The following is a 144,179-nucleotide window of genomic DNA, read 5'->3' as shown; positions in this document are numbered from 1 at the left end:
GAGAGATGGGGAATGACATGCAGGAAAGAACCACAGGTCAGATTGGAACCCTGGGCTGCTGCAGCAAGGACTGAGCCTTTGTACATGGGGCAGCTGCTCTACCAACTGAGCTAAACAACACCTCAAGTTTCTTCAAGGTTTCCTTTTTGTCTTTGTGAAAATGTGACACATGTTGCTGAGTTCACTGTCCATATTTTGAGATCATTGAATATCAACTGCACAACTTGATATCAAAACAGACTCCATGACACACTTCAAAATAACACATTTGTCAGTGTTCAACAACTTCAATGAAGTTTTACAAGTGCAGCAGCTCACGTGGTGTACATCATCCATGATATCCACACATGCTCTGTTCTAAACTTTACAACTGTTTCTGCTGTAATCTCTAAAATGAAACTCTGTCCTGCTGTTAACAGAGACACGTCTGGACTATAGAGTCTGACTTCACACAAAATAACTGTGGCATCATTAACAAGGTTGATCATACAATAAAATAATATAAGTGCCATTAATCAACTATGTCTCCTGGAAATTTGGTTTTATACACAACTAATTTGCAACATCAAATACGTTTTGAGGGAAATGACAGCTACCAAATTCCTTTTTTTATGAGCATGATGAGGAAATGCTGTCGTCGAAAGCTGCATGAATGTGTCAGTGAAATATTCACTGGCAACATATTTCAATTTTGTTTCAAAACATTTCAGTTCATATTCAGAACAGTCTAAGAAAAACTGCCTCTTGATAAGTGTTCTGGAGCACTTTGGGTTCTATGGAGAACCTTAGAGTTTGAGCAGCACTGTTAGTGCTTTGAAGAACCTTTTCATGTTTAATATATACAGGATGTACATATATATTTTTCTAATTTTAAAAAGTCTTTGGAATACTGATTAAACAGTAAATGCACTGTACTTACATAACACCTTTCCAGTCTTCCCACCATTCAAAGCTCTTTTACACTACTCATCACATTCACCCATTCACGGCGCAGCCTTCAGGAGCATTTTGGGGTTCAGTGTCTTGCCCAAGGACACTTCAACATGCAGACTGGAGGAGCCAGGGATCGAACCACTGATTATCTGATTAGTGGACGACCCGCTCTACCTCCGAACCACAGCCGCCCTTACTGTGTTACTGGTTCTTTAAGTTGACCAGCAACTGGTTCTTTGAAGAAGTAAAAGGTTCTTTGCAGAACCGAAAAAACAGGACAAAGAATAACACCATGAAGGATAACTTTAGGTTCTAACTCAAACCTTTCATTTTACTCTCTGGAAAACCTTGTTATCTTTAAGAACCTGTTTTGTTGGGAACACAATGAATGCAAAAAAGTGAACATTTATTTTGAAGGGTGTAGTGACTCCAGCATTATTAACATTTAACCTTAACCAGGGGTGCTTTTGTTGCCTAACTCTAAACAAAGATCTGGATGTGAACCCAGGACTCTGCTGCCACAGTCTTGCAGACTCAGTTGCTCACCATCCACCCCAACCACCTCCTCCTGACTCTGAACATTATCCAGGCAGGAATTATGTTGTCACCACAACGTAATCATAAAAACAATTCAGTTACAAACAAACATCATTTTCAGGGGGCAGGATTGCATTAACAGCACCGAAATGTTCATCTTCCAACCCAGGCTCAATAATTCAATGCACATCTAGAATGTTTGATTCAGCCAGTGAAAACAGAAAGTCTTGTGTTTAATATATTTCACTGAGTGTGACATTATATGACAAGGAAAACAGATTCAGATTTCAAACAGCTCATCACCCACCGACCTATAGTAGAAAAGTAGCAGCGTGTTCATATATAGAACAATAAATTCCCCAAATCCAAAACAGACTTGACACCTCTGATAACAGACTTGTCACGCTGCTTTGTTTTTTTCTAAACTGAAGCACGACTGACCCTTTAATCATCCTGATCGCTGCTGCCTCCTCACACTCAGCTTGCAGGGTCACTAGACGCTCACATTGTGTGATAACCTTGCCTGTGAGCCGCTCTGTTTGCAAGTGTTCGTGTCTGCGCCCATGCTTGTGTGTGTCCCTAACAGGTGTGTCCCTCACGCTACACTGCCTCCTGCCTCTTAGCTCTGTCTTTCTCCCTCAAACATACATGAACACACACACACACACACACACACACACACACACTCGTGAACACACAGAGCAGCCTAATCAGTCGCGCTTCACATCCAAAAGATGGCACAGTGTGAGCTGGATAAATAGCGGAGGCGCATGTGTCTTTGGTATTAATAGTAATTGTGTGTGTAAACTGTTTCACATCAACCCACTCTATTACAACAGCTGCCCTGCAAATCACCACAGGCTGTGGCAGCTGATGACTTTTGTGTGTGTCTGTCTCTGTGTGCGCGTGTATGTGTGTGTGTGTGTCTCTGTGTGTGTGTCTGTGTGTGTGTGTGTGTGTGTGTGTGTGTGTGTGTGTGTGTGTGTGTGTGGGTGTGTGTGTGAGACACATAGAAAAGAGCCTCCATAAGCATATTGACATTTTTACAAAGGTGTATGGATTCAAGCAAGACATGTGAGTTTTATTTGACAGAGGTGACCAAGTGCACTTTTATCGGAGTATTATCGCCATTTCATTGGTTGATAAATAGTGGTTTAACAGTCCGGATATTGGAGGGAAGTGACAGTATTGGGTGGGTGTGTTGTGTGACTTATACACAAGAGGACAGCCCAGGTTGTTAAATTGTACTCATAAGCCAGCAGTTAAATGTTGGTTAATGATGCGCTCAGAGACATGGACAGACAGACAGCAGAGCAACCTTTGGACTCTGCAAAGTGTCCTCAGGATAATCCCTGGTCATAAATATCACCCCATTGACTCTGCACGTACACAAATCCATGCACTAGCACACTATAAAGTAACTGCGCGCACACACACAAACACATACAAACACACACTTGTCCTACTGTGGAGAGGTCCTGTGGTCCATAAGGGTCAGTGGTGGTTGTCACAGCCGTTGCTGCGCACAAACACAAACACACACACACACACATCTCCACCGCACTAGCCACAGACGCCTAGCCATGCCTCATGATTAGCATTGCCTGCTCCATGCTTTTGTTTTTTCCTTTGTTTGTTTGCCACTGTGCAGAAATATTTCTGTGGAATCTAGCATGATTGCACCATAGGTTAGCGACACCCATCTATTACAGCAAAGAAGAGCCTTGTATTTAGACTGCCTCAGCGGCATCTATATTTATCAGCACATGCCTAGCCGGGGCCAGACGCAGGCCCATTCCCTCGACTTTACTGCCGAGCTTTCCCCACACATTCCAACAGCCATCACGATACACGTCTAAAACTGGCCTGAAGATGAACACCAATTCCACAAATCTGTGTGTGTGTGTGTGTGTGTGTGTGTGTCATTCCATGTGTGGAAAGTAACATTTATTTGAAGCTATATTTGCGTACAGTTCTCAAGTTCTCCATCCTGTGCATCTTTATTTTCTACTCTACATTTTAGAAAGGTGATGATGTTGTACTTTTCACTCCACTACATTTTTCGACAGCTGCAGTTACTTTGCAGATTACAGTAAGAAGTTACATAAACACATAATAAAATCATTTGATGATGTATGCTAGTAGTACTACTATAATCAACAATCACCACCTCCAGCAACTAAAGCAATAAAGTGCTGATTACAGTTTGAGGACCACTGTCATAATTATATATTTAAAGGATCAGTGTGTCAGATTTAGGAGGCTCTATGAAATAAAATTAAATATAATATCCATGAAACTTTTATTTACAGATGCTGCAGGTCAGTCATGAACGGCATGTTTCTATAGTAGACCTGAACAAACCAAACATTAAGTCCAGACACTTTTTTCATATGTTTTCTGTGACCATCATAGTTTGCCCTTCATGCTGGGAAGGATGCAACATCATGTACTGTACTGTGTGTGTAGATTGGTTTAGTTATCAAGGTGCTTTTTGATCTCATGAGGGGGAAAAAAAAGAGTTTGGAGCAGTTTTGGTTGCTAAAGAGCGTTTGTGTGACTGCATGGCTTCAGTGCCCGGTCCATTACCGCCTCACACGACCCAACACACACTCTTGTTTACCATGTTTGCAGGCGCTGATTCCCTAAATAATGCAGGATAAGAGGGAAGTGAGGGAATAACTCTGTGTGTGTGTGTGTGTGTGTGTGTGAGTGTGTGTGTGTGTGTGTGTATGAATGCATTTTTCTGCATTTGTGTTAAGGTGAGCTTCTCCGTGTGTGTAGGTGTTCATGTGCATGTATGACTGCATGCGTTTGTGTGTATGTGCATCTAAACACAGGTTATGAAGGTTTAAAAATGAGCAAAAAATATATACCATGGTCGGGGGGTGGGGGGTGGGGGGCAGAGGTGAATTGAGCACTTTAAAATGCACTCATTATGTGCAGTCATGAATAATTTTGTACCAAAACACTAATTTTGCATTAGACTTACAGTACACTGATTCAGCAGCTCAGGAATATTCATACACTCGTGGGGATTTTTCTCTCCACTATCTGTTTTTTTTTCTCATTTAGTGAAGCTTTTCTGGCTCAGAGAGCGCTGTGGTGAATATAGGTCAGATACTCACTGGTAGCACTAAGGAAGACGCTGCAGGTCTCCAGGCGACAGCACCAGTACCAAGGGAGTCCCCTCTGCAATGGCTCGGTTTGTGTGCCCACACACACACACTTACACAAAGTGACTAGCACACCACGTTGCTATTAATACAGCCACAGCCATTTTAATATTTAATTGCGTTGATGGACTGCATCTGTGCTGCTCTGTGATGCAAACATTATTATACATACTAAGTGGCTTAATTGTAATTAGAGCTGAAAATTTAATTAAACTCAACAATAAAGGAGATCACAGCATTTTTTTCCAACCCCCCCAGCAGACCCTTTCTTCCCCCTCGCTGCATTTTAACTCCTTCTGTGCTGCAGCACTGCTCTTGTCCAGATGCCTCGGCTCGGCTGGTTGCTTTCATTACACACATAAGTGCCAACATTTTTTTATCTAATGCTTCAAATACTTTAGGTTGACAATTTAAGTCAAACTTTGAAAATGTGTCTTAAATTGTTGTTTTTATGCTTTGTCCTTTAAAAAAGCTTTTAAAATCTCGAGCTGCTTCTGCCTCTTGAGTCCTTAAAGGAGGACTGTTAAATATGAAACTATATATCAAACAGGATGTATTTATTCGTGAGCGTTAGGCCATATTCAGACCAAATCAGATGTTGCAGGGCTGTGTGGGCGTGTTTATTTGTGTTGAACAATAAAAAAATGACTTGTTATGTCTTTCTTTCTTTCTCGCTGCTGGCGTGTCTGCTCTATCATTCATTGTCTATGTCGCTCGACCACAGCTGTCTCTCCTGCTCAGGGGTGGATCTTTTTTTTTTTTACTTTTGGTTAAAGCCAAGCTATGCCCCTGCTTCCAGTCTAATGCTAAGCTAAGCTAAATCTTTCATCTCAGTTTGTCAAAATATCTAATTATTCCTTTAAAGGGAAGGAATTGCATCTCTTTGTAAAGACATTGACGAGAGTGTGTCAAAAAAAGGACTAAAGGAAAGTTCCAAAGCATCACTATCACTTTGTAATATACAGTGTCATTTCATATTTCATATCCTGTTACAGATTAAAGATTAGTAGGAGTCACTGATGTAGGCCACTCCTGAATGTCATTCTCTTACTCAATACATCGCAAAAACTCAGACTTAAAACTACAATATTTCGAATTAAACACACCCACACACACTCACATCTATACTGTAGATGCATGCAGCAGTGGCCGTCTGGTGGTGTGTGTATTATTCATCAGGAGCGAGGCGTGTCGGTGTGGAGTGTTTGTGGCCTGGTGTGTAAACAGCTGTGTGTTGCTTGACATGCTTTTGCACTCTCAGCTCCGCACTAACCGGGTCTGTTGGTACTGATCAGAACAGAGCTGAGGCGACAGGACAGCCTGCCAAACAACAACCACTGGCCTGGCCCTGCCCCACCCCCATCCGCTCACACACACACACACACACACACACACACACACACACAAGGATGCAGGCACTTAAATTGTCACATAAACTGACAGACCCTCACATATGGATAAATATGAAACACAGACACATAAACACACAAGCTAAGCCCAAGTAACAAATCAACACAGCTCTTTAGAGTAATATATAAATAAATGAACAGACCTCCAGTCTGTCTTGGGTTTTGTTTCAAGTTACACGACTCCTCTCAAGCTGTTGGCTCCATGTCTGGAGATAATAGTTGGGTGGAGACCAGAGGATATTTTCTTCAATAAACTAAGAACAAAGATGCACCAGTTTCATAAGGACCAAATAATGTGGTACGTCAAGTTAGTCTATAAACAAGGTGAGAGTGTATGAATCAGAAACCCCTGCAGCCTCAGCAGAAAACTCACAACACTGCAATGTTTTTCCTTTTGCAGCACTTCTTCTTCTTCTAGCTCTACTACTGTCTGTTTTAAGAAGAAGAAGAAGAAGAAGAAGAAGAAGAAGAAGCAGAAGAAGAAACAATCACCCAGTTGTCATTAGGCCTGTTCATGCTATCATTGCATAGAATTTTTGCAGAATAAATGTTCAAAATCAAACTGCTAGGACCCCCAAGTGGGAGTTGCTCGTCACATGAAGGTCAGCTCATCGTGCCCACCTTCTTCTAGATTCCATTTACAGGAATGTGCGTCCTTTAAGCTGCAGTTACCGTCATGCAGCTGACTCTACGTCATATATAATATTTCAAACACGTGAGAAGAAGTGAACGATACAAGTGAAAAGGAGGGAGAATGACTGACACTGGGAGACAAAGAGGAGAAGATGAAAAAGGAAAAAGGAGGAAAAGGGAAATTAAATTTAGAAACAGACTTAATGGGGGGGTCGGTGCTGCATGGAGAGGCAGTGTTTGGAAGGAAAGGTTCAAATCGATGCAGGGACTAATGTATTCAATGCCCACTCTGTTTACAGAGCATGTAGCAGGCCTGATGATATCCAGACTTTTGGCCACGATCGAATGAAAACCTTCCACCAACTGCTTCTAATGCTTGTGTCTGAGCGGTTTCAGTCAAACTCTGCAAACACCATGCGAACAAGCTGTTTCAGGGCACGAGGCTGCACTATAATATTCCAGTATAATGCATGGGAGCCTCCACATTGTGGTTTAAAATTATTTATGCCATCATCACTGAGACTTCTCCATTCTGATAGGCTAGGTTAGGTAAGCGTGGATTAGCTCATAATAATCAGACACCTATGATTTAGGTCCTTAAATGAATGTGCGGCATTAAACTGTCTGTAGGTACAGCAAGAGCAGAGAGAGCTTTGAGCTATAAACCAATAAAAAAATACAACAAGCGCACAAGTGTAACATAAATGTTGATATTTTTTATGAATCTGAACATTCAAGATGGTCTTGTGGACGGAGGAGGAAAGCAAGACAGTTTCAAATATCAGAAAATAAAGATCATGGAATCATGGTGTGGTGTGTGTGAGGATGAAACGAGTGTGTCAGTGTGTGTTCAGACAGATTGGTGAATAGTGATTTTTGGAGGCGGCAAAACTTCATCCAAAGTCAATGTGATGATGTGATTACTGCGAGAACTCTTCTTTCTGTCTGTACATGCCTGCTCACGCAGAGAACATGCATTTAATTATCTGTTTCTGTAAGTTAATATCTCTTAATGTGTTCAACGCAACCTACATAAAAAATATTTCTCAAGATTGTCACCTGACTTGCATTTTTAAAATGCAAGTGTTGAACTGTGGGATTGTTAGCAGAAAGTGAACATGCCATGGACAATTTTTCTTTTGTTCCACTGTGGGGAGTTTGGCTTCATCATATAGTAAACAGTATTACTCAAATGAAATCACAGACAAAAAGTGCATGATATAAAAAATAGGGACTGATGTCAGACACAGTCTTAAAGGTCCAGTGTGTCAGATTTAGGGGCACTGTTTACACAACATGGCAGAAATGGAATATAATCTTCAAAACTCTGTTTTTATTACTGTATAATCACCTGAAAATAAGAATCTTGTTCTTGTTACCATAGAAATGAAACTTTTATATCTGCACCATGTTGAACCGCCATGTTACAGTAGTCTAGAACAGACAAACAAAACACTGGCTCTAGATGGAGACTTTCTCTTTTATCGTGACCATTGTAGTTTGTCCTTCATGCTAGAAATGAGGTGAGGGTGTTGCAATCAGCAACAACCACTAAATGCCATTGAATACATACACACTGCTCCTTTGAGTTTAACAACTCTTCTAAATCAGTTCTCAGCAGAGAACACAGCTCTCACCCACATCTGCTCCGTTGTTTTTCTTTTGTTTTTTGAGACAGTGTGCTATTACTGATACAGGTATGACATACATCAGATTGTATTATTTTAGGAGTGAGAACTGCGGCTGAATGAAAGCTTTGAGTCTGGAAACATCAAACTGTCACGAGTAAAAAGTAAAAAAGAACCAGTCAAAGGTGCGTCCACCAACCAAACTCTGTAATCCGAATGGATCCAGGAAGTACCTCTCAGCATCATTAGCTAATTGAATCCAGTATTGATTCCATATCAGTAATAAGTGATATATGGGGCTCATATTAGTTATATTAGGTTAAATAGGTAGCCATAAGGTCATGTGCATGAGACATTTCGTATTCAGTCATAAATTGATCTGCCATGTTTTATTAGAGTGGTGTGTTGCAGTGGCTGTGTCGGATACTTATTAAAAGCACAGTGTAGTTGATGCAGTGCAGCGGCTAGTCAAGGCATTTATACAATAAATGCACGTGGAGATAAATTTTCAGGTTTTATCATTCTGTCATTCTGATTTATGAATGTGATTTTATTTGTAAGCCACTTTTCCAAACACAGTTTTCAAACTGTGTAAAAATACTGTAAGACAAACTGAGAACACCTGATAAAAGCAGTGAAACAAAAGAGATCAAGAGAAATGCCAAACATTCTAGTTTCATCTCCTCAAATGTCTGTCAGTATTATCTTATATCTTAATGTTTTGAAGTGTTGGTCGGACAAAAATTAGGTCCATGGGTTCTTTTTTTTTTTTTTTTTTTTCAACATTTCATAGATGAAATGATTAATCAAGAAAATTATCATCAGATTAATCGATAACAAAAAGAATAGTTAGTCATGGCCCTGCTATCTGTTGTATCTTTACAGTGCATCAGCAAGATCTGCAAGTGTGATTACAATTTAATAAGTGACTTGAGTTGTTTGGAAGAAGCTGTCGTTAGCACAGGATAGTCAATTTTATTAGTCGAGGCCAGCAAAAAAAAATCCCATAAAAAATTACCAGGCTGATACTCTTCGTGTAATTTCATCCATTTTTATAGGCTGGTCAAGGTTAAAGTGCATAATAAGCACTGGGGCAATGCTTTTATGACAGTTGAGTGTGATGTATTGGCAAACGATGTTGTACTTAATGACAGCGCTGTTTTATGAGTGGTGTCACTTGTCGATGTACTTGTCGGTGTAACCACACCCACACTTTGACCCCTGACAGTGTGACACAAATGTTGGTTAAATTGTATGTGTGTGTGTGTGTGTGTGTGTGTGTGTGTGTGTGTGAGAGCATGCATGAACGACTGTCTGCATGCATCGCTGTGCATGTGTGCCCATAACGTTCCTAATCAACATTGCTCAATGTAATTTGACCATTTGTAAGCATTACCGGATTAGTGTGCGCAATTATCTGCCATCCTCAACGCTGATATGAACAAATGCTGTATCCATAACCTGGTCTTAATAGACGTATGTTGGGTTGATGTATCACACAGCTAATTTTGTGATTACATTTTCAGTGACCAGACCTTTTCCTGTCTGCTAATTGCAGCAGGTTAAGTAGCAAGCAAGGCAATATGAATCTATTGGGTCATGTTCCAAACACAGGTCTGTTCTGTGTGTACTGGACCCCATCAATCCTCAAATCCTGTGTGTGTGGGTGGATGGGTGTGTGTATTTGCACATCCATTCCCTGAACTCTCGCCTCGTCCTATTGATGGCTCTCATATGACCACCCTCTATAAAGCAGCATCTCCATTAAAATGAAATACATGTTCAGCAATACGGCAAGTACTTTTTTATAACTCCAGTAAAAATAAAAGTGTTTTACAGCATTATTGTTTTCAGCCAGTAGGTAATGATAGAGGTGAGGAGGTATTTTATGGGTATTTTATGGGGGTCGTCTTTATGGAGAATCTGGTGGTTATAGATATAATAAAGGATTTATTCTCACGCTATCTCCTGACCTGAAGTGACTCACAGACGTACCATATTCTGATTAATTTTTATTAACTGGATAGAATTTACTGAGATCTTTGAATACAAACTTCTTCATTTCACAGGTATCTATTAGAGAGAATGAGCTCCAGTTTGATGTTTGCTATTGTACCATAGAGACAAGTGCATGTCAATAACTCAAGTGGCTGAGTGAGCGATTTCAAAAGGAATGGAGGAACCTCTAATGCTTCTATTAATGCTTGTATGTATATTTTACAAAGTTAATACACTATTTAAATAACCGTACTACATTAGTGGCTCAGAATCGGCATGAATAAATGACAAGCATCAATGATCAAAAGTCAAATTCAAAGGGAATGTATTAATCACTATTATTTAATTCATATTCATTTAAAATGTAGAAAACCAATAGATGATTAGGACTTGTCCATCATTCCATCATTAGCTGTTTTTTTTTTCCTCTGAGCTTCAAAACAGCTCCGACTATAACTGACCTGACTCAACTTCAAACCAAAGTTAATATAACTTTATGCACTTTTTACAGGAGCTCAATCATTGATTTATACATACAGTCAGTCAGTCAGTCAGTCAGTCAGTGTCTCTGTCAGTCATCCATCTGTTCATTCCATTTGTGTGAACCTAACTGTAGAAGGTGACTATAGAATGTGCGCTATGTGTAACACCTTTTAAACAAAAAGCAACCAAAGTGCTGTGTATTTGTTGTAAAATGTGCATGTGTAATTTAAATATTAAAGAGTTATAACTAAGAAAGAAATGTACATTACTTTGCAGATAAAAAGTCCCAAACTTCATTTTTAAAACTGTGTCAGATGTGAAAGCTGTATCCTTTGATTTAAAGAAGTTTGTTCCAGATAAAAATTAAAATCGTGCAAAAAATTAAAAGCGGCTTCATCATGTTTTGTAGTAAAAAAACAAAAACAAACAAACTATCAAATCTTTTTTCTTTTTGACACAGCAATATATTTTTATTGATCTGTTCGTGACAACAGCTAGCAGGATCTAAGAAGTGGAGTCGTGATCTTCAGATAAATCATTTCATTGCCATCATATTTCAAAGGAACTCTGCTGGGTTTGTCTTGACGATTGTCTTGAAAATCTGATGAAGTTTTCTGAATTGATTTTTAGTCGCCTGTGAAGGTGAAAACTTTTAACCTCTTGTCTTTAATACCACAAGTAATCGTGTCTTTCTAACTGGAGGTCCAATCATTGAGTGTTGTACATCCTTTTGATCCTTTTTAGTTATTGTCTAATCACTTGTTTTCTCAGTACGAGCACATGTTGCATCAGTTGGAGACAATTGAGAAATCAAATCAATTTTATTTGCATAGCCCAAAGTCACAAAGTACATTTTCCTCTGAGGCTTTACAATCTGTACAGGGAGTGACACCCTCTGTCCTTAGACCCTCGGTTCAAGTGAGGAAAAATGCAATACAATTGACATGACTGATACACTAATATTTGTGTGTATTTGAACATATCATTGTTTCCAGTGAAGATCATGTTGTGTAAGTATCAACTCCTGAGACATAAAGCCGTCTTCACTGTGACTACCATGTGTTTTAGAGTTTTTCCGACAGGATCTGAAAGCCCGAGTGGTTAGGGATTTTTTCTCAGCTCAGAGTAGATCATAATGTTAAAGCTGAGGTTAAAATATGAAAATGATCAAGGTTTAAGATGTGAGGTTTTCACGGCACATTGGTGATTCGTGTGTTCTTGTGCAGTGGGGACGGCTCACAGCTCGTTTCTGTCTGGGTGTGAGCAAATGCCAAGCAGCGTTGTGGTTAGCCCCCGTGTCTCTCTCTCTGTTGTTGTCCACTGTGTTTACGGTCCACGGGCTGCAGCGGGCCAGAAAAGGCCCTCGTTTGGCCCGGACTGGAGGCGCCTATGTGGGTCAGCTCTGGTTCCTGCCCCCCCCCTTCATCATCTTGACCACAGCCTGCCTGCCCAGACCAGCCTGGACTCAGCCGCAGCAGTGACCAGAGCCTGTTAGGCGAAGGCCTGGGAAAAAACGTCGCCGGTCACTGAATCAGCAGACAGCCGATGGGGCAGCAGCCAGCAGGACAGGACAGGACAGAACAGGACAGGACAGGACAGGACGGTGTGAGAGGAGTCAGGAGCAGGTAAAGACAGACACATGAAAAGTGAGGGAGGTGAAATGTTTTTCTCTCTCCAGCTGCCTACTCAGTCTGGCACCATGCCCTTCCCAACAGCACCACACACAGCGTCTGAAGTGAAAATGGTTGCACTCACATGCTGACAGTCAGGTGCACATATGAACACTGAAACAGGCTCTACATGCTGTAATCATTCCTGTTGTTCATACTCTCTAATGCACTTCAAGGTAAAGTGAAGGGACAAAGCCCACAGGGCTGTGTGTTTGTGTCCATGTACTCAAAAGTTTATCTGAAGTTGTCATATTCAAGTGAATGTCTTCTCAGTATGAAATGTCCTCTTTGTTGAATTAACCCTCCACCTCAGATCAGCGAGCACAGAAACACAAAAAGAAAATGTTGTGCTCTGGAAACAAAAAATTGACTTTGGAGGATATAAAGATGATTAATGTAATTCAGAACACTGAAGTGTCATATTGGCTTCAGATCAACTTTAGAACACATGCCTCAATGAAACACGGACTGACAGAATGCAACCAGCAAAATCACAGCATGACTTTTGTTTTAAGGCAGACCTGAAATAATGTGAACGATCTGACATCAGTAAATATTATGATAAAGTAACTCGTCCAAACTGTTAAACAAAAACTACAATCAGTTCCATTGTAATCTGTAACTGTGTAACTACAGTTCCAGCAGAACGTTCATTTGGACAAACTCATTAAGTCAAATATTAATACAATATAATCATACTGTACCTGGAGCTGTAACTAATGAATGTTTTCATTCTTCTTTTTTCACTCATGAATTGACCTAATTATTTTGTCTGTTCAACAGATCAAATCTTATCATTCTGTTTTTTTTGGTTACGAAATTACTTTTATGATTAATACATTTTATCAAAGTTTTTGTAAACGAATGTTCTGTTGACTGATTAATCAGCTAATACTTTCAGATACAATGCCACAGCGGTTCCAGAGCTTTCAGATTCATTCAGTCATTTATGTTGAGACGCCACTAAACTCACCAGTTTGAAATGATTAATAACTCAAATCATTCAATACAAAATAACAAGGGGGACTCTCTTATAAAGCATGGCATGCTAACAGGCTTGCTGCTCAGCAGATAAATTCCCACAGGACACATATTTTAACACACACTGGTTATCATAAAACATTTGGCGGAGCAGAGCGGCGATCCTATACTTAGCAGAGTAATGACTGGTGCTGTTTTACATGGACATGTATTCTGATTAGACTGTCATTTGGAGGGATGTCTGCGGCGGCCACAAGGCCACCAGATACAGTTCACATGGAAAACAACAGAAAAACAACATGCATGCACAGATTCAGATATGCTTACTGTCACTCACATCCTCTCCCTCACACACACACACACACGCACACACACAGATGTCCATCAGTCTCATTTGTTTCAAGCCGGAACTGTATATGCAGTCTTGTTGAGAGATTTTTCACAGCACCCCTTTCTTTCCCTCTCAGCATACACTAACACACACCTCAGCCTGATTGGAGGGTGCTGGGGAGGCAGGGTGGGAGTCGGGGCCAGAAGTAGAGGCCTGTAGAGGTGAGGAGAGAGTTTTGCGTGGAGCATTGGGTCAACATTAAAAGAGAACAGCTGGACATGGAGCCATAAGCTTTACCAGGCCTCTACTGCACCCTGTTGGTTGCAGAGGAAACCTTCCTCCTCAGCACTCCCTCGTCTCTGTGTATATCCTGTATGAGGTTCTAAGTGTTTATGTTCCTATGTACAGTACGTTCATGTTCATGTGCATCCCCACTCAAATGCCTTCTAACTCAAAACCTTGCGCCACTTTTGCTTCAAAGGCACACCGGAACCCGAGACAGAGTTTATTTGATTGCTGGTCAAAATATGTGGTGTCACTATGGGATAACAAAGCCTGTAACCCTCCTGCATTACAGAGCAGCATAACACTCCATACGCATCCACACAAAGCAGCTAGAGTTACAGCCACTGACCACCGCAACCCGTTCTTCAAGCTTCTCCCCTGTAAACACATTGCGTCTCTCTGGCTTCGCTCTCTTTCATCTCATCCTTCTGATTGTTGTGGAGAGGTGTTCTTGAGAGAATACCACCCCTCAACACTGTACACACACAGACACACGCAATGAGAGTCAGTTAGCCCTCTTTGTGACGAGCAGTACACAAATATATACACTTATGAGCATGCAAACGTGATCCAACACAAATGTAAGCAGTGGACAGAGGGGTAAAAATGTGCAGAAGAGCAGAGAAACTGCTTTATTCTAATGACGCGTGTGTGTGTGTGTGTGTGTGTGTGTGTGTGTGTGTGTGTATGCTTGTGTTTTTAGTCTCACAGTCTGAATCAGATTTTTCTGGAATGTTTTTTCAACAGGAAAAAAAATCAAGACAATTTCCTGAAATTACTGTTACGTGATTCGAGCGGTCAAAAGAATTCAAATTTCATTTAATTAAGAAAAAAGATTTATTGATTGTAGGATTAAAACAAGGTGTATATATCTACGTGCGTGTGTGTGTAGAATATATTACATATATTATATGTATAGTATATATTTTATATTATATGTACTGTATATATATTATATTTTAGGGGGAAGTGCTGCACTTTTTACTAAACTCGTTTTATCTTCCATCTAAAGCCGCTGCATTTTTATTCAGTTTTATTTATATAGTGTCAATTCATAACAGAAGTTATCTCATGACACTTACCATACAGAGCAAGTCTAGACCGTACTATTTATATATTTAAACTCAACAGTTCCACCATGAAGGAGCACTTGGTGACAGTTTATAAATGTAATGCACGTTATATATTAAACTACACAGATAAGTGTGGCTATCAAAATCATCTCCACCTTGATGACAATAATTTTATACATATTACAATTTTATTACAAAGTCCCCACAAGTCCAAAAGCTGTTCTGCTATTTGTTACTGTGCAAAAGTCGATTCTTCCAAAAGAACAGAATCTTCTAATCAGAAAAATGGACATAAAGTACCAAAAGTAGAAACATTAATTAAACAGGATGGCCCATTGCAGAATAATAAATACTGGATTATAATTACTGATGCATTATTTAAGATGGATAATTTGTTTTCCCCAGGATCAATGAAGTCTATAATAATATATCATCATTTATTTGTTGATTTTAATTTGTATTATTCATTTGGAACTGCAAAGTAACGTAAGTTATGAAAAAAAAAATTGTAATTGTAAATTTCAGTATGTGCCCCTGAAATATTAACAGAAGTGGAGTAAAAAAACTAAAACAAATTCTATCAGAATTGTACTTGAGTAAATGTACCTAGTTACTTTACACAACTGGTTTTGAAATAAACAATATTTGAATAGTTCTAGATTTTTCAATGAGGCAGTAGAGTAGGTGTTATTTTAAAGGAATAGTATGTAACATTTCCCAGATGTTTGCAACAATGTTTAAACTCAGAGCAATTTCCAATTTTACTCAAGGTGCGCTTCATCTGGTCGCCTGTCACTGGCGTCACATCCCCTTCACCCCGGCTAGCTGCTGGAACTCCCGGGGGAACACGAGATGCGTCAGAGAGCGAGGAAGGAAGTCAGTGAACGTGACTAAACGTGAAGCCAATAAAACGTTAATCTATTACCTCGTCTGTGAACGTGATTTCTGCCTGAGATACATTTTACATCAGGTACTCCCATGATCCCACATTGCTTCATGACATCATCAAACTACATCTTTTCCAGTGCTTTACTTCAAATGCTGTACACTTCAAGTAGTAATGGTTCTGAATGAGTCCTTCACCAGCAGAGAGAATCAGGTCCACAGCGTGATTTCTCTCCTGCATGTTGTTCATATGGAACTCTGGTCTTATCAGAGGGGCTATCTGAGCGCTGCGTGCCCAGCAGAAGAGCCTGGGAGAGGGGGATGGAAGGTATGACACACTGCCTGGTCTGAAGCCCAGACAAGCAGCTCCTGTTACCAATGAGAGAGGCTTGAAGAAAAAAAACACAATGGTGGTGGCAGGAGGGAGCATGGGAGTAGAGCTGTGTGTGTGTGTGTGTGTACGCTTTTGTGTGTGTCTATTATTGAGGATCTCCTGCACTGTCAGCAGCTGTCTCTGCAAACCTGCATGCATGCGGATGTTCGTACATGTGACGTGTGTCTCTGATTCGGACTGCTTTGATTGATATATTAGAGCCTCCAGGTGTCTAAGAGTGTGTGTCCCTTTTAATCTGTATTTAAATTCAAAGTCTCATTAACAGCGGCACGTTGTAGGAAAACCATCAAAGGGAAAGTAAGAAGCGTTAAAAAGCAGTGACAGTCTTTAAAAAAAAAGGAGGGAGCAGAAAGAGCCGAGGGAGCAAGAGAGCGAGGGGTGAGAGAGAGAGAAAGAAGAGAGACAGAGCTGGAGGAGAAAGAAGATGTCGAGTCAGAGCCAGTCGGCGACATGTGTTATTTATTTCCCCCATGTAAACACAGAGAGAAGGCAGACATAATCAATAGGAAACTCCAGATTGTAAATAGACGGCTCTAATAGCCTAAACACTGGCCGCTATAGTTACACTCACACACACACATATCAGCAGCACTTAGACTCCACACACAGAGACGAGGAGGGAGGCGCAGCAGGGAGGGGGAAGATGGGATGGGTAGATGGGAGTAAAGGAAAGATGTAAGGATAAGGAGTGAGAGAAAAAGGAGAGAAAGAAGGGGGCCGTTCTGGGCAGGCCACCCTTATTTACCAATAAAGAGCCCTGATGAGAAGATAAACACACAGGAGACAGTCTGGGCAGGAGGAGGGAGAGAAGGAGAGAGGGAGGTGGGAAGGAGAGAGGGGATTTGAGCTCTTATCCTCCACTTTGTTCCAGCAATAAATAAGCAGTAGCGAGGAGCTGACAGAGGAAAGGTGTGACGGTATAGACTTTAGAAGAGTGAGAAAACACAGAGCACTTAGAGCCATGCACACTGCAGGCCTCCATCCTGATGCAGCAGGATAAACCCACTGTGCACCACCTGCCCTGCACCAACTGTACAGACACACACAGGTAGAGACTAGCTGGCGAACTTAGTGAAGCATTTAGCAACTAAAGAAGCAGATTACTGCCTCGAGAGCTGGTGGAGAACAAAACCAGAGCTAGAAGAAGAATGACTGTTGTGTTACTGTTACATGTTACTCAGCTGAGTGTGTATGTGTGCTAGAAAGTTTGAGGCCTTAATGAGGCTATAATATGTCAACTGCACGTGTGTCCAGGCTGAGGCTTGGGGGAAATAAAATGATGCATAAGACACATATGAAAACACATATGAACATCATATAACTCAAGTGAAGAACTGGAGCGAGCATAATACGTTTTTCTAAACTTTAAAGCTTTGAAGGAGAAATCAGAGGAAAGCTGGGTTTGAAGTTGTGTCCTGATTTTTGGCGACAAAAATCTATCGATATAAATATATTTATATCGATAGATATATATATATATATTTATATCGATATAAAGGTTTATTGTAAGAAACAAAAACATAGCAAGTCTTATTTTCAGGTGATTAAACACTAATTAAAACATAATTTTGAGTATTATTTTCTAATTCTGCCATATTCACATATTAACTATCACCTTTAATGGCGAGTCCTTTCCGCCTTGTTTAAAGGGGGAAAGCAAGCTGTAAATGCTGCCTTTATTTTGTTTGCCACTAAGCATCAGACATTCACAAAGTCTGGAGTGCTGTTAAAAACATGTATTATACATGATTACATTTCATTTCTAATTACAACTTGTCTGAGATTGGTACATTCAGACATAACTCGTGAGTAAAATGAGACCAGTCTCATTCAGAACCCCAAATTACTGCTAATTTGGTGATGTGATTAAAGAGCTAACTTCCCGTAAACACCAACCAGAACCCTGATGTTGACCCATTAATTGTTTGCAACAGCTACTCAAAAATAGCTTCTTATCAGCTCAGACTTTGGAATCACATTATGATTCAGTGTTTAGAAGCTTTTGAATTCATATATGAGCAATACTTTCACAACTCTCAAGTGCAGCAGTCTGCACTTGAGAAAATTGCATCGGTGCTGCAACCATCCCTAAGGCTGTGGCTTTTTGTGTTCAAATCCAGAGTGTGTGTGTGTGTGTGTGTGTGTGTGTGTGTGTGTGTGTGTGTGTGCACGTGTGTGGTTTTGGTTGCTCATGCAGTGTCAGAAGTCATCAGGGTGAGGCTGAGCGGCGACCCCATGACCCCCATCAGAGATCAGAAGTGAAGCACTTAGTGGTCGCCCCCCCTCCTTCCTTCCTCCACGATCCACGCAGACAGCCTTCTCTGATTCTACCGCTGCTGCTAATAAAGGCAGCGGGAGACTAATTCAAGTCAACAGTTGAAGGGGAGTCCTTGGGAAGAGAAGAAAAGTTAAAGGCTGAGCTGTCACTCAGCTAGCAGCTCTACCTTCTTTAAACAACTGATATTATACTGGAAGTGAAACTTGAAATTCATCCCAACAGGACAAATCTGGAATAGAATCATATAGCGGGGCAGCATGAGGAGATTCTGGCATGTTAATAGTTCTTTATATTTCTAGAAATCACATAAGAGTCAAAGAAAGTCCATTAGACATTTCAGAGAGAGCAGAAAATCACTCCAAATATCTGCAAGTGTTTGCAGTTACAATTATTGGCTCAGATACCTGTGTAAAAAGACTCAAGTAAAAATGAAAGTACTCATTCAGCTTCTTTACTCAAGTATAGAAGTCCCACACTCTCGGTCTCTGATGGACGTTTCCTCCAGCTGTTTCTGTGCAAAGCTAATTGAAACTTCAAATAGTCAAGTGGTAGTTGGAATAGTCTCCCGCTCTCGTCTGTTTTGTCTTGCTGCGTCGTTATGTCTTTTAGCTCATTTTCATCATGTTTCATGTCAGATATAATATGCACGGATGTCTTGATGGAAGCATGCAAAGAGACAAAAAAAAGCAGTGAGCCTGTTTGAGGAAAAGTGAAAAAGATAAATACTAAAACGAAGGACAGATACCTGAAAAACTACAGTAACAAAGTATCTGTACTTAATTACTTCTCAGATACAGTAGATGACTGCATACTGTATGCTGGATTTTGAAATAGATATGGTTGTACAGAAGTGTTTCATCTTTGTTATAGTTCCATTTTTATTTCGAAAGAGTTACTTTAAGCTGACTGTTCAAGAGTCACTGTTTATTCACAAGTTTATTGTTCATCTGAGAAATATCCAGCCTCAGAAAATGTTTGTTGTAAGTACACTGTTGCCCAAGTTGGAATAAATATTTTGACCTCTTCTCATGAAATGATTGTGACAATGTGATTTATTCTTGGTAGATAAAGTGCATCTTCTCTAAACTTTACTGACCAATCTCTTCCAAACATATCACAGTGACAATTAAACCACAGTTAACCTGATGTGTATAAACAGGAATAAAAAGAGGAATGTGTCTGGAAACAAAATGATTCCAACTTTGTGGACAACAGTGTATTTAAATACCAGTTTAGTGCCCATAGCCAAAAATGAGTACTAAGTGAATATCACTGATATATTTTTCTCAGATGTTGTGTTTGCTCAGGTAATGTAACCTGATCACTCGCTTTCTGTAACAGAGTTAGACCATATGACTTATATATGTCTACATTTGTTGGAGAGCTTCTGTTTTACAACAAAATATAGAACATGAAGTTATATCCAAACTCTTGTCCTCAGCTCTAAGTCAAACCGTCAGCGGTACAGATGAGCCGCCTACATGCTGAACATTATGATCACTTTGCGCCCAGGACAGCAAAACCCTTCAACAGTGTCAGCGCTCTGATAGTTTTAGTCACATTACCTAATGAAGAACAGAAAAGGAACGACGATGAACAACAGAGTGACAAGTGAGAATAACATTGTTCGGGTAAACCTATTTGCTGCAGCCTGTCTCCTTCCCGGAGCTTGTTGTCTAGAACCATTAATTGCTGGTGCTGCGTGGGACTGTGGGAGTTGTTGCTCATTTCCCTCCATTGGAATGCCTCCTTCATTAAATTGACTGAGCAGGACGGGTTTTGAGGAGAAAAAGATGATAGTTTCTCAGGGTAATAACAGGCCTCAGGATAAGCTATGTTTAAGAGGCTACCGCAATGGCTACCCTGTCCTGCACCGCAGCACTCTCATGACCCTGGCTGCTGGGGACGGCACTGGCCAGACACAATTAGTGGTCACAGATACCTAGGTGCGTGTGTGTTTGTGTGTGTTTGCATGTGTGGGTGGGTGGATGCTTGCATGCTTGGACGGATGGGCGTGTATGCGTGTGTGTGTGTGTGTGTGTGTGTGTGTGTGTGTGTGTGTGCGTGTGTGTGCGTGTGCGTGTGTGTGTGTCTGTGTGCGTGCACGTCCACGAGTACATAGTGTGTGCATTTGTAAGCCCATAAAACCCACATTCCACAGTCAGTATCAGTCTCAGTGGGTGTGTACTGTCTGTCTGTAGTCGACGACAGCGTCTACTGTCAACGTGTCCCTGAATAACAGCCGGCCACACTGCTGGTCAGTGGAAATCTGCCACCTTTATAGTCTGAGGCTCAAACATGTGATGGACAATTAAAGTGAGCTGTGATTTTACACTGAGACATTCTTTACTTGAAAATCATATCAAGCACCCAGCACTTACCTCACAGGAAAGAACATGTTCGTTTTCATGATTACTCATCATTGTACATCATTACCTCTAAACGCATTTGTCTACTGTCCGCTTTCATCCCTCTGCTCTGCTGAGGAGTATTCCAGCGTTCCTTTCTCCCAGAATAACAAAGAGGAACATTTTATAGGAAAAGAACAAGAGAAGATATGGAGCTAAGCATGTGCAGCGGGGGGTCTGATCTGAACTGTGTGTGTGTGTGTATGTGCAAGCATTCGTTTCGAGTGTCCGAAATAGGGATGATAAAGTTTTCTGTCTTGTCTTTTATAGATTGAGAATTATGAATCCAGTCTTTTGCAAATGATGTTTACTGCTTGTTGAAAACTTTGATCTGGATCTGTTTGACTGAAGTGCAGTGAGATATTTGATCACTTACGCTTGCAACGTCTATGAAATGGGAACTTGCAGCACACAGTGTGCAGTGTTTGCTTGCATCAATCATCATTTTATTGTAAGGTCACTAAACATCAATCGTTTTTTTACATGTTTGTTGTCTATATATTACAGACTCGCACACTTTAGTTTGTCCTGGAATTTCTTTGACTATTATGCAGATAACTTTTATTTTCTTTCATCTGTCCTATATGTACATACCTCTAACTCTTTGTGAGGCAGCTTGTGCTTGAAGGGTAAAAAAGTCTATGTGTCCTTCAGGCTCACTTTCAGCAGCTGGAGAGTTGCCAGTTGCAAATCATTCAACTGACCTGAGTCAGCAACATGTTAATGTCCTCCCTTTATTATGGAATCTGTACAGAACACATCATTTAATTAGAATTGATCTGGAATTTTTTGTCAAAATAAAATGCATTTCAGTCGCTCTGTGAACCGTGTGGAGGCTCATGAGAGTCTCTGGTTAGCTTCACTGTACCTGCTTGGGACCAACAGGCTCTCTGAGACTTCATACACACAAACAGTCAGGCTCCACCACGCTCTCTCTCTCTCTCTCTCTCTCTCTCTCTCTCTCTCTCACACACACACACACACACACACACACACACACACACACACACACACACACACACACACACACACACAAACAGCAGTGTATGGCAGTTCTATTGGGGCTCTTCACATTGTCCAGACGGCCCAGTGTCAGGCAGTGAAATGAATGGCTGTTTATATTAGAAGGCTGGTTTAATGAATTAGACCCACAGCTCCTCTGTGTCAGCGGCAGGCACATACAGACCAGACCTTCTCCTTTCCTCACCCCTTCCACAAGGTACTGGGGGACACCCTGATTGCGTCCTTCGGGACGGGTGAGTCAGGACGCCTAACGGCGCCCCTCTAAGGACTCCCTGCTTATTTACAAAGGGCATCTGGCAGAGGCTGCCCATGCACCCTTCCCTTACCATCCCCCCTCTCAAAACCTCACCCATCTCATCTCCCCCATGGTAGATGAGATGGGCAGCGGCCTGCCTGTTTATATACATGTGTGGGAGGGGAAACAGAGTGGGGAGGATTACTGAGCAACTTGCACATGTTTGAACAAATATGTATACAACATGAGGTTTGCCACCCAGCCGTACATATATACAGGCCTCCAACGAGACCCACCTCTGTTTCTACTCTCCCTGTGTGAGCGGTTCTGTAGAAGAGAGAGAGATGGCTGTCATCTCACATCTTCAGGAGAGGAGAGGAGAGGAGAGGAGAGGAGAGGAGAGAAACAAGAAGTGTGGGGGGGTACTGCCATGAAGTTTGTAGCTCAGGTGACTCTTAAGAAAAGTTTCAATAATTTCATGAATCTGAGCAGAAATTTAAAGAAAATCTAAAACACACACACACTTCTCTGGAAGTCAAACACAATTAGAACAAAAGCACACAAAGAAGACACACACAACACATTTCATAATCAGCAAAGCTTCTTCTTCGCACACACACACTCTCGCTCACACAGGAGCAAATCACCTACTGTTCACACACGGCCATGTGCTATGAAATGATTCCACCTCTTCTTCCCTTCATAAACCAGCAATCATTTTTTGCGCTCATCTCCCCTCATTTTCTTTTGTTGTCTCTCTCGCCTGGTCCCTCTCTCCCTCTCATCCTCATCTCTAATTTACCCAGCATCCTGCAGTGCACAGGAGCCTCTCAAATTGCCTTTGTCCATTTGCGTACGAGGCCCGGGTACAGTGTGTGCGCTCCCTGTTCATGTGTGTGCGTGAAGGGAGTCGCAGTAGCAGCGGGGTGGTGGGTTGAGATTGCTGTAATCATGGAGTGCTACCTGTTCATTAAACACACAGTGGGAACCCTGCTTACAGCATTTAGGAACCAATTAAAGCAGCCCAAGCTATTAACATTAGCAACATTACCTAGAGGAGGAGTGTGTGTGTGTGTGTGTGTGTGTGTGTGTGTGTGTGTGCGAGTGCCTGTTTGTGGAAAGAAGAGGCGCTACAGTTCAACACATGTGTGTTTCAGTCATTTGCAAAGCAGCCCGTCCAGGACCTGGAGTGATTCAGGGAGTGACTAACTGCTGACTGATAAGTCCAGGAGGGTGCAATCAAGTGAGAAAATGAATGAAAAGCTGAGAGGAGGAGGAGGAGGAGGAGGAGGAGGAGGAGGTGAGTACAGAAAGGTAACTCCAAACTTTAGCAAGTTGTGAATGACTGTGATTACAATACAATGTGTCTGAGGACGGGGTGTGATTGCTCAGGTAAGGGGGTGGGACTTCTGGGACGGGAGAGCTTAGAGAGGTCCAACAGCGATTCTGGTGAGTGTAATTATCCACACACACACACACACCTCACACAATAGAGTGTGATTTGATGACGAGATGAGCAGCGTTGATGGGACCTCATTCTCCATCGCGAGTTCATGAGACTGATTTTTGGGATTCATCCAATAAGTGGCTCTCTGCTGTGAAACTTAGTCAAAGAGAATGGATTGACTCGGGGTGCTCTGTCGTAAGAATCTTCAGCTGTTTGATAATTAAGACTCTGCTCGCTTTTCAAATGAAGTTGCAGTGGTTTCGGTAACCGCCTGTATCACTCAAAATGGAAAAGGACAAAGAATGAAGGAGGGAAGACGAGCTAAACAGACCAAGAAGACAGAGAAAGTCTTCAGCCATGCTAGCAGCTGTCTGAAGTTAAACTTACAGTGGCAGTTTGAGCTAAATGCTAACATGCTCACACTGACACTGCTAAAATTGCATGTGTGCATGTTAACCATCTTATTTATTTGCTAATCAGCTCCAGACGAGGCTGATGGAAATGTTGAAAGTTTTTGGCAGTCTGGAAATGTGCAGATTATTCAAAGGAGGAGTGAAAATTTGAATCTGCTGGTGGTGACGGGATCACTAAAGTCAACAGGGTTGGTCCTCTGGGTACCATGAATCTCTGAACCACATTTCATGGCAATATAATCAATACCTGTTGAGATATTTACATCACAGACCAACCACCAAACATCCCTTGAGCCACACTGCTAGGGTCAGGGTTAGGGTTACTGATAATCACATTGACTCTCCGTGTGCTGTAGAGTTAGTGTTAGGGTTAACCCTAACCCATGAAGTCAAAAAAAGGAGTCAATCTAATACAGAGGATGGGTAATAATTAAAAGTCTCCTCCCAGAGATGAAACTAAACTGAAAGGTCTCTGTATCCTGCAGGTTAAATCTCATTTCTTTCTAAACTTTTCCATCAGAGCTGAGCTTCACGCTGTCATCTCCCGGGTGCCATTTTTAATACCCATGTAACGATGGAGCAGATAATGTCTGAAGTATAATTGTTCACCAGGAGAGGTAGAAACATGCAGTGCCATTGTCTGCCTGCCTTTTGTAGTTAGTTAAAAGGTGGATAAATAAGATGCAATTTAGAGACTTTTAAGACATGATTTTTTTCTCCTGCTTTAATCACAGTGAAATTACCTCTGGGTGAGGGCTGTCATTAAAATAGAAGAGGCACTTGCTTCTTGGAAGCTCGAGGCGAGCATGAAGCTCGCACTAATAGCACAGTGCCTCAGTGGCGCTAACAGTTTTATATTATCCTGCTGTGCATGTATTCACATCTACCCACTCACCATGGATGTCTTACGATGGTCTATTTGTAGTTTGTCGCAGCTGTTTACTGTGATAAATACACTGAGAGAGACGGTTCATGATGTCCTCAAAAGCTGCAGAGCCACGTCGTTATTCTCAAACTAAATGGATTTTCCTGCTAGATCCTGAGCGCACAGGACAGAACATGCACATTGATGACCCACTTCCGCCAGTTTGGCACTGCAGCTCAGTGAATATTACCCTCAACACAAGCTCGGTTTTTTGCTTTTACTTCAGAGTAGAAGCCAAAGTGACTCCCACTGTACGTCCATCATGACTGCTGCTGCTTCCTGTCTCTGAGTACTGAGGTTTGGCCCTGGGTATGTGTCCCTCAGGGTGGCTCCTGGCCCCAGGCTACAGGACCCTGCCGGGAGGCACGAAGTGGCATGGCCGACAACCTCCAGATGTTAGCCTGCATTAGGGCTTGACAGCTTGTCATGTCACCGCCTACACTACCACACAGTTCCATCACCTCCCATCTGCTGCCCAACACCTCCTGAGGGACAGAAGGAGGGACAGATACAGAAACCAAGAGACTTTACTGCCCTTCAACCCAGACAAAGACAATACATCACAACAATAACAGATATGTGATAAAGGTCATGTTGGTTCAATTCTCATTTGATGATATGTGAAGTGGAGGACGTACATTACAATACAGAATGTCAGCATTGACAGGCAGACAGTCCTTAAACATGTCCACCTCGTACGATCCAGAGCAGATCATCTTTTTAATCATTGAAGACACTGAAAAGATTCTTTACAACACAATAATAGCACATTCAGGAATCAGCTGCTGGGTTCAGTTCAGCTCAGTCTGTTGAATGTCTTTTGGTTTTGGACTGTTAGTCTGTTTGCTTTTGAAAAACAATTTTATCACACACACACAAATAAATCAATCAGTTAATTGAAAAAAATAATTAGCAGACCAATCGATAATCAAAATAATCATTATCATCATCTAATATAGACTGTTAAACAAGATATGATGATAGTTAAGAGGCAGGGCAGCATATTTGCACAAATTAAAAAATAATTCTCTGACAGATTAACATCACAGATATCGATCCAGATACATGATATACGCTGAACTAGTGGTTCACCACGAGATACTTTGACATGGACCCAAAAGAAAATAGCTTGATGTCTGGCGCCCCCTTCTGACAGTACAGAGTAACACCATCTTCATCATACCCTGCACCTGAGAAAAACTGATCTGAGAGAAGTTGTCTTGTCACTGTCACCATGGATGGATGGAGGTACACCTGCTGCTGTACCTGACAGCCTCTCTCGTGTTCATGTGTTTGCACAGTAGTCCATCTTCATTTTATTTATGCATTCCTTGTCCAATTATGTTTTCTTTTAGATTGAAAGAGTTTGAAATCTGCATGGTAACCTTTATTTAAGTATATTTATACACAATTTATCTGCTGCACTTGATTTACTTTAATGAATTCACTTATTAGCATATCTTTGACAAATATACTGTATAACAGTTAACATCAGCTCGAGTATCTAACAAACTGAAGTGAAATGAATGAATCTAAATTGAACAATCCATTTAATATCAATAGAAACCTTTATTTGATCAAAGGAAAACCAGTTAATCATTCACAGCACTGCCCCACAGGAAAATATATTTAAATGAGTTCTACAATAAAAGGTTTATAGAAAACATAAATACAACACATAGATAAAAAAAAAGACAAGTACAGTACATGACAAAAAAAAAAAAAACATTAATTCTGTAAAACATCATTCAGAACATTTGAAATATTTGAATTTGTCTAACTTTGTCTAACCTGAAGCTTACAACGAGCATCAAAGGTGACTAAAGTGCGGTCATTTAATGTAGCATGGACAAAGAAGACGACGTGGATTGATTCAGGATGATCATGACTGTATATAACAGCAGCAGACAGCATAGTATGATACTGTATGAAGACCCTCAAAGCAAGTCCCATGGACAAATTGCTTCTGAGATTTAATAATTCTGTCATGCTTAGACATTAATCCAAAGTGCCATGCTGAGTTTCCACTTTCAAGCGTATTTATTTTACAGTAGTAATGTACAACACTCAGACCTCACAGCTCAAGAAACAAAAGTGAATTACATATAATGTTGTTTGTGTGTTAATGTGTTTTTTAACAAAAATGGAAGTCAACTTTTTCCAGATTCATTCAACGTATCTAGCAAAAATCTTCAAATGTTTTGCTGTGGGCTCTTTATGTTCTTCACAGTTTTGAAGTGTCTCTGAGTAAAACGTGGATGAAAGCTTCTTCTTCGTCCTTTCCCCTCCAACAACTCCAACACTAACAGGCTCATTTCAGGTGCAGATTAGACCATCTGTTTTCATTGTGACAGATGGATGGCAAATGCCTCGTGAAATGCTATTCTATGTGTAAAGCTGCTTGGCAATAATCCTGATTAGTAATCCCAAACCCAACAACTACAAAATGTGAATCTCTGTAATTACATCAACATTCAATCAACATATTGTTGTTATTGTGCTAAATAATAAAGGTGATATGCTGGGTTACTTCAAATGTAGTTGTATGAGGAATGACACAGTGGTTAGCACGTTCCAGAGGAGCACACATGGAACAGGATGGAAGCTAACTAATATACTGCTGTGGATGGGTGAATATTTTCATCACTTAACCTTGCCATCACACTACTCTTTCTAACAGGAAACTAAAGTATTTATATCAACCTTTTTCAAAACCAGCAGATTTTACTGACACAAAATGGAATTTGATCAGTTAGTTTGTGATAACGGAGTTTTAACATTTGGATCCAAACTAACATCCAGCAACTCCCATGTTCTGCAAGGTTAGGTTTTTGTCAAAGTCTGATGGCTTTGGAGGGAGGTATACAATAGCTTCATTTTCCTGGTTTTTCTGCCTCTCCAGCTGATATCAGAGCTGGAGGTGATTTCTTATTTTCACGTGGACTTGACACAAGTTGACCTGATGTAAAACCTGTCTGCTGGAAGCTGAAGAGAAGTGAGACTGTATGATAATATAAAATATTTATGTATAATAATTTGAGTTCTGGTTTTAATCACAACATTCTGAACTCAGAACTCAAATACACTTCTGATATCACACCTGATTGTTTCATTAATCTTCCTGAGATCCTGACAAACATTTTCACTACAAAATCAATTGTAAATAAATGTAAATTGTTTAATTTAAAGATGGACACTGGGAGCCAGAAGTTAAGTTGATCTTTGTCCTTTGGATATATTCCAAGCCCACAGTTTGGCATTTAAGCAGACTTTGTACAAATGGTACATGTTTTTATCCTTTAAATATTTTTGTTGTTGATAAAGATATAGGTGATATAGGTGTCAGTGGAGTAGGTCAAGTGAGTGTGACAGTGCAACTGGAACTGTGGGCCTGAACATGCCTGAGGACAATCTACAGGATGCAGACTACATGTCTTCACAGCTTCAGGACAGAGAGACGACAAGATAAAGTAGAGACACCAACAGGATTTGTTCAGGAAAAGATTACTTTATTTAGTCAGGGATACATACTCTTGTTATATTTGATTACTTGTCAGATAGAAAACACAGTAGCTTTTCAAAATAAAAGCAAGGTCCATTTAATTAATTATATTTATTTATGGTTTTTAAAACACACTTCAATAAATATTTTTTCCTCTTTTGGTATTTTTTTTTTCTATTTTACAAAAACATACAGTGACTGTAAGAACAGTTGAGGAAACAACACTGGATTAGAGGTCAGCGGCTAACACAGACACTGCAGATGCCACGGTAATATAGAACTTAAAATACCTTTACACATGTCCAAGTGTTTTTTTTACACAACTTTGCGCACATCACTATGACAGGTATAAACAACTCTCCAATTATTCAAATGAATGTTAAGCACTACTTGACCACTGGTCTGCAAAGATAGGTAGTATCGCACACACTGAGGAGCACAGGGAGAGCTAGCTCTAGGTTAAGACACATGGGTAATCGAGATACAATGCACCCCAATGCAACACCCTGTGCCTTAGCATGGATCTGTCCATCACTCCTCTACTACAAACCCAGAACTTAAAATGGTATCACAGTGAGAGACAGACATTTACATCCATCTGTTTCACTTTTAAAAAGCTTTAAAGGGAAGTCTAAAAGTCTACATTTCAGAGATCAGGGTGCAGCATTGGGTTACAAAGGAGATACAATATACTGAACATCATAGTAAAACACTGCAGTGAGTGGCTGACCACAGTGCCTTTTGCAGAGGTAAACATATCTTCAGGTGAGTGCAGTGACGTGAAGCAGAGTGTGTGAGGATGACAAAAGTCCTTGTACCTACAACCCCATGAATTAACGTTTAAAGGATCATACTGGTGTTTCTGCAAGTTTACTTTATTTACTACAAATCATGTCTGTTCTGCCGGACTGATGACTGCTGTCCAAAACTTTGAAAACTTGCTTGAACATCATGCTCATGCTCATCATTCTTATGAAAGTGGCATTATCACTGTGTGCTAATGCAACAGAAAGCACGGGTTCATTTGGGAAAATCATGAAACTGACCGAGGCCGTCACTGTACAGTGTGGCACTGATGAGCTCTATTCTCAGAAAGTCCGACCAGGAAAGAGAAATGATGGAAAAAAAAAAAAAACGTACGCTGTGAGAGAGACAGTTAACTAGCTGTTCTTTCAGTGCACATCATACAAATCCAGTTGCTTTCATTTGCATCAGCACAATATGGTGTTGTGATGGAAATAAACATGGCATGATGTTCACTGAGTCTCTGCAAGCTGACTTTACTGACACTGAAAACAATAGCTGCCTTGAAGGTATAAAAGCACATTCAATCTACTGATGTACATTTTAAATATCACGGTATGTTTTGCTATTGTAACCACACAGCAAATGATTTGATAGTAAGTTGGTTAAATCATGCAAAAACACAGGTATGGTCCTTTTTGGCTCATCCGGCTACAGATTAGTGGCTCAGGCATTGAACCCTCCCGACACGCTGCAAAGGTCTGAACTCAAACAACAAGCTGCCATTTTCTCATTTGAAGCAGCAGCACAGTCATCACTGCCAACCATAATTAATACAGTATTTACTAAATGAATTATTCTGACAATGAGGTTTAACTTAACTACCAAATATCTAATTACTGACACCCAACCCTTCTACCCCTTATGTCCACCTATGAAGATGAACCCGGGGACCTCCATCTTCGCTGCATCTCCTCCCATCGCCTGTCCACTCTCTGACCCAGTTGTATTCCCTGTGTCAGCAGGCATGTAAACCGGAACACAGAAAGCTAATACTGTGGTTTGTTTTACTGGAGCTGATGCATCATTAATGCAGAGACATCCTCCCTGCAGGTAAGCAGATCTCTGACAGAAGATGCCTCCTATGAGAACTGGAGTTTTTTTGTACACTTGAGCGTGCCTCTCGGGGGCAGCAGAGAGCCTCTAACAAAGTCTCCTGATGCTGCTGTCTGCTTCTGGTGCATTCAAGAGTAAATGTGTTAAATAGTTTGGCAACGGCTGTGGAAGTAGGAGAAGCATCATCAGGCCAGGAATTAGGGCACCATGGTATCATGACAGACATAAGCACACCAGCATATACACACATCCCAGGGCCTCCAGTGAGCCACAGTGTTATAAATAGACCAAACAGCAGGTGCTGTCACTCTGTCTATAGCTCACAGCCAATTATGAATCTCTGTAGGTGTGCCCAGCCAACCACACATGCAAGCAAAAGTTAATCCAACATCAGCCCCTTCTTCTTCTTCTGTGCTTCAACCTTTGCTCCCTCTTCAATACATGTCTTCTACTTTTAGAAGTGCATGCCTTCTCTCAGACACACGTATACACAACAACACTCGCATGGAAATGTTATTAGGTCAACCTCCTCCTGTGGCTATGAGTCAGTACCTCGGCTCTGTTACTCCCCACCTGGAGCCTCCGGAAGAGCAGCAGGAACAACAGGATGAGAGCAGTGGAGGTATGAAAGAGGTTAATAGTATTTCAAAAGGAAAGGAATGTGTAGATGAATGAAAGGCAACAGAACAGTGTACAAAAGTAAGGGACGTCATTTAGAACATACAGTAGTCCTGCACAAGCACTTAAAAGAGGCTGAGCGAGAGAGCAAAGCTGTGTCATCCACGCATTTCACTGTTTCTCATCACATCCTGTCTACTGCAAAATGCCACCAGCTGGGTTGATCGGCTGGCGAGCTGTTCCAACGCTCAGCTGTGGTCTCTCATCAGTCCACCTTCCTGCCTCCCTCAAAGGGCAGAATAAACATTCAAATTGTCTTGAGTAGTTGCCCGTTAGCCTCATGCCCGCTTTGTTTGGACTGTCAGACGTCAGCTGCAGCAGGTTTGAGTTACATTTGTCCGGATCCACTCCTGCAGCGCACTAGATTCTCAATACTAGTTAATCAAACAGACCATTCCTTTGTCTGTTTCAGTGACATCATCAGTGTCATCGGATGAAAACTTCTCATCTCCAAAATGTTCTTTGGGATTGTGCAGGAACTGGATGATGATGCATTTTTGGCATTTTCCAGAACGTGCAATCCTTCAACTCCTCATAAAGCCTGAAAATCACCAACATCGAACATGACTTTTGTTCACCACAGAATGTGTGTGTGACAATATCAAAGGAGGTAAATCTCATCTGGTTAGCTTAGTCCTGTGTGTTGCTTAGCTTTATTATTTTTTTATTATTTTTAAATTATTTTTTGGTTCAAACGCAGTGTTACAAGATACAAGAATACGAGTACAAAAGCTGAGTTAAAAGAAGAATCCGGTGTTTTCCTGTGTTAAGAACAAACACACAGACACACTCAAAGGCCTAGAGGAACGCCATCACTAACAGGTAAGCACAACTATGAGCCAGGATCAATAGCACCTGCTGGGCACCATGTTTGTTGCTCTTCTCATATTTAGAAGCATCACTGAGCTATAAAGTTAGTCATACTGTTTCCTTCAGTCGGTATACATTGACATACAGCCTCATCTATGATTATTGCTACATCAACAAACTGTACTTCATCAACGCTGCAGGAATCCTCCTACAAACAAACACACACATGTACAGACTCATTACCCCACTTGTAGGTATAGTGAGGAGGTTATGTGATCCACACATGTCCTACAGCAGACACATAGTACTACAGTATCAACACACATCCACAACTTCTCCAATTACCGGGTCCCTTCTCCACTACACTTCATTCCTCGTGTTTCAGCCACCCCCTATCCGAGTGAACATGACAGACTCAAAGGCCATCAGGTGGATAACAAGAACCTGTGTGTGCGTGCTTCTGCTGGTTGTTTCACACGGCACATGGATAGAGCGGTTAGATGAGGGTATGAGCGCATGCTCAGAATAACGAAGGGATCTTTATGTTGTCTGGTTCAAAGTTTAGAAAGTGTACAAATCCTCAGAGTCTGCTGAATAAGGCTAACTCTGATCAGACAAGAGAGACTGAAGTCTGGCACAGCCAATTAGATAAATCAGCAAATGTTTAGGTGAATGTGACATTCCACATCTCCGAGCTCCCAAACCTCATTAATAAAAATCTTTGTTGATAATTCAAATCAAATCCATTTTTGCAATTGTTTCTGACCACGACCAAAGGCAGCTCAGCAGCAGACGCATTGAGCTGATCAGGTCTTGAAAAAGGTTTTGCGCTGATACCAAGAACTGGCATTCATTTACTGCATGCACTCATTTACTGCGTGTGTGTGTGTGTGTGTGTCATCCTTTGCCATTGTGAATTGATTAAAACCTTTGACTACTGTTTTAGGAGTTTTTTATGTTACACTGCTGCAAAAGTGCAATTGCATGAACTTCAGTTAAAACAAAAGCAGAAGTACCACAAAACTTGTGAATTTAAAAAAAAGTAGTATTACACTAAAAATCTAGGCTGCTTAATTCAGTTATTCGCCTCCTATATGTTTGTGCAATACTGTAAACACACACACACACACACACAGGTAATCTTGTTGACTTCCTGTGGGACAAGCTAAAATAATGCAGTCCCATCAGCTCTACGTCCCCTCCACTCTGCATCCTACCTCTGAAATGAAACGCCACCACCTCTATCACAGCCCCATTATCACAGATCATTACAGGTGTCTATGAGGAAAACCTGCAGTCACAATGTTGAGTCACAGTTTCTCTCAGAAAAATAAACAGGAGTTATGACAAGTTCAGAGACCTGTGTGGAGTGTGTTTCATGACATTCATGAAAAGCCTCTCCTCCTCTCCACAGGCTGGACCTTCAGTGATACATTGATGAACTCACCCATAAGGCGTTAACAGATACACTGCTCTGGTCCAGGCTAGTCTAGACACTGCACTGGATAAAGGGATAGAAAGTCTTCAGGTTCCTGTGGTGTTTTTCACACACACTCATTTTTCTCTGTCTCATATCTCCTCATCTGTGTTAACCTCTGTAATTACTGTTCACTCCCTTTTCATCTTTGGCAGCATGCTGGACCCGTTGGGGTGGGGGGTGTCAGATGCGTCCATTGCCGTGTGTGCTGCTTCTGCGGCCAGACAGGGGGTGGGAGGTGTAGTGGAGCTCGGCCGTGGAAAAGGTGGAGGACGAGGAGTTGGAGGAGGAGGATGTGAGTCCACAGGCTTCACAGGCCAGAGCCAGCTGCCTCAGGGCATCCAGGGAATCCATCTTAGCTCCCCGTAACAGATCGCTCTGACCCTGCAGCACAGGCAGACGTGACTCATGGAGGCATTGTGATAAATTACAAGTCGAGCAGACGCATTTCATTCTGTTTTATGAGCTACTGTTAGCTGGGATTGTTTCCTGAGATGTGTTTGGCAGGAGGCTAATCCTGCAACTGAAAAAATCATTAGCAACTGATTCAAAGCCACAGTCATTGATTTTTTTTTTTTGTTTGCCATTAGCCGGTGAAGGAACAAGTGTTTCTGTCCACCTGACAAATGTGGCTGGAAAACCAAAACAATGAGCCAGAAGATGCTACAAGCTCAGAGAGCTGCTGCAGACACACACACACACACACACACACACACACACACACACACACACACACACACACACACATTTCCTTTTTATCCATTATTGATTATAGGAGCTGCACAAAGATGCACAAAGCACAAAACCTCCATCTGTGTCATGTTAGCCTGTGCAGTGAATCAAAATGCAAATATTAAAAGTCATATAGCAGGTCCAAATTTCTTTGCCAAAAGGCAATAACGAAGTGTCTGATGCAGCAATGAAAAGAATTATTAAAAGATTTGAATTTACTATGACAGCCTGCTATGGAAATCTGTAGTTGTGTGTGCTTAAAATAAGACAAATAAGGACAGAACAGTTTTTAAAAAATCCTTCAAAAGAAAATGAATTCTGAATTCTGATCAAATCTGCAGAACACAATCAGCTTCTCCTTTCCAAGTGTCAGACGTGTCACGACTAGCATAAAACTGAGAGAAAGTGTCAAACATGACTAAATGAACAGATATTCATCAGTCATCAGTGAGTTTTGACATTTTGCTTACCCTGAGGACGGTGATGTTCCAGGTGAAACTCTCTACAGCTTTGCTCTGCTTGCGTCCCTTCAGTCCCTCTTTCTCCCCTAACCGAGGAAGTTCCTCATGGAAGTCCATGCCTGCAAAGCAAACAGAACAGGAGCTCTGCATGAGTTTGGAGAGGTGAGGACGTGGAACCATCAAGTGTATTTGCTTGAACTGTTTTTGTGAATAAGACCAAATGTCTAAAGGCACGTGTCAGCAACGTGTCTTGATGTTTTTTTCCCTCGTGGCATTTACACTGGCACTTAAAGGTCAGGGTTTTTTAAAGGCAGTGCGAGGGTCTGATGATACACCACACTGGTTCATTACACATCAAACAGTTTAGACATTCCAAGCAGAGACACTGAATATTTTTTGAAAACACCTTGTTTTTCTTTCTAATTAGACATCCATGCTGACAAACATTTGGGAGTGTCAGAATCGTCAGAAAGGACTGGATCTCCTCTTGAAATGTTGTTCCTGACTCATTCTCTGAGGAGTCGTCCTCATTAGGTTTGGCTGTTTGAAGTCAGACTCGCTCATTTGCTGAATTTATGGGATATCCTGTCCTGCAGTCGTTTCATTTGTGCTTTTCACTCAGTTCATTATCGCCTCATGTCATCTCATCATCCATCTGTCTCTGCGCCCGTGAACCTTACCTTCTTTCTGCACCTGAGCGATCCTCTCCTGAACACCATCCGCGTTCTCAATCAGCTGTTTCTGGGCAGCAATCATCTGAAGCGACAGGAAGAAAGTGTGTCTTTAACTCAGTCCACTGTGAAGCCGAAACCGCTGTTCAGACTCAGAGCTTCATTTCAAATAGCACAAAGAAGCTTGACATTTCCAAGTGTCAGACTGAAAAGCAGGAAATGTGATTTATTTCAGAAATGTTGCATCCATAAAATACATCAGAGCTGAAATAATTTGTCAGTTACTCAGACTGATAGAACATGTATCAAAAACTATTTTGAAAATTAGTGAGGACCCGTTTCAGTTCACTTAAATATAACTTTATTGTCATTAACACAACGTGTAGGCACGAGTACACATTATCACAGCTCTGTTGTCCAACCTTTCAAACATAAGTAGGACCCATTGCTTCAAGTACGCTCCTCAGTCGTATGTGAGCGCTTGTGATACGTTACACCATTGATCTGGCACCCGATGTCTGCCCAGAGTGGCTTAGTTGCAAGCACTTAGCATGTCTGAGTGTTGATCCTCATCATGGCTGCACTTATTGCCTTCCAGCACACAGAGCAGTACACCTCACAGTCCTCAGCAGTGGTTCAAACTCCTCAACCTTTAACCATTTCTCCAAAAACTTGCATTCCTTCATTAGCAGCTATCTTCATGTAACATTATCAAGTAGCAGTCAATTAGTGAGTAACAGCTGTCCCTTCCAGAGTCAAATCTAGAAGGATCCAATAAGTAAATTCACTCAAACTTTAGCATACGAATATACAAATATATGGCTGTGCCTCAGTGTGTCATCAGTCAGATGATTGTTGGTTTGATCACCGAGTCTGCAAGTTAAAGTGTCTGCTGAAGCCCAAATTGCTCCTGAAGGCTGTGCCATCAGTGTGTGAATGTGTGTGAATGGTTAGCTCCTTAAACTGATGAGCAGTTGGCACCTTGCATGGCAGCCAATGCCATCAGTGTGTGAATGTGTGTAAATGGGTGAATGAGATACGTACTGTAAAGAGCTTTGGAAAATGGTGTTTATGACTTTGATCATTTTTAATGGTTTTAAAGGTATTCATGTTCACTAAATTGAAGCACTTTGTAAACTCAGGACTTTTTAAGACATTCAATAAACCCTGCTATTGTGCTACATTTTATAGACCAAGCATTTATTGGTTCACTGAAAAAAGTCATCAGTAGTCAAGGTTCAACAGGTGCAGTATTGACAAAAAGGTGAGGTTTTTATCAGATTTATTTCAATGATGTGAACTGCTGGCTAAGACATCCACACCTTTCATCTCATTTATTATTTTATCTATCCTGCTATCCTGGCATGTGTTAGGTGAGAGGAGGTGTACAGGTGGTGTACAGATGGTGTGAAGGTGGTGTAAAGAGTGTGTGATGTGTTAGCAATTTTTGCAGGGGTGACACATATAGACATTTACACTTACATTCACACCTATGGCACCTAACCTCCATATCTTTGAAGCAAAAAATAAGAATAAATATAGCAATGCAGTATATAATGTCTGCTGTTAAAGGTTAAAGTTTAAGAAAATTATATTTATATTAGTTATTATATCACAATGACATCATCACAAAAAAGTCCAACAGGGCAAGCAACACGAGAGTCAGACGGTCAGACGTGTTGTAAACAAGCCAATACTTTGATCCATCCATTATCTGTAACCGCTTATCCTCATCAGGGTCTCAGCAATTAAAACACCCAGCAACATATTACTTATTGAGTAAAATAATTCTAATAGTTAAACATAATAAATTAGACCCACGCTGTATTATCAGAATTATCAGATTAAGTCTGAGAACAGATGGGATTGACTTTGATGCTCTGAGTTGAAAAGCAAAGCATCATGTTTGTTTTATAAGAAGAACCCGTGAAGGGAAGTGGAAGGAAGGAAGAAAAGGAAAGAAGACTAGCTCCAGGGCAGCAGAAAAGAGGGAGGGAGAGACTGGGGGCTTGCATGATGACTAAGCCTCATGTGTGCCCAGAAGGGCTGAAGAGGTGTGATGTACGACTGGAGATCACACCGACTGTGGCTTCATGACACTGACCTGCCGGCCTCGTATTGGCTGTGTTTACACTCAAACATCATCAGCTCCACTCACATGCATAAACACAAAGTGGCGGTTTGAAATAATAAAAAAACACTCTGTACTCAGGTGTGTGTGTGTAGGTGTGTAACGGCTGAGTGCTGAAACAAGTGGGAGAGATTCATCCTGATCTGATGCAAGAGGAGATCGAGTAGGAGGCGACACAGCTGGTAGCTGTGTGTGTGTGTGTGTGTGTGTGTGTGTGTGTGTGTGTGTGGCTTGAGCAAGAGCGTGGGTGACTATTTCATGCATGTTACCTCAGAGTGTCTTTTCTACATGCCTGGACAGTGTGTTTGTCTGCAGATGTGTGTGTGTGTGTACACACTGTGTAATGCAGTGTTGGGTATGACAAAAGCAAATTTAAAATACTCTGATGGAATCAGAAGAAACCTTTAAAAAGTTAGCAAAAGCGGCTAGCCTCTGAGTAAGATCATTCAGAAAATGACATGACTAACTTTAAAACACTGAGCGAGATAAATTCATCTATCTCTCTGCTAGGGGTGCAGGGGTATGCTCAGGGTGGCCTCAGTGTGTCATCGAGCCACCCTTTAAGGACCGCCCACAAAATCAAAAACATTATCTGCTGCCAGCATGTCTGCAAAGGCCTTATTTAGTTTCATGAACAAGAAGCACAGCTCGTCCACCGTGTGATACAGTAAGCCATTTTTAACCTTAAAAGATTTTAGCCATACTACTGTACTATGGTAAACTAAGATGGTGAACACGATTATGTATTACCTGCTTAACATGGTCAGTGTGGGCATGTTAGCATGCTGTCATTAGCATTTAGCTGAAAGAAACCCCTGTGGTTGAGTAAAGCCTCACAGAGCTGCTAGCATGGCTATGCCAAATAATACATAGAAATCCATGAAGTGACCCATAATAAACTACAGTACCCATGATTCCCGTACATGTGTCTCGTGTGTGTTTTAGGACAACAATATGCGGCTCTATGGCAGTTTAATCAGGCTTTGCGAATATGCAGACAATTAATATGTTAATATGATTAAATTCATTGTTGGTTTTCTTCTCTTCTACCAGCCTGTCCGTGGCATTCAAAACGTTCTCAGGCAGAACTTCCTCTCAACCATTAATAAGCACAAAGCAAGAGTGCATACATTTGCAGAAGAGTTTTTTTCATTTGATACTGAAAAGGTCAGACTGTAGTGCCTGTTTGGAAGTGCAGAGATGGATCATCTCTCAAAATATCAAATCCAAATCTCAAAGCTCAAAGAAACATTTTTTTAAAATACCCGCTTAAATGTACAGACATTTCAGTCAAATCTACTATGCAAACAAAAGGGTGAGAAAGCAGAGGCTGCAGCAGGTGTAGCCTCCACCACCGTGCTCATTCGTCTTACTGACCGTGTCGTAGGCAGTGAGCAGTTTGCGTGTTGGCTCAGAGAGGTTGACCTGAGGCTCCAGACATGGGTAGCCCTCCCTCAGCACCATGGTGGCCCCCACAGTGCCCTCTGGGTTCTGCAGCCTTGTGGCCAGGCTCTGGATGCACTGCTTCAGTTTGGCCACCGTGGGGAGCCCACACTGCTCTTTGAAACTGGCGGTGGTGCTCTGAAAACGGTGCGATGGCAGAAGACACAGAGGAGATAGGGAGGAAGAGAAGGAGGAGAGGGGAAAAGAGTATTAGATCAGATGTACAGTTCCGGCTGTAAAACTAAGCTGGGAAAGGTCAAAAAGGGTGACACACACACACACACACACACACACACACACACACACACACACACACACACACACACACACAGACACACTTCCCCTGTCATCTGCTCTCTTGTGAATTAAATCAATATGGCAGTCAGTGCCGCTTTTAATCCAGTGAAATCAGCCTTAGCTTAAGCGCATTTGGCAAAAGAGAAGACAATATGGCATAAATGTGGAACAAAAACATCAGAGCATTTCAAGCGTTTTTAACTGCTGCAGGTGTGTCAGGATGCAAAACTGGGTTGATCAGCAGGTCTGATGAGGACAGAAAGAGAATGAAATAAATAAAAAACCATTTTGGGTCACTTCATAATGGAGGTAAAGATGGATTTTTGCATGTACAGACCCAAGAATAGAAACCTTTTTTGTCTAACTGAACTTAATTTACCACCTGGCAGATCCCCAAACTGGACTAGCGATTATCACGCCCCACCTGTGTGGAAGTGTGAGTGTGTCTGCATGTGTATGTGACAGACATAGAGCCATAGAGGCATGATGAATAATAACTGACTGTGGCAGATGAGCCCACAGCTGGACTCATGGCAGAGGGACAGGGGCCGAGACGAGGACAGGAGTTCAGGCCAAAGGGAAAGGACAATGAGATTGAAGATTAATAAGCGTTTGTGAATGAGCGAGTGTGTGTGTGTGTGTGTGTGTGTGTGTGTGTGTGTGTGTGACAGAGTGACTGGGAAGGATTGTTTCAGGGTTGGGTGATACACGAGGTGATAGGGATTTATCTCTTGATAGAGATTTTGCTACCCCGGCCATATAGAGGAGACTATTCAAACAAATGATCAGAAACACTTTATAGCAGTATCATATCATATCATATCATGCCTTGATTTTTCAGGTGACTGAATTTGCCAAAACTAGAGATTCCTTTTTGGTTATTTAATCCATTAATGTACATGACATGACCAAAGCTACATGGATATCCAAACATTGCACCCACTGTGTATGATGAATATGTCAGTGGTCATCAAAGGAATACTTCGACATATAAAAAAATGTACTTGTTTGCTTTCTTTGTTTGAGAAGACGATCAATGCGACTCGTGTCTGTCCAGTGTGGAAGATTTATGAGGCTCTATCTACAGAATATGGCAGAAATGGAATATAATCTGCTACACGATGCCATGGGTCCTCTATAACAGACTCTGCCATGTTGAACCGCCATGTTTCTACAGTAGCCCTGAATGGTCAAATGAGGCCTTTCCATTTTGAGCATTTCACGGCAGCATAGTTTCGCTTTCCTGCTTGGAATGGGAGGGTGAGGTGAGCCAGTTGCAATCAGTAACTCAGCTAGATGCTACTAAATCCTACACATTAGACCTTTAAGTCTGGAGCTAGACCTAGAAGATAGTTAGTTTAGCTGAGCATAAACACTGCCAGCAGAAAGCTGACAGATACTAGTTGCCATCACCATGGGATTGTGGGTAACCAGTGATGTGCTTGATGGATGAAAGAACTATTTTCATCAAGTAATTATTACTCCTTTTTACGTTGCCTCCTGTGTTTGGATTTAAGAGAAGACTAGTTGTTTGCCTCTACCACCAGTCTTTATGCTAAGCTAAGCTAACCACAGCCTGAATCCTAAAATTCCTCTAAATACGTCTAAAATTCAAATATGTGCAGAGGGGTTTGCCTAGAAAATGTGTTAATAACTGTGTTAAGAAGTTCACCTGTGCTAACATCTATACAAATAGAAAACTATATAAAACGTAGAAAGTAAAATATGAAATAGAACTACAAACAGGGATAAGGGGGACAACGTACACTCATCTGTGAAGCCTCTCCACATTAGTTTGGATCCTGGCTACAGGATTTACTCTATTCTTACTCTATTCAGCTACAAGAACATTCATGAGTTTGGGTATTGATGCTGCATGATGAGGCTTGACTGACAGTCAGTGTTCCAGTTCATCCTTGAGGTATTGCTGGGGTTGAGGTCAGAGCTCTGCGCAAACCAAACATGCACTATATGCACTATATATCCAAACATATATATATATATGTTTGGATATATAGTGCATATTTATCGTAACATTTATCTCTTAGAACAGATGCAGTGATTCTGTGGATTCACATCGCCCACTCCTAGATTGTTTGTATTCAGCGTCAAGCTGGTGGGCGCTGTGTGACCAGGTTCTATTTTTACTGGTATTTATTATAATCCTCCTCCACTCTTCTTACTGACTCTTCTTTTATCGCTGGCTCTCCTCCTCCTCTCCTTTTCCCTCGCTCTCATATTCACCCTACAGCCAGGTCTCAGGTAGAGTCTGATTTCAGCAATGTCATGTAATTCACCCTCATAACATGACATCTCAACAAAGCCTAAAAATACAAATGCTGAGGGACACCATATCTGCTGTAACTCATCTAATAGCATTCATTTTTTAACCTGGGGTTGGGTTTGCTACATAAGCCAATTAAACACAAAGTGCCAGAGAAAGTTTTTCTTTTTTCTTTGTTCTCCAACACTAAGAGTCATGTTGTCACCTCTAGGAGGAGATGCCCAGACTGTACAGACATTACCTGTGAGCTAACTAGCAACAGATAAACAGACCCATGATCAGATGCCTGTGTGTGTGTGTGTGTGTGTGTGTGTGTGTGTGTGTGTGTGGCAGCTCAGACTGAAGCAAAAACTCTTCCTTGCTCTTTGCTCTGTTGTTTCCCTTCAGCCTCTCTCTCTATGTATCACAGTATTCTGATGATCATGAAGCTTCATAATTGAAACATTTTGAACTCGTGCTGACACGTCTGTGGCACGTCACTATCCCAAGCAAATTTGTGTCTTATCATGTCTTGACTTCTAATTCTCCCTTAAGGAATGAAGTCAAACATCATGTTGGTGTTTAGATAGGGCTGTGATATAACCTGTGACAATAACCACAATACTAAGGTCATGTCACGTCTACTGCAAAGCCCATAACCATCATAACCACATTTTTTTGTGCTGTCAGTCTCATGGTATTCCATTGCAATTCATCTGTCGCACACAAGTTTTACAATTCCAACCCACCTGAGCATCCTCCCGCAGGTCCGTCGCCTCTTTGAGGGGGGCAGTTGCCACTTTGAAGGTCTCATCCACCACCTTGATGCCAGTGTGCCTCAGAGTGACATACTCCCGCCCTCGCCTCCCCACCCTCCTCACAGACAGACCTCGTCGCTGGGCCTTCCCGCCTCCTCGGCGGTTGGTGATTGCCACGTGGACAAACAGGCTGGCGTGGGGTAACAGGTCTCCTCCCAAGCCCAGCAGCGGTACATTGCGGTATCCGGGCTGAAGGCACTCAAAGGCCACGCTGTACTGGCCAATGAAATCGTCTCCAATGTAATCATCGTCCAGTACCACAAAGCGCAACAAGGCCAGCTCCGGCATGTTTACCTGGAGACGAGAAATGAACAATGAGATTGAAATCCATTCAAGCTGCTGTAAACCAGAACAATAGTAAAACCATGGCCAACAAACACACACTGTGTTCTCACCCACACTGACACTGCTCACCTCAGCTGCCTCTAAACACTGGGATGTTGTACCATTTAAATTTGCATGTACCCTAGTTTTGATTTTTGTCATGAGAATCAGAAACCGAACTTCATTTAAGAAACACTTATGACAAGGCTGATGTAATGACAAAAAAAAATAGTGTAGTGTAGTGTGGTATAGTGAAGCGTGGTGTAGTGCACGCACGCACGCACGCACCCACACACACACACACTATATGTATATATACAGTATATCTATATTCTATGCTTAAAGTTTTTCCTCACTCGAACCGAGGGTCTAAGGACAGAGGGTGCCACTCCCTGTACAGATTGTAAAGCCCTCTGAGGAAAATGTACTTTGTGACTTTGGGCTATGCAAATAAAATCTGATTGATTGATTGATTATCTCCATATACATATCTATGCTATGTCATCATTTATCATATATCTATATATCATTGAAGTTTAGCCAGTTAGCATTGAATTGTAGAAATCCAAATGTCACTGCTCAAAGGTTGAGGTTAACTATCATTAAATGAATCAAACTTTTAATGACAGTATAGCAAATGTCTGAATTTGTGTCTGTGTGTGAGTTCTGTCACATCGCATTGCTCTTCTAAACAAAGAGAGGCAGCAATGAAAATACTCTTTTGTTCCACTCTGTGATAAAAGACTACTTGTTGAACCTCAAAACAATTCAGTTTGAGTTTTGTATTCATAGAATTCAGTAGCTGTCTTTGAAGGACGTGTCCCACAAAGCTGTACCACTGAGCCTGAGTCTCCTCAGCAGCATTACATTAGCTCAGGCAGAGCAACAGATGAGCTGACAGCATTTCACTGATGTGTCACAATAGTGGCTCACTGACACATTAGCTGATTAGCTGCTACCAGCTAACGAGTAACATCCAGCCGTATTCACACATGTGGACCGAGCAGCTCTCAGAACCTGACAGTTCATGCCCACATGTCAACTTCGTTTGCTGGTCCAACTCTGTTCAACACCACGGATTGCTCCACCTCGCCACTGAAGCTTCTGGAATTGTTGTTCCAGGTCATGACAGGGCTGACACGTAGACACAACAACCATTCACGCTTACATTCACACCTACTTAAAGTCACCAATTAACCTGTGTGTCTTTGGACTGTGGGAAGAAACCGCAGTACCAGTTCATTCCTTCATTCTGCTCAATCAGCACTTTTACTTACATCCTATGCCTAAAATGAGGATCAGCGGTTACAGAAAATGGATTACCTTCTGTAACTTTGAATGCAATAAAATATTCTACACTGAAGGAGCTCTGCCCCCTTAGGCTTAGACTGCACTGTTATAAAGAATATACTGTAGCCCTGTACATGTGTGTCCCACTCCCATAAGCTGTGAGCGAGGGCTGAGTCACAGCAAGAGAAACTGAAGTTTCATGCATGGCAAGCCAGACAGATAGCTCCAGCAGACTGTGTGTGTGTGTGTGTGTGTGTGTGTGTGTGTGTGTGTGTCGAATGATGACTCCAATCCAATTCTCAATTTTTCAGCAACAAGCCCATGGCTGAGCAGAAAAGCTCTGTGACACTTAATTCAATCAGTTTCAAACCAAATGCTCACGTGAACAGACAGAACATGAGGCACAGGACACACACACACACACACACACACACACACACACACACACTATCTCACACTGAATCTGGATTCTAACATTATCCTTAAAGAACATCTGGACCTGTTAGGTTACAGTCACAGCTCTGTATTTTTATTTATTTATCACTCTACAACACAGTGTGGTACGATGAAATGCAAGTTGTAGTCCCCTCATGCTACACACAAAACAAAAATTATATAAATGGATGAATAAATAATAAGTCATAAAAATAACCACTATTCATGGTGGAGTCTGGAGGAAGTCTCACAGCCTGAGGAAAGAAGCTGCTCTGTAGGCTGCTGTTACAGCAGTAGATACTCATGTATCACTTACCAGAGGGCAGCAGGGTGAACATGGTGAGGCTGGAGTGTCTTTAACTATGGGCTCTGTACTGACACATCACTGACAGAGTAGACTGGTACAAGTGATGTTCTGGGCGGTTTTAATAGCATAATTAATTAATTTATAACGTTTACATTGCACGTGGAATTTGTTTCCTTGCAGATCTGGACCTCTCCAATATGGCAACACAGGCACAGAGCGGGACATACAGTTATTATATGATATTTAAATCAGGGACACTGTACACTAGATGTATTGTACCAGATGCAACAGATGTTCTGCACCTTAACTTCTTGTGTCTAACTGTAGTGGATCATAGCATATTGGGTATGGAATTATGGTTTGTTTCCACTGATGTCCGTTTTTTAACCTAAAATGTGTAAAATGTGTGAAACAGACTAGGTAAGCCTTATTTTTAACCTAGCAATGTTGATGACTCGCAGCTCCTACCTACAGCTCGTTCAGAGGAGAGAGGAGTCAGCAGTCAGTATAAAACAAAGCAGTCAGAAACCAATGGCTATGAAGGTCAGTTTCAGCCATGCTGGATTCAATTCACACTTCCATGGCATATTTCATTTTTGGTAACAGGCTCATCGAGGTGAGGAAGTAAAGAGGGAGCCAGCAACGAGTCAGAGAGGGAGACACTGTGACATGTCCGAATTTTAAAAAAGGAAAAAGAAAAATTTCTATTTCTGATGAAGCGATTATGATGAATAAAATAGTCTGCATGTCGAAGTGTCATTGGGCAAGATACTGAACCCCAAATTACTCCTGAAGGCTGTGCCATCAGTGAATGTGTATGAACTGATGAACAGTTGACACCTTGCATGGTAGCCAATGCCATCAGTGTATGAATGTGTATGAATGGGTGAATGAGATATGTGTAAAGCGCTTTGAGTGGTCAGAATACTAGAAAGGAGATATATAAGTACAGTCCATTTACCATATGACAGCACCCTATTATTTATTTGAATGTCTGAGACTTCCCTTCCCTAGTTTCCTAAGTTGTTTCTGAGCTGTCTCTACCAGGGTGAAGATCTCTTTGTGATTCTGATTCACAGGAACCTGAAACTGTTCACCTGCTCCTGCTTTGCCCAGTTTTCTAAAATCAACAATGTGTTTGTTGGTGCTGAGCAGTAGGTTATTCTCTGTGCATAACCCTGCAAGATTAACACTGCTGTTCATAACAAAAACCTACATGATCCAGGAGAGTCCTGTATTTCTATGATCAGTGCAGTGAGGGGAAACAGAATGAGGAAAAACTCCAGACTGCTCATCCACCTAAAATGGGTGAACACAACCAGTGGCTTCAGTTGAACACACAGATGGAGTTTTATTATTATTATTATTATTATTATTATTATTATTATTTCTTCTTATTCTTATTATTATATTATAATGTATATTATGTATATGTATATTATAAATGCAGAAAATGCCCTCCATGACTGTGATACTAGTATATATTAAAAACTCACGCATATATTATAAAGTTACCATCAGTGTAAAAACAGGATTTTACTGTTGGAGTTGTTGAAGTGGAGCTCATTTTGAACTATTTTGAATAGAACTGCAACTAATAAATATTTTCATTAAGGGTTCGGCTAATTATTTTTATCATCAATTGATTGAAAATTTAAAAAAATAATAAGACATGTTTTTGTTTTTTTATCCAGAAGCCCAGAGTGACACAATCTTTGTTTTGTCCAATCAGAGGTCCAAACCTTAAAATAATAAATAAAAAAAAATACAAATCTTCACATCTGTGAAGCTGGAAGCATGAAATGTTTTTGCATGAATGAGGACTGTCAAAATAATCACAGTGAAATATGACTGTGACCTGTTCTGACATGGCCTGTCAAAGGACTGGGATGAAAATCATTAAAATCCAAATGATACCCAATTGAAGGTACTGCATAACTATTTTGTACACACACATACACACTCTCTCTCTCACACACACGATGTTGCCAAAGACAACATGCCTTATCAGTTGTGACAGCTTGTCATTATGCTTTAGCTACACTAATACAGGTTTCTGTCAGTGTGAGGTAAAACAGCTAAATCAGCAACACCACAGTCATCAGATGTCATCTCATAGACTAAAATCCACTGCAGACACAAGTGTATTTATGGGAGCACCTCATTTAAATCTCCATGGTCTTGATCCCTCTTCATCAAGTACTCTGAAGCTCGATTTTCATGCAGGTGCAAAGTGACAGAGAAGTCTGTACTGGGTTAGAATAACGGATAATTCTTAATGTTAAAGTCTCAGAGACAACGTTGAGCTATAGCGAACTGAGTGCACCAACTCCAGCGCTTCTCTTCCAGTGAAGTCATTACTGAACTGAACTGAGGAGTAGAATGCATGCTGGGGTCATGTGACAACACAAAACAAACTATTTTCTCTGGCAAAATTAAAATAATATTTTTAGTCCTGTAAACAGGATTATTATGAGCGGCTTTCATGCAATTATGTAAATGGCCTAGACTGGATGTGCATGTAAACAACCCAAACATAACGAACTGAATGCAACCTTTCAAACACTTAACCACAAATTTATTTAAAAGCGGACATTTTGTTCTTTTAAGATAATTTGGGATGCTGTATTTATATATTTTAGCTCATATTGTGTATAATAACATTTTGGGAGCTGTACTGTATGTTTGTGCTTTGGCCGGTAGCCTCCCTGACCCGTTAGGAAAATGTTTGCTCCTTTTAAAGAGGAAGAGAGTGACTCGCCATTACAGAAGCCTCACCCAAATCCACCTCCCAATAATGGATTCCTCCTAAAAGTGATGCATTAAGGTGGTGTCATGACCTACTCCAAACTGTACCGTGCTGTGTATGTAGATTTACGATCACTGTGAAATATTAGTTGACAGTGCTCCTCTGCCCTTCCACCACAAGCCTTTGCATTACTCTCTCATTACCCACTGTGCTGGAGCTCACATCAGTAGCCTTACCTGAAACTCAAAGGTCTCATCAAACAGTGGGTCATCCTGGTTCTGAGCAGCAGTACGAGTCCGCTGTTCAGCACAGTCTGCTGGTACGCCATGCAGCTCCAGAACCACATATGGGTCTATGACCTCTCCCTTAGCTCCTGATCCCAGAGGCTTGGGTAAATTATGAGCACTGATGACCTGCACAGTAGAATAAAGCAGTTCAATTCATCGCTTAGTGAAAAGACAGGGAAAGAGAGAAACTTACACTGAAATGAAAGAAAGTTACAAAACAGAAATAACATAAACACCTTGATCCGTAGTGTCTGAGGTGGCACGCCTGGCACGCAGCCCTGTGTATGGGCACTGAAATACGACACCTCATCCCGCATCACGGCGGGTCGGAGAACATAACCACACCCTCCGTTCTGTGAGAAGCGACCTCTGTGAAGGTCCAGCATGGCCCCAGGGGTCTGCTGGTTCAAGGCCACAAGCTGGACCCCTCCTTTCCAGTACCCTTGTGGGTTGGGGTTGCTGGAGTCCAGACGCACTGAGCTGGGCCGTACCCTGGTAAGGGTGCGCTTGGTGAACATTACAAGGTCTTCAGGGCTCTCAGTGGTCAGTCGCCCGGCCTCTCCCTCACCCAGGGAGCACATTGTCCAGTAAGGCGGCTCAGGAGGCATCGGCATGCCGGGAGAGGAGGGAGTGCTGGGTGGTGACTGCTGCTGTTTGTTACTGGCTCTCTGGGCATAAAAGCTGCGGCTACCCACCCGACCAATAGCAACCAGATCTGACAGTTCTTTGTGGAGGCGGAGCTTCCTGGGTTGAGAGGGTGGAGGCACCACCAAGACCACACCCAGGTCTTCCTCACCAGGGATGGTCATTCGTCGTCCTGCCAGAGGCCCCCCTCCTCCTATCTCTTCATCCTCCTCAGATACCTCCCCATCAGACCCGTCCTGGTCTGCAGGGAGCTTCTTCCCCACTATTAGGATGCGTCCCTTTAGCTGCTCAGGAGAGGGTAAGGTTGTGGCTCGCCCCCCCAGGCTGACAGGTAGGCCCTCTGGAGTGTAAAGACGAGTGCCAAACACTTTTTTTAGGTGCTGTGCCATGGTGCGCTGCTGGGCAGGAGAGCAACGCTGGCACAAGTACACCAAGAGCGGATACTGAGAGGTGAGGAAGGCATACTTATTGACCACCTCCAGAGCAGAGCGGATAGTGACAGGCGCATGGTGGTGGTGGTGATGGTGGTGGTGATGGTGGTGGCGTGGGATTTCTGGACCGTAGTCAACCCCAAGAAGAGGTTCGCCCTCTGGGCCATCGGTCACTCCCAGCTCCACACATCGACAGCCGGTCTGCAGGGCCTTGATCAACCCTCCTAGGTCTGCTCTGCCGTGGACCTGGTCATCCAGCAGGTAGGAGCGGTACGAGGTGCTGAGGAGAAAAATGAATAACATTTACACAAATCCACCACAAAATAGGTTTTGCATTTGCATCCGCCTCACATTCATGCACGTGGCACATGCGCACATCCGTGATTAGTTACAGTATGACAATTATGACAGTATGATGTATAAGGTAACAAGTGGAAATAAAAAGGGTTCAAAAACTGCAATCATAGATCCAAATGGAAAGTTTTCTGAAGAGCAGTACAGATCAGGAGTAACCCTCTCTGGTTCTTGAACTGGTTTCATTGATGACTCCACAACAGTCAACAGGAAATAACCTTAGAAACCTGCCTCCTCTGTGAGCTGTCCACAGTTCAACAGGGCTGTCCTACTGTCCTACGCTGCTTTTAATGAACACTGGTCTAGGCTATCGGTAGGTGGACTGTCCAAATAAATGTCCCGTATAATGAAATAAACAATATGTGCAATTTAATGTGTATATTTTTCTCAAATGTTTGTTTTCCTGCTGGCATGGAGAGTGCAGGGAGTGAGTGAGCAGAACCATCTGGCAGATGAGTCACAGTCACTCTTGCTAAAGGAACTGTTGAGTGAAGTCAGCTGTGTATGTGTTTGAGCAGTGCACTCATTTGGCTAAAAACTGAACTTGTGTGGCGGTCACATGAATGGCAGTGTTGTGATGGAGGCTCCTGTCCCCTCCCTGTGGAGTGTTTCCTGTTCTTTTCCTCCCCCCTCCTATGTTGCTGGGCGTGGCCTCTGGTCTTCCTCTCACCTGATTGTCACCTCACCTCCTGCTGCTCGTCATATAATTAATAGCTGGTGTATAAAAGACAGGTTCAACTGTCCAGATTGTTCTTCGTCTCTGTGGTAACAGCTAACCTTATGTGTGCTTCTGATTATTCATTTGAGAGTCTTGCTTCATTCCCCTGCCACGTCCAGCTCCGTCTTGCCTTAGCACCAACTCTTGAAGTAATCTGTCACCAACAGTCTGCACTGTTCTGGATCTCCTCCCATCTTTCCAGTCACCCTCCTCCAGAGTTGCACCTCCACCTGTGTTTTCAATAAACTGAATCTGGTCTCTGGTTGGTGTTTGCATTTTGGGTTTGTTACTGCTCGATAGATAGATACTTTATTTATCTGGAGGCAATTAAATTTATTTGATGTATTTAATTTTTCTTTCTTTTTTGTGAGTGGAGGTTCAAAGCACCCTGATTTAATTCATTTTAAGAGTACTTTAAGATGAACTTTCCATATTTTTGGCAGTTATATGAATGTCACAGGAAGTTGTCAGACTGACAGGTGCACACACACCTGATGTAGTAGTGGGACAAAGGCATGTTCATGTCCTGACAGACTCCCTGGTGCTCTGGGTCGAGCAGCTGACATTCTGGAGACTGCAGGTAGTGGGCGAATCCATCCAGACCCAGCAGCCCCCTCTCCTTGCCCTGGGCCGAGGGCTCACAGCGCCTCAGGAGCTCCCAGCATCCCTCTGTTGTCGCCAGAGACAAACCCTGCTCTGTCTCCAAGAAGAGGCGGAGGTCCTGAGGGTCCAGACACTCACGGTCCTTTGATAGTTGCACCAATAAGAAGTAGACGTCAGGCCGGGTACAAAGCTCACAGTAGGCCTCCTGAAACTCCTCACGTGTCACATGAGAGGTCAGTTTCTCTTTGCTGCGCTGGATCTCCTTAAAACGTAGACGTACCTGTGGAGAGAGCGATGGGATGAGAGAGGAGGGTCAGGCAGGACTGACGTTTTATTGAACAAGAGATGAATTGAATTAATTAGTTAGCCAATATTATACCTCATTCTTCAATGAAGCTCACATGTTTGAAGAAACTTATTTTTTATTACTATATCTATTACTTAGTTATCTTGTTTCAATAAGGATATTAAAGACTCCCATCAAACAGCACTATGTATTAATCACTTCTTCCCTCTAACTCCTCCGTCATCTCTCCATCTCTCCCTTTAATCTCTCTCTTTTTATAGTCTGCTTCCTCTTCTCCTCTCTGCTGTTTTATCTTGATCTGTGCTTGTTCAGCCCACACTGAAAAAATCCTTCCTCTCTGATATCATCTCGGCAAAAATGTGTCTGAGTCCTTGCAGGTGCTCGGCAGCCATGTCACCTGTCTGCACTAATAGAGACTTCTGTGCTGTCCTATATGCTTCCAGGATAATCCTGTCCCTGAGTCTGTCTGCTGTCCAGGAATCAGGTGATACAGGAGGTAGAGAGAAGTAACCAACCTGTGTGTAACTGCATATCAGAAATACAAAGTATTGGAAGCAGAAAAGCAACAAATCTCTCGTCACAATGGATGCAATGTTGTGCTGCTCTAACCATTTGATCAGGAAATGCACTGCTCCTGCTGTGGCTGAGGTGAATGGATACTTAGTATCACCTGTTTTAACATATAGCCACGATTACAAAGATGTCATTACAGCAAATGATGTTCCATTTTTCGGTATACGACAGCTGGATATTTTAACTTTATTGTAGAGTTATCGTTCAGCAGCTGCAGGAGAGAGGTGTGTGTGTGTGTGTGTGTGTGTGTGTGTGTGTGTGTGTGTGTGTGTGTGCGCGTGTGTGCGTGTGTGTGTGTGTACGTCTGTGTGTGCGTGTGTGTGGAGCAGTGTCAGGTAAGTTGTTTGACACTGCTGGAGCTCGTTATCTAATCACTCTGTCCTTTTCATGTAGTAATGCTCTGGACCTGTTAATGAGGCGTTGTACCTGATTGGCGTGCACATGAAGGCACCCAGAAGCTCACGTCAGAGAATTATGTACTGTGCTGAAATGCTTGTGTAAAAAAGTTGGAATAAAGAAACAGTTATCTAACTTGTGTCCTGTGACTGTGCTGTGAGCCCACAGTGACAGCAAGACCCGCTACACTGATAGAACTCGAAATTCTGATCATTGCTCTCTGTTAGATAAACAGACTTGCCCTGTCTGACATTTGAAACCTTAATTGGTGATTTCTGAGGCTGGTCACTAATGAACTTTTGGTATTCCTTTCCTGGGGCAGAGCTGGGAAGCAGAGCGGGTCATCCACCAATCAGAAGTTTGGCGGTCCAATCCCCGGTTCAATCCCCTCCAGTCTGCATGTCGAAGTGTCATTGGGCAACATAATGAAGCACAAATTGCTCCTGAAGGCTGTGCCATCAGTGTATGAATGTGTGTGAATGTGTGTGATTAAGATATGTAGTGTAAAGCGCTTTGAGTGGTAGAAGACTAGAAAGGTGTTATATAAGTACTTACCATTCACCATTTACCATAGCGTTTGATGGTTCTTGTGACACTTGTGGTGATGTTTTCTGCATTGACTGACCTTCATGTCTTTAAGTAATGATGGACTGTTAATTCTCTTTATTTAGTTAATCAGTTCTTGCCATAATATGGATTACTCCAGTAGTTGGATAGAGCTATTTACCTTTGAACAACACAACTGATACATTAAGAGGACAAAAAATTAACTTTTGACGAGCTACACCTGTTAATTGAAAATCGTTTCAGGTGATGACCTCATGAAGCTGACTGAAATACAAATGATAAAATTTGACATATTCTGTTTAAAAAGTACAATATGGGCAGCTTTTCTCATGGATTATGCTGCATAATCAGCAGCTCATTTTGGTTTTTCTTTGTCACTTCTATCCAGAGGTATTTTCTTAGCTGTGGTGATCATTTGTTTACTGTGGTGCAGTTATCAGCGTCTTCCAGCAGCAGAAATCCCTACAAGTTTGGGCTGTGTCAGGACATTACATGGGGAAAATTGGACTGAATTTTCTGTGAAAGTTGGTTAGAACAAAAGTAAACTAAGTGTCCTTAAATGAGGACATATGCAGCATTACAACCTTTATACAAAGATGAATAAAGAGATTTTCTACCATGCCATTTGGTTCTGATTTGACACTTCAGAAATCTCGTAGAGAGAAGTTGTGAACCCAACATTCAGAAGCGTTTAGCCTGCCAGACTTGTTTACTTGTTTAGATTTGCTCATTTTCCTGGTTTATGTGCTTCTCAACATGCTTTTACATGTGTAAATATGCCACTTAGTTAATTTTTTTCACTTTGGTTTGTTTTCACGACCGGCAGTCTGCACAACGTATTTTATTTTGAAAATCCACCGGATTCTCTGTGCTCTCTCTGTGTCTGGCTTCTGTCAGCTTGAGATGCTTTGTGTAAATTGACGCGGGCTGCTCGCGAGCGACCATGGTGCACACTCAAGTCTACACGCCCATGCACGGTTGAATTTGGGGGTTAAGATTCTGACACTCAAATACAACCAGCAAACATGGTCACAAATCTCATTATACCATATACTGTATGTGCAGCATTCATGTCTGCATGACGGGGTACAATTAAAATGATTCTACCCTGCTCCCCCTCACCTTGGCCTCCTTGATACCAGGGCACAGTTTACAGATGGTGGCGACCGCCACATCCTCTGACACAATGCCATAGCCGTCTTCATCCACCTGGGCAAACTCGGCTGTCAGCCACTCGCTCCTCATCTTGCTTCCCAGGCTGCCCTCTACTGCCACACTGCCTGCTTCACCCAGCCCTCCTCCTCCACCAGCTCCCCCAATGATTGAGGGGTGGGCCAATAGGTAGCGAAGGCCAGTCACCCAGATGTTGGCCACATCTGCTGACAACGCCACCAAGTCCAGAGACTGTAGGGAGGGACAGATAATAAAGATGTATTGGGTGGAGGGGAACAGGGTGTAGATCTTAAACAATAAAACATGACTTAACATTAACTTGGTACCTCATAGTCGTCCCCATGTATGATAGAGAAGGCTGCTTCCTCAGCCAGGTGTTCAGAGATTGGGCCGTTATGGAGGAATGTCTCAGTGCTCTTCCCGGTGCGAACCTCTCGGATGCTGGAGACGTCCAGCCGAGCCCGGTCCCCATCCTTCTTAGATGGCTCCCAGTGTAAGCAGCTGAGGTCTGTGTCCAGAGTGTAGAAACGACAGTAAACCCTGGAATTGGGCCGGACCTTCTTCAGTTCACAGCCACCCTGCATGAACGCCAAGCAGTCCGCTGCACTGCTCACCTGGGATAGAAAATGAACTACATCATGATCTATTTTCAAGTACAGCTAACTGCTTTATCACGTATTTCTATGATAATAACTACCTTCTTCTCAGAGGGCATGCTACTGAAGGACACAGTCTTCTTTCTTCCTCCACCCACCTTCTGCACTGAAGGATCCTACGAAAAGACAGATGGCCATCAGGTGAAAATGAGAAGTATTTTAGCCATACAATCAGACCTGCAACAGTCTAAAAATACACTCAACAGAACATAGTGTGTAGTAATGTGATTAAAGTATATCATCTTCTGGTGTGTGCAATTTAAGCTCTAGGCTCTACGTACATCTCTGTAAAAGGTCAGTGTTTGTTCAAGCTGGAGTTTTGAGAACTGTTTTAACAGATCTCAGCCCGTCTTTCATCAGAATCATCAAATAACATTCATGAAGTTCATTTCAGAGGGAAAATATGTCAGTCTCAGATACAGCACAGTTAACACAGCAGCCAGTGGTGTATTCACCTATAAATCCCATGGCCATGAGTGACTTGGCATGACATGGTCATGTGGTTTTTCAACCAATAGGTGGACTGGATGTAGGTGGTGCAGTATTTGGAGCCCAGTCAAGTCAGGGGTGGAGAGCACACGATGTGGTGGGAGGATTTTCCATCTGATGCATGTAAAGTACGTAAAAAACAAAAAGCCCTATAAAAGAAGACTATAAAAGTAATCAATCCAGAATAAAAGAAGTCTGGCTTGGATTTGGATATTTTTGGGGCTTGTAGGTGCTTTTAGAGCTTTTTCGTTCGCTTTGTTTTGGGTGGTTTTGCACACTGTGTAATCACTTTCTCTAAGTTTGGCCAGAATTGCTTTTATTTTCTCTTCAATCTGATCACACCCTTATTTAGCCTGGTGAGTTGGCGGGGGGGGGGAGCGAGATGGAAGTTGTGTGCATGCAAATGTGTTTTTGTCTGTAGGGTTAAACAGAGCACACAGAAGAACAGAGGCCAAGAAAGAAGAAATCTATATATCTTCTTGTATAAAACTGTCCAGTGTGAAACTAGACATTTGTGACAATTCTGATAATCATTTGTGCACTGCATCTGCATTCAACTGCTCCTGTCGCAGTCACCTCCTGGACTGAACCTGAATTATCAATACTTTAGAAGGCAATAAACACAAAGGAGATGAAGTATGAGACAAATCAAAGACACAACCGGTGAAGGAGAGAGCAGCAGAATGGAGCAGGTGGAGGTGTTGTAGATATGGATGTTTATACCAACACACACCCAAACAAACACTAAAGCTAGAAAGGAAGTTAAGTTGCCGCCTGTAGTAATCTTATAGTTCACTGATGATGAAGTTTAAATTCAAATTGGATGAAAACAAACACTAACTGTCCACTGTTCAGACAGTGTGTTCATTATTTTATTTGTTTTTTAAAGATGTTTTCTGGCCTTTTCAAGCTTTTTTAAAATTTGACAGAGACAGCTGAAGAGTGACAGGAATGTAGGGAGAGAGAGATGGGGGACGACAGCAGCAGAGGGCCACAGGTCGGATTTACAGCTTACTTACTTTATTTTCTATTCTAATAATCAGTATATAGTTACGTACCACAAAGACATAATCATTTATTTTCTTATTACAGTCTTCTTCTCTAGTGTAAATCCCATCTGCACTCTGTCCTCCATCACAGGTGGAAAGTTTCCGCACAAATCTGCCAGTAAATGAACATGATCAACCCAGTTAACACGTCACTGTTGAGAGAGGTGCAGGTTACAGACGCACACACAAATGACACGCAAACTGATGACGTCAAAAATTGTTGGTTGCAGCCCTATTCATCCATCATCTGCTGTAACATGCAAGCTCCACACAGAAAGGCCCCAGGAACCTTCCTGCCGTGAGGCGACAGTGCTAACCACTGCACCACCGTGCCCCCCTCGCCACATTCATTTTCAGTGAATACTGACAAAATATGACAGAGGTACAAATCTTATTTCATGTCTTTGTGGTGAAGCTTAGGGAAGGAAATAATTCCCTTCATGGTATAACAAGAAACCATTGTGAAGGAGTTTCTAGTGTCAGAGTTTAAAGATTACTCATCCATCCAACCACCCCAGCTTACATTAAGCTGTTTGTGCAGGAAAGCAGGGGTGCTGTTTTCTGCAGAGTGAACCTTTCTTCCAGTGCAGCCCAGCTAAGATCTCTGCCTCCTGCCTCAGGCTATCTTCAGCTAGTGACAGATTGATTGACAGCTTGTTCTCTGCTCGCTGAGCAAATGTCAGTGTTAAGCTAACTTTCATTCTCACTGTAGCACGTGATTTTTACTGAAGGCTCTGATAATAGCTTCTCTCTGATTTGTAACGAGCTGCTGAAATGACAGTAGTAATTACATGTGGCTGAGTGCAGAGAGTTGGCCCCGTCTCCTGTGTTCAGACCTGTACCTTCATCAGCCAGCAGTGTTTGCTCTGTACAGATATACTGTGCTGATAGACAGATTTAGGTTGTATTTGCAGTAAAGGCTGCTCTCTTTCTATATCTGAAATGGCTTCAGAGTTAAATGGCCTTGAACATAGAAGATAAAGTGGAGGTGATAAAAACACCTACAATACACAGCCTGCCAGCTAACCACAGAAATCCACTTACAGCCTTATTTTGTTTGATTTATTTTTTGTATTTCATGTGTTGTGAGTGCTGGAATAATAATACAGCTCTCCCTATGTGTGGACAGTGGCTGCTTTGTCTGCTATGTGTAAAATAATACTACTAATAATAATTATAGTGATCACTGTGAAGCATTGTTACAACACCAAATAAGGACATATTTCATGTTTTCTATGGTAAGAATAGTAAATGGGCTGTACTTGTCATAGCATCTTTTACATTACATATCACATTCGCCCATTGACACACACATTCACACACTGATGGCATTGGCTGCTATGTTTTTGGGAGTTAACCATTCGCACACATTGATCCACACACAGATGGTGCAGCCACTTCAGTGTCTTGCTCAAGGACACCTTCATGCAGACTGGAGGGGGGGATGGAACCACCGACCATCTGATTGGTGGATGACCTCCTGAGCCACACTGCATGCTCTACGCTGACAAAGAAATATTACTTTCAGTCGGCACGTGGTCATTCGCACATACAGAAAAGTAGTGGTGGAAACTGAGTACATTCACTCAAGTACTGTACTTACAAGCTTGAGATGATTCACTGTATCTTCATTATCTACTATTTTATACTTATACGCTATAATTCAGAAAATATTAGACCTTTTTAACCCCACTGTATTTATTTCATATTGTTTATTTGTGACCTCAAGGGTTGAAATAATGATGCTAAATTTAATCTAATGCTAAAACAAAATAATAATTACCGTGTATCTTTATAGAAGAAGCAAAGACTGTATTGAAAGAAATTTACATGCAGCAGTTAAAATGATCTCCACCTCTATGAGCTGCAGTGTTAAAGAGATGAACACATTAATACAACATTAACTGTAATGCAGTTATATACTGATTATGTTTGTTCTATGTTTGGAGTCAGTTATATACCGTACAAATTAAAGTTTAAAATCAAATTGTTGACTGACAGAAACAGAATCAGGAACTAATTTAATAATCAGTCATTTCATTTTGTTGCAAACTAAATATCTTTAAGTTTTTGGACTTTTGGCTGAACAAACATCTTTTGATCCATTCTATGATATACTATAATTATATCAACATATGTTTGACAGCAGGCTACTCTATAGAAGCAGAAACCCCTCGACATCAATCCAGAATCAAGGTCAGAAGCAGTTCACATGAAATGAAGACGTGTCACAGTCATAAATGTTCTGTATGTTTCTGAGCTGATGTGGTGTGGTCAGTGTCTCCAGGACCCCACACACTAAATTAGCATGAATTGTTTACATCCTCTCTGTTCTGACCTGTTCCACTGTGTTCTGTCCTCCTTCCACCGCGCCATGCTAACAGGTTTCATCAACATCCTCTTAAGTGCAAAGAGGATCTGCCCGTGTTAAATCTCCACTACCAACCACAGACAGACAGACTGAGCTGATGTGATGAAAATGTGTCCAGATTTTTTCAACATCTGTGTTTTTCCAGCTTTGTGTCCTAATACCCCGAACACTTTATCACGCAGCAGTAAAAACATAGTGCATGAGTCAAAACACTTTTTCCTCATATTATGCACATGTATAAACCTGACATAGATTTCACACACTTTAAGTAATGCTCATAGTGTCTGTGAAACTAAGTATTGTGTTTCTGTGAGCGTGTGAAAGACACACAGACCGCCACAGCAGTAACCTGACATCATCATCATCATCAATAATGAACATGAAGGCATCGAGGGCAACCTGAGCCTGTGCAGGAAAAAACAGGTCTACACACTCCCAGTGGAGCTGCCTCACTCCGCTCCAAGGCCAACTATCTGTGGTTATATAGTGAGCATTTAATCAATCATTAATATGATTTTGATGTGATTCATAGCTTAACGAGCTGTGGCAGCCAGATGTCGTTAACACCTCCTTATCTATTGTCAGCAGTGGATGAATAAACAAGGTTCACTCTGTCCTGAGCTTAAATCTGACAACTTTACGTCTTTCACCGACCACTCCCACACACATACACTGAGGAGACTCTGGTAGGTCTGGAGCTTCAGGAGACATGAAGCCTCTAGATAAATGAAGAGAAATCACTTGTCCTCATGAAAAGGAAAGTAGAAGGTGTGGAACTACTAAGACATCATCAAGTCCTTCAAATGAAACAACAAATACGTCATCTCTCTATTCCCTCAGAATGACACAGAGTTTTCTGTCTTCTGCCTGTGCTTTCCAAAACCAAACCACTGAGCAGAAATAAATCAGTTCGGTGAGGTAACATCACTGTAGCTGGGTAGGATTTGGTTAAGACTTGGTTAGGTTTAAGGAACAATCGTCGTTTGTAATGCACACTCTGTGAAGGTTAGGGGTCAGCATGGGGTCATCATGGTTGCAGTGATAAACACTTCACAATCAGTCATGGATGATTGTGTTCTGATTATAAATGATACACAGACCATAACAACATCACCTGATTTCCTCTTTTGTTACCACGGCTCTGTCGCTAGCATGTTGGCCTTGTGTTCTGTGCCAGCACTGGAGGAAGGTCTGGCTGCACACATTATCATTCCCCTGCTCTCATTCGTATTTCTGTAAACCAAATTACAATCATGTCATGCAGCACTAACTGCACTAACTAACTGCAGCCCTGGCATCAAATGGTTAAATCCCCGCACAAAACAAATGTAACAGCTTCTAGCTTGTTTACATTAGGGTTCAGAATAACTCACTACTTTTCTGAAGATTAGCAAGTGAACTGTATTTGCACAAACACACCATAAAGCAGCTTATGAACAAACCCCTTCATGTGACAGGTGTTTGTGTCGTACATAACAAGGGTTCATTATTTTGTACTTATTTTGGATGATTATCCACTAAATATTTAAAGACTGTGTTAAGACAATTCTGAGATTTCTTTCAAAATACATTAAATATGTTGGAAAGTAGTTGCTGAAAACACGTGAAAAGTGTTTTAGAGGTTTTGAGTTAGAGGTTCAAACTGTTTTTCACCAGTTTTCAGTCCAGGATTTTGTGGGCGGTCCTAAAAGGTGGCTCGATGATGCGTTGAGGCCACCCTGAGCATAATCCCCTCGCCCCCCTAACCCACAACAGTATAAAAGCCTTCAGCGTGTTAGCATCTGTGCTTCTCTGTATGCTAGTTATTATTCTTGTTTACACTCAGCTGCTAGCTAGCTCTGCCTTGGAAGTACTGCAGATGCTTCTTCCCTGGTTGAAAAGCTTTATTTAAACGTGGCAAACACCAAGAGACGAAGAAAAGTGCATTTATTTTGAAAAAGAGCTGAAGTTTACGTGTCGGTAACAGCACCTCCCTGGGCTGCAGGTGCAAAACAATTCCACACAATGCATTGTTTCACTGAGGTACATGACATATTGAGACAGAGAGAGACAGACAGACAGACGGACAGACAGACAGACAGATAGACAGACAGACAGACAGACAGACAGACAGATAGACAGACAGACCAGACAGACAGACAGACAGAAGCTCATTTTTACCAGATTTTGACATCTGATTTTATAAACTTGTTGATATTTTTAATCAATCAAATTTGGTTGGATGGTTAATAACACGTTCTTCTTTGGTCTGATGAACTCAGATGAACCCAGCAGTGTGAACATTATGCAGTAAGATGTTTTTTTCATTATTATTTTGAGGGACTTTATCATCAAGTCATTGATCTTTTCTCTCAACTTTCTATAAAGAAGCATTATCTGACATGATTTCGCTGCTCAACAATGTCTGACTATGTTAGTTCATCTTTTTCTTTTTTTCGTCCATTGAAATTAAGACAATGAATCTCAAGGGTTTAGGTTTTAAGTTTATCATGATATTAAAAAACCTGACTAATGTGACTAAAAGGTGGGGACATAGTCCAGGTCAAACAAATTTTAAAAGAGTAACTTAACAACATGTACATTTGAACTTGGTAAATTATATGTGCAGTCAGTCGGTTTATTACACTCTTCCCATTCTGTAATGTTCATTCACTTCAACAGAAGTTATTTTCTGAAAAATCTATGACATGTCTGTGGGGGAGTGACAGTGAGTGACTTAGGGTTCAAACTATTTTTTTATTTGTGAAGGGTTAGGGTTAGGGACATATTCAATCTAAAATGGGGTATTTTGATGCTCTTTAAACTTTAAAATCATCCACTGAAGAAGAACACTACGTGTGCATGAAAGCCTTGTGTTGAGAGTAGTTTTGAGAAGTAGAAGTTCCAGACAGATTGAGAAAGTTCTGTGTATTTTATGGCAAAAAAAGATAAAAATCAAACATCATGAGGCCACATGGTGGTGTTGAGAGGACAAACACAACAGTGAGCTGAAAATCGTTGCCGTGTCCCATTCACAACACAAGCATGCATTGATTTCCAATTCCAATATTCCCACAATTCCCAGAACACAGACCGACAGAGAGACAGCGAGGTCAGAGTTTCCAATAAAAACTGTTTGCTTGTTTGTCTTTGTTCACATAACTGTCCCACAAAATGTCTTTTTTATTAAGTTGGTCAGCGAGGAGGCTGGACAGACGAGCTTAGTGAAAGCAGGTCAGGGGGTATTTAGGTGGACAGAGCCGGGCGGGGGTGGCCGTGGACGTTAGCGATGCTTTGGGCCGGCACAGACATTTGGGAACATTGACGTTGTTGTGGCTGTCATTACTAATCTAGTGTGTGCATGTGTGCATATTTCCACTGTCACTTTGACATGGCATGACATGATGCCATCCAGGAAACTATGGCTGCGTTCTCATGAAGCCTTTAATGCAGCGCTCCGTTTGGCCTAAAAGGCCATCTATCAGTTATAATCCACTGCCTGCTTTAAGCTCGATCTCCCTCTCCTAAGCTTGTTTTACGTCTCTCTTTAGCTCACGTGATCATTCTCTCCATCACTGAGTTGCTGCCAGGAGAAAAAAATCTCAGCACAGATAGAGAGATGCTGAAGAGAAATGGGACCAAAAGCTAGAGGGAAGAGAGGAGACGGAAGAAAGGTCAGACGAGACAAATGAAGAGAATGGCTTCAAAATGACAGGAAGTCTTTAAGTGGAGATGAGGGAGAAAACAAAGGCTTGAAAATGGATACACAAAACAGGAATGATGTACACAGTGCAAAGGAGGAAAGTGAATGAAAGAACAGATGAGAGATGGGAGATGAAAAGAGGACTGAGATGCAACAAGTGGGGAGAAGAGACGGGAGCAAAGGTAGAATAAATGGATGGAGAACAATAGGTCATTGTATTGAACAGGCCCGGACAGGAGATGAAGTGTTTACAGCCGCCGGCTCTTCACTATTCAACTATTCTATTATTATAACTATTCAACATGTCACACAATACAGCAGAAACTTCCAGTCACGTTTGACAACATGTCAAATATATTATATGAACATGGTTACAGTAACTCATAACTCATAACTCAATCAATTATGTCAAAACATGACACAACATAGATTTGTGTTGGAGAGACTGTAAGGTGTAGATCACACGCACAGTTTTTGGGATTGTCTAAAAAACTGAAGTCATACTGGGAAGAGATTCATACAGTAATGCTTGACCCCTTGTATTATTATTATAGAAGCAATCCCCAATGGAGCGATGGAAAAGAGGCAGATTTACTTGTTGCATATCCTCTTACTGGTGGTAAACTTTGTCTTGGCTTGATCCACTCTGACCAACTTAGTGGTGACTTTGTCCAAAACTAGTACATGTTTCCTATCAGACCCATACAAGTATTGAGTGTTTTTTGTGGCCAGAGCCCAAAAGCCGCAGCACTAACAGGGGATGTGAAACTGAAGGAGTGGAGGTAGAGGGTTGTTAGCAGACTGAGCATCAGACTCAACAGACTGCAGTTGTTTGAGTTGGGAAAACAATAGCCCAGGTGTGGGATTCTTTGAACGGGGCTGTGGAGGTTGACATTTCGGTCTCAAGAGAAGAGGTTCTGAAAAATAATTCAACAACTGAAGAGAGGAAGGAAGAAAACGTCCAGACAGTTTTCTGTAATGTAAACGAACTGAATCTAAACATGGATGAGTAACGACATTATATGACATGTCTGCAGGACTAAATCACGAGACATCTGATCTCTTTTCCTCCACTGTCTCTGGCCATACATTTCTTGGGGTTGTGCACTTGTTCATCATTGTCATGATGTTTTCTGAACATTACACCCATATGAAACTGTTGAACATCTTATTTAAACCACAGTTACCCTGTCCTGCACAGTGACCTTCAGCAGCTGTAACACACACACTGGATACACATTAATTAAGAGAAAGAGGCAATGGAACATTAATGTGAAAATCCATTTACTGTACACACCCACTTATTCATCAATCCCTATAGCATGCCTGCACCCTGCCTCTTTTTCCATCTATTGACAAACTAACTAATGCTCACACACAGACTGCTGAACACACCAGACCAGCACCTGGCAGTTGCATAAATCCAGTCCCAATCTGATCCCATGATCTAGCTAATGATCCCTCAGCACATTGGCAAAAGATTACCACAATAGATTATTGTGCTGCCACCCACATCCACAGCCTTATAGCCACTAATCCACAGCAAAGGACGGGCCGCTGTGGATTATAGTCAGCACAATGGCCCACCACTATGCAGAATACAAACACACGAAAGCATTCGCAGCTCGGTACATACTAATAAACTGCAAGTATACAGTATAAACTTTTATTTATGATGATGTGTTTTAACTAAATGGTTGTTTGTCTCTTTGTGTCCTGTGATGTGCGTCCTTGTCCAGGGTGTACCCCGCCTCTCGCCCAGTGTCTGGGATAGGCTCCAGCCCCACCGTTATCCTAGTGAGGATAAGCAGTTACAGAAAATGTATGTAAGTTTTAACTATGGCCATGATTTATTAATGCATTTAGTTATATATTCTCTTGTCTCGTAAACTTTTTTATAAGTTTAAGTTTTGTGAGTCAATACACATGAGGCTCAAATGGAAGAGTCACTTTTCTCACCAGACAATTTGCCTTAGTCATAGCACAAGTCTGTCCCAGTAAGCCAATATAAACATATAAACCAATGGCCACTGACTGTATAAAAATGTAAGAACATAGCCACTCCCCAAATGTGAAGCCAAAACATCTGGAAAACCCACTGATGGCTGGAGACCTTTTACCTCTAGTTAGCCCTTCTTTATTGGATACGATTAATCTGTCTTTATTATCAGGATATGTACCACATATGTACCAACTACAGACCGATATCAAACCTTCGCTTTCTGTCTAAGATACTTGAGAAAGCTGTAGCTAATCAGCTGTGTGACTTTATCCATAATAATAGTCTATTTGAGGATTTTCAGTCAGGATTTAGAGAGCATCATAGCACAGAGACCGCATTAGTCAAAGTTACAAATGACCTCCTAATGGCATCAGACAAAGGACTCATCTCTGTACTTGTCCTGTTAGATCTTAGTGTTGCATTTGACACCACTGACCATCAAATTCTTTTACAGAGACTGGAACATCGAATTGGCATCAAAGGAACCGCCCTAAGCTGGTTTAAGTCGTATTTCTTAGATCGATCTCAGTTTGTTCATGTCAATGATGAATCCTCCATGCATACCAAAGTTTGTCATGGAGTCCCACAAGGTTCTGTACTAGGACCACTTCTTTTTAGTTTATATATGCTTCCTTTAGGGAACATTATTAGGAATCACTCTATCAATTTTCATTGTTATGCTGACGACACTCAATTATATTTATCGATCAAGCAAAACTGAAGTTCTTGTAATTAGACCGAAACACCTCAGAAACTCTCTTTCTAGAGACTTAGTTACTTGGAGTTGTTTTTGATCAGGATTTGTCCTTTAACATCCACATAAAACAAATTTCAGGGACTGCATTCTTCCACTTACGTAACATCGCTAAAATCAGACGCATTGTCTCTCAGGCGGATGCAGAAAAACTAGTCCACGCATTTGTTACTTCAAGGCTGGACTATTGTAACTCTTTGTTATCAGGCTGCTCCAATAAGTCTCTTAGGACTTTGCAGCTAATTCAGAATGCTGCTGCACGTGTTCTGACAGGAATCAAGATCAGAGATCACATCTCTCCCATTTTGGCTTCCTTACATTGGCTACCTATTAAATCTAGAATAGAATTTAAAATTCTTCTCCTTACTTACAAAGCTCTTCATGGTCAGGCACCATCATATCTAAAAGAGCACATAATACCTTACTACCTCTCTAGAACACTGCACTCTCAGGACGCTGGGTTCCATGTATGTTTACATACATACATGTCTCATTAATGCATGTTACTGACTAAACTTCTCCAATGGAGTTTCTGTGCTCTGTCGTCCAGCAGGTTCTCATGGATCGTGGCTGCTGCTGTGATCCTGCATGACGTCCACTACACATTTATTACTGTCATTATTGTTACCATATCTCCATTACAGTTTGTAGTTAGTTGATGATTTGCTGCTGCTGTGCATCTGTGTCTCTCTATCTCTATCACAGGTTCCACTGCTACTGTAATCGTTTTATCATTCATTGTGATTCATTGTCATTTTATCATTCATTGTAATTCATTGTCATTTTATCATTCATTGTGATTCATTGTCATTTTGTCAGTCATTGTAATTGTACAATATGTCTCTGTATATTTGTTCTGTACACGTGACATCCATTGCACGTCTGTCCGTCCTGGGAGAGGGATCCCTCCTCTGTGGCTCTTCCTGAGGTTTCTTCCACCTTTTTTCCCTGTTAAAGGTTTTTGTGGGCAAGTTTTTCCTCACTCGAACCGAGGGTCTAAGGACAGAGGGTGTCACTCCCTGTACAGATTGTAAAGCCCTCCGAGACAAATGTACTTTGTGACTTTGGGCTATACAAATCAAATTTGATTTGATTTGTTAATCTACAGTCTAGATCAGAAGAGGCACAGCTGGATGTAAAGTAGTCATAATCACTATTATTTCAATTAATTATTATTAGGTGAGGAGACCCTCTATACTCTGAGTACTGAGTTAGAGAAGCAGACTAATGAAAGCCTTAATGCGCACCAGTTCAGCAGTGGTGAAATGTAAACTGTAATGTAAGTACATTTAAGTACAAGTCAAAGGTACTTGTACTTTACTTGACTATTTCCATTTTACGCATATACTTAAAACTTGTACTCCGCTACATCTCAGATACAACAAACGTATGACGATGTCTTACAGACCATGATGCATTGCTGCATCATAGTCAACAGTATGTAAAGTAGTAAAACTGAGCTCAGGTTCCACACCTTCAGAATAAAAGCTTCCAGTAAAATCCAGACATCATTAATATTCCATCAATAAGAACAACATTAAAGCGTTTTAATGATAGCGCAGAGTTAACAGGGACATGTGACAGCAGGTTGTTGGTTTAATGGAGCATGGAGTCAATGTCCTGCTTTAAACGTTCTATATCGGACCACTAACTATGTGTAGTAAATGTATAAAAAATTCATTGCAGTATTAAAAATTGAGTATTTTTTAAGTCGCAGTCTTGTTCTGGCCTAGTCCCATCAGAAAGTGATACACAGGAATTCATCAGTGCATGAAGTACTGTGGCTGTTGAGCTAGTGGCTGACATGGTAGCAAAGCAGGAAGCAAAAGCTCTCCCTGTCAGTACTGTGCAGTTTCTACTCTGACAGAGGAGGCTTAAATTAAAGCGCATGGTGTTACGCAGCTAATGGGCTACGATAGCTCCATTTTAGATTCTCCGGCTTTCCATCCCCTGACGGGTCAGCGCTGTCAAGACAGCTCGCTCTAATGTATGTTCACATGTCGAAGTTCATCAAGGTTGAACTCAGCACAGAAGGTGACCGAGCCTGGGACAGGAGAAAGAGTAAAGGCTTGGCAGGTAGACTACTGTATATCATACAACCACAAGCATCAGGAGATCGAGGTGCTTCAACCCCATCCTCAGTGAGAGCATGAGCTGCTAACTTAAACTTAAGATTAAAAAAAAGTATTTTCTTTCTTTCTTTACTCTAAAGCAGCTTTGACATTTAAAAAGAGTGTTTTCCAACTGGACGAATCTAAATTTTCACTTTTGTATCAACGGTGGGGAGAATAAAGATATTCTAAATCATGATGTAAGCTGACCTTTGCTCTGTGATCACTCAATGAAGCTGAAAACAGCCTCTGTGATTCTTTCTTCTTCTTTACACTGACTCCAGAGGATAAAACATTTTGAGAGTCGTGCAAAACCAGATTTGATATCCGTGCCTGGAAAGTGTTGTGTCGTGTACGAGTCGGTGGGTGGGAGTGTGTCTGCAGATATTTCAGTGCATGCCCACTGATTTTATTTGCTTCAGTCATCCAATAAAAGGAGTTAGAACTCTGATTCCCACAGTGCCTCTGATATTCATGCTCTGCTGAGTGCAGATGTCCGCCAGGTGTGTTTGGGGGCATGTGAGCAGTAGAACAGGGAGGTTGTGTGTCCAGCATGTGTGCATGAAAGTAGCAAAATGAAGGGCAGACGATACACAGGTTACATTATAAAGGTGTAACCACAGTAGACCAGCTATATGGAGACAAGCCTTGTACAATTCTAAAGCAGCAGTGATGTAAAATGTCAATTTCAAAGTGGAAATGTCAGAAGAACTCGAACATGACAAACACACACAAACAAAAGCAGTTGTTGATCGCTTGTACCAGCCGGAGGACTCAGCAGTCAATGGTGGTATAAAGATCATTTTTCAAGGTTTTTTCAAACATTGTGAAATAATGCAACCACAAGAGGCGGCAGTAGCTCAGTCCATAGGGACTTGGCTTGGGAACAGGAGGGTGGCCGGTTCAAGTCCGAAAATATGGACTAGTAGCTGGAGAGGTACTAGACATTTGCATGTCTATGCCCTTGTACTGCATGTGTGTGTGTCCGGGTTAAAATGCATGTAAAAAATAAAATAGAGTGAAAAAATAATTTCCCCATCCAGGGATTAATAAAGTATCTCTTCAAAGAAGATGGGGCATAAAGTGCACAAAAATATTATGTTGATGGGTCCTGTATGAGATTAGCTGCAAACAGACACAACCAAACATATGATCCCCTGCAGACGTACTGTACGTCTGGTGGTTATAGAAACAATGGCTTGAGTTATCTAACAAGATCCAGGTTCACAGACCACAAAGCTTTCTGTAGTTTTTAAATGATGTCTCTGTTTTCTGCCAAGAGATGACAGACGACGTCTACGTGAAGCCACCAACATTTTGAAACGCTTCATGCATAAAAGGATTTTGCAGGTTCCCATGTTAGTACACCTGGGTGCTTTTAATTATGCTAACTTATTCTTCTTCATGTCCTCTCTCTTCCCATGATCCTAAAATCGTACATGGAATCCTTTTCAAGTGGTATGACGTATAAATACTGAACCTTCACGTGTCTGATGTGCAGCTCATCATAACTGACTCATGTCTCTTCTCACTGACAGTGTGGACTAAGACGGCTTCAGCTCCTTGGTCCCTGTGTCTCTTCCTCACACTTCTCACACATCCTCACTAGACGAGCTAAGACCAAGGAAGTGACGTGAGTGAGGGAAGCAAGGAGGCACATTGCATGAAAACCCCAAAACAACATGGACACAGCCAAACTTCTTCTTCTACACCTTCTTTTTAGTTGGCAAACAACAAAACTGCACAGCTGCACTAGTCAGGACGTCGTCTGACAAAATCAACAGAGGTTTATGACACCTCTGTTGTCTGTTCTGCTGGAATAACACAGTGAACAGCGGAGGTGACTGGTCACTGTGTTTAGAAATATAAGTGACTTAATGTGGACATGCTCACAGCTGAACGCCCCAAAAGAAGAAGTAAGCAGACCCTGAGCAGAGATTATTGTGTTAATAATAAAGTTTTATTATCTGAGTTGTAATAAACACAAATTAAATGTATTCTCTTATGAAATGTGTCATCAGAGAGAATGTCATATTGAAATAAAACCAGCAGTTTCTAAAATGAAATAAATTAAAATTGGTATCAAATAAAATTCAATCATTACAAAAATGAATCATGAAACAACATTAAGAGTTCAGCTTTGATCATTTCTCCAATTTTCACACAGCTTATTGGTTCATTTATATCAGTTTATAGTTTTATAATTCTCTCCACACGAGCAGAAATCTTGAGGTTAACTGAGAACTGTCTAATTCTTTTCCTCCTCAATCAAAAAGCAGCTCGACCTCAAAAACAGAAAGAAGTTTGTGTTTTTAATACGACAGACACTACAGTCAAATGTAGAACAGATGTTCTAGAAGCTTAATGATATCATCATTTATTTCATAACGCCCTTTTCCGTGTGACTGCATGTCATGTGATGCATGTACACATATTCTGTGATTTACTGCCATAAACTGCTTCCTCTCAGTAACCTGGACTGTGTGTGTGTGTGTGTGTGTGTGTCAGGTGCTGCTGAAGCTTTGTCCTCATGCTGTGTAGATGATTGTAAAGGACAGCAGAGTTGATGGGGACATTTCAATCAAAGCCCTTTGCACCACAGGCTTGCACACACACATCTACACACACACATACATACACACAGTTAACAGGCTGTGGCTACCGTGTGCCTGTCTGCCCTCGTGAATCTCTGATGGATTTCAACAAGGCTGTCTGCTTCACCTTGCCTGATTCCCTGCACACGTACAAACACACCCCACACAGCTGGAAAACAATGCCGCTGGTTAAAAACACAGATAAGACGTGCCTGAACGTCTGAATTTAGTGCACAGGCGTGACAACATAGTCATGGAATACATAAAATGACTTCATCTATCTATTGAAGTGTTTTATCATTCAGACAATCATTACATATGAAATCTCCTGCCACAAAAGCTTGATAGTCTGATGGCTGAGAGGACAACAACATACGTATGAATGGTCTTTAGAAAGTCCTCTTTACAAATGATGATGTCAATGATGATGAGACAAAGAAGCTCTGAACAGCAGTTCAATAAGAATATACTGTAGGTATTCAGCCGTCATTGATAAAAGACACTATGCAGATTTAAATCACAACAGCTTCCTGTTTCAGTGCCAAGTGCACAGTAATGTTTCTAAGAAGCTGGAATAACAGTACGAGATTTCAAACTAAACACAAGGTTAGTTTGGGGGGGGGTTGCACCACTCGAACTGGATTGGCTGAACATATTCTGAACTGACACAGTTAAATCCATTTGATTATTTAGGCTACAGATGGCCCAAATATTGAAAAAAACATATTCCTGAAATATTTAGAGCACAGTTGCACCATTGTGGTTCATTGTGAACCACTTTTCTGGACTAGAAAACAGATTCAGAATCAGAGAATACTTGGGGGAAAATGGTTCCAACAGCTTTCTGTCCTATAATGCAACAACGCGTGGACATCGACAAAATCAACGTTTTCATCATTTTATTCTTCTTTAGGCACAAAATCTATTTGAAATTTGCACCCTGCACGATTGTTAGCCTTGAATTGGCTAAACTGATTCCAGAAACTGTCCAAACTCCTGCCAGATCCTTTGACGTGCAGTGCCATGGGGGGCCACGACCACAGACGGTATAAAACCTGGATGTAGTCTCTGTGACATCGACAAAAGAACCATTGTGAAGCTCTGTGTGTTGTCATCTCGGCAGTCCTGCCTCTGCCGCCGCCTTCCAGCTAATCCAAAAATTGGCAAAGATGTGGTGCATGGGTGGAGCTGAGGTGCGCTGAATCAAGCGTGGTTGCTTAAACAAGCCACCTGTAATGGCGCCCACCTGTCAGTCAAAGTGGTCACACATTTAATTCTGCATAACTTTAAGCCTTAATATCATTTGAACAGGTGAGTTCTCTAAAAATTCATATCTATTGTTGTGCCAACAATCCAGGAGCCTGTGCCGACACATGTGGCTGTCTCTCTGGCAGCTAATAAAGCCCACCACCTCCTGCAACACACAGCACATAAATTCAACTACTGTGACACCTGAGGACAAACCAAACCACCCAGACAGAGGGGACAGCAACCTGTCCTTCACGTGGAGACAAATTCACAGTCTCACCTCTCGCTCTGCCTTTTCTCTCTCTTTCTGTCGGTCGATCCATCTGTCTTCCTTCTGTTTCTCTTTTTCCTCATAATCCCACAGTGATTGTCCCCTCTGACCCTTGAAACCAGCTCCTCACCTCTCCTTCCTGTCTGACTTTTACCTCCCTGTTGATTACCTCTCCTTATATCTCTCTGTTCTCCTCCTTGCCATTTTCTATCTCTCCCATTTCAGTCTGTTGTTTGCCCTTTATCCCCATCTTTTTTCCCCTCCTCCATCCCTCCATGCATTAATGCTATCAAGGGAGGCCTGCAGGGGTCTTTAGGCGGTGGCCACAAGGGGCCTTTAACCAAAGCAATGACACACTTCTAAGTCAAGAGGACATTTGTTACATAACAGCTTAAAGCTTCCCGGCTTCTCTGGTGGGCCTCTGACTCGGCTGATATCTACAAATGTGCACGCATACGCACAGATAAACACAAACAGACGAATCACACACACACGCGGGGAGGGAGAGAGGAGGGAGGAAAGATTAAGCTGGAGCTGAGATCAAGAGGAGGGAGAGATAGTGGGAGAAGCCACCAAAGGAAAAAGAAAAGGAGGAGAGAGAACGGAGCGACGGAGATCGAGAAGGGAGGGAGAGGCGGAGAGATGTGAGGAAAAGACGAGCACGGACGGAAGCAGAGGGGAGTGGAGGAGATGAGAGCGAGGAAAAGACAGCTGGTGGAGGAAATTGTTGGAGAAACCAGAGCCCAGCCTTATAGGGCAAACAAAAATGGATTGGTTGGAAGGGGGGGGGGATAAGAGGAGAGACAAGCAGGAGCAGAGAGGAGGTCAGGTAGGTATCTTAAAAACATAGAGAGCCAATCAGCTTCAGGCTGACATCTCAGTGCTCTATTCCGGCTCTCACTGTGGGAAGGAGACATGAAAACAAAGCTGAGGAGGGAGGGAGGGAGAGAGGGAGGGAGGGGAGACAGTTGGATGGCAGCCCTTTACGCTTCTGAAAAGGAGATGTTTAGTAAATGGCTTGATGAATCTTTCAGAGTGGTGGTGGTGGTGGTGGTGGTGGTGGTGGTGTGTGTGTGTGTGTGTGTAACGCAGTGAAGTGAATGGGAGATGGTGCAGGTGCTGTCTGGGGGGGGGGGGGGGGTGGGGGGGGCGGGGGGGGGGGTTAATAATAAAAGGAGATTAAAGGAAATTAAACTGAGATACATAATCAATTTAAACAATACATGTGGGCCATGTCTGATGAATGGAGAAGTGTGCAGTTAGAGCAGGTGAGCGCATGCGTGTGTGTGTGTGTGTGTGAGAGAGAGAGTGTGTGTGTGTGTGTGTGCACTGGAGAGAGATCTTTTCGAAAGCAGCGGCAGCAGAAATGTCTCCAGAAGGCTGTGGATCAGGCAGTCAAACAGTGGCTCTGTCTGACGAGCCCAGCGCTGGCCGAGACAGCTGTTACGCAACCCCCTCCAAAAAACCAACATACCCACAGAGGCATGTCAGAGCAGCGACTGGGCTGCACACACACACACACACACACGATCAGTTTATATGCACGTTGCTACTACAGTTTTCTTTTTCAATATGAGTCGCTGCCTAGCAACCAAAGGTGAAGGACACTAGGTGGGATAATGAAAATGTAATAGTCTCAATCTTCTTTCTTTTATCCTGAACTAACACAGGAGAGGAGAGGAGAGGAGAGGAGAGGAGAGGAGAGGAGAGGAGAGGAAACAAGAGAGGAAAGGAAACAAAAGAGGAAAGGAAAAAGAAGTCATTTGTGCGTGTAAAACCAGCGGCACACCCATTTCCTGTGTGAGTGCCTGAGAGGATTTCTGCGAACAAACATGTCTATTTGAAGTGCACTAATTTGTGCAAAAGAAATGTCTATACTGTGATACTGCAGGGAAATGTCCATTAGTCTATCTCCTAGCCTATAAGATACTTCACTACTGAAACGTGTGTGCTGTGTTACCTTTTTTTTTTTTTTTTTTAAGCTTTGCTACTACTTCCTAAACTTCTGTACCAGCATGTGATGTTGTAGGAAATTATACTTTCCACTATGTAAACCATCCGCGGGACTTTCCTTAGTGTGTTCATTAAATTCAAGTTGGTGTCTAAAATCATTCCTAAATATTTCAACCTGCACAGCTGGCTGACACATTGGTGTCCCTGATTTCAAAATAAATCCCATAATGCAGAAACCAGTTGATACTCTGACAGAGAAGGTTAAATCGAAGTGGACAGTTTGACTATTTTAGACATGTATGTATGCCAAAGTTCAACAAAGTTAAACTCGACCCAAAAAATTTAGCGATTTTATTGGAACGGGTTGAAATGTTGCTGTTCTATATGCCGGTGTGAGCGGGTCAGAAGACTTTAAATTGAACTCACTGTGATTATACTCTTTCATCAGTGTAGGTGATGTTATTATGTTGTTTTTAACATGACAGCAGCCTGGGACGCCAAGCTAAAGTCCTCATGCTAAAAGCATCAGAAAATAAAAGTCTGAAAATTTGAATGTAAAACTCAAAATCAACATCTCATTTCAATAACAGAGCTGCAATAATCACAGTGCCAGGTGTGCAGTGCGTGTTTCATCGGGGCACCGACACAAACAGATCTGGGATTTACGGTCACGTGAATCCAGAGGGGAAAAACACAAGGTCGAACACCAAGCCAGCTGCCCTCTGTACAGTGTGTGATGCAACATCTGCTGTGAACAAACTGTAACTGTCTTCAAAATAACAGTTAATTATTCAAAGCCAACAGAAGCAAACAGCATACCGGTAGATTGAAGCTTTTGATCAGGTTTGAGTCCTGCTAGATAAGAGCGCCATGCTTTTGAAAAGGTGCCTGTAGTTTTTGTTCTTTACATGGAAGCCTGCGAGGAAACAGACCTGTGAGGTTTCAAATGAAGAGTGGAAGAATGAGAGCTGAGTGAGATGGATGAACAGAGAGACATGCAGGGTGAAGCCAGTAAAGCTAACATTAAATGAAGGAATTTCATAACATCCGAGACATTAGGAGCCATCAGAAATAAAGAGCAGCTGCACTGTATAAACACTGATGTACAGCTGCGTATTAAACAATAAAGAGGAGAAAAGACAGATGACAGAAACATAACAGAATTATTCTAATTTATTATTATTCAATAAAAGTCTACACATTTTTCATCCAAAGTATTATTTTCTTTAAAATTCAGTGCACCAACTGAACCATAAACAAAAAAACAAGAGTGAGTAAAAACATGGGAGAGTGAAGAGTAGATTAGATAGCTGAGGAGGCCTGCAGGGAGGATGACCCTTACTATGACAGACAGAGTGAAGAAAAAAAGGAAATGGCCTTGAGATAGACAGAGAGAACGAGGAGCAGCTGGACTGATAAACAAGAGGAACAACAGTGAGACTGATTAAGGCCTCGGGAGGAAACAAAGTAATATCAAGCCTTTGCATTCATTCTTAGAAAGCTTAGGCTCCGAGTGCTGTGGTAGCCAAATGGTTACGGTGCATGCAACATGGTCACATGGTTTCAGCAACCGTCGTTGCATGTCAGAAAAAAAAATCTATATAGTTACAGGGATAAGCAACAAGCTGTAGGTCCTGACCTGAACTCAACCTGTTGTCTGTCAGTTTGGTTTTAAATGTAACTTCCCATTAAAAGAGGAATCCTTTGCATTAGCCTGGTGAGTTAGTAATCAGCAACAGATGAAAACATTATGACCACACAGATTGCAGTACATCTATGAGGACATCACTACAACTAAAGAGCATTGCAACAGTGCCCGTGCAAAGTTCTGCTCTAGTTTGGAATGTTTGAGTTGAGTTTACGATCTGTCTGATGTTCTGGAGATTGTTAGGATCAGTTTTTTTACTAATCAGTGAAGATCGTTTTTTATTCTGAGATACCTTCATCTTATTTCCTGGTGGTTGACTGCACTCTGTGTATATGTTTTGTGTTGGTGTGACGACATGCCATATTCTGTGTTGGTCTATTGCCATTGATAGATTAATTATTTGTTGGCAAACATGTAATTTGCCTTGAGGTCGGGTTCTCAAAGTCAGCAGTACTAGACAGGTTGAGCCGGGGTGGGTCTGAAATGTGCAGCTGAGGTTCAAGTTCTGATCTTGGTTTTAGACCCATGCAGAAGTATAAATGTCATTTAAAATGTATCTGTTGAAAACAGATGAATGGTACATTCAGACAGGATTCGGTGCTGCGGTGAAAACAGGTTTTTCTATTCATTTGCTGCAGGGGTGTCCACCAGAAAACACAGCGACCTGCAGCAGAAAAGTTGAGCCGATCCAACTTTTGGAAAAACGCATCACGACATCAAGCTGCGGCAGCCAATCAGACGCTCATATCGGCAAAAGCCTCCACGGACAGCCTGAAATGTCTCTGAAACTGAGACTATCCAGGTGGATTCATGGATTAAACTGCTGTTTGATACTCATATAACAGTTCCTAAATGGTTTGGCTTGCAATGTACACTGCAAAACATTGACACGAAGAAGTTTGGTTTGGTTTGCGTCCAATGGTTTGAGAGAGAGGGGGACAGCTGTGGTCGAGAGACAGTGAACAACAAAAGTTTCCTGATTGTTTCACAGAATCAACAGATACACCCCCAGCACCCTCTCCTCACCCCCCTCTCCCCCACACACCTCCACGCAAGTCTGCAGCAAATCGCTGCAGCACCTCATCCTGTGTGAACGCAACCAAGGTGTCATTTCAAAAGAGCAACGTGTCTGTTGAAGTTTAAACAATATAAGCAGAAGAACTTTAGCTGAAGTTGTGCATGAGAATCTGTCTGTGGTTATGTAAGCAGCATCAGCAGCCAGATTGTTAGCTGACTCTACTGTATTGTGTATTCACATTGATTTAGAAGGTAAGATGTGCCAGCTGTCAACGAAACCTCAAGCTTTGATTGTGAATCTAAAAACCACACTCCTACCAGCATTCACACTCCCACACTTCAACATGGGCTCAAACAAATATATCGTTACTTCCTGAATAGATCCAGTTTCTAAAACACTTCTGTGCATCCAACAAGAACAAATCGCATGCACCGTTACAAAACTCTGCATGTATGCAATAAAAATACGGAAGATTTATTTGAACTGGACACTGAAATGCAATAAACCTCTTCACTGTGTTGGGTTTGATGTGGAAAAGGAAACAGTGTCACAGTGAGAAACAATTCCTTCAGTTCAAACAGACAAACATCATCCTTTTAATAAATCTTTAATTATGGCACCATAAATTGTGTACAGTATTTTACTTGATTTCTTTTAATTAAGGCATTTTAAATATTCAGCTTAAACCATGAGTATGGCACTGAGCGGTCACTGTGTGCAGTTTCTCTGTTCATTTTGCTGCAGATTAAACACTTGGCTTGACTTGGAGATCTGCTTGGATTTTTCTGGTGATTTATAAGAGCACACTGACACCGAGCATGTTCACAGCAGTTTATTTGAACTCATAAACCAGTTTTTCTGTTTTGTTTTCCTTTAATTCAGTTCACATTGCAGTGGTCAGATAAATGCCAGGTAGCACCTAATAACCACACAGGAATGGCTAAAAACTAGCGTTAGGAAAACTGGGTTTAATGACGAGAGAGAATGTTATCTGAACTGTCCAACAAAAGGACACGACCCTACAGTAAAACACAAGGTTTTATGGGTACAAAAGGTCCAATGCTGATATCTAATAGCAGCATTTCCTCATGCTTGGAATGCCAAAGAGAACACAATGAACCACACGCACAGCCTGGTCTGCTGCTCAAATTCACTTGGATTTCTTCAAGACATTTTCACCAGCATGGCTGGCATGAAACGGGAACCTGAAACCTAACACAAGCAAACACTGTGGACAGGATAACCATGCTAAAGTGGGAAAGGTATTTAAAAGTGAGAGTCCTACATTGGTTCAACTTAAATGAATAAAATGTACTAAATCACAGAGGGCTCAGAGTGGAGTGGAGCAGCCAGGGACATCAGAAGAGAACCAAAAAATAATATGATCCATATCTCCATAAAATATGATCCAGTTCCACCAAAATCGCAGAGGCAGACAAAGTTAGATAGTGTGAGAGCAGACAGAGACAGCATTCAGCTGATTAGCAGCCAGTGTAGCATCGTCATGATTTAATTTGTTGAAAAGTTACACATTCTGGCTTTATTACTGTTCCTGAACGCAAGCTGTGCAGACACAGGAGGAAGACGGAAGGAGCTCTTGCTCATGCTATGCATGCTGTGTCACGACCACCACTAACATCGTGACAATGAATGTGCTTGTATGAACCTTTCATGAAAAATGAAAAATGAGTGTGGTTATCGTTTAATGTCTCCTAACTTCATGATCATGAGACAAAATGTGTTGTATATATGAGTATGAAGTCTCCAAAAGAAGGCAATGCTTGGGTAAAGTGCAAGTACATCAAAGTTTACCTTTCCACATCACTTTTACAGTGACAGGAGCTGGATTAGTGACACATGCATTACTGTCCTCTTTGGACACTGTCATCAGAAGTCGCACCACTGTTTATTCTGATAAAAAAAAAAGCTTGTCTTGAACTTTTGCATGAAAAGAAATTCTCTGCATTGAATGACACCAAGTGAAAGAGGTGATTTATCCAGAAGTCTTCAAATTAAACACAAACAACAGAAGATGATGCATTCAGGGACTTAGATTTAACACTCCTGGTCAAGAAGGTTTTGCGTTGCGACTCCATGTGAGCCTTGCCTTTTTAAGATCTGAAGCATGACAGTGCAATTTGTGCTGGACTGGTTTTCATTAAAGAGGGGCCATGCTAATCATCTAGATTGGAGATTATTATATTTTCAGATAGAAGCTGCAGGGATCTGCACCTACATCCACCACAGAGCTTGACAAGTGAAGAGTCAAAATGATGCATGGATGGATGGATGAGAAAGGGGGGCAGAGGGGAGGTGGTGGTGGACTAACTGACAGCGGGAAAAATAGATGGGTGGCAAACCGAGACAAGAGAGTGAGAGGGAGCAATACAGCGTGCAAGAAACAGATTATGATGAATGTCGTTCTATTATTGCCTGAATAGAATTTAGGACAGCAGGAGGGGGAGGAGGCAGAGAAAGACTAGGAGTAATCGAGAGGCAGGGGCGAGAGGAGGCGGGCGTGAGGTAAGTGGAGCGGTACGTTCAGAAAAGTGTCGTGAAATCCTGAAGCACACACAGACACACAGCCAGGCTAGACTGTGGGCAAAAGATGCTGTTGTCCCTGAGCAATGCGGACAGGCTGGTCAGCATTGGTCACAGCAGGTCGTGTTGTCTCAGCAGGTAGTCTGTGCTGTCACACAAAACAGACCATCATTACTGCTCAACTGTAGATGCTACACCGAGGATCTCACCAAATCAAACAAAGAGACCTTTACTGAGGACACTGGATGTCTCTCAATGTAAGACATTTTTCTAATTATCCAAAATTAAGAAGTACAAGAAACTGATCTCAAACTGGCTTTATGGAGGTAATGAACAGACGTCTGATGAAACTCCAACAGTCAATCGAGTTCATGATATAATTACAAGAATTCTAAGAATATGATTGAACATCTGTGGTAAGACATTCCCAGAATCCATAGTGGAGCATTGTTTTACATAGAACCTGATATAATCCAGTTGCACTCTTACAGATGCATCCATTCATCTATGACAGCAGTGTATTCCAGACATCCCTCAACCGAGCAACATTTTTCAGCTCCTCCTGGGAGATCCCAAGGTGTTCCCAGGCCAGATGGGATATGTAATCCCTTCACGTGAGAACCGGGCCTGTCTCGAGGTTTCCTCCCAGCTAGACATTCCTGGAAAACCTCCAAAACAAGATCCTAATCAGATGCCTGAACCACCTGTTGGCCGCTTTTTAAACGCAAAGAGCAGCTCTACATTCCATCGCTATTCCTGAGATTCACCACCCTGCGAAGGAAACTCATTTCAGCAGCTTTTATTTCCACAGATGCAGCCATCTAAGATTGAACATGGCCTATGTGGATCAGTGGCAGATCCCCACCAGGTACCATCTGGGTCCTTGACGTACTGTAAATGAGGACCACCCACTCAAAGATGAGAGAATGCAACAATGCTTCCTAATACCCCTAAGATGCTCTACCTACCCACCAGGAGGAGCAGGGGTTAAGGAAGCTCAAAAGGTTACTGCCATCAGACTAGTGTGACCATTTAACTCCCAGTTAGCCCATTACAGCTGGACATGTTCATTATGGACACCTCATAGAACTGTACTCTGTGATGAGCTTCAATTGGAGGTAGGAGAACATGAATATATCATTTGTGTTTCTGTTCAGCTGGCTAAATGACTGGCCCCAACATATGCAAATATAAAACCCACTCGCTGGCTCACCGTCACACTAGCCTGACTAACAGGAAGTATGTTGGTAAGTAGGCAGAATGGCAGGCGAGGGCACCGTCACCACATCCTTTAAAGAAACACAACAAACCAAAGCTTATAGTAGAATGAGAACAGATTCACACCTCTCCATACTTTGTTTTAACGCTGTGCCAGCACTGGGGAAAGGTCTGCAACATCATTTTCACACTGTTGTGATTTACTGGGACCTTGGAATACAACAGAACTATCATTAATGTTATGAGTAACACCTGTGCTTTTCCTCCTGTGGCAGCTCAAAATGTCTGCCACTAGAAAGGCCTATTAACTGGTCTACCAACCACGCAACACTTGCATATATATTACAGTGTTCACCAGAAAAAGAATCAACAATTTTAATAAGCGATTATTCTTGCTTGACTCATTTGTCAAGAACATGGGGCGGCTGTGGCTCACAGGCAGAGCGGGTCGTCCACTAATCAGATGATCGGCGGTTCGATCCCCGGCTCCTGCGGTCTGCATGTCGAAGTGTCCTTGGGCAAGACGCTGAACCCCAAATTGCTCCCGAAGGCTGTGCCATCGGTGTGTGAATGTGTATGAATGGTTAGATCTGCAAACTGATGAGCAGTTGGCACCTTGCATGGTAGCCAATGCCATCAGTGTATGAATGTGTGTGAATGGGGTGAATGAGATATGTAGTGTAGAGCGCTTTGAGTGGTCGGAAGACTAGAAAGGCGCTATATAAGTACAGTCCATTTACCATTTATCCATTTAACATTAGCAAACGTTACCTCCAGATGTGGTCAGATGTTCTATTGTATGTTTAATCACAGTTGGTTATGAGAGGTTCAGGCATGCACAAAGAATTCAGACACACCATTTACAACTGATCTATCTCACAATGCTAACAAAAATGGAAAATAATATCTGCCCTGTAAACCAGATCCATTCCAAAATGTAACGGGTTCTTTTTTGGCCACCAAGTTTGATGAGAAGCCGGCCAGTCTGTAATTATGCACACACTGAAACACTAAAAACATAAGCTGCTTGACCAAGAAGAGGACGTAACAGATAACTGGAAAACATGCTGCTGTAATGTTCATAATATTCATCTTGAGAACAAGCTGCAGCTCTAATATAATCATCTTCTGTGCAACCACTATGTGGATCGTCCAGGTGGACGAATAGGTTTATTTAAAGACAGCGATTATAATCACAGGCAGGTGGTGCTGCTGGAATAAGTAATCACTTTTTGCGTTTGTACACGGTATTTCAGTTTGACTCATCTGTAATGTTTGTGGACAGACCTGGTTATCGGTTAAGACATTTTCAGTTTGAAAAGATGCAAATATGAAATGCAAAGGCGGAACTAGTATGCATGATTGATACACAGATTCAAGAGTGCATGTGTGAAAAGTGAAAGTAAGAGTGAGAGGAGCAGAGAAAGACAGAGTCTGTGAGCACCTCACCCTCTCCCAGCATGTGCTAACTGCACAGAATAATCTGTGTGTGTGTGTGTGTGTGTGTGTGTGTGTGTGTGTGTGTGTGTGTGTGTGTGTGTGTCTGTGTGTGTGTGTGTGTGTGTGTACCATTGTGTGCACTTGGGTGCAAACTGGGATATGGAAGCAATGGAAAAAAACACCCAGGGGTTGTAGGTGGATGCTGGGGGCTTGCCAATTAAAGAGTCAATGCTATGTTAACTAACACACACACACACACAAACTATAAAACACCAATTTGTTTGGTGTCCTTTAAAAAGAAAAAAAACAAAAAAACATGAGACGTTACATAATATAATCTGCTTATGTAACAAATTGAAGTCATTACACATAGAAATACACACACACACACTGCAGAGACAGGATGCAAGGTCATAGCTATGTAAAGCAGATGTAAACACACACAAACACACATGCCTAAACACAAACATACAGTGTTGTGACCCCATCATTAGTCCACCGGATGTCTGTGTGTGTGTGTGTGTGTGTGTGTGTGTGCGCGCGCACTTTGGACAACAACATGGGAACGTGGACACAAACAAACTATGTTACTTTGTAATTAACAAAAAATGAAATACATAAATACTAAATACAGTGAGCACATTAGCACTAAAACTAAACTTTTAAATGAATTCATCATCCGCTGCATTTTGGTGTAAATCTTTTGATTTGAGCAGTTTTGGAAGAACAAGAGAAGTCTTCATGAGTGAAATGACTGAAGAGGAAACATCCAGAGGGTCGTCTCTACAGAGCCAGACTCCTGCCCCCTCTGGCCTTTGTTCCATAAACCTCCTCTGGGACTGTCTAATCCACTGTGTGGAAGACAAGATTACTTCCTGGTTATGCGCCCCGCTGAGTATCCACATTAGTGGATTCCCACTCAGCCCAGCGGCTTTACATTGTGATAATGTCACAGATTTTTAAAACCGTTTTCTGGGCTCGAGCAAAGTTTCACAGATCTAAAACCTCCATGAATCTAAAGTTCATAGTGGAGTCATACGTCTGGGGAATTTTTCACACTCGTGATACCACTAGTGGCCACTGGGTAAAACTGGAAGCGAGGCTGAGCGATGGCGTTGTATCCCAGTCTTAAAACATGTTTTGGACACAGCCTTTGGTTTTGACGTCAGCGTCTTCTTCAGTGCACTCTGGTGCACAAATGAAGAAGCTTTCCTCTGTGGCTTTTGAGGAACAAACTCCTCCTGCGGCTGCAGTTTAGCCTTCAGACTGAACTGCTATTCTATTTCATTTGATTCATTCAGCCAGACATTGTGTTCCCTGTGAGGACATTATATTCATCTGGCCAATATCTTTTTCAGTGGTGGTTTATAGGAGCAGTTCAAGTTTGTCCTGAAAATCTGAAAATATGCACACAAAAAACAAACTGTACATCAGCACACCAACACTTGGTGTTGTTTTGCATAAATGAAATAGGCTTTGGCAAAGTTCTGATTGGTCCAATCAGCCATCCAAGCAGGTTGGTGAGAACAACAATAAGAAACAAACAAAATCTGCCTATCAGGGCAGGGTGGTGCAGAGACAATAATCTGGTGCTCAATACCAGCAAAACCATGGAGCTGATTTACAAATTAACTTTGACACATGTACAAACCTGCATGTAACAGGATGAAACTCTATGATTCTCTTGAAGCATATTCTTGGAAATGACAAAATGCTCAAATATTCCTGGTTTCTGCTGTTGAGAAACAGTGATGAAAGAAACCCTAAACCATCTCTGACAAACCCTGCTGAGTCACCGAAACTGGTGGAACAGGGAGAAAGAATGGCTTTGGTTCTCCCATGTGAAAATCATGCCAACAGGAGAAAACCAATTCAACATATATGTAAATATCAGTATCGTACTTTACTTCAGAATCAAATCCAACTGAGGTCACTCTGCTTTTAGTTTCAGTCCATATGCAACTCACACAAACGGCCAGATACAAATGAAAGCAAAGGAAGGAAGACTTTATGATGGATAAATCTGGTGACATTAGAAATCAATTAAAATCACAGCTCTCCCCTGTAACACGTCCAGATAACAGAAACACACTACCCCACCGCCTCTCTCTGTAAAGAGGCAGAACAGTTTAAACTCTGACACACACATAACCAAACCTTCCTGTTCTCACAATCTGACTGTTATTACAGCTGATACAAATTCACTACCACAAAATAAACACACACACACACACACACACACACAGAAACACGTTTCCAGGCCCTTGTAAACATTAGTCTAAGAAGCAGCCTACTTTTCATGGCGTCCTACATAAAAGCCATTCCCTCATCAGTGCCATTTGTCACTGCGACGACCTCCTATCAGCCTCCAACTCATTAGCAGCATGTAGCACATATTTTGTCTCACACGCTTCCATCCATATGCAACACATACTTTCTTTTTTTTATGTTCTGACATTTTGTCTCTGCTCTTTCTCACATACACATACACACACACACACACACACACACACACACACACACAAACACGCACACCCTCACAGATAATGCTATATATAGACAATAATGTTCCATCTTCTTTAACGTGGCCCGGTCTCACAGGAAATCCTACATGGCCCACTCCGGCTCTCTTCCTCCTCCACACACACTCAGACTGTGTTGAATTTATATTTGTCAACAAAAATGCATTAGTGCACACACACGCACACACACACACGTATGCATATTTAGAGAAACAGCCTCCATAATAAGCTGCCTTAATGTCAGGGTTGTAACCCAGCATCACTGGCAGGTGTCATTATCTAACAGCATGCATCTCTCAGTGTACTGTGTGTGTGTGTGTGTGTGTGTGTGTGTGTGTGTGTGGAGGTTACAAGTGTTCACATATCTATCTCCATGGAGACCACATGGATTTCTATTTGACAGATTTCTATTGTTGGAATGAGTCCAGAGTCAATCATTTTAGCATGCATATTTGAATAGATTTGTTATGATTTCTAAAACACGTCTGAAACACAGAGCTTAAACAACACTTCAGTTTGCTCGGGAGGATGAGCAGATGGAGTAGAAAATGGAGGATGATATCTGGTTGTAAAGTTCTGCCTGGATGTTGAAAGAAGAAGCAGAGCCTGATCAGCCTGTGTGGGCTTGAATAGCAGGAGCGCAGAGCCTGGTATTTCCTGAGAATCCTCTGCAAGATGTGTTCCCGTTTCCCAGTAAGAGCTGCATGATCCCAGAATTTGTAGTATGTGTGCGCCTGTGGGTTGGCATCCTAAATAATATTACATGTACTGAAACAACAATCTCCCACAGACCTCATTAAAACCACTAAGATGTCATATAGCCATAAATGTAGTATCATAAATGTTTAAACCTTTTCACCTGCTTCCTCTTTAATCGTGGCCAAACACTTGTTAGGTCAAGTGAACAACGTGGAGTGGAAAATGTGGAAATTAAGTGGCTTAATCAAATATGCTGGCCTCCATCACCAAATCAGAGGAGGTAGGGCTGAACAGGTGAAGCAGAAAATTTACGACTACATGTCCAGGAACAAAAAATCCTGTTTGTCAAAGTATTGAAATAACACCCTGAAATGAAACACACTTGATATTCTTTTCCTGTCAGCACACGCAGAAACAGCTGAAATGAAATAATATTGTTTTCTTCTGCTCCAGCATGAATACAACGTATCTGTAAATTAAAATGCTAAATCAATCTTTCTTTTGAAATCACAAAAAAACGTGCCTGTGCACTGTAAAAACAAACAAACAAACAAAAAAACATTAATTAACTGAAAATAACTTTTCAGATTTTCAAAATTTGTACACTAAATTCTGTAAAATTCTGGACCAAATGATAAGTTTGTTATTAAGTGTCATGTCATTAATGACAAATTACAATTATTTTCTATTTTTGTACAGAAAAATGATGATATTATTTATATACCATGCAGCTGCTTTCTTATTTAAATTACATACAAAAGCTGTGATTAAATATGTTGCTCATATGTTCGTGTCAATACTTCCAGTTACGGTCATTTGACTATTGTTTTTTTTTTTCTTATTCTAAATATTCAGAAGTCATTAGTCTGCCGAATAGGGGTGAGGATGAAAATAATTAGATTAGATTTCCATACAAATCTAAAACTTAATTGAAATCTATTTGTACAATAAGAATTCTGTTCTGGTTTCTCTTCCCTGAATTCGACATGACAGCAGAGCAGAAATGACAGCAGTCATGTGTGACTGCTAATTTCGATGCCATTGAAGAGTGAAGATTAATTCAACCAGACCAGTCGTTAACTGACGCAGTGGTTCGGGCGCATTTAGGAGTCAATCTTCTCCAAGGAGCTCGATGTGAATCATGCAATATGCAGCTTTCAGTGACGTTGTTCTCAGGTTCTTTCCACAATGGGATGAGCGCTTATAACAGGACGTTAAACAACTGTAAGACGTCACTGTTGGACTAAAACAATAAGAAATGAGGCAAGGTGTGTCAGTAAAATATGCAGATTGTTCCATATTTATATCATCACTGACATGGATCAAACAAAACACTGAGAAATCACCGACATGAATGAATGCATTGAAAATCAATAAAGCATTGCTCTGAGAGTTCTCATCCCTGCTCTCAGTATCATAGCTGAGCTGTCTTTTGTTCAATTTAGCTTTTCTTCATCTCTCATCATCAATCTGTCTCTCCTGTCATTCCATCAGTGCGCATCTATTGTGGTGTTTCATGGGAGGCCCTACAGCAGTCTTCAAACCACTCTCCATCTCTCCGTCTGTCTTCATTCCCTTGTGCTCTACTTTTTTTGCTGTATTTTTACTTAACTCGCATGCATCTTTTCTCCCACAATCTCTGCATTGTCATCTCTGTCTCTGTCTCTGTCCCTCTTTCCATCGCTCACAGCTGGATAGGACACACACAGGGCAGTAATGAGCGCACACAACGATGTCTGCAGGAGGCACGCTTTCATAGGCCATCCTGGATCACCGTAACCATGGAAATAAGTACCACTGTGATGACACACTCACACACACACATACACACACAGATGTGATGCTCTTGACTCTTCGGAAACCAAATGTATTCATTCTGAAAAACCTTTACTGGAATCTTTACTCTCCACACTGCTTCACAGGCAGCTCAGACCCCAATACATATATATATACATATACATACACACACACACACACACACACACATACACCCATACACCCATACATACATACATACATACATACATACATACACACACACACACACACACACATACATACGTGCCCTGTTGGTCTCACTTTCATAACATTCCTAGTCTGTCTCTTTCTCCTACTTTCTGCCATCTCACTGCTGTCAATGATCCAAACAAGACACTAAACTCCCCGAAAATATCTATGAATAAATATATTTCTATAAAAGCACCCGCTCACACCAGAAAAAAGCAAAAATTCATCTATGCTTTATCAAATAATTGGTGCTGGAGGCCAGCTGCGGCTGATACTCAGGCTGCTCAGATAACTGAGTGACTAACTAGACAGTCTCCAGTAACGTACAGTGTTTCCACTCCTGTTTTAAAACCTGAACATTTGTTCATGTGGAGCAGTTTATATGATGGCAGTATAGGAGCATATAAAGGGTTATGTAAATTAGATGGAGCAAAGCAGCTAATATGATTTCCAGTCACATGGTTTACAGTAAATGCAGATTTATCTTTTAAGTTAACTTTACCATATGTTTACTGTGTCTCATGCTGCTACCTGAATTTCCCTCAGGATCAATGAAGTATCCATCTGACTTGATCTGATCTGACCCCTAGTCAATGTCTTAAGAGCTGAATTTTACCTGAAAGCTCTGAATGAATTTACTTCAGCTCAACGAGTGAGTCTACGGCAACGAACTGCTTTGCCTCGAGAAAGGCATAATCAGTGGGTATTATGGTTCCGCACTAACGACTGCACTGCAGGTACAGATTTGGTTTTTTGTACAGGTACAAAAAAGACCTACTGATAACCCTGTCCTGTTTTTAACATGAACACTCCCAGGCCAAATTAGATATGGGATCTCTCCAGCACATTCTGGACCAATATGAACTCCTCCCAGATGGCATGAAATTCCTCCACAATATCCAGACTAGGGAAAAAATCTAGATGTATATTACCCAACGTCTCAACAACCTGGTGACCTCACCAACATCAGGAAAACCAGAACACCGTCTTAAAAGTTGGATGTGTTGAACTTAGGGGGCAGAATATGGCAGAAATGGAATATAATATTTATATTTTCATTAGTGTACAATTACATGAAAATAAGAACCGTTACATTCTTGTTACCTTAGAATAAGACTTTCATATCTACAGATGCCTCTTCCATGGAGTCCACCATCTTGAACTGTCATGTTTCTACAGTAGCCCTGAACAGACAAACTAACACTGGCTCTAGATAAGGCCTTTTACAGCCTTCATAGTGTCTCCTTCATGGTCTGTAGAAGAGGGTGAGGTGAGAGGGTTGCAATCAGTAACAATACCACTCAATGCCACTGTCCTACACACTGATTCTTTAAGACGGGGCTGTGGGGAGTAGGGGCAAACACAACATGTAGAGAAACCTACAGTGCTCACATGCACACGACGGACAAAGGGCTTGTCAGCTGGGAACGTGACCCCGAAATCTTGAGTTACTGTTCAACACCGCGGTGTAGTCCGACAATGTTATGGGTCATGCTGCTCCAACCTTCAATTACATCGGCTGAGAACACACAGCAGCACACAAACACACACACACTGGATGTGCCTTATGCAGCTCTCAGGTGAGCATTTTGCATCTGCCCTAGTTTCATGCTTCACTGACAAACTCAAGACTAAAGTAGCCATCTAATACAACGCTGAGATAAGAGCTGGCTTCTCTCATGGAAAGGTAACTGCTGAAAACAAATTACAAAATAATCACGACCATGCTGTATTAATTACTAGACACGTTCATACATGATAATCCACAAATTCACATATTGCCATGCAAACAGACACAAAAGCCAACAAGGTAAAGGGCTCATAAAGGAGAACGTGCCTCAACCTCTTCTGCACAGTCTCGACTGGTCGCTCCATGTTATTGACTTTAATAAGACGTCTAGACAAGACATCCTCAAGCTAGAAAAAAGGAAACATTGTGACAGAGAGACAAACATGTTGAACAGACAAATCCGAGGACACAGAGACAAAGACAGACAGAGAAGGGACAAAGTCGATAAAGCACTAGAACACAGAAATATTCCTTAGATTTGATTCCTAGTTCAGAGTCAGATTTATTGAGCAAAAAAGAAATTCTAACATAAATTGAAAGCAAAAATATATATTTATATATTTTAGCAGATCATTTCTGCCATAAAGAGCTATTTGTCATGACAGAATGTTTTGTAACCTATGTTTTATTTAGATTTTTCCTCCACCAAATCTGTACGGGCACCAACACTGAACTGTTTAAGCAGCAGAGCTGTGTCACGGTTGTGGTCATCTCACGACGGGCCTCCCAGTCTGCACAGTGAAACCCCTTCAGATGATCCAGAACACGTCAGCACACCTGGTCTATAATCAACCTAAAAGGTCACATGTTACCCTGCTGCTCATCGAGCTGCACTGACTACTTGTAGCAGCCCACATTAAATTCAAGTCTCTAATGCTGACTACAAAGTAGTCTCTGGTTCCTCACCCACTTACTTGAATGTCCTCATACGGGCATATGTTACCTCCTACAATGAACAACGCCTGGCTCTGCCGTATACTCAGGACAATCCAGACTCTTCTTGTTGTCCCCCATTGGTGGAACATGCTACCAGTTCCTACCAGATCAGGGGCGTCCCCTCTACCAGCTCTTCAGAGAGGACCTCCTCTCCAACACATCCAACAACTGGACATGCTAAATCTATCCCCCTCTACAACTGGACCTTGATTCTACAACTTATTGCTGCACTAACATGTCCTTGTTGCTCTGTACCTGTTTCCTGACTGTTTCTCTTTTTGTAAGTCACTTTATATACAAGTCATTAAATGACTAAATGTCAAGCACATCTTACACAGCACAGATTGCGTTCAAGCCATGACATGACCAATACACGACCGCTGACTCAGTTCTTAGCGGTACGTTTATTTCTGTCCACAGACGAGTTATTCTAAGGAGTTCCACTCAGTGGAGGTATACAAACATCCTTGGTGGCGCACGAATTGCCCAGATATGACATCTAATCTTTTTTTACTCACAACGAAGCCAAAAGAAACTGCAGATGGATCCTCCTCTGATTTTTAAAATGAAGTTTTTCCTTGCCCTTGTCACAGTCTAGACCTGCTCTATATGGAACATAACTCCTGTTATGATTTCATCAATAAAACTGAATTGAATTGAATTGAATGTTGTCCTTGGGAGAGAGACACTGAACCTGAAGTTGCCCCTGATGGACACACCAGTGCCTTTGTCATATCAGCTCTGTCACCATCAGTGTGTGTGTGAATGAGTGATTGTAAAGCATTTTGTCCATTAAGGTGAAAAAGCACAATATAAGTACGGTCCATTTACCATGACTACAGTGATTGTCTACTGAGCACTGCCAAAATGTGTCTGAGCCTCCAGCAGTGTGTAGACACTGACAGAGGACCGGAGCTGCTGCTTTCTTTACATGATCAATGTCGATGAAGTGTCAGCCTACACTGCTGCACCAGCCAGAGGTGCATTTAGAAGCAGCAGCAACTTGAACTAATTTGTCTGATTACTGAACCGGAAACCAAAAGTAAATTGCAACTTTTAGTGTTGTGAAGATCCAGGTGGAGGAGTTACATGGCCCGAGTGATGCATACATTTACAATGTAATACACAACAAAAAGAAGCAGAGAGAAAATCCAACATGGCTGAATATACAAGCCAATATAAAGAGCACAGCATTCATCACTGAGTCCTAATAGCTGAGAGGAAAGTATGACGGACAGAGCAAGAGAGAGAGAACAGAGGCTTCTGATAAGATAAAGGACTGAGGCTAAAAGAGGTGGGACACAATGGTAACAGGACACAAAGGGATGAGGAGAAGATGGAAGAGAGGAGACAGTCAAGCGTGTGTGTGTGTGTGTGTGTGTGTGTGTGTGTGTGTGTGTGCAGGCATGCTGGAAGGCACTTTAAGCAGAGTGACAGGCACAGACAGAGATGGAGAGGACAGCTTTGTGCGCAGGCAGACATGGAGCAGCGCTAAATAAATCAGCCAGTGCGGTGACTAAAGTGTGACTGAAATGTTTACGATACGACGGCATAATGGAAAGATGGACAGGGCGAGAGAGTGATGCAGGGGGAGAGAGAGCGAGGGGAAGCCCGCCTGCCCGCCATCTGAGAGCGAGAAAAGAGTTTAAGAAAGAGAATAGAGTGTTGGTGGAGCTTTATTAGGTGGCAGACAAAAGAACAGTGCGACTGGGTTAAGTTCCTGTCTGCTTGTTAAAACACCCACGCCTATTATATTATACGCCCACACAACGTCAGCGCCGAGATGATGATGTGTTTCAGCACTTCCGGATACCACACATCCCGATCCCTGGAAGACTCGGTTTTTAAAAATACTGTACAGTGAGAGTGTCCACAAAATGGAATCATGCAGAGCTCGTGCTGACTGAGAAAAAGTAGTCCAACCTTTAACTTCTATTTATGAGAGCATAAATATCAGTATAATTCATGAACCTTTTCCTACAAAGTCTTTTGGACAACATTAATCATTATTGTATTAATGCACCACTTCGAAGAACTAATGTGGATCAGGCTATAGCCAATGTTTCATCACAGAGCTATGATCAAATAATAATTTGAACAAAATAAAAAGACCCACTGAAATGACGTTTGATTTGGGAGATCATCACTTATCAGTCATGCCAAGACTGAGTGTTACTCCAAGGCCTCAGTCTTTTAGCATTAGCCTATACTATCTATACATAACACACAGTGTTAATAATGTGTATACAAAGTGGTGAAGACTTTTTTTTAGGGTTCCTGCCAGCTCGAAACATTAAAAGTCAGCTGAATACTCTCATGATAACACTAGCTTAATTAGCCAGCTAGCTACCTGATAAAATCAACTGGGCTGTGTCCGAAATCACTCACTCATTCCCTACTCCCTACATAGGGAAATAAATGTAGTGGACTATATAGTGAGCTTAACAGAAAAAATGTTCGGACACTTTCGGACACTTCTCTTGCCGCCGGTAATTACGTCATTGCTGTCGCACAATTAAAACGTACCACATTAATGTCGTCTCACATAATTCTTGTCCATTTACTACTGCATTTTTATTAAATTAGAGTCTTGTCTTGATTACTGTCCTGTATGTTTTATTTTCGTGTTTTGTTTTCTATTTAAGCATCATCCTCATCCTCTCATCCATCTGCCGAAAAAAACATACACCGTTATTTTAGAAAACTCGTGTAGCGCTATAGAAATGCCATCTACTGTCAGTCTGGCTGTTTGTGTTTTATCAATAATTCAATTATTTACTTTTTATTTACTTTTTTATTTCAATTTATTTCAATTTATTTCAATTTATTTCCTTTCCGCGCCCAGAGAACTTCTGGCAATGCATGATGGGATATCTTGCTTCGGTTAGTGACCATCGGATGTTCACTACATTTCGCGGTGAATTGTGGGATACATGCAGTGCACTATATAGTGGACACTAAACATTCAGACACCACTACAAAATGGCGTGGTCACTATATAGTGCACTACATAGTGGTTAGGGAGTGATTTCGGACACAGCCCTGGTCTTTGTTTTTATCAAATTCTACGGAAGCGCATTGCTGCCACCCTCCAAAAAATAATTTGGCTCAGTATCACGTAATTACGTAAAAAGTTTGAGTTATAACATAATACGATGATAACGATATCTATCACGTTATAACGGAAATTATCATGTTATTTCGTGATGTGAAATTATCATGTTATTTCGTGATAGGCATTTATCACGTTATTTCATGATATGGTGATATTTTCACGTTATAACGTTGAGTGACAGAAAGGCGCCTATGAAATAAAATGTATTATTATTATTATACTTTGATCTTGGTTTGAGACATGGTGACATACTACAGTTGTTGAGCACTGTAGATGACATTGTTATCAGTATGCCTACTCTCCGAAGGATTTTGAAGAACATGGGGTTGTACCGAAGAAAGAATGAATCCGACCCTTTTGAGGTTGCATCGTTTCTTATTAATCTGATCTCAAGTGAAACCATACTTGATGTTTTCACTTAACCATATCACCATATCACGAAATAACATAGTTATAACATGAAACTTTTCATGTAATTACGTGATATTGAGGGTGGCAGCAATGCGCTTCCTTAACCCCCCCCCCCAGTGTTGCTTACTCCAATGTGAATGTAGCTAGCACGTGCAAACAAAAGTTGCTATGAAGCCGTCTTTAGCCGGATAATAATAAAAATGATAATGATGAGTCAAACTCACTTCAGGGACAGGTGAAGAGGTATATATATATATCTTTTAAATATTGACTAGACAAGCTATAGGATCATCCTAATCCAGAGATCCAGAGAGGTATCTGCCCCACACACCTCATCAGCAGCTGCCTGTGAGCACAGCAGTGGAGGGGGAGCTCTTCTTCACAGCACTGACACACATTCCACCTGCACTGACACAACATATGTATCATATCTTACTACACGCGCTGTATGGTGCATCAGGTGTGCTGCTTGTTTCACACTCTCTCTGCATTCATCTCTTTTCTCTTCTGTTACTGGAGCCATTCTCTGAGCTGTGCTAGCAGCAGCAAAGGGACTCATTAACTCATACCTGCAGTAAACTCTATCACACACACTCCAAAGTCAGACACACATTCACTTTTTTCATGTGTAAGAAGATAAAATCCAGGTGAACATCTGGATGTTTTTTAAGAGGCATTTTTGATGAATGATAAACATGCATTACCTATGTGTTAGGTGCCTGACAGACTGCTGAACTCTCACCACACATGTATTCTCCAAATAGGAATAATTCTCTGAATAGGAGTAAGCAGGTATAGAAATTGAATGGATTGACAGCTTAACCTGGTCTCCTGGTAATCCTGTCAGAGTTAGCTTCAGAAGATTATAATCCATGCAGTGCTTACTACTCCTCAGGTCAAAATGTCAGAGTGGAAAGGAGACTAATAGGATTGAGGAGTCACAGACCGCTGCCTTGTTTAGCTCGCTGTCACACAAAGACCAACATAGCCTGACGGCTCACTAATATAGAACTCTACTGACAGAGCCTATTACAGTGAGGAAGAGCTTTTCCTGTTACATGATACTAGTGAGATATTTCTGTCTCTGTTTGTTTCATACACGATACAGTGAATAACACAGGAAATACTGCCCAATTCTGCCTACCGTAAAGACACTGGATCTGTCGCTGTTGGTGGTGGGTCCAGGATGTGTTGGGGGACAGCACAATGCAAAATGAAACGTACACACATCTGTGAGGTCTAGAGCAGGGGGAGTCAATTCTGATTTCAGGAGGTCCGGATAGAGAACATTTCCCCATGTTCAGGTCCACAGCATCATCATGTTTAAGTTGCATTATAATTTAGTTATACATTACAATTATTTGATATATATTGAAGCAGCATTGTCATTGTATCAACATCTGCACTGTGTGAAGTCAACGACACAAATCAAACAAAGAAAGCTATAATTCAATGCCATGGCAACAACATTTATTTTCAGTGACACTCTGGACTCTGAGAGCTGCATACAATAATGAATAATACATCAAATGAATAAGAAAAAATAAATAAGAAAAGGCAAAGCAAAGTCAATTTGACATTCAATTCAGAATTATAAATAAAAAAGTACTTTCATTGTATTGATAATAATAATAACAACAACAAGTTATTGGCTGACTTGGCTGCAATCTTTTGGATTAAAAGTCAGTTTTTGGTGTCAACCTTCCTCCGTTTAGCACACGCCATTGCACTCCGTCACTGTCACTGCCGCTCTATTCAATGAAGACCCACCCTACCCTGCCTGTGATTGGCTGACATTCTTGCCCTCACCTTTCACCAAACCCACGAAGGCAGCGAGCACCGGCCAGTCAGACACAGGTAGGATGTCCCTTTAGCTGAGTAGCGGTTTAGAAACACTGCCAGAAAAAAAGAGTCCCTTGTCAAAACAATGATATGTTGTTTCCAGCTCTGGGTCAGGACAGACTGCGGTCTGCCTATTAATGACCTGTGGAGAGGATACATTTGTCAAGTGTTGTTCCCCTTGTGCTTCTGTTTGTTTGTGTGTGTGTGTGTGTGTGTGTGTGTGTGTGTGTGTGTGTGTGTGTGTGTGTGTGTTGATAGGTGTGGCCTCTGGTTTCCCTCACACCTGCGTCTTATCAACCAATCAACCTCAGCTACATAAAACATCAGCTCAGCCTTCCAGTCCAGCCAAATTGTTCCAGTTCCCTCGTGGTAACACACGTTTACAGCCAGCTCTGTGTTTTTGTAACCTTGCTCTATTGTGATTTGCTGACCTTAATCGTGATCTCCCTGTGCTTCAGGGAAACTCCTCTGCTATCCACCTGCCATGCCAAGCTATGTTTTGTCTCCACTTCTGCACTCTGGGATTCCGCCCACCACCAGCCCTGCACCACCCCTGGACACCGCTCCACTGGCTCCCCAACCTGCACACCTTTGTAACTAATAAACTGTTTAAATGTGAATGAATATGAATAAATATGTGTTCTGGGTTTGTTCTGCTTAAGTGTTATTAAAATCCTGGACTGAAAAGTCATCTCACATGTTTTCAGCAACTTTTTTCCAACATATCTAATGTTTTTTTTGAAAGATAGAGAATTACTTCTTTAATCTTAAACTCATCATTTCAACACTAGATGCAGGTACAGCGCGATATGAACAAAAAAGATGCTTGTGATCAGTGTCAGAATTCAGACTATGTTACATCATTCACATTCACAAAATCACACAGTGAGAGTTTAACGTCATGTGCAGATCATTTCCTCTGAAAAATATTTCATATCTGCAACATGAGAACTGTAGATATTGGTAGAGCTGTCTGATGACTTCAAATTATTCAGGTTGATCTAGGTTACATAAACTATTTATTGACATTTTTATTGGGCTCAGTGATGATTAAATCCATTTCTGACACCTTGAACAAATAATGACCAAAAGAGACCACAAAGGCAATGTCAGCAATGATGACTGAATGTCAGAAAGGAAAAGGCGTGAAAGAAAAAGAAACTTAGAGATGTTCATGTAGAGAGGAGACTATTTTGGTAGTGAATAGACTCCTAATGATGCCCCTGTTCCTGCAGCACTAACACTGAACTGCAGAGGGGGGAAAGATGGCAGAGAACATCTTCATGCTAGAAAAGCAGTAATTATTTTAATTAGCCCTTGTTTAAATCTGAACAGAGGCCCTAAGCTGGAGTTGCAACACAGAAGTGGGATCCTCATCTGTGTGTGTGTGTGTGTGTGTGTGTGTGTGTGTGTGTGTACATGTGTGTATGTGTGTGCCAGCTATGGATGTGCCCTATGCTTCTTACTATTCTCAAGTGGAATCACTGTTCTTTTTTCTGTCTGTGGATCAGCCGACTCTCTGCCTGCTCATAGACAAACAAACCAGTTTATCACTTCTGTGTCCATCACTGCAGAAATGTCACAAGCTAATCTGAGTGGTTAAAGGTATGAAATAACACTGTGATGAAAAAGAACCGCAATGAGTTCTTTCCTTACAAATGTGGCACAAAGAGTCAGCAAGAGAAAATCTTAATTTATGCAAGACCATGACAGCGTTTCATCCACCTGTTTTTAACTAGCATTTATGTTTGGACATTCAACTCCCCAAGTCGAGCTGAAGATGAAAAAAGAAACCTGAAATGTCCCAAAAGAAAATGTCACGTCTGGCTGAGGTGGGAACGTTGGTCTAGCGTCAGTCTGGCTGAAGTAGGCTGTTTTGCCATTGGCTGGCATGTTCCGCTTCCACTGTCTGCATGTTTTACATGTGTGTTACAATGTTCGAAATCCATGTCACTATCATAAACAGCACCTGAGCTAGCAGCCTACAGGTTAAAAATAGCAAGTTACCCTGAGCTGGTCTAACATTATGAACATACGAGTTAACCGTTGTTGTCTTTTCTTGGATCGTCTCCCTGTTTGAGGTGGATCTTGTCAAGCCGCTAAGTTTCTGCCGTTTTCATTCTCCGCTCCCCTCGTACAAATGTTTCACCCAAGAGCACCGTCACTGCATCCTGGGTTATAGCATCACCCAACATGAGTGTGACTGGCTTAAGGAAATACAAAGAAGCCTATAGCAGAGTGATGATGGGCTCAGCCGACCTTCCTAAAGCACTGACAGCCCTGTGGAGGTCTGGATATGCACGATTAATCTGTGTAAGCTCATACTGTTCAGACCCTAATCTCTGGATCACACGGTTCATGTACATCACTGATTGTCACTCAGGGTTTTTTATGCCCAAATATGCACTTAAAAACAGGTGAATGGAAATGCTTTTATGGCATCTTCTTTGGAGTCCTCAGCCTCCACTGAGAGCTGTGTGTACACAGCTGACACCCTCCAAAAATCTGCCGAGAGAAAAAAAATGGGTGTGTATGAATGAAACAGAGAGCCAGATGGAGAAGTCAGAGAAGCCATTATTTTTTTCCCCTCTCTGTAGCCAAGGAAACAAACCAAAGATGTCCTCATTCAAGGTCACAGGTCACGGGTGCAGTACAGGAAATGGCTGCTGGAGAACAGAGTGGCTGATGGGGAGAGAGATTTGACTTCACCGTTTAAGCTCAAGTGATAGAACAGAGAGCGACAGAGAGAAGGACTAGTGCCTGAATGCTCTTAATGAGGAGGTTTTTATTGTGTGTGTGAGATGTGTCCACTCCACCCAGCATGTCTGGGAACACAATGACCTCACCATCTAAATTCACAGAACGATATGTGCAGCAGCGACTGGACTGAACTAGTCATACTGTTCAGACAGTCCCATAAAGTGCCTTTATGGATCCAGATCAGACTCGACCCGACTGGAAACAGTCAATTTACCCAAATCACGAACAATAATGTTTCTGATATACAAACTTCTGTTATCTATACAGGGAATAAATCAGAAAACTGATTCAATGATGGAGCCATTTATCAAGCAAAAACTTCCAGCCTCCATTGTTCTGGTTTTCTTTTGCTTTTTGTATGTTATTATAAATCAAAGGTTTTTGGACTGTTGATCGTACAAAATAAGATAAAATGGTAATGGCCTTTTATAATAAATAACAACTGCTCTTGGTTGTACATTTTAGACTTAAGCACATCGATTCCATTCAGAATGGCCTTTCAGCTAATGTGAAGCCCGCTATCAGAATTCTAGGTGTAATTATTCTCAGATCTCAGCTTTGAACCACAGATTACAAACGTTGTGCAGTCTTGTTTCCTTCCTTTCCATCCACTCACAGTCTGACCTGTAAAAAGTCATTGAAGCATTTATTTTGTCCAGACTCGACTGCTGTAAGTTCTTACTCAATGACATTAACCAAAAGTCACTCTCTCACCTCCGACTTGTTCAGAATGCAGCAGCTCAGCTTCTTTTACACCACATCCCCCCAGTCCTGCTTCTCTCCACTGACTTCCTGTTAATTTTAGCATTGATTTTAAGATCACCTTTAAAGCACGTCTGGGTCTGACTCCGGGCTACACAGCAGTCCCCATGTTCATCCCTTATGAGCCAGCCTTAGATCCTCAGGTGGAGCCTTTTTGGCTGTTCCAAAGTCAAAGCTTAAATCTGAAGGTGACCATCAGGACCCTCCTCTAGAAAGAAGTAAGAATAAGTGGCAGTAAGTGATAATGTAAAAAGCTGTTTGCTGCAGCTTTATTAAGAAGGTGACTGCAAATGTGTGGCCTCTGGTGCTCGCTGCATCACAAAGAAATGACAAAAAAATTAAACCTGCCTCCACAGGCAGTGTTCTAGGCCGATCTCATTAAAACTATTTTCTGCTGACGAAATAGCCCCAATCAAAAGTCTTCACAGTGAGATCTGTGCTGTGTCCTGAGCGATGGAAACATTCCTTCTACAGAGAGATGTTGTTGTTGGGTTTTCAAACATACAGAGATATCTGCATGGCACGGTTTGCCCAAACTCCGACTGGCTTCAAAAGCAGGTTCACTCCTTTTAAAGGTTGTTTCATTTCCTTTGAGACTTTTAATAACTACTGTAAATGTACCTCATATGTATAAATGATGCTGTGTAAATACATATGCCTCTCAATTCGGAAAATATTTGTGTGATTTGTGGAGCTCTCGCTGGCTGCCATCCAACGTGATGCTCCGAGCTGACCTGCTCTGAATCTTTGGCACATGACAGGAAAAAAGATTTGTTATTGTTGAAGACAAAAGCAGGTGGGGAACTCCTGTGTTTTCTCTACTATTTTTAACGTTCATTCATCTTCTTCTCCAGTGGGATGGAGAGTTACTCCCTTTCTTTCATACAGCCAGTCCATCCACTAACGGGCGATGAGAGAACGGGAGCTGTCCATCCCTCGCTTCTTTTGTAATGTTAATCTCTCTCCTTCGTAATGCACGGCTGCTGTGAATTACCGAAGGAATAAGACCTCCAGAGAGGTCTTTGACTCAAAGCAAAACTCTCAGAAATGTCGTTATGTCAGGGGAAGAACCTTCAGATCAACTTGTAACAATGTCAAGTATTGCTTCTGCACATGACCCCAACGCATGGGCATTCTGGGTAAAACTGCATGTGTAAAAATTTGCATTTGACTTGTTTGCGATACAGAAGCTGTCACTCATGCTGTCAGCTCTCTGTTGCATCTCTCTCCAAACTGCACTGTTTGTGTTGTTCCACAGAGCTTGGCTGTGTGAGAACTTTCCACATACTGTACATGATGTCATCCAGCTGCATACCATGTGAAAGCCATTTCTAAAGAATTAAGTGGAGGCTTCGGTTGAAGGTTTTATATAGAAATTATAAATGATGCAGCATAAGTAAAGGCGGAAATGCTGAATTCTTGTACTGGATGTCATGATGGGTAGATTATTGAAGACAGAGAACAGCAGACAACGTAAAGTCCAGCTCCTCCCCCTTTGGTCTCTTGTGACATGTTATCTGTCAAAACACTGGATCAAATACAATCCAAAGTGTTTCTTAATTTTCTGGAAAACAAATACCTTCATTGAGTACATGCCATGTAAAATCTGCTCACCTTCCATCTGGGAACAAAAACGTTGGTTCCCTTAAGGTTAAGCTTTACTTTAGGCTTAAATGATAAGACTTCTGTGGCATTTTCAGATTGTCAGTAAATCCCAAGAAACAAAACCAACAGTGCATTAGCCTGTCTCTTAATACTTTCCAACTTCCCTGCCATGGCTGTGGCACTCAACACAGAATCTATTTGTTGCTATCAATGACAGTATAACCCACCTGTCACAAAGCAGCCACACTGTTAATTCTGCATAACTTTAACCCTAATATAATGTGAACAGGTGAGTTGTATATAAATTCACCCTCAGTACAGTTGTCATGAACGGGGAAATTAGCTACAGAGACCAAAACAGTTTTTTGTACCAGGCTGTAAACATGTTTATTTCTGCTGTGAAGTTGGACATTTGAACATGGGGACTTATGGAGACTGACTCACTTCTGGAGCCAGCCTCAAGTGGCTGTTTTGGGAATTACAGTTTTTTGGTGCTTCTGCATTAGCCTCATTTCTCAGCCACAGAGGTTGCTGTTTGGTTCCCTTTGAAGATGTTTCATAAAGTAAAAAAGATCAAATATAAATAAATACATTTCCTGAAACAAACAACAATGTGCAGCTGCACACAGGAATACAATTTATCAGGCCATTCTGTGGGATTTGTTGACAATAACAAAGCACTGTAGACTAAGTCTGAACTAACAATAATGTGCTGATTATTTCCTAGATTAATCAATGAATCATGTTGTTGCAACGAAGCCTAACATGACATCTTCAAATTGCTCACTGATCAGCAAAGAATTCAGTTCACACTCACATATGACAAGAAACAAGCAGCGTTTGTTGAGCATTGGTGATTGAAAGCTTTATGGTATTATCCAATGATCAAAATAGTTAGTTTAGTGGATCAATTCATTGACTTATTGCCTGATTCTTTAAGTCAGGTTAAAGGTTGATCAGGCTTAAGTTACGATGAGGTTAAGGGTTGGCATGTCGTAGCCGTGGTTAGTGTGGAGGGAAGTCACACTTCAGGGAAGTCAACACAATGCCTTTCCAAGTCAGAAAAACAAGTGTGTGGAAATGTGTTCTTTATTCTGTCTTTGAGAAGACCAATAAAAGTTTGACCTTGAGAGTGACGAGATTTCACCCGGTCCTCTGTTCTTCAGAACACTGTTTGGAGGTAAATACTTGGTTTTAGCGTTAAGGGTCAGCTTAAGGTTCGAGCAGAAGATTATTTTGCAGTCATTACGTATCATCACATTTATACAGCCTGATGTTCAGCACTGACTATGACTGTCTTCAGTTCAGTGGTACGTTCAGTCTGTTCTCCTGAACTGTCTTACACAGTAACTGGCACGTACCAAACACGAATGAGTCAGCTCAGTAATCACAAATCAACATCAGGTTGTGGCCATTGCAACATAGCTGCGCATGGCGCACAATGCTCCACTGTTTCGAGGTGCGGTGAGGATGGACAGATGTTTTGTAGGGCTTCGTCAGCTGAAGCTCTTCAGTTTATGGAAAAAACATGACTCAGAGCATCCATCAGCTTTTGGCAGTCGTGGCACCTATTTCCTTTTCTCCAGCCTCGACAGATTCGACTGAAGACAGAGGTTTTCCAGTGAAGTGTGTCACTTGTGAGATCTTCTGATCTCTCCAAAGATGGACATCTGGCCAAGAAAATGACTTTTGCGCATACATCAGCAAGGTTGATGTTGGCAGTTCAGGTAACTGCACAGAGGTTCTCATCTTGGAATTAGACTTGAAACTTGGACAGTGTCTTTACTATTTTCCGAGCTAGCTTTAATTTTAAGTCTGTATTCTGGGTCGATCCAGTAACTCAATTCTTGTTCTGTTGGGCCCTTTGTTGAATGTCATGTCTGCTCTTTCACCTGTCAGTATCTTTCTACTGTGATGTCAAATATAACGAAATACCATAAGAATTACATAAATATATATTTACATTAACATTACATTTGGTTATTTAGCTGATGCTTTTATTCAAAGGTCCTCTCTAAAGAGCTGGAGGTCTTTAGGAGGTTTTTAAAAGGTAGAGAGGAACGCCGCTGATCTGGTAGGAACTGGTGGCACGTTGCCCTGAGTATATGGGTGGCAGAGCCAGGCATTTGGGTTGATTAAAAACCAGGTGTGCTGCTGTGTTCTGGATCATCTGAAAGGGTTTCACTGTGCAGGCTGGGAGGCCCGTCAGGAGGGCCTTACAGTAATCTAGTCATGAGATGATCATCGATGATCGGTAGCGTGTTGAGTCATTTAAGACCTGATTTTTCTTATGTTGTAAAGTGTGATGCAGCCCAACCGTGCATCCGAGGCAACTTCATCCAAGAAGGTATGTTGGTCAATATTATAGGGCTGTGGCAATGTGGGTGATGAAAATCAATGTATCCCTGCAGTTACAGTTATGTATAACTGAATGAAATGAAATACAAGCTGTTATATAGTCCCAGGTCACTTAAGACCTGAGGTACACAGTTAACAGTTAAGGGTGGATATATGTACAGTGTATCACAGCTGAGCTGGTGACAGCACTCTCAGTCATTTCTGAGGAATTACAGTAGATTCATAATGCTAAGTCAATAAAAGTCAGTTCAGATTCACTGTTAAGGATTCGTTCAAACACGTATGAATATCTGGACTACGACTGTGTGCGAATCTCAGGCGGGGTTTTTCATTAAGCCCAGACATGTTTGAGTTTAGACTGATGCTGCTCTCTCATTCACTCATAATAAACAGTAATTCATTCTGAAGTGAACAAAACATTTATGAATCAACATCAGCTTCACTGACAGGTGGTTTTCACATTGATCAAGGCGAGGCATTGCATTATTGGATTTTTATCAAACAATACACTATGTGCTAATACTATTTTCCAGTGCAGGATTTTTTAAGAGCTCTACACAGAGCAGACATTTCACACTGAGCGTTTGTGCACAAATGAAAGGACACACCTTGAACCTAGAATAACACAAAGGGATGAGGAGTTTTATAACCTGTAATGAAAGCACAGAAAAAAGAAGACAGCAAAGAGGAAATAAAAGAGCCCGTCGACAGGGGAAGGTTGGTTTATATTGGAATACATTAATATAGTGTCAATATATTAGTGGGAGGATGCACAAGTGCTGTGCCACTTTGTTTGTCCATTAACATTATTCTTGCCTCCATCCTGATGATTCACAGCGATCAAACAGATGACTGCTCTTCTCCACGTGTCTGAATCCACCACCCTCCGTGTCATTATCATTTTCCTCTTTTGTTTCGCTCTCCAACAATTCATTCTGCAAGGCTGAATAAAGCTGCTGTTGGAAAGAGAGCGAGCGTCGGTGTTATAAATGTGATCATTTGTCAAAGATTTCTTTAAAAATTCTGTCAAGATGTATGGCAAATTAAAAACAGCCAGTCGGATAGAAAACTTCCAAACTTTCTGGGTGAAATTATAAAATGTTGTATCTAAGTGGAAAATTTAAAAAAAATGGATAGCTCCAGTGCTTGATCATATATAATTGGCTGAGCCGTCTTTGAAACCATTGTAAAATACTAATATGTCAGAACTGGGTGGGATGAGTGTGCATGAGTGGCTGAAAGACGGATAGAGGAGGAAGATAATAAAAGAAAGAAGAAATTAAAGAGCAGCACCATTCATGACAAGATCCAGATGAATGTTAACAATCTCTCCAATCCTTAAGCATGCATTGTGTGTGTGTGTGTGTGTGTGTGTGTGTGTGTGTGTGTGTATTGCTCGGCTTTGCGTCATGCCTAACAACGCCTCTTAGCTGCTCTCACTGTAAACCACGGCCTCTCGGGGCTCATTGCTTGAGAAAAACACTGTACCTAAGGTGTTAATTCAGATTTACCATGAGCTGTGAAGAATGCCAAACTTTACATTATTTAATGTACATGTATGTATTTTGTCTTAAACTGTCTACTTCATACATTAGCACTTGTATTTAATGACAACAGTATCTCTACATAGTTTGCACACATGGACATGTTTGCTTTCATGACACATTTCCCCATAATAAGTAATAAGTATTCTTTTAAATCAGGAAAAGTTCTACAGTCATTTTACTGAGATGAATGTTTTCATATTCATATTACATGTTGCTCAGCTTGATGACAGTTACCTGACATCCACAAGAAGACACAGACACCTCCACAGGGGCATTATCTGTCAAAATATATTGACGTTCAGCAACGATTAATAATTACATATGATTAAAACTTCCCACAGCACACTTTGTGAATGTCGCTTAATGTTTAAGAACACAAGTATTGTGTGAGATCCTTCATAGTGACAGCTAAATGACCTATTTTATGTCCAATATGAATCTAATTTACCGTATATAATCTGATCACAAGTGGTAAATGGACAGAACATACAGTACAGAGATACAGTTGGAGTGTGAGTCCAGCTTGTGTTTCTCTGAAGAACAGGACCTCACCAATCTAACAGGAACATTTCTTTTGAACTGAGAAGGCGAATCATAGAGAGCAAAGTTCTGTATAGTCCTCTGGTTAAACTAGCATCAATTGATTATACATGTTCGTCTTCTGTTAAATCTGTGGGACATCTACAGTACACCTACTGTGCCCTGTTCGTATGTGTTTTCAGCCATGGCCCTCAGACTATGTGCCAGTAAATTTGTTTCTGAGTAACCTGAAAGAAATTCCTTCATGTTTTGCTCCTAATTTGCAAAGTGATGCTGTTACCAGTCAGACCTGTTCTTCAGCCAGCATTTTAAAAGGTACTCTGTCCAGGTTTTGACCACTAGTAGCACAATGTTTTCTTTCTAGTGTGTATGTGCATGTGGAGGTGTCTAAAGTATCAATCCTTTGATATTTCTTTATGTGTTTAAAACCATAGTCTCTGTGAAACATTTCTGAAGTCATCTAAAGTTATTAAAAAACAGATCAACAATCAGAACGCCATCCATGAACAGTTAGCTAATGGACAGTCTCCACCTTCTTAAGGCCTATGGTTATGCATAATTAAGAGTGTGACTACTGAGTTTTTTATCTAAAGATTTCGTTAGAATTACTCTATGAATATAACAATGAAATTACCTAAACTAAATATCATAACTTGTCCCGTTAATAAAAAAAACTGTTCTTCAGTGTGATCTCTCAAACCATCTATATTATGATGCATGATCATTTGGTAACCATGGAAACACAGCTCAGTATATGTGTTTGGGGCCACATTGGTACAGGGAACACACAGTGTCTATTAAACACGAAGCTGCTGGCTAATAGCTCCTAATGAGTCCAACAATGACATTGCAAACAGCTGTAGAACGTTGAGGGAACATTCACGTTCAACACTTTCTGTCTGTGGGCGCGATGCTGTTCGGCTGTTTTTAATGATTACACTGTAGTGAAGGGAATCTTTGGGAACGTCATGATTCCATTCAGGATGGATTCTCCATTTAAACTCCACTCTTGGTTTAATGAATAAAAATGGGAGCTGCAGCAGTTTCAGACTATTTTAGACATATGCATGCAGCAAGATTTCAGCTGAGCAGAGCAGGCAGTAATACTGGATTCCACGCAATTTTTCTGCAATAGTTGTGTCTAATGAGTAACTACGCAGGCGGCTGTTTTCAAGCAGTAAATCTCTGATAAACACACAGTACCTGTTTAACACCAAGCAGCAGACAGACACAGTTCGGCTGGAGCATTTGGCGGCCAAAGAGCCAGAAATTTCCATCAGGAGTCGGTGGAGAGAGAATATCAGACTTCAGTTCATCAGGTAGCCAACACACTTGTCTAAATGTCTGCTGGATGTGTACATAAACTGTTCACAAACAAGTTAAAGAGTGATCATTTATTCGTGTTGTGTTTACAGCTGTACAGAGCAGGAGTGATGGACACACACACACACACACACACACACACACAAAGACACACACACACAAACACAGGACCTTATTTCCAGTCACCCATATAAAAATCAATTCAAAAACTGGGAGATGTTCAAAGACACACATACGCCGCAGATTGGAGCAAGTTGGGTTGGAATTGTGCTTTTGTGCGTGGGTGGGTGTGTGTGTGGGTGTGTGTGTGGGTTGGTGGGTGGATTGGGGGCGGGGGTTTTGTCGCGGGTCCTGTATGTGGTTGCCATGGCAGCAGGTGTGTGTGGTGCCAGGGATCTCCGCTGGTCAGAGTGAAGTCACAGCAGCAGACTCTGGCAGCCGCAAAACATTCCTCCACTGTGAAAGGGCTGAAACATGCCCTTCACACACACACACACACACACACACACACACACACACACACAAAAGCTTGTAACTACCTTAAGTGAGTTTATTCCAGCAGACTACAACAACAAACATGTTTAAGTACATAAACAGACGCACACCAGGCTCGACTTTGTGGTAGATCAGGACAGCCATTAGCTTCATGAAGCAAGCAGTCCGCTGCAGCAAACACACTCATCACAGTGTAATTACACAGCACTGCTACAGAACACACACATGTGAGCATAGAGTTGACTTAGGAAAAATAAACATGCTCTCTCTGAATCCACCTGAAAGTGTAAACGAGACCACCTGAAGGAGCTGGTCTGAGATCAGTCCCAGTTTAACCAGCCTACACGTCATGATAGCATCATTAGTGACATTCCTGCACTGCTGGCCAAATAAAACAGGAGAGATTAAATGCCTCACTACCCAAAATGATAGTACACAACTTTTTTTTTTTCTCTCAGTGGGATCACAGTATACTTCTCTACTTCTTTGTGGCTTCGTGTCACAACACCACTTAAAATGTCAAAGATTGCCAAGAAAAGCAGTTAATTTTCTGCAATCTGCAACTATTTTAATAATCAAACAGCTTATCGCTTAAGCCCAGAGGGGATCCAGTCTCAGGAAAGGTTCAGTGAATGTAAGTGTGAAAATATTACATTGCTCAACAAAAGGAGATCACATACAATAGTCTAAAGAGTTCACAGACACAGTGGATTTGGAGAATTGTACTGTGTGAAGGTAAACTAATAAAGGTCTTAAGGCAGACCTTTAATATGTACGTGTAGTCTGAAATCATGTCAAACAGCAATATTAGGCTGGCTCCCTTGTTACCTATGGCATGAAATGATGTAAGGTATCCAGGAATTGAGTGAAAACTATCAGCAGAAGCCCACCAGGCACGTCTCTAACACGTCGAGGCCGCAGCACTGTTTTGGTCCGTTCACCATCCAACTTCAAACCCCACCAGGAGTGTTTCAGAAGCATCTTGCCCATCAGACTTTGTTTACATGCTCAGATTTGGTCATGTTTCCTTGATTTATGTTCTTCTACCATGTGTAAATATGCTATATAGTTGAATTGTTACAATAGGAAGTTTGCACCGGGTGTTTGATTTTGAAAATCGATTGTTTCTGCGTCTGACTTCTGGCCAGCTCGAGCTGCTCTCTGTAAATTGATGCGGGCTGCTTGCATTCTCGGTGGTTTCAAACATTGACTAGAGTAGCTGCAATTACCACCGGCGACCATGGCGGACATAGAACACATTGCATCCTTTTCAGGGGTATTCAGCCGTAAAGGGGATATCCTCAGTCAGCATGTTTACGTTTTTAGAGACTGTTGCAGGTAAAGTGAAGTTACTGGTGCCAGGAGAAGTAGTAGACTTATGGGATCCATTGGAAGCATAGATGTCACCATAACACTCCAAAGTTAGCATAAATTTTGGTGATGTAAAAACTGGCATGGTCATTTTCAAAGTTGTAGGGGTAACTTTTAGTCTCCCCTCTAGAGACATGCCCACTTTATGCTAATCCCATGAAAGTTTTTTTTTTGTCTTTTCAAGCTTTTTTATATTGAAAGACAGCTGAAGAGTGACAGGAATGTGGAGAGAGAGATGGGGAATAACATGCAGCAAAGGGCCGCAGGTCGGATTCAAACCCTGCACGTGGCAAGGACTGAGCCCCTGCACGTGGGGCAGATGCTCTACCAACTGAGCTAAAAAAACAAGAGTGTTTGCCACCCGACTACTGAAAAAGAATTATTCTTCTTGAAGAGAGGAAACTGCTGTCCAAGAACAACCTGTCTGTAGACACCAGAGTCAATGGTACAACTGTGCAAACAGCTTCTTTGCCTCTTCTTCAATGAAATGACGCACAACCCTGAGGACAAAATGTCAAAGAGGAGTACACAGCGCAGTAAAGAGGAAACACAAGGAGGCTAAGACATAACGTGACTGACTAGGGCTAGCACGTTAGCTCTCTAATTACACTAGTTCCCCAACAGACCCTGTGAATAGTGACGGGGTTACAAAGACTCTTGCACAAGGACACGAGGACACACTTCCATGTGCCACTTTAACGTGACAGACCTTAAACAGAACCAACATGCTGAACATGAGTAAACACCTGCAATATGAGGAGGAAAGGTGCACAAAGGTAGCACAGTGAAGGGGTATCAAGAGTGGGATTCCAACTAACCACAAAGTGTAAATGGCCTCTGTTACATCACCCAGGATCTGTATGCGTGTTGCCCTCTAGGTTGAAGCCCAAAACAGAAAAACAAGCCGACATGCAGTCCCTAGAGTTTTCCCCGATTCATCCACCCTGAGGTTAGCGCCACACACTGCTGAGCACACAAACACACACTCTCTCTCTCTCTCTCTTTTTCCATCTCTTTCCTCCTCATTCAGGATTTCCCCTCACGTTGGGTCTTCTGCACTTTGCTTTCTACAACCTGTCGAGCCACTTACAGCATTGCTCTTTATCTGTCTGCGTTCACTCCGCTCTGGATGTGCTCCTTCTCTGCTTCCAGACATGTCATCCTGCACGTCTGAAGAGAAAACTCAAAAGGACAAACAGCGATGCAGACGGCCGTGCAGAGGAGAGATGTGTTTATCTGTGTGTACGCAGGGTGAGAGGGATAGAGAGAAGCTTAAACAGGGAGTGATTTGTAGATGGTAACGCCGTGCACTCCTCTCTCGTTGCCTCCTCTGTCCTTGCCACAGTCACCAAAGCAGCCACCCAGCTTTCAACTAGTTTGTGTTAGCAGTTATTCAGAACTAAAATCCTCTTTATGCTCTGGTGTTTTAATTCCTGCACCGCCTGCAGAGTGAAGGTCACAGTTTAAATCCCACAGCATTCCTATGAACTCCAATGATGGACATGAACACTTATGTGTATTTAGTGTCCCCATCTGTCACGTATTTCCTACAGACTTGACTTTAGGGAGCGCAGGCCATTGACAAATGTCCTCCACGTCACTCGGTGTTTGGCGGATCTTTCAAGTTCAGCCCCTTCCCAAACATTTCTATCAGGACACTTATTCCTTGTTCCTTTGAAGTATTTTATCATTCTGTATTACATCATTTCCTCCAAGATGTCTTGCACAAATGGCCTGCTGGTAAAACTGTTCAACTACAAATACAGCTTACAGGCTGCTCTGTAAATCACACACCCTGTGCTCTTTTGAGAAAGACAATCAGGCCCTAAAAGTCTTTATTTGTGGTTTTCAAGATGTCGCACCCTGTCTGCGCATTGAGCAGTCAGGATGTCATTGTTTCTCTGATGAATAACCTCAGTGAAAATAGTCAGATGATTTCAAACGATAAACTCTGTGTAAAGCTGCAACATCACCGTTCTATCACTGCTACATACTTACACTAACAAGCAGTCAGCAGCCTGCCACACAGCAAAGAAGCTGCACACTTAAAGCAACAACCCATATTAGCTTTCCAGCTGAAAGTGCCCCATTACGTATGTTCTCTTTAACATTCATGACACTGTGCTGGCGTGTTCTTTTAGCTCAGAGTGTAAAAAGGAGAACAGTGTTCTCTAAATGACACTAATACAGTTTTGAATAAAATTTAAAATAAATTTCTAAAATTTACATGAAATCACAACTTGTGTGCAGATCGCAGAAATCTGCCCCAAGATTCAAAACAGTTCTTTTTCCAAACACTGAGGGCCAGCCAGAGTGAATAAGTATGAAATGTCAAGAAACTGATAAGATTTCTCACAGTGCTTGGATTGGCTGTTAACAGGTGAAATATGTAATCAGTAATCATACACTGGGCCAGCGGAGGCACACATGTGGACACAATGACATATGACACACCACTTGTGACTTTCTTGGCTTTAAATAAACCTGGACTCCATGGCATGAACAGCACTTTGATGAAGAACACCATTTACAATGCACAAAACTCAAGTCAAGTGGTTGTATCGTCATTTCAACCATATCACAGTACACAGAGAAACTGCTACATGAAACATAAAACATAGGGCAGACAGGACAACAATAAAGTGCACACACATCACAACACAAAATACTAAAGGCTACATAGTGTGCACTATGTTCAGACCAAACAGTTTGACAAGAAACAACAGACAGACAGAACAGGAAGTGTATGTTCATACGGATATACATAGTAAAACTATAGTGGGTGGATACAGTAGATAAATAAATAAACTGGCCAGCAGATATGAGCTTATAGAAGATATATTTATATCTATATGTTGGATAATAAACTGACAAGATGATGTTTCAGCTGTATGTTTGTAACACTAAGTGTCACAGTGCTTTACAAAAAAAACAAATTCAAAATCTGCCATCAGATGAGCTGTTGGATGCACATCTGCTGTCTGCATCCAAGTCCATTTTGAAGCGTGTCAGTAAGAAGACGCAGAGAAACTCTGCCACAAAAGCTTCGAAAAGTTGACCTGTTTCAACTGAAATCACCAATGACAGGCACATAAAGGTTTCTTATTTTGAATAACGACAGTAACCTTGACAACACTGTGCTACAGTGCCTATGATCTGCCAAGGATAACCGGAGGATGTTTGTGCTCTATGATTTGAAGACGGTGTCCGTAACCTTCAGCTTCTTCAAAACACTGCAGCGACACATTCATGAAGTTGTTTCACCTCAGCATTGTGCAATGAAAATGCAATAAGCAACAATCTGCAATAAGCTCATTTATTCCAATGTATCAGCCTAGCTCTCATTTAAAGTATTATTTATGTGGTGATAGTTATTAATAATAATTCATCCTTAATGGAAACACACACAGACTGATTACACGTTCATTTTGTGTTGATGTCATTTATGTCCCTGAAGACTGATCATGAATTTAAAAGTAGTTAGTAGTAATTCATGTTTAAATTCATCTTGATTGTGTATGAGGCACAGCAGAGGAATTCATCCAGGAAAGGGGACGAGGGCGACACGCAGAAAAGAGCCACAGGTTGGGTTGAACCCAGGCCACTGTGGTGAGGACTTTAGCCTTGGTACACAGTGGTTCACATTCTTAACCAAAATCTGGATCCAATGATGTTCCATTGTTACTGAAATCATACAAGGTCTGTCCTCGTAAGGTTGCCATGGCAGCTTTTATGGAATGGTGACTCATGAGACATGAGAACAACATGTAAAACTTTGGACTTTGGTTTGTTCTAAAATGTTTGTCGGGTATGTTTAATACTAAAGTCCCCCTAAATGCCAAAGACATATATTCTAATACAGTATATCTGAAGGGCTTTATACAAAACAGTCTGGACTCTGGACTTCTGGACTGTTACAAACCAGAAGGCTTACTGCACTATGTTGGACACACCATTATTGCAGATGTGGACAAGAGAGCTTTCACATTGTTTTGGTTTGCAGACTGACTAACGTGACTTGGCAAGCAGAAAGATTTTGTGAGGAATGACATAAACATCAACGGAGATGGAAATGCAGGCTTTACCTGGAAGGAAATTGTAAATAATGAAGGGAAATTTTTCATTTGATTTGTATTTTATCCTATATTGGTGCATGTTGAGTGGTTGTGTGTGCATTTGTAAAAAATATTGTTTAAAAAAAAAAAAAACTTGTAAAACCTCAGGTTCACGTTGCATGCAGCTGACATCAACAGGGAGAGAGCAGAGAAATCTTACAGCTGATGTGTAACACATAGATATGATGATAGATATGAATGCTGCCTCTGTGCTGGAGTGTTGATGCGTTACTGTAAGGTTTCAGACCTTCATGTTCTTTGTCTCTCTTTGTGTCACACACACACACACACACACACACTCCTGACCAGCAGCTGTGATGAGGTGGTGTGTGTTCCCGGAGAGATGTGGCACCAGTAGCAGGATGATACTGGGAGACAGAAGGCCCTCAGTGGCTGTAATTGCTTTGCATGTGCACGCAGACAAACACTCACACACACACACACACACACACACAGAATCACAGGGGATACATTGTCATTACTGTTGACCAGTTTCCAGGAGCACGTTGTAAACAAATCATTGTTCACTTCTCGGCACAGCAGGAGGGGGGACAGAGAATTAGAGTGAATGGAACAAAGTGAGAACAAATACGACAAGAAAAACACCCGAAATCATCAAAGTGGTGCTAAATGAAGGAGGGAGAAAAGAGAAGGACAAAAGAAAACACAATGTTTCAGATGCAGAGTGAGCAGTCCAGATGGGAGAGGAGGAGGAGAAAGCCGAGTGGACCCACGTGGTACTCTGTCTGAGAAAGGACAAAAATAAACTCAGCTACTTATATCAAACATAAACACAGCTCCCACTGAGGCCTTGATATGAAATTCCATGACTTTTCAATGACTTTCCATGATGGACTGGAGGCACATCTGTGCACTTTCAATTATAAACTGGTATAATTAGCCTGCAGCTGTAACAGCTATAGCTGCTATACTCTATGCACTGTATTCACCCTGTGCAAAACCTTATTTGAATGTCCAACATCTGTGAAATTCATCCACTATTTAAGCCTGTGTAGCCTCGTACCTTACAAATGTAATATGTCCCAACAACTGATTGGCCCACTTGGTGTGGACGTGCACTGTTTGTGTATAGGAGACGACCGTGGATGTATTGATGGAGAATGGCTTCGCTGCCCGACACGTTGTCTGTCCCGTCATCGTTTTGTTTCACTAGCAGACGAGGAAAAACACAACGAAAAAACGTGGAAGGTTCAGTTTCGTTCTCCATTGTCTGAAGTACACGAAGAAACTCAACATATATAGAAACCGCAGCACCAACCAACCTTTCTGCTATTATTTGAGAGGCACACCAGAGCAGTGCCACAACTACAGCTGCAAATCAGCCTGTAGTGCCCACAAAAATTCCCACAATGCAACAGAAAAGTGCTGGACATGCCATGGACGCTACTTTTTTTGTTCCATTCCACTAACAATCTCACAGTGTATCATTTTAGTTGCAAAATGTACCTTCATGTAACACCACACCCGTCAGAGTAACGTCAAACAAGTGTCTGAAATCTCAAATTCAGATAATCCAAAATAATACACTGATTCCCATTAAACATTTTTAACATTCAATGAATTGGATGACCACTGGAAGCCCTGCAGTAATACTAAACACAGTCTGGCTGTCACACTCGGAGACGTCAAGGCTCTGCTCTCTAAACACACCGGAAAAGGAGATGCAGAGAGAGAGACAGTGTCCTTCAGCGCTCTCACAGTGAGCAGCCAGGCAACACACAACCTGTCAGAGAGATGTCCAACCATGCCTTCCCCTGAGCTTCATCCTGGAAAACGTGTGTGTGTGTGTGTATGTTTCATTCACTTGTGTACAGGCTCGACTGTTAATCCCACACCACTCTCCCAGGCCTGACTGTCTGCCGCTGAGTGCCGTGTTTGCCTTCTGCTTCGTTACACAGTAATGCTGTAAGCTAATTGCTGATGGTTTTAGTGGGGAACATTAATATAACAGCCTGAGCTTAATGTGTTTAACTTGATTGAGATTAGCGTCCCTTTAACTCACTCTCAATGCGTGATGAAGGCAGCGCTCCAGCAGACGCACCAGCATGTACGTGACGATGACATGAAGGAGTGAAATGAGCCTGGATGATGACACACACACACAAATATAACAGCATTTATATTACTCTATTCAAATGATACTTGAGGTTTCACCCAATTTCGCAACTTAATTTCTATTAGCTGCAGAGAAAATGATAGTTTGAAGTTTTTTTATTACTCAACATTCTCTTTTGCTTTACTCTACTCAAAGTCGAGTCTTCTCAGTGGTCCTGCATCTCTAAGGAGTAGCAGAAGGCTACTAAGCACGTTTAATTATTTTCTTATTAAACTAGAGAAGAAGGAAGAGTTATTTCTGGCATCGAGGGTCAAGAGGTAACAGGCTGCTGGAGTCTGTTCAAGAATGGGCGGACACGAAACTCTCCCTGATGAATCATCAGTACGATCATCAGTGGGTCTTTGATAAAAATTTAAAGTATGTGTAATAAAGTTAACCACGACTCCAAAAAGAGCACTGTGCCAAATATCCAACCAACGGTTTAATGTCAGCCAGTCAGATCCTGGGTCAGTTTGGAACTAACTTTACAACTCTGACTGCAGCAGAGTTACTACAGTGTTTACTGCACAGACTGTAGAGACACACAAACATTTTTGACGTAACCCACCTCGGCCTGTAATCTGTAGCTAAACAGATCATTCCATCCAGAACTTTACAGATCGGCCCTCGCGGTGCTTTCCTCACACATCTACTCCAACCAAACACAGAATCTAGATAGGGAACGTCATCATGTTTGTCTACTTTGTGTAGTTTCTCCACATTAAGAAAGGGAGGATGAGGCGAGGGGATTGCAACCAGCAAATACACCACTAGATGGCACTAAAAATTACACACTAGTCCTTTACGACTCTCACACCGTAAGATATTGAACTTAGTGTCATATACACAAAAAGGAAAACACTTTTAGAAGCTGGAACCAGTGAATGTTTGGGATTTGATCTTGATGACATACAATCATGAATTGAATTAACAAAATAGTTATAGTTATAGTAGTAGTAGTTATAGTAGACTTATTTTTATTGATTTATTTTGTCCCTTTTCCTTTTTAACGAGCTTCTGTCTAAAATATGTCAGGGACATGTACAGTACTGCATGTGTGCTAGTGCCAGGTACAGGTGAAGTGTTCAAATGACCCCACATTGCATTTAACACTGAAAATGGGATGTGTGTGTATGTGTGTGTGTGTGTGTATTTCACACATCAGTAGCAATGATATGAACTGAAGACCCAAGAACTTTATCTTCAATTCAAGTGGTGAGAAGTTGAGCCAGATTCAACTTTTGGGAAACCGGAGCTCCATGTCACATTCCGCAAACCAATCAAAAAACAGCAGTCAAACCGGAAGACGTCCACGTCATGTCCATGACATCATGCGCCAAGCCAAAAAGCACACTCCCCACACAGATTAAGCACACATTTGAACATCATTAGAGATGCTAGATTGCATGTAAGTAACACAACTGTGACACGTTAATATGTGTCACACTCCACCTGTTGTTTTTTGCTGTATGTCATCCCCTCTCTCAGTTATCCTGTATCCTTGATTGAAAGGTGGCTTCTTTGAGTAACCAGGCTTCGTTCAACTCCACCTCTTTGTCTATTTTTGGATAAGTGGGGAGGTGGTAAGAAGGCAAGACCACCACACTGGGAAGCTATGTCCATGTTTTAGAGGGGGGTTGTTTTGTTCCTACATCCTCCATCCTCTAATACTGTGCAGCATTCCTAGTCTTACTACTGCAGCCGTAGCTGCTGCTGACGATAATAATGGTGATGGTAATAGTGATGATGTATATTATGTCATTACATACATACAGGAGCTTGAGTTTAGCTAAGGGTGCAATTACTACATCCACACAACGGTTGAGAGCGGATAGAACAAAGACTGCCTTAATTGCCTGCGTGTGTGTGTGTGTGTGTGTGTGTGTGTGTGTGTGTGTGTGTGTGTGTGTGTGTGTGTGTGTGTGTGTGTGTGTGTGTGTGTGTGTGTGTGTGTGTGTGTGTGTGTGTGTGTGTGTGTGTGTGCGTGCGTGTGTGTGTTTTGATGGGGTGAGCTGAACAAACAGGGGTGTGTGCATGCGTGTGTGCAGAACGTAACATGGTACATGTGGGCATCTGACACACATGAGTGTGTGTTGCCGTAGTAATGTGAGCCACACTAACCTCGCCCTTTCCTTCACTTCAAAGTGGTAACCTCAAAAAAATGCCCTTAATGAAGAGATCTGCTTATCTGAAAGGGAATGTGTTCGTGTGTGTGTGTAGAAACAAAATGAAAATTCACTCCTTGCTATCTTCTTAACCTCCAAACCATCTCGCCCTCCACTGTGCATCTAATTGCTCAACATTTAATAAAAGTCGAAGTGAAATTAAAAGTCATTGGTTATTTTTCTGCCTTGGCAGCAGCCTTCACCATCGTGTTCTCAGAGTGGGCGCTCTTCTTTTTGAGAGAAATACAAGCTTACAGACAGAGCTATGAAAAATACAGTTCTATGTCCCTCTTTTTGTGAGAGAGGGGTGATTTTTTTATCAATGTATCTAATCATATGTGATGTAATACGACATGCAAACCTGACAGTTCTTAGCTGGATGTGCGTGTCTGGATTTTGACTGACAAAACGTTTGTTTACATTTTCAAAGACTGTGGTTGACTTCACTTCATGCTTATCCTCCTCATGATCTGACAGCGTGTGTGTGTGTGTGTGTGTGTGCGTGTGCGTGTGCATGTGCGTGTGTGTGTGTGTGTGTGTGTGAACAGTGTTTTATCTGCAGGATCTCATTTGAATCCCACTCTCAGCTAAGTTATCTAGTTTCCTTTACACTTTAATGAACGTTGTGTCATTTCTGCTGCCGTAGTATCTCGTCAAAAGATGTAGTTTGGTGATGTTGTGAAGCAGCGTGGGATCCTGCTTAACAACTACGACAGCTGATGCAGTCCTATCTGTCATGACTCAGGCAGAAATCGTGTTTACGGACGAGCTTAAAGTTTTATTCGCTTGTCTTTTAGTCAAGTTTGTGACATCCTTCCTCCTTCTCTGATGTAGATCAGCAGCTAGACAGGCAAAGGGGACGTGATGCCAGTAACAGGTGACCAAATGAAACGCACCTTTACCTTGAACAAAATGTTTTAAACATTGTTGAAAGCATCTGGGATTACACAATTCAATCAAATAATTACCTATACATATAACATTGTATACTTTTAACAGCAATACATGTTGAATGTTGGACATAACCAACACTATATGTGCTTGTCGGCTACTCAGTGTGACACACACTGCTGATAACACAGTGAGAGTGGATGGCTTGTTTGAAACATGGAAATGTATGCACAGTACCTGCACTCATCATCACTCATCACTCATCATAGTTACCTACATAAAAAGTTAAGAGAATTCAAATTACAGTTTGACTTTCACAGTATTTTCATATTGACTCGTCTGATTATTACGTGTGAGATTTTGGGCCTTTATTTTCATAATAAGGCAGACATAGAGTCTAATATTCATAACTATGTTTTCATGCATGTACGATCACCTGAAACTAAGTGTTGAAACGCTTATTTTCTATAGACTAAACTAAATAGTGACTCTAGACAGGGCCCTTAAAATGTTGTTTCTCCTTTACACTGAGAAGGTGAGGGTGATGTGAGGAGATTGCAATGCAGCGATTAAACTACTAGATGCAGGCTGCAGAACAAACATTAGTACGAACAGTATTTATCCTCACATAGTGTGAGCTGGTACAGGAATGACTCAAACGATTAGTCAGTCATCAAAATTGTTGCAGATTAATCAACTCATGGTTACGACTCTCACTTAAAGTTCGACTCTGCCCACCTTTGACAGATCTCAGTGGATGCTGAGAGGTGTCGAGGTTTGACACTGTCACAGCTGACCGTGCCTGTCACTGACATCACTGCTCTCATCTGTCCATCCTTTCATCTACTTCCTCCCCAGCAGCAGTCAAAGGACTCTCTGTTCAGCTGGGTCTTCCAGCTGCCCCCCCCCCCCCCCCCTTACACAATCATAAAAACATCATAACCTCTCCCATGATCTTGATATAAGCATCAGATGGGAAACGGCCTGAGAAGGTTATAAACCTCAGCGGCAACTAAATAGCAGCAATCTATTTCCTCCTTCAGCTGCCTTTGACGTCACAGACATCCTCCACCTGCCTGATTTCTGCTCCGCTCAGTGACCTCACCTCCAAACGCAACTGTCACATGACCTGAGGTGCAGAAGAAGAAGCTCCTGCTGAGCTGACAGGTTAGACATTAAAGGTAATGATCCCCAAACATGATCCTCACCTCCCACTCTGCACCTTCATAGGACGCGGTGACCTGCAACCTGAGCACAGGTGAGGGCGGAAAATCATGATGTCACCATGACATCAGCTGGTCAGTATGTGAGGGGTCTTTCCAGCAGTAAGTACATTTACTCAAGTACTGTACTTAAAATTAATAAAAAAAACAATAACAATATATAATTGTGTAGAACTTGTACTCGACTTGAATATTTCTAGTTTCTGTTTCATAATTCATTCTGTTTAATGTGCTTAATATTTTAGGAATATTGCATTTTGCTGGAGTTACTTTTCAGATGAAGATGTTACCGAAAACAACGTGTGAGATTCGGCGGTTTGTTTCAAACGAACCCAGCGCTTCCAGGCCTGTTTGGCTTGTGACACCTCACAGAAAAAGCAGAGTGCACTTGGGGCCCTTTGACAACTTTAAGGGACACTTCCCCTTTGAACTTCTCACATACTGACTCACACACAGACTTCTAACTTCTCAGATGGTGTCATTTGAATAACTGTTTGAGCCCCAGAGAAGTGAAATGATCCAATGTGTCAGAAATAAAACTGCAAAAAAGAATAAATAGAAACGTTTGTAGCAGAACTTTTTCTTCTCTCCTGCAACAAGAATCAGCTCATGACCCCTCAGACTTATCCTGTGCAGAACTGTACTTTGATTTTTGATACATTAAGTGTATTTTGCTGACGATAGGATTTTAAATGCAGGACTTTTACACTTGTATATTGTTGTACTGGCACTTTTACTTCTTACTGACCTTACTGCTACTTTACATTTATGGCTTTTTCTGCAGCAGGTCACTGCAATATTCCCACACAGTCATTGTTCCTTCAGACTTGAATTGCACGCCACTGTGTCACACACGCACAGCTCAGAAGCCAAAAGTTGTTTTCACGTCGCGCAGCTATCCCATCATCTGAGAATGTGGTGTGGCTACTTTGAAAGGCATCCAAAAAGGAATGTGTAGTTACGCACATGTGACGCGCTTTAAAAGGACGCGAAACGAGGCATAATCACCGGCAGACGCGCGCCACATGATCCGCGTCACCGTGTGGCCTCGGAGACCTGCGTGTCAACTGTGACTGAGGGTTCGAACAGGCGTCACCAACATTTAAGCCGACCTGTTACTCTGTTTTTTACTCCAGCTTCACTTATTGATGATTTCCCTGAGAGACTGCTGAAACATTTAACAGCAGCATCATCAATATTTTCAGACGCTGTTATTTTACACCACCTTCAACAAAAATAGATCCAGTTTTTTCCACTCCAGGCTCATGTTCACGGGTAAAATGGAGCCAAACAAACGTTTTTTTCTTTTTTTTTTTTTTTTTTTTTTTTTTACCTTAATTATACTGCTCCGGCGAGGTGCCGCCTTCACCGTATCCAGGAGGATGGTGTCGGTGTCCTGGCCGCCACCGGGGAGGATGACACCGCTCCGCCGGCCGCGGGACGCTCTCGGCGGGATGCAGTCCGGCGCTCCGTCGCTGCACAGCCCGTCTCCATATCCATCACGCTCAGACATGTCGATGAGAAGAAGGGCTCGTTTCAAAACAAGGAGAGGAGAATTAATCAAGCCGTCGGTTCTGACCCAAATAAAGTTTGACTTGGCTGCGCGTTGATGCCATTTAAAGGAGCTCTGTCACACCGAGAACACCGAGCACCCCAACAAGCAGACTGTCACTGAGCACCGAGCTGATGTTGACTTGAGTCTGTGGGTCTGAGCCGGTCTCCCGGGTCCAGTCCTGTTCCACTAAACGGCTCACTGTTGAAATCAAAGCATCACACGCAGGTACAGTATCGACTTGGATGACAACTGGACTGGTGCGCTCCCCGGATGCGCGCAACAAGTCTTCACCGTTCCCGGTCTTCTTTCCTCGAGGCAGCCGAGGCGCAGTTCGTGCGTCAAAACCACCTCAAAACCTGCGCGTGAGACGAACAGACCCTGAGGCTGAGGTGGTGGAAATAAAATGTTTGAAAGAATCCAGCGTCTGGCTACAAGGCGACCCGAAACCAGGCTCCGATCCCCCCACCCCCCAAAAACACATCGATGTCAAAGTGCAGAAAGGAGCCAAGTTGCGCTGCGGTTGGCGTCAGGCAGAGAGAAGATGCGTTCATGTGTCTCCGTGGAGCGCATTGCTCTGACTACACACACACACCGCGGTCGTCTTGGTTCTACTCAAAGCAACAACAGCCGACTTTTGACGAGAATAGGGAACACAACTGACAGTCGCACCGCCTCTAGCCCGCCACCCCTCCCTTCTTCCCTCCACCCGGCTCCTCCCACATGTTGCCCGGAATCATGATTGACACGCGGAGCGGCCAATGGGATCCGCCTTTGGGAGATTTGGAAGCAGTCAGAGGCTCTGATAGGTTGTACTGTCGAGTCCCAGGGATTGAAAGAGCCTCCCTATCGTTTTTAAGACCATGGACCACTGGGAGCAAAGGGGGGGCAAGTACAGTGGGAACCTCAGGAGACATCATCACTGAATGGTTCCTGTTTGATTTAGATTTCTGCTGAAACGCAGTCCAGAGTTCTTTTGCTTTTATCATTAGTTGTTAGAAATTTCATGAAGAAGAGCAGAAACAGTTGGTCTATGAATCGACAAGTAAAGAAAGTTAACAGGCAACGAGTTTGCCTGCTGTAAAGTCCAGAATGTTCATGTCAGCTCTGCTCTGTGGTTTGTTTTACAGACTGAACATTTAGAATCATGAAAATAATTGTTGCAGTTTTAATTTGAAGCAAAATCAGCCAAACATACAGTCCTTTAAACCAAAGTCTCTCAGTCTCTCAATTTATACACCACATAGCACCTCAGAAAATCTTCGTCTATACTACCACTATTTAGACATTAAAATCCAGCCGTGTAGGCCGACCCTGTCCGGCTGTTTAACACTGGAGGCTTTATTCCTTTTCACAAGATTATTTATTGTTGGTTGTTGAATCCTGAACAGAACCGGTTCAAGAACCAGAGCTGGTTTGGTACCAAAGTGGTACTCCTACTCTTCTAAGTAAAACACTGTCTTGCCACTGCTGATACGTTGTATGTACAATCTTTAACAGATTTATAGACTAGAATCTCAGTAGTTGTACGGTGTTATACAGTGCCTACTCTGAAAGTTTCAAGCCTTCTACCTCTAATCACCTCCAGCATCACTGATGGGTGTGGTCAGGAATGCTACTCTGTTGCACACCCTGACGGCAATGTCACCAGGTCATGGAGTCCACCTGTATTTCACTACAACAAGGTGAGAAGTTGAACCACTAGAGGTCAGCAAAGAAAAGATGTTTTGAGAAGGTGTTAAGTTACTCTTTAAAGGATCAGTGTGTAGGATTTAGTGACATCTAGTGGTGTAGTTGCAAAAAGCCCTTTCTTGAGTCAGTGTTTAGTTTGTCCATCCTGGGCTACTGTAGAACATGGTGGTCCATAGTGGCATAGACATATAGACATAGACGCCGCATTGAGCGCTGAATCGTACGTCGACGTCGCCACCATATTGGATGTGGCAGATCTGCCCGTAAACTAATAAAAGGAAATGGACTGAACTTCATAAAGCGCCTTTCTACAAAGTTCTTTAAGTTAATGTCTCTTATACACCCATTCACACACACACTAATATATCTGGGAAACAAACAGGCACCAAAAACAACGTATGTAACTTTTAAAGTGATGATTATAAATGTTTACTCCTTATGTAAGCACCAAACCAACGTATGTATTTTTCTAATGCTGAGTGTTTACAGCTACTACTGTGTGTAACACTGTTACTGTGATGATAAATATTGAAATATTTATATTTAACATTTAATCTGTGTCTATAATAACCAGATCCTGAAATGCAGATGTGACATGAGGGTTTTCTGAATAAAGAACACTAACGTGTACCTACATACAACTATATGTGTGTGTGTGTGTGTGTGTGTGTGTATGTATATGTATATGTTCACGTGTAATGCGGTGTCTATGTATATATGTCTATGCATAGTGGTCTGTTGACACAAAAGGCTCATTTTAAGGTAACAAAAACATAAAGATTCTTATTATAAATGAATGAAAACATAGTTATGAATATTATATCCTCCGTCTGCCATATTCTGTAATGGAGCCCTCCAAATCCCACACACTGGACCTTTAAATCAAGAAATAAACTAAACACGACTGACTGGATTTGAGAGTTACAGAAAGCATCAAACTTTTCAAGAACAGTGTGTCTGTAAAGAAATACATAAAGACATAGAATCTTTGTAATGAGACTTTCTATCCTCAGGTTCCATGTGACATACTGACCTCTTCTTATTGTCCAGTTGGAGTTGGTTCAGAATGACAGGTAGACCAGTAAAGACTGGTAGGCAGTGCAGAGGTATAATAAAAGTGTGATATATTATTCATCACTGGAGCCAATTTTGCTCAGCTCTCTTGGGACTCCTTCCAGGGAGGTCAGAGGTCAGGGTTGGGGAGACAGCAGCACCCCTGGAGCTGACAAGGATTTAGTGTCTTGCTCAAGGACACATCAGTAGGACATATCACGGACACTTGAACCCTGGTCATCTTGATAACTCTCAGACTCATTCAATTCCAAATCAAATGTTAGTGCTATCTCAACATTTGATCAGGAGCATGTGGAGAGACTGTTGAGATATTTAAAAATATAGAAATGATGGTGTTGTAAAAACATATATACATACACACATATACTGTGTGTTTATGGATATAAATGCAAATCCCATGGTGGACCTCTAAAGACCCAATACGATCTGATTTCTGTATGCAGACAAAGGAGTTGTGATCTGTTGGCTATTAAATAGGAGATGGAGACAGCCATGTTGAAAAACCATGTTTTTACAGTAGCCCAGAACAGACAAACTAAATACTGACTCTAGACATGGCCTTTGAAGTGTTCTTTCTCCTTTACACTAGGAAGGTGAGGGTGATGTGAGGAGATTGCAATGAAGCAATTACACCATAAGATGCAACTAAATTCTACACAGTGGATTATTAAGAGACTGAAACCCCGGGCAGAACCCAGGGACATTTCTGGGTTTAGAAAGGCAGGGAGGTGGAAGGGGTTCAAGTTGAGACAGACAGACCGACAAACAGTTGCACAGCAACAGTAATAATAATGATAACAACTATAATAATAATAATAATACAGATAATATCCAGTCAGCATCAAGCAGAACCAACCATAACCCCTTATCTAGGTACACCCATGATCTATAGGAGACAACGAGAGGAGAAAGTAGAGAAACGACAGGGCAGATGCAAAGTTATGAACATGTGATCATGGGACATGTATGAGTAGAGATTGAGAATCCATCTATGCTGATGCTGGGCAGGTAGCTTTGTTTTCCATATTGATGCATGAACATGCTAACGTTTGTTAATTAGTTCAAAACAGTATACACTTAGTACAGCTGAGGCTGATGGGAATGTGCTAGCTTTGGTTCCAGTATAAGATTAAAGTAAGTATAAAGCAAGCGTAACACAAAATTAAATTCTGACTTATTGATGATCTACTGATAACAAAATAAAAAAAGATCACTGTGCTTTTACTAAATTCATCATGAGGGGAACATGAATATCTGTCCCAATTTTCATGGCAAACATTTCACTTAAAACTACAAATGTGATTTCATGATAACACTGGTCTGGTGATCACTAAAGTGAACCTTGAAGATTCTCCTAGCCTTATTTTTGTACTGCCTGGATGCCTTTTGGGCAGGTAGAGCACCACCTTTTGTACATACAACTGAATGAACCACTCTCTGCAGGACTCTCTGTTCGCTGTTTCTGTTCCAGACAGCGATGTTCCCTGTCAGTGGAAATCTCTCAGTATTGAAGCATAACCAGATTTCCTCAAGTGTCCGCTGAAACAGTCTCTGTCTTGCCTTTCAAGTTGGCAAGCAGTGTCCAGGTCAGGCTCTCATGATGTTGACACAAAGGTATTTGGTGTTGTCCACCCTCTGCACCGAGGATCTGTTGATATCAAGGAGAGCATTGTTCCTTCTCTTGATGATGGTGTTGGAGTCAAAAGTGGCTACACAGTGGTGTGTACTGGGAGTGCAGCTTCAATGTTAAGGACAAGGTGTGTCATGATTCATCCTCTGGGGACATTAAATGTCTGTGTATTGATATTTTAGTCTGGACCAAAGTGGTGGATCAACAAGGACACTGTCATCTCTATAGCAACACTGTAGCATGGTTAAAGTTTGAATAATATCCACTATCACATAATGAATTGTTTTTAATAACATCCAGTTTTGAGCATGAGTAGTGTTGATGATTAAGTACATTAACTCACTAATTTGATAGTGCTGTGGGGATATGTCATGCAAAAAGGTTGCAAACCACTGCGCTCATACAAAACATATTGTGTAACTGTAAGAAAGGTCCTACAAAAAATGTTCCTATGCATTATTCCCATTTGAAATAATAGACTTGTATCCTTTAAGTCCAGGATGGAGACTAATACGTGTCCAGAAAAGCATGTGTCCTTAATCCCAAATGAACTTTGAACAGCCTTTTCATAGTGGAAACATTCTGAAGGGAGTTGAGACTTGGCTGAAAGTCACCAACTCCCCCAAATCCTCTGAATTACTTTTTGAAGGTGTTCCCGACTGAGCAGATATGAAGGCAGTATGAATATGTGTGTGTGTGTGTGTGTGTGTGTGTGTGTGTGTGTGTGTGGACCTTGAGCCACACAGCTGTGGAATGTGGTCAGCTGGTGAGGCCTATTAGTACATGAAGCTCACCAGTCGCACCTCACTGTTAGTATGTGTGGAACCAGCGTTCATTCGCTGAAAGAGAGAATTTGTCATGTATGTATTTTCTCGTAATAACAGAAAAGCCGAGAATAGAATGTGAAGACTGTGCGTCAAAATTACTGTTTTTGACACTTCTTGCATTACACACAGACTATATAGTAAATGCTTTTTTATAAATATAGTTAAATGCATCCAGGGGCCAGAGTGGGCGACATAGAGTCTAATTTAAAACTGCTGGCTAAAGATAAATATAGATTAAGTAAGATTGTTATTCACGTCGGCGGTAATGACACCCGGTTACGCCAATCGGAGGTCACTAAAATTAATGTTTCATCGGTGTGTGAATACGCCAAAACGATGTCGGATTCCGTAGTTTTCTCTGGTCCCTTCCCCAATGTGACCAGTGATGACATGTTTAGCCGCATGTCGTCATTTCACCGCTGGCTGTCGAGGTGGTGTCCAGCAAACGATGTGGGCTTCATAGACAATTGGACACCTTTCTGGGGAAAACCTGGTCTGATTGGGAGAGACGGCATCCATCCCACTTTGGATGGAGCAGCTCTCATATCTAGAAATATGGCCAAGTTTATTAGTTGACCAAAACCGTGACAACCCAGAGTTGAGACCAGGAAGCAGAGCTGCAGTCTTACACGCTTCTCTGCGCCTCCATTAGAGCAGCTGCCCACCCAGTCCTTTAGTATAGAGACTGTGTCTGTCCCCCGTCCACCTACATTATTTAAAGATAAAACAAACAGAAGAGGAGTTCATCATTGTTATGTCCCAGTCTAGGGGCCTAGAGCATAACAAGAAATAGGTGTCTCCATCTTCCCCGAGTCCCAAGTAGCCACTTACACGAGTTTAGGTACAAACGAAAAAAAAGGTTTATTTACAAAAGTCAAAATCTCAAAAAACTATAACTAAGGTATCAGCTTCAGGGTGGACCCAGGCCAAAACAACAACCAAAACAAACTAATCACTTTGCTCAGAAAATCAAAATCGCAATACCTTCCTAAACTAACAAAAAACAGGAGAAAACACGATCAAACAAAATGGCAGTCCACCCCTACTCTTCAAACAAAAAGCTATTTCTAAGGTCATACAGACAGTTCTGCAAAAGGACATGTGGCGAAAGTTGGGAGAGGAGGAGGATAAGGAAATGGTGTCCACCTGGCAGCCGCCATCTTGGCTCCTTTTATCTTTGGGGCTTTCAGGCCCAGCCAATCACAAGCCAGGACCGGAAAATTACTGCACCAATCGCCTCCTGGGGATGGCACATCCTATTTGCATATGAAATAGCAGACACAAGCACAGGGCACACAAAGAAACACACACAGACTACAAACCAATATGACCACAGTCATAACACCCCCACACCCAAGAATTAAACACACCCCTATATGTTTAATTTCTATACCTCTGAGTAACACCTAGACAGACTATCTGCTATTACGTTTTCTGTACTTTTTTTTTTTTGTGTCGGATCTGCAGGTTGAAGGCCTGCAGAAGGAGAGACCAGCGCATGAGCCACTGGTTAGAATTGCGCATGTTTGCGAGGACAGGTGCGGTACACAATAGCGCCTTGGCAGACTCGAAGGCAGCCTGGCAAGTAGGGGACCAAACAACAGAAATCATAATAACCACACATACCAAGAGAATCAACATCAGAATCCGTGCCCTAAATGCGGTTGGTACAACCACCGGATTTGCAACGCGTGTCTCGATGGAGTCAGGACTCCACTGTCTCATCAAGACACCGTTGTCCAAAAAATACACACAAGATTTGCTGTCTTCAGCGGCTACTACTGAGGACAGAGACAAAGTTGGAGACGAATCATTTCTTTGAGCGTCAATTAGCACTTCACGGGTGACATTTAGACTTAGATCCACACCAGTCAGAACAAGCTCCGACTCATCGACACATTTCGCAAATTTTTCACCCTCTGTAGCAGGAGACACTGAAAAGGAGGGCTCACCCTCACCTAATGTAGCCATAAACGACTCAGACAAATCCATAGTTTCACCCAGTTTACGAGCCTGTGTGCGCAGTTGAACAACTTTGGCACAGACACAGAAGAGACAGAGGTGGGACAGTTAGCAGACACAACTGAAATGGGATCGTTAAGTACTCCGAGAAGAGGGAACACATTTCCTCCAGCCAGATCGTTCCCCAAAATAAATGAAACGCCACTGAGCGGAAAACGTGGAAGTACGGCAACTTTCACACGTCCTGAAACGAGCAGTGACTCCAAGTGGATCATGTGAAGAGGGGCGTTAAGTTCACTCTTTTTGATTCCCCACACGAGCAAATCCGAGCACTTCCTATTTGCATATGAAATAGCAGACACAAGCACAGGGCACACAAAGAAACACACACAGACTACAAACCAATATGACCACAGTCATAACATCATAAAAACTTAATAAAAATTAAATCTACATCATCTCTTGTCCAAAATAAGAGAATTAAATGTGGACTCCTGAATATCAGGTCTTAAAATAAGAGAATTAAATGTGGACTCCTGAATATCAGGTCTTTTTCATTTAAATCTGTCTTAGTCAATGAATTAATATCTGATTATGATATTGATTTGTTCTGTCTCACTGAAACCTGGCTGCAGGAGGATGAATATGTTAGCTTAAATGAATCCACTCCTCCGAGTCATTATAATATTCATGTTCCTCAAAGTACTGGTCGAGGTGGTGGAGTTGGAGATATATTTGACTTAAGTCTATGAATAAATCCTAAACCTAAACTAAATTATAATTCATTTGAAAGCCTTGTTCTTAGCCTCACTCACCCAACCTGGAAAACTTTGCAACCAATTTTATTTGTTACAGTATATCGAGCTCCAGGTCCTTATTCTGAATTTTTATCTGAATTTTCAGAATTTGCATCAGGCTTGATCCTTAAAACAGATAAAGTAATTATTGTAGGTGATTTTAACATTCATGTGGACAACCACAATGATAGTCTTAGTACTGCGTTTATCTCTCTATTAGACTCAATTGGCTTTTGTCAAAGTGTAAATAAACCGACTCATTGTCTGAACCACACTCTTGATCTTGTTCTTTCATATGGCATTGAAATTGATAATATAATAGTCTTTCCACAGAATCCTCTTCTGTCTGACCATTTTTTAATAACCTTTGAGTTCATATTACTGGACTATAAGCCTTTGTGCAGAAACTCCTACAGCAGATGTTTATCTGATAGTGCTGTAGCCAAATTTAAGGAAGTGATTCCTTCAGCATTGAATTCAATGCCACCTGTAAATATTGTGTTGGTTTTCACTTTTACCACTAAAACAGCCCTGACCTCATCGGGACATGGTCTCCAGTAGACCTCTGAAGGTGTGCTGTGGTATCTGGCACCAAGACGTTAGCAGTAGATCCTGTAAGTTGAAAGGTGGGACCTCCATGGGTTGGACTTGTTTGTCCAGCACATCCACAGATGCTCGATTGGATTGAAATCTGGAGGCCAAGTCAACACCTTAAACTTGTTGTGTTCCTCAAACCATTCATGAACCATGTTTCTTTGTGGCATGTATCCTGCTGAAAGAGGCCACTGCCATCAGAAAATACTGCCTCCATGAAAGGGTGGACATGGCCTGCATCAATGCTCAGATAGGTGGTGTGTCAAAGTAACATCCACATGAATGGCAGGTCCCAAGGTTTCCCAGCAGAGCAAAAGCATCACACTGCCTCCGCTGGCACGCCTTCTTCTTCCCATAGTAAATGTACTGTACTTATATAACACCTTTCTAGTCTTCTAACCACCCAAAGTGCTTGTACACTACATATCTCATTCACCCATTTATACACATTCTGATGGCATTGGCTGCCATGCAAGGTGCCAACTGCTCATCAGTTTTAGGAGCTAACCATTCATACACATTCACACACCGAAGGCTGTGCCATTGGAGCAGTCTGGGGTTCAGCATCTTGCCCAAGGACACTTCAACATGCAGACTGGAGGAGCTGGGGTTCAAACCGCCAATCATCAACCGCCATGTGTTCCCCAGGTAAGTGACACACACGCACCTGGACATCCATGTGTTTGTAAAAAAAACAAAAAACTTTAAGTTCTCAGTCCAATACACAACAAACTGTGATGCACTCTGTGTTCTGACACCTATTTAGCAGAGCCAGCATTAACTTGTTTAGCAATTTGAGCCACAGGACCTCAAGTGTTTGATCAGATCATACGGGGCAGTCTTCGCTCCCCATGTGTATCAATGAGCCATGGCTGCCCATGACCTTGTCACCAGTCCACCACCTTCCTTGGTCCACTTTTGATAGTTACTGACCACTGCAGACTGGGAACACCCCACAGAGCTGCAGTTTTGGATTCCATCTATTTTTCCTGCTTGTATAATTTCAACTTTGAGGACAAAATGTTCACTTGCTGCCTGATATATCCCACCAACTGACAGGTGCCAAGGTAATAGATAATCAGTGTGATCAGTGGCTGATCAGTGTATATGGAAATATGTTTTTCTGTTGATCCTGTCCACGGCAGTGTTTGTTTTTCTTCTTTACCAGGACTTCTGTCTGCTTCTCCAAACTGTGTGCATGCAGCTTCGTAAATTTTGACTTTTTTTTTTTTTTTTCCCAGGCGGAAAATCAGCAAAGGGTGAAAAAGGAATGTGAGTCCATCTCCAAGTGTCCTTCTGCTGAAACTCGTGCCTTCATGCTATGCTGCCACCATGGTGTGAGAAAGTCAGGGCAAAGGCCTTTTGAAGGTCTAATATGGTGTGTGTGCGTATGTGCATGTGTGTGTGTGTGCGTGCAAATGTGTTAAATGTTGGTCAGTAGACAGGTGCATGCTGTTCTCAGTTGGATTTGTCTGCTAGTCTCCTCAGGACCTTGACAAAGACACTAAATGAGAGAACAGTCATCCTATTCTGCGAGCTCTTCTCTGTAAACATTCTTTAGATACATTTATACTCTCAGTTTACTTTGTCTTTTATTGGACCAGGCTAAACATATTAGGGAGTAGCTACTTTCCCTTTGTTTACTCTTCCATTAATCATGTAGACAGCTATAGAAACATTTAGCTGTAAAACAGGCCACAGTAAGCCACTACCTGGGTGGCTAATCAACCGGAATTTCCTTGTTTCCCATATATTTACACCAGTTGAGTGACTGTTAAGCCATGCACTCATTACATTGTTAGGGTCATAAATCAGCACCATTATCAACAAATTCCACACATTTGTTTCTTCAAATCAAATTCTTGTGTCTGTTTCCTCTTAAGCTTGCTGAAAATGTCTCCAAATGAGGATCTTTTTCTCACTGTTTCTCACTGTTTGTCTATGTGGATCTACTTGCAGATCATCACACACACATACAATGCTTCTGTATGTGTGTGTGTGTGTGTGTGTGTGTGTGTGTGTGTGTGTGTGTGTGTCCAGCCAGATGTGTGGAGGAGTGTCAAGTATTTAAAATGCTCCATGGGGAATATTTGCATGTATAGAAGAACAGGTGTGGTATATCAGTTTGGTACATATCCCACAGTGTTTTATCTCTCTCTCTCTCTCTCTCTCTCTCTCCTGGTTCAAGGTGACAGCAGCATCACACACATTCTAAAAGTATTGCTGACTAAGAGCATAACATGAAAATCATGAAACGTTCACAGACATTCTCTTTAACATGAGTTTATTTTTAATTCATTTAAATGTGTCTCAAAGTATTTCGATTATTTTCTTGATAAAAGTACCACAGTATAAAAATACTTGATTACAAGTAAGCGTCCTGCATTGAACATGTTAAAGTATTATTAGGAAACTTACCTGAGTATCAAAGTAGAAGTACTAACTATAAAAAATATCCCCTGTGAGTTTTATGGCAATTCACTGATACAGGAAAGATGATTTTACCTTTGAGTGCATCATATTCTCATATGTTTAAATGTTTAGAAAAGCAACTAGTTTCCCTCTGAATTATAGTGGAATGCAAATATATAGTATCAACAAATCGAAATATGCACTTGAGCATTTGTACTTAGCTACATGTGTCTACATAAAATATGTTAAATCCAGACAGAACACAGCACAAACTGAGCTTTACCGGAGTCTTCCTCAATTATGACACTGGTAAACAGTAGATGGCGCCATCACCAAACAAATCAACACAGAGACAAGCTTCGGCGGTTCGATCCCCTCCAGTCTGCATGTTGAAGTGTCCTTGGGCAAGATACTGAAGCCCAAATTGCTCCCGAAGGCTGTGCCATCAGTGTGTGAATGTGTATGAATGTGTATGAATGGTTAGCTCCTAAAGCTGATGAGCAGTTGGCACCTTGCATGGTAGCCAATGCCATCAGTGTATGAATGTGTGTGAATGGGTGAATGAGATACATACTGTAAAGAGCTTTGAGTGGTAGAAGACTAGAAAGGCGCTATATAGTAGTATATATAGTACAGTCTATTTACTATTTATATTGTCATATTGTTTATTTGTTAATAGTTTGTTTGTACTATTACATAAATCTGTTACTTGCTTCACATTAAGTTTGTTAGTTCATTTATATTAAAACCATGTCATTCAAATGGATAGAAATTTTCTATGTAATTGAAATGCACAAGTGGCCTAAAAAAGTTTTAGTGAGTGTGAGATGTGTGTTTATATATATACTATATATATATATATATATATATATATATATATATAGATATCATTTTCACGGAGACATACTTAAACAAAGTGGGATCCACTGATCTCACAGCACAGCTTCTTCAAAACACAGTTTTCCTGGCTTCAAAAACATTGTTCGCACCGTTATCTAAACCAGTGCGCCCCAACCCTTTTCCTAACTGCGGGACCGGTCCAGACGCTTGAACATTTTTAATGCGGACCGGGTGGGGGGGTGGGGGTGGGGTGGGGGGGGGGGGGGGGGGGGGGGGGGGGGGGGGGGGGGGGGGGGGGGGTGGCGGGGGGGGGGGGGGGGGGGGGGGGGGGGGGGGGGGGGGGGGGGGGGGGGGGGGGGAGTCATTCGAATAAAAACGTTTCAAATAAAAGACCGCTCGACTTAAGCCTGGGGACCTATAATAAAGGGGGACTTACCACTTCATCCACAGTTGGTGGAGAAGAAGAAAATGTACTTAATACTTAATATTTAGTACTAGTTAGTATTAAATATCCCTGGCTCCGGCACAATTTACTACTTAGGATTTTTTGTAATTCAAATTTTTATTTAACACACACAGTAACAGCTCATAGTGGTACATAGAAAGAATAAAAACAAAAGGGCCAGCAACAAAAAGACATCGTTAAGGCCTATGTAGTCCCTGTCAAATGAGTTTAACAACAACATAAAATAGATTAAATAACAAATATATAGAAACGAAAATTATTGTTACAAATACCAAATATTAGAAAAATACAGTCATGGTACTAGTTCGAGGTAAGGTGTTCCATGAAATAATCCCAAATCACAGTTAACAGGGCCTTTATTCCTCACTCTCGCTAACATAACTCATAAGATGTGGTCTCAGTCATTAAGATCTTCACTCTTGAAGTGTTGGACATGTGGATGATTTCCAGTGCCTTAATATGATTCTGGCGGCCGAAGTTATCCCTACCATCAAAACTGAATACGCACTATTTGTCAGGGGTGGGGTTTCTGTTTTATCCCTTTAATACTTAGTATTAAATAAAACAGAAATAACTAATTACTTCTTTGTGCGGCCCGGTCACTGTTGATCACGGACCGGTTACGGTCCGCGGCCCGGGGGTGGTTGGGGACCACTGACTCGTCCTATCTCCTCTCTCTCTTCCCTCTCTCTCTCTCTCCCTCTCTCTCCTCTCTCTGGAAATTTTTTTTTTTTTGATATTTATTTTTTTTAATTTTCCCCCCCAATGTCACGACCCGGTTCGGAATGTCTCGCGGACCGGTACCGGGAGGACAGGCGCTGGGACCTTGTTGCTCCTCCAGCGCCGTCCTAACTCTCTCCTCAATCCCCCATGTCATGGCGGCGGCCAGGCGAGCAGAGGAAGGATGGTGTCCGCTGCTGTGGAAACCTCTTCCTCTTCCTTCAGGAACTGGCGGGAGAGGGCTCAGGCTTAACGTTGCGGGTTCCCGGGCGTAGGAGAGAGTGAAATTGAATCGGGTGAGAAGAGGGACCAGCGGGCCTGCCTGGAGTTCAGTCTTCTGGCTGACCTGATGTATTCTAGGTTCTTGTGGTCCGTCCATACGGAAAATGGTGTTGTTCGGGAGGTCACGTGGGATCGACGAGAAAAGATGGGCTCGTTAGTTCAAGTTGTCCTAAACCTCAATGGACTGGAACTCCTAAATAATCCGTAATTTCTCCAAACTTTTCCTGAATATTGTTTCATAAGTATCTCATTATCAGCTTTTTGTTTTGTAACGGAACAGGTACATGCGAAAGAATATGTCCTACAACTTCAAGTATTAAGCCTCCGAGAAGGGGGGCTGCTGCTGCCCAACCTGCAGGATGCTAGGCCCAAAAAGAGGACTGTACACACGGTGCGATCTGGAAGCTCCTGCTGAAATACGTAAAAATGACTCAACAATCCAACAGTGGCGACTGATTTCATTGCAACGATTAAGGGGACAACTGAAGAATTGAAAAATGCGGTGAAAGCCATACAGGAACGGTAACGGGGCGGAAGGACGAAATCTCTCCGATTTGGAGACTCTTACCCACAATTGCAGAATGCCGCGAGCTGCAAACAAGCGCATAGATTTCTGGTGGAAACCGTGTGGAAGATCTGGGAAAATAAAAACCGCCGTAATAAGTGTAGACTGTTGGGTTTGAAGGAGGGCACTGAAGGCAATAAACCTGATTGCCTGCGTTGAAAAGATATGTGTCAGAGGCCGAACATGGACATTGACACGAATTCGAAAATCCGAAAGGAGCACCACCGCTCTCCCGGTTCACGTCCAGATGACGGGACAACCCCGAGACTGGTATATGGATCGATTCCCTAGTTCAATCAACCGCGAGAGATAAAGCATTAATAAAAGCTGCGAGGGAGAACGGAGGTTGCGGTGTGCAATGGATGCAACCACTCCCTGTTTCCAGACATGACTAAGGAGTTGGGTGAGAGGAGGAAAAACTTTTACAACAGCGAGGCAGCTCCTCCATCGACAGGAACGTGCGGTTTCGACTTGCTTTTCCTGGCAACGCTTCAATTCACGTGGAGGGAGGAACAAAAATTTGATGTGCAGCAAGAGGCGTCAAGTTCAGTAAGCGCAGATTAACTGTAGGAGAATACACTGTGACACATCACCAGTAAGGCGACTGAGGTATTGATGAGGCTGGATAGCTTTGGGGTAGCTGTTTTGATTATTGCCGAGTGGCGACTCGGACAGTCCACGACCTAAATTACAGTTTTGTTTATGTATGGATCGATTTTCAACCGGGAAAGAGAATGTTTCAGCTGATTGTTGGGACAGATTTTTTTTTTTAACGTTTTATTTCTTCTCCCCTCTTCCTGTAGAGAGGAGGTTTTTGGTTGACCGTTTCGGGTCTTGTTGGTTTCAGGTTTAAAGTTAAAATAGCAGATTTTTTTATTTCATGCTTCATGTACGACTATCTATACACTCATGTTTTCAATTGAGATGGTCAGATGACAGGGGACATACTATTCCATATTTTCTTTCATTTTTCTTTTCTTATATGTGAATGCTATAATGCTTATGTTAAAGTAGTTTTCTGGAATATTAAGGTTGTGGGAATCCCATGAAGAGGAAAAAAATACTTTTTAATCTCAACATAAACAAGCTGATTATAGCAATGTCATTTCAAGAAACACATTTAGAGACAGATGAAGCTAAAAAAATTTAAGAGGAGACTGGGTGGTCATGTTTACTATCGTTCTTTCTCAGCCCAACGTAATGTGATTCTTATTTGCATTCATAAGAGGTGAATTTTTTCTATGTTGACAGGAGTACACGGATGGTCAATGGTAGAATTCATCTGTATAGAAGCAAAATAAAATGGGGGGACTAACGTTTATGAATATATATGCTCCTAACAAAAGAGGATCATCTTTCTTTCAGGACTTAACAGTATATTAGGAAACGCCCCAAGGACAAATAATTTTGGTCAGGAGATTTCAACAGGTCGTAGATGGGATATTGGCTAAAAGTAAATATGCAGGTATCTCGTGTGGCCAAAGGATAGAGCTGCATATCACATGATGATGATGACAACAACTTGTTGATGTCTGGCTTCTGGTTAATCTAGTGATCACAGCAATACCACCATTTTATTCCCACTGCACAAACTCTTATTCCAAGAATCGATTTTTTTTTTAATCTCCAGGTTTAGAGTCCATGCTCATCTTGGGATAGCATATCCTGCTATTTCTTTGATCTGTACCAGCCCTGTTGAGCTCATCTTGTAAAATATACATTTCGACCAGGTTAGAACGTGGCAGGTGGACATGGGAGAAAATGAACACATCTTATTCAGTGTGGTGTTTCTAAAGAACTTGCAGGGTCATCCTCCTCGTTTTTTGAAAATTAATATGGAGTACAGATAGTGTGGGGCTATGGTGTGGGAAGACATCTTAAAGCTTACCATTAGGGTAAATTGATTGCTAGACCTCAAAAATTAAAAAAGAGCAAAAGACTGTATTAACAAATTGGAAGCCAAACTCAATAGTATGGAGAAAGATTTGGCTTAGACATATTCTGAAAAGTTTTATTTAAAAATATTTGCAAATGTAAATTTCAAATTCATGATTTTGCATAATAAAAACGCAGAATATGTAGTTCAGACTTAAAACTAAGTTCTATGAGTCGGTGGGAAAAGACGGCAGGACTTTTGGCCAGACAGCTAAAGAACAGAACTATGATGCCCATACTTTCAGCAATAGAGCAGGAGGCTCTCTTTGTAACCTCTTCTAAAGGTATTAATGATATCCTTTAAGACTTCTATCGAGAAACCGTGTATAGATCACTTGGTGCTATTGGATGAGGATATAGCTCAAGATTTTTTCTCAAAACATACAGCTGCCAACTTTGTCCTCTGATATCAGGTGGCTCTCTTGACGGCGTCAGTAACCAAGAGGAGGTTAAAAACTGCCATTCTATCCAGTGAATACAAGGGAAAATCACCAGGTCTGATGGGTTTTCCTGTGGAGTTATAAGGACAATATTGACCATAATTACTCCAATATTGAACAAGGGTGTTGTGAGGAAGCATGTGCAAGCGGCTCTCACTTCCACCGTCTCTTAATGAAGCTCTAATATCTCTGATACCTAAACAGGGGAGAGATCATACAGATCCTGCAAACTTTAGACCAATCCAACCTCATTTAATGTAGACAGTAAGCTATTAGCTAAGGTACTGGCCTTAAGACCGAAACAACTTTACCACAATCAACAACAGATCAAGTAGGCTTATAACGGGTAGGTCCTCTACCGACAATCTGAGAGACTTATGCACTTCATATGGCTTAATGCCTATAGTACAATGCCGGTGGCTACTGTCTCGCTTGATTGCTGAAAGGCATTGACAGGGTCGAGTGGGATTCTTTTCTTACCATTCGGCCCTGCGAGGTTTGGTTTTGGCTCTGTTTTTGCGACAATGGATAAAAATAATATACAGTAAAACCTAAAGCATCGGTTTTGACAAAGGCCTTATTTACCTCTTGTTGATCTTTCTAGAGGAAACCGCGACAGGATGCCCCGTCGCCCGCTTGTTTCACGATAGCGCTGGAACCCACCTGTGCGTGGCATAAGCAGCGAACCTGCCATTAACGGGCGTAGATGGTGGGTGGGATTGAGCATAAGTTTAAGCTTACGCCGATGATATTCTTTCCTACCAGTGACCCTCACAAATATTACCTGCGTTAATGAACCCATTGATAGTATTCTAAACTGTCCTGGTTACCAAATTAACGTGACCCAATCGAGGGCGATGCCAATATGCTAAGCATTGTCACCCAACAAATTGCTAACACATATATTTCAGATGGATTCACAAAGCATGGTTTACTTGGGTATTAAATTAACTTGAATAGGTGAGATGACCAGACTGAATTTTAAGCCCTTCTACAAACATTAAACAAGCTTGGGAAAATGGGGAAAGTTGCAATTTGAGCCTCTGGGTAAGATAAAATGTTAGTAAAAAATGTAATAGGCACCACAAATTCAACTATATATCCATGATGTTTGCCCACTTATAAAGCCTGATCACATTTTTAAACAATGGAAACTATAGTCATGAGACTTTCTATGGCAGGAAGGAAAGCCCGCATTGTAAATGGAAGTAAACATGTGTGCGCCCAAAGAGAAGGGAGGGCTTGCGTCATTCCAGATGTTAGACTGTATAGTTTGTCATTCGAGATGGCCCTAAGATAATCTCATCATGGCGGGGAATGGGGTCTGGGATTAGTGTGGGCTAATTGAGAGAAAAACCTGGCAGCACCATTTCAGCACATACATATCCTTATCACAGTGTTTAGTAAGAAGTAAAGGAAAAGACATTAACCCCAGTTATTAGGCATTCTCAGGAAGTTTTTGGGGCGAAGGTTCACAAAAATGCATTAAGATTTCCCATTACAAAACAGCCGTATGCTGCACTTTGGCACAATCCAGAGATGAAGATTGGGAAGGCAGAAGTTTTTTGGACAAAGATGGCTGGACAGGGGCTATACATACTGTAAGAGATATCTATAAAGAAGGCCTATTTATGTCATTAAACGACTTGTTTCAACAGTACCAGTTGAGGACAAAGGTGATTTCTGGAAATATTTACAAATTAGACTTGCCATAATAAAAAATTTCAGTCAGTAAGGCTAAACCAACCCGATAATTGATTATTTAGACAATCCTTTTAGTCACAAGGCGTCAACATTCTATTAAAAAACTCAATTTCCGTAATTAGCAGCATATGTGATCATTTGAGACATAATCTGGCAGAGAGACCTTAATTGTGTAAATAGTAAGGATTTATGGAGTCAAATCATAGCGCAAAATGGCAGATACGTCCAAGGATTGTAAGAGGGAAATTTCCATATATACGATGACTTACACAACTAAACCCATATTATGGACACCTTGTAGGCCTTTTCAATAGTCTAAACAAATATAATTTAATGTGGAAGTGGTGCCAAAAGAAATGGGAACTTTTTCTGCATCTTTATGGGAATGCCCCTGGTTGAGGCCATTTTGGCGGCAGTGTACTTAAATATCTGGAGGTATGGGCGGGAGTAGTCCTGCCATTTATCCCCACGTTTATGTCTTTTAGGGGTTATTAAACAGAAACCCCACCCCTGACAAATAGGCGTATTCAGTTTGATGGTAGGGCTATAACTCGGCCCCAGAATCATATTAAGGCAAGCGGCGAAATCATCCACCTTCCAAACCTTAAGGCGTGGAGATCTTAATGACTGAGGACCAATCTTACGAGGTATGTTAGCGACGGCAGGAATAAGGCCCTGGTTGAAGCTGGGTGATTGGGATTATTTCATGGAACACCTTACCTCGAACTAGTACCAGACTGTATTTCTAATATGGTATTTGTACACTAATATTTTCGTTGTATTAGATTTTATTTTATTCTATCTATTTTAATGTTGTTTGTTTAAACCCATCTGACAGGGCTACACATAGGCTTAACGCATTGTCTGTTTGTTGCTTGGCCCCTTTTGTTTATTCTTTTTGTACCATATGAGCTGTACTGTGTGTGTTTTAATCAAAATATTGAATTGACAAAAAAAAAAAAGAAAATGGTTGTTCGGCCCCTCCAGCCAGTGACGCCACTCGTCCCGTCCCATTTGACCGCCAGAAGCTCCCGATTTCCAATGTTCATAGTTCATTTCTGCGGGAGTCAGGCGTCGAGAGAAAAAGGCGCACGGGGTGGAGCTTCTGGTCATCAGTAGCCCGCTGAGACAGGACAGCCCCCACCCGACATCAGAGGCTCTACTTCCACCACGAACTGTCTCTTGGGGTCGGGCATACGCAGGATAGGCGCAGAGGTGAAGCGATTCTTGAGGGTCTGGAAGGCATCTGTGTCGCGCGAGGACCAGCTGAAGGGGACTTGGGGGAGGTGAGCGCTGTGAGGAGGGGCTGCCACCGTGCTGTATCCCCGAATGAAACGACGGTAAAAATTGGCGACCCCCCGGAATTTTTTAGCTGCTTCCGGGAGTCAGGAACAGGCCAGGCGGCGACGGCTGAGACCTTGGCTGGATCCATCTGGATGCTCCCCTGGCCGACAATGTATCCAAGAAAGAGACTGATGGAGCATGGAACTCGCATTTCTCTGCCTTAACAAACAGCGAGTTTTCCAGGAGCTGTTGAAGAACCCCCTGAACATGATGGATGTGGTCCTCCTTGGCCTTGGAGAAAATTAGAATATCATCCAAGTAGACGAAGACATGCTTGTTAAGCATGTCCCGGAGCACATCGTTGACCAGAGCCTGGAAGACGGCGGGGGCGTTGGTGAGGCCAAAAGGCATCACCAGGTATTCATAGTGTCCAGTAGGTGTGTTGAATGCTGTCTTCCACTCGTCGCCCTCCCGAATTCGCACCAGGTTGGTAGGCGTTGGGAGGTCCAGTTTGGTGAAGATGGTAGCCCCCTCCAGGAGTTCAAAGGCAGACGAGTGAGGGGGAGGGGATACCGATTCTTCACCGTTATGTCGTTGAGGCCTCGGTAGTCGATGCAGGGCCTCAATGATTTTCCTTCTTCTCGACAAAAAAGAAACCCCGCTCCAGCAGGGAGGATGACGGACGGATGATGCCAGCCGCCAGGGAGTCGTTAATGTAGTCCTCCATGGCCTTCCTCTCTGGTGCGGACAGGGAGTATAGACGACCTCGGGGAGGACTGGTGCCGGGTAGAAGATCTATGGCACAGTCATATGGACGGTGTGGAGGCAAAGAGGTCGCCTTCGCCTTGCTGAAAACCTCCCTGAAATCGTGGTACTCTGCGGGACCCCCATCAGATCAGGAGCCAACGTGTGCAGGGCCTGGACTGAGGAGTGGAGGCCTGCTTGAGACAGACTTGGTGTCAGGCCGAGCTCCAGCCCAGAATGGCTCCCGTCGCCCAGTCTATGTGGGGGATTTGGCGCCGGACCAGGGATATCCCAAAATGAGTGGGATACGCGGAGAGTCCAAGATGTGAAACGTGATGTTTCGTGGTGGTTGCCGGAGAGAAGCATCTGCACTGGAACAGTCTGATGATGACGGTCCCCAGCAGGTGACGTCCCCGGCGTTGGGGGGACAGGCTGAGGCAGCGGAACCCTTTCTATCTCCAACTGCTGGGCCAGCTCTTCATTTATAATGGAGACGTCGGCGCCAGAGTCAATGAGGACGGCAAGGGAGTGGGAGCCCCCTGGTAGCAGCAGGCGACCATGGCAGAGGGGGCGTTTCCTGAGGGACAGTTCAGAGGTCGGACTCACCAGTACATCCCTCGCTACTGGTGAGCCTGGCTTTTTGCTGGACACCTGGAGCGAAGTGTCCGTCTTGTCCACAGTACAGACATAGGTTGTGTCTTTGACGATGCGTGGCGTTCCTTGGTGACAGATGGTTCTGCCAACCTGCTAGGTTCTGAATCTCCCCTCTGAGGTTCAGGCCGGGAAGAGGATACCTCCGGTACTGCACGGAACTGGGAAGGAAGAGGATGCCCAAACTGTCCTCGCGTCTCTCCTCCCGCCTGGCCTGATGCGTCGGTCCACCCGCCTGTGAGTTCGATGAGCTCATCCAAATGGCAGGGAGATCATATGACACCAGCTCGTCCTTAACATACTCCTCAAGCCCCTGTAGGTAGCGTCGCACTGGCCTCGGTGTTCCATTTACTCTGGCGAGCCCTGGTGCGAAAGTCAATAGATAGTCAGCCACGGAGCGGTCCCCCTGGTGGAGGTTCAGGGAGACCGCCCATAGCATCTGGACCCTGGGAAGGTGGGCCAAACCTTCCGGAGCTCAGCAGCGAGTCTCTGAAGGAGCTGCAAGCAGGAGTTTGACGTTCCCATTCAGCGGTTCCCCACAGGCGGGCCCTCCCCGTGAGGTGATTAATGGTGAACGCCACTTTGGCCTCCTCAGAGGCGAATTGTTGTGGCTGCAGGGCGAACAGGATTGAGCGTTCATAATAAGGATTACAGACCTCTGGGTTCCCCCGTACGTTCCGGAGCCCCAACTCGGGTTCAGAAACTGGACCAGGTGGCGTTGGTTGGAGTACGGCAGCAGGCGCTGTTGCAGGTAGGTTCTGGACCATATTCTGTGAGAGCACAGTAGTGAGCTGCTGGATCTGTGAAGCTAATGCCGCTAATGTCTGCTCCTGGTTGCGGCAGCCTGTTGTTGAGTGACGGTAGCCTGGCGTACCTCGGCTGCGGTGGAAGCAACCAATGCCTCGTGTTGCTGGAGAATGTTCTCCACCCTCTCCAGGCGTAGCCTGGCGAAGCGGTGTGTGCTGGATCCATGCTTTGGGCCAGATTGTACTGAAACGGGCTTGTGTAGGACCCAAATGCAGCACAACAGCAAGGGATACTTAGTAATGTTCCTTAGAGAAACTCACAGCAGGCGATATGGCAGGTGGAGAGAGGGAATAAGTCCTGAGTTCAATCGGAGAGTCTGTGGCAACGAACTGGAGCAGGGGGACAGACTGCCCGGGAAACCTCCAAACAGCCAGGGAACAGGCAGACAGACACCAGAAACACTGAGGCAGAACTCGTGGTCGGGGACGAAAGAGCTGAGGTGATTACCGGGGCAGAGACAGACGAGCAGGTCAAAGGCAGGCAGGGTCGGCAACGGGAGATCAGTCCGGACAAAAGTGCTGGAAAGACTTGCATGACGCGAAGAACAATCTGGCAAAGAGTGTCTGGAGGTTGGTGCTTAAATACAGGGTTGATTACTGATGAGGAGCAGGTGTGGGAGGCGGGAGAAACCATGGTGACTGATGAGGAGGCGGGGCTGACAGGTGAGTGGAAAGTTACTGGGTGCAGGTAAGAGGGAAAAGCAAGCAGGGGACCGGAGTGGATTGTGACAATACTAAAGATGAGAGTGCTTTTCATTATGCCCAACAGTGTGTAGTTGGTTAGACAAAAATCTGTAATACGAATGAAGTGTGTGCCATCTGGTGCAAAAGTTTGATTTTGGTTGCAGTGCTTCATTTTGCGGGATATATGAGGTGTTTTGCAGTTTGGGTGTGTGGTTTGGTGAATTGTGTTAGTATTTCAATAAAACCAGCCTAGTTTGTTATCCATTGTGTATAAGATGATTGAAAGAAAATATTGATTTGATTTGACAAGTTGTGCTGTTTGGTGGAAATATTAGCTTTTGCTTCATGTTCTTAAGGTTTTATGAAGTTCTGTTTAGTGTCATTTTTGCCAGTGACTTTCAGATGACTTTCAGAAGACTGTATGACTGTGACTTGGGAGTGAGAAAAACGGTAATAATCTGCACTGCCTGAGTGTAGAGACCGTTTAAAAACCTTTTAAATAAAACCCTCTTGTACATAGCTAGCATAATCACTGATAGATTGCATCTTGCACATATGGCATATTGCACTTCAATTGGCCTTTATTCATGTATTGTAATGTATTCAGCTGTTGCTGTCATTTTTCATATTTTGTTGGATGTATTTTTTTAAAATAGTTCTTTATCTGCTTTCTGTCCATTTAAGATGTTTCCTGTAGTCTAATGCCAATTGTGTGCCTTTCAACAGTTTAACTTATGGACACCAGATGTCTCCTGCTTGCCTGAAAAGTTCACTTATGGACACCAGATGTCTCCTGCTTGCCTGAAAAGTTCATTTTCAGGATGTTTCCACATCACAGCTGTGTGAGTTGTTAATTGGAGCATATTAGTTTCCAAACTCGTTGTGATCCTGCTCGTACGTACGCGTGTTCAACTGAGAGTTAAAGTGAGGCAGAGACACTTTCCTCCTGAGCTAGTGTCCGACTCTGCATAGTGAAGCGATGGAACAGCAAGTAAAACAGTGAGTGGAGGGGGACATTAAATATCAATGAAATAATCCCAACACACCTGAGTTACCACATTTGCTACATTCTTACCCGTAGAACCCGGGTCATGTGAATTAAGGAGATCATAAATTGATATATAGGACACTTCCCATCAGACCAAACAGAAACAGGATCTGGCTCAGTTCTCTTCAAGTCATGACAGCCTGAACAATAGCAGCACCCTGAAAATGAAGCAGCTAAATGGAATTCGGCCATTGCTCATTTCACACCTGAGCTTTTCCTCCTTTGACATGTCGAAATGATAAAAATGTGCAGTATGTGCAAACACACCAGTATATCATCAGTATGCAGCATTTCTATGAAATAAAGTGAAGCTCACACATGGGCCGACATGCAGCTGCCCCTCCCTCTGGAACTCTCTCCCCAAACACACTCGTGACTGTACTGACTTGCCCACCTTCAAATCTCTGACAAAAACACACCTTTTAAACATTGCTTTTAATGTTTAGCTCTGTGTTTTTAGTGTACTATTTCATATTGTTTTGCTGATTTGATGTTCTTTTTATGTAAAGTGTCTACCTTGAGAAGCGCTTTTAAATCAAATGTATTATTATTATTATTATTCTTACATAAAATGTTCAATAACTGAGAATCTTCTCTGAGATGATCATGACGTCATGAATTCAGGCTGAGAGGACGACAGTGGATGGTCAGAGGTCAAAACTGTTTAATGTACTGCTGTATAAACTGGCCAGTTCCTTCCCACACTGAGGTCTGTGTTTAATGAAGGAGGGCCCTGGGTTTCCTTTCTCAGAGTCTTGGCCGGGTGGAGCTCCTGAATGATAGTGGTTTCCTGTTGGAGGCTCAGTCAAGTTTAAACTATTTGGAGTTATTTTTGAAGCATTCTCTCATTGCAAAGCAGCGTGCATATGGACAGAGTGTGTCTGTCAGTGTTTATGTCAAAAACCTGACGTGAAATGGACAAAACAGAGCTGCAGGTGTTTGTGCTGAACAGCCAGCCAGGTAGACAAAGTGGATACACACTGGATATTTTTTTAGGATTTCCACCGTTTTCCTCCTTTCCTTTGATAATGCCTGTCATCCACCCAGCTGTGTCCTCCCCTGCTCTCCTTCCTCTTGCTCATTCAGACAAAAGGACAGTTAAGGTGGCTGACATCACAAGACAGGAAAACACACAACACAGAGCTGTTGTTTATTAAGTCTGCCTTATATCAATCACACCAGACTAATGAGGTTTATTATTTATCAGAGCCGTCCAAAATAATGTCATTATTATGTCCATTAAGTACGTACAATAACATCACATGGACACATGTGTGTGTGTGTGTCATGTTCTCTGAAACAAAAGGAATTATTCAAGAACAGTTTCTACAGTTAATTCTGTGTGTGTGTGTGTGTGTGTGTGTGTGTTTGACAGACAGCACCTGGCAGTGGTTTTAGCATGAGGGTATCCAGCTGGTGTTACTGGCGTGACGCCTCAGCTGCCACTCTCACTTCAGGTCCCATATCACTATGTGTGTGCACGTGTGTGTGTGTGTGTGTGTGTGTGTGTGTGTGTGTGTGCGTGTGCGTGCGTGCTTTGGAAGTGATTATAGAAGTTTAATTTTTTTAGCTTTTGTGATAAAACGTGTCCTTGTTGGTTTATTTGAGCTGTTGGTGCTGCCTGCGGCTGTTTTTATTGAAATTCATGCAGTTAAATGTCTCATCTGTACTGTAAAATAAAGGTAGTACCTCCTCTCTTAGCACTACATGACAAATCTACTCCTTAAGAACAGTCACAAGAACTTACATACCTTCATTGTTCCCATCTCTGTACAGTAAGAACATAGTAACATAGTAGAGCATTTAGCAGCTAAAGCGACAGATCTTTTCCTCTGGAGTTGGTAGAGACCAAAGACAGAGCTAAAAGAGAGTCAATATTGGTCTTTATCAGGTGACCTAAAACATGACGCCAAATGAACAATCGTGTTATTCTGTTACTGCTGTATGTGCAAATAAACCACTGTTTGCTAACAGTGTCATCATATTGACTTTATGCTGATGATATGTCAACTACAAGTACGGGTGAACTGGTTTAAACAGAACAGAAGGTTACATGTGGAACTGTTTTCTTTATTTGACACAACAAATCATACACATTTTAAGAAATGAAACATAGAAACGTCTTATGATGCTGCAAACAAATGAAACTCCTTAAGACACATGACACAGTGGCAAAGTGTTGCATAGCCTCTCTTCTTTACCTCAACTGGAGTTTTTAATAAAAAAAAATTAATCTAAAGAGACAAAGAGTATCTCACAGTCCTGGTTATCTCTGCTACACTACTCTAAGTACTTTAGCCGTTCTGTTATCACCCTATGAAATATAGTAAAATATCTCAGCACTGCTCGAGCATAGCTGCTTTTTGGCTGATTCCAATATTTAGTCCCTCACCAAACATGAAAAGATTAAAAAAACAAAATGCAATAAATTGTATGAGCTAAAGAAATATTTGATGCTCATATCATTTCAATATTAAAATCATGCTTTTAAACATCTGAAATGGAGCCTACTAAATCAAACTCCAAATAAAGGCTACTGTTCAGCTGCTCTCCCAGGTGTGTCTCACACAAATGAAGTCTGACTGATTGATATAAACACAAGGGA

At 42.0% G+C, this 144,179-nt stretch overlaps 1 protein-coding gene across 1 annotated transcript; it reads right to left on the bottom strand.

Moving 5' to 3' along the window:
* Positions 1 to 28,811: 28,811 nt before the first annotated feature.
* On the bottom strand, positions 28,812 to 120,165 carry plcl1 (phospholipase C like 1). The gene is made up of 12 exons (XM_019270162.2): positions 118,199 to 120,165; positions 54,145 to 54,219; positions 53,774 to 54,061; positions 53,397 to 53,678; positions 50,320 to 50,711; positions 47,917 to 49,036; positions 47,630 to 47,806; positions 42,220 to 42,582; positions 38,845 to 39,048; positions 35,346 to 35,421; positions 34,675 to 34,784; positions 28,812 to 33,856 (listed from the first exon to the last, which is right to left on the bottom strand). Exons 1-12 carry the CDS (start codon positions 118,376 to 118,378, stop codon positions 33,656 to 33,658), a joined length of 3,468 nt encoding a protein of 1,155 aa, XP_019125707.1. The 5' UTR covers positions 118,379 to 120,165; the 3' UTR covers positions 28,812 to 33,655.
* Positions 120,166 to 144,179: the final 24,014 nt, after the last annotated feature.

Source organism: Larimichthys crocea, chromosome XVIII, assembly GCF_000972845.2.
Source record: "Larimichthys crocea isolate SSNF chromosome XVIII, L_crocea_2.0, whole genome shotgun sequence".
In the NCBI taxonomy this organism is placed as follows: domain Eukaryota; kingdom Metazoa; phylum Chordata; class Actinopteri; family Sciaenidae; genus Larimichthys; species Larimichthys crocea.
This window is presented reverse-complemented; position numbering and strand designations above follow the sequence as displayed.

What these genes read in the sequence shown, in the direction of transcription:
- plcl1 (XM_019270162.2), bottom strand. Translation starts at nt 118,378, where the DNA reads ATGTCTGAGCGTGATGGATATGGAGACGGGCTGTGCAGCGACGGAGCG. An exon ending in CTCAGACACTACGGATCAAG is followed by an intron (nt 47,807 to 47,916) that starts GTGTTTATGTTA and finishes TCTACTGTGCAG; the next exon opens with GTCATCAGTGCTCATAATTT. An exon ending in ACCTGCGGGAGGATGCTCAG is followed by an intron (nt 39,049 to 42,219) that starts GTGGGTTGGAAT and finishes CACCGTTTTCAG; the next exon opens with AGCACCACCGCCAGTTTCAA.